This window comes from Chiloscyllium punctatum, chromosome 32, assembly GCF_047496795.1.
Source record: "Chiloscyllium punctatum isolate Juve2018m chromosome 32, sChiPun1.3, whole genome shotgun sequence".
NCBI lineage: Eukaryota > Metazoa > Chordata > Chondrichthyes > Orectolobiformes > Hemiscylliidae > Chiloscyllium > Chiloscyllium punctatum.
Window position 1 is genome coordinate 35,229,712 of NC_092770.1, and position 144,179 is coordinate 35,373,890.

Consider the following 144,179-nt stretch of genomic DNA (forward strand, 5'->3'; position numbering starts at 1 on the left):
CCTCTCCCTCCTGATACTGCCTGCCTTGCTGTGTTCCTCTCCCTCCTGATGCAGCCTGCCTTGCTGTGTTCCCCTCCCTCCTGATACTGCCTGCCTTGCTGTGTCCCTCTCCCTCCTGATACTGCCTGCCTTGCTGTGTTCCCTCTCCCTCCTGATACTGCCTGCCTTGTGTGTTCCCTCTCCCTCCTGATACTGCCTGCCTTGCTGTGTTCCTCCCCCTCCTGATGGTGCCTGCCTTGCTGTGTTCCCTCTCCCTCCTGATACTGCCTGCCTTGTGTGTTCCCTCTCCCTCCTGATACTGCCTGCCTTGCTGTGTTCCTCCCCCTCCTGATGGTGCCTGCCTTGCTGTGTTCCCCTCCCTCGTGATTCTGCCTGCCTTGCTGTGTTCCTCTCCCTCCTGATGCAGCCTGCCTTGCTGTGTTCCCCTCCCTCCTGATACTGCCTGCCTTGCTGTGTTCCTCCCCCTCCTGATGCTGCCTGCCTTGCTGTGTTCCTCCCCCTCCTGATGCTGCCTGCCTTGCTGTGTTCCCTCTCCCTCCTGATACTGCCTGCCTTGCTGTGTTCCTCTCCCTCCTGATGCTGCCTGCCTTGCGGTGTCCCTCTCCCTCCTGATTCTGCCTGCCTTGCTGTGTTCCCCTCCCTCCTGATACTGCCTGCCTTGCTGTGTTCCTCTCCCTCCTGATTCTGCCTGCCTTGCTGTGTTCCCCTCCCTCCTGATGCTGCCTGCCTTGCTGTGTCCCTCTCCCTCCTGATGCTGCCTGCCTTGCTGTGTTCCTCCCCCTCCTGATGCTGCCTGCCTTGGTGTCCCTCTCCCTCCTGATACTGCCTGCCTTGCTGTGTTCCCTCTCCCTCCTGATACTGCCTGCCTTGCTGTGTTCCTCCCCCTCCTGATGCTGCCTGCCTTGCTGTGTCCCTCTCCCTCCTGATACTGCCTGCCTTGCTGTGTTCCCCTCCCTCCTGATACTGCCTGCCTTGCTGTGTTCCCTCTCCCTCCTGATGCTGCCTGCTTGCTGTGTTCCCCTCCCTCCTGATGCTGCCTGCCTTGCTGTGTCCCTCTCCCTCCTGATGCTGCCTGCCTTGCTGTGTTCCTCTCCCTCCTGATACTGCCTGCCTTGCTGTGTTCCCCTCCCTCCTGATACTGCCTGCCTTGCTGTGTTCCCCTCCCTCCTGATACTGCCTGCCTTGCTGTGTTCCCCTCCCTCCTGATACTGCCTCCCTTGCTGTGTCCCTCTCCCTCCTGATGCTGCCTGCCTTGCTGTGTTCCTCTCCCTCCTGATACTGCCTGCCTTGTTGTGTTCCCCTCCCTCCTGATACTGCCTGCCTTGCTGTGTTCCCCTCCCTCCTGATGCTGCCTGCCTTGCTGTGTTCCTCTCCCTCCTGATGCTGCCTGCTTTGCTGTGTTCTCCCAGCCTCCTTCCTGATTAGTTTGGATTCCAGCATGTACAGGTTTAATTGTCTCTAACCAAATCAATTGAAGGATCGTAGTCCTGATGTGGAGGGGCCGGTGTGGGCTGGGTTTGCAAAGTTAAAATTCACACCACACCAACAGGTTGAATTGGATTCACTCGGTTCCGGAGCGCTGCTCCTTTGTCACGTGGTTGTGGGGGACACAGCTGTTCTCGACCGCGTCGGATGCGCGTACGCGACCACGCGCACGTAGAGGGCGGTCCTCAGTGCGCGCCCCCGCTGGGTATATCCAACCAATCGGCGGCCGCGCTCATCCTTTAGCGCCATCAGAGAGAGCGGCTCTGGAGTGAGAGGAGACACCGAGGGACACACACAGAGACAGGTCTGTGTCCCCTGGGGGTGCGGGCTTAATAAACAGCGGTGTGTACACCCGGGGGCGGCTGGGGCTGAACCCCCCCCCCCCCCGCTAACCCTCCCACAAGGGGCTCGGGGCTGGAGGAGCCTCCCTGTCCTCAGCCACGGTCCGGGCCCGGGGCCGGGGCCTCGATTTGCTGCTTGTGTCGCGATGTCCGCTCCCGGGCTCGGGCACTGTTGCGCTGCTCGGGCCTGTCCTGTCGCGGGATGCCCTGTCCTTCCCCCGAACAGGCTCGGCCTGTGGTCAGGGAGAGACCCTGGACCCGGGCTCGGCCCACCCCGGCAACACGTGGCGGCAGCTCGGAGCCGCCAAGAGGCTGGGCCCGGGGCTGAGGTCTGGTCTGTGGCGCAGATGCCGTTGGGTTGTCGCCTGGGCTTTCTTCCCCCCTCTCTGGGACCTGGGTGTGGGCGGCTTTGGGCCCGGGGGGATGGGAGAAGGTGGACCTTCCCTCCCCCCGGGGTTTGGGGAGAGATGGTGGACTCAGAATAAATCCTTCATTTATTCTCTGGGACAGCACGTTTCCTCAGCGTTAAACACCGTTATATCTCTATATTCCACACCCAGTTATAACCAGCTCTTAATGATTCTGATAATAAACGCTACCTGATTACAGCGTCTACAGATGCATCTTATCTAGTTGTGCAGAAGCATTGACTGCTAATAGGTCTGAAATTGTTTTTCATGAATGGGGTGAAAGGCTTTTTTTGCAAATTTAATTTTAAAAATAACGCAAGAAAGATTGGTTATTTATCAACCAGTAATTACTATCCAGCCTGCTTAAGACAGAAATGGTTTATCTAGCATTTCTAGTGCGTGGTAATTCTTCATCAACTCAGGATATTGCTGTGGAAATGAGTGCTTGTGAAATGGACAAGTCTTGCACCTTATATGTTTCAGTTATGATACAAGGATGATACTGCAGTACTCAATGTCTGACTGTCAGACTATTCTGATGTGGAGGTGCCAGAACAGACTATTCTGTATAGCCTTAATCAGTGGTATTGCTGTTTGTGTGGTAAAAGGTGAAAGTTTCTGTGATGTAGAATGGTGTTTTTGGCATCTTGGTTAACCTATTTTGCATGATGAACACTACCAAAAATGGGCTAAGCAGTGGTCCATTTTATTTATGGAATCTTGCTGTGTGTAAAATGGTGCATTAGTAGCAGAATGTAACTTATGTCACTTTTTTCACTTAAAGGCATGGGTCGGATATAAAAGTTGCCTTTTTGGGTTTGAAGGCTACAATCAGTCTTTAACAAAAAGCCCAGATAGCTGAACAGGGTGAGTAACTTAACTGTGGGACTTAAAATTGGCATGAATTGAAAGATCTTTGGAGTGAAGCTATCTTGCAATTTGCACAACTCTAGTTTGAGGCATTAGGAGCAATTCTTGTTTTGCAAGTTTTAATCCCTTTGCCTAAGTCATACTTTGAGATACTCCCCATCAGGTTCTTCAATATTTATGTTGTCTGAAATGCCCTCAAACAGTTGCCTGGGAAAATTAGCTTGAGTTAATAAACCAGAGCATAATGGTTCTTTTTTTCTTTCTTCACAAACACGGTAAGACCAGCATTTGATGCTCATTCCTAATTATCCCTTGAACTTAAATGAGAAGATAAGGGTCAACCACATTGCAGTGGTTATGGTTGTAGGCTAGACCATTGTAAGCAAGTGGATTTCCTCACTAATGCTCTTTAGCATTAGTGAACCAGATGGATTTTTAAATTCCAATTAATTGTATGTTAATGACACATGTACTGAGACTAGTATTGTTTTGTAGACCTGTTAATCAAACCAGCTGCCATAGTGGGATTCAAACCTGTCTTCACACTTGTTCCCTGCATTACTAGTTCAGTGATGCTGGTTTAATTGTTCGTCCTCTCGCTTGCTCTCTCTCCACTGCCCCCATCGATCACCATGCATTATTTAATACATGGCAAACTCTGTACAGTTTTTACTTTTTTAAAAAGTGAAATTCTGACTTTTTTAATATTTGGATTTTGCGAAGTGTTAATGATCCCTCAAACTTTTGCTCAGTAATTTGGAATTATAGGCAGATTAAATTTTTAAAACCTCATTTGGTGTCATCTGAAGTTTTCTTTGCATCTCTCGATTTTACTTTTCTTTTAAATTTCTTCCTTTAAGATGACAATATTTTCTTTCCCTTCCTGTGGCCTTTCAGAAAAAGCTAGATGCTTGTCATTGTTTTATGTTTTCTGATAGATATTTTCTGTAGACTAATTTATATATGGCTTCCTGTTGTATTGTTTGTTTCTTCCTTTTTTTTTGACTCCTTTATGTCTATTTCAAGATAAACTCTCTTCATGCATGTGAAGTTGAGTTTTTAAACATTTTTTGTGATCGTCCATTTACTGTTCTTAAAATCGCTTTCTTCAGGTATCACTTCTGCCTTATGAAATCCAGCAGGTTCCTTGGTGGTTTGTAAAATAATGGAGTAAGTAATGCAGAATAAGAATGCCTCTGCCTCTCCCAATTCCTTGTGAACCCACCACAGACTAGTCTCTGCCTATAATTGGTTTAGCCTTGCTACTGAAAATGTGCAGAGAAAAGTGATCTTCCTGGTCTTGTTTTCTTCTAACAATTGCTGTTGAACTGTTTTTGACAGCACCAACCATGTGTCCTCGTATTTGCTCTATGGAGACAAAAATGAGCTGACAGAGGATATGTGAAATTCTAGCACTGTAAATGTTAGCCCCAAGTGGCAGTTTCTCTCAAACTGGAGGTACACTGGATACTCAGTAAGATAATCACAATGAGGTGATGGCCAACTGGTGGTACAGTTTGGCTATTAATCCAGATGTCCAGTTAATGTCCTGGGGACCTGGGTTTGAATCGCACCATGATAGAATTGAAATTAATAAAATTCTGGACTTGAGTCAAATATTGACCATGACATTGTTGTTTGTGAGGCAAATCCCTTTGGTTCAGTAATGCCTATATGTGACTCCAGACACAGCAATGCCCACCTCAGAATAAATAAAACAAAAGGGTCAACCATTGGGGATTAGGATGAGTTGGGCTGAAGGGTCCATTTCTGTACTGTATGGTTTTTAAATATTTTAACCCCAGAGAGGTTTGGTTGCTGAGTTGAGGACTAGATTTGTATATATTTAAACTCTAAGGAAAATATGATATAGGAATTAGACAGCAGAGTTAATGCAGAACGTCAGATGATTTTGTTGCAATATAGAGCAGACTTGAAAGACTGAAAAGCCTATTCTTGCCCCTGATGTTAGTTTGGTCAAAAGCAAAATACTACAGTAACAGCAACTCTATATTGAAAGTAGTCTTCTCTGGATTAATATTTATGCAAGAAGAAAGGATGATCTTTGCGTTAAATGTTCTGTTCTGTACACAGATGATTCTAATTTAGTGTCTTATTCAGTGAAAGACTTCACCAGATTTCTGGCAGTGACTGAGATGAGGGTACAGAGATACTTATTTTTTCCCTCCTTGTCTGAATAGTGTTTGTGACTATTCTGATTTTTAAATGTGGAGGCTGGAACTGGTTTCTTTATCTTGCAAAGATTGGATAGTATTGTAACTTCCTAAACTCACCTAAAACGTCTACTTACAGTCGCTCATTTAGCATATCTACTCTGTTCCTGAAAAATTGCATGATAAAAATAGTTCCACTACGAATGCATTGCATGTTGATCTACATTTCTACCCTTGACAGTGCTGCCCATCCTCACTCTCTTAGTGCTTGCTGTGCTTGGCATTGTTGCAATGTGGAACCAACAGCATAGTTTCCAAAAGTTTTTTGTAAATCTAGGAATGGGATGGGTTCTGCTGGTAGTACCAAAGCTGGGAGCAGGGTTGGTCTGTTGCTGTAGGACTGCTAGGCCTATCTTGTTGATGACCTCTTTCCCAATTTAGCAGCCGATACCGGGTCCTCCTTGTCCCTCCACCAGCCGCCTCTTTGCTGTCAAGGTCCAGCTCCAGACTCACTAGCTATTACCATACTCCAGACCCTGGCATATCTGCCTTCCTCGTCCATGCTGCCATGACAGAGCTCTCCCCAGAAGGTAAATAGAACCAAAGACTAAAAAGAAAACAAATATTTTTAAAAAGCAGATGGAGTGGATGAGCCCTGAGTACAGGAGCCTGGACGCTGTCTAATCTAGCACAGCCATCTTGACTTAGGCCAAATAAATGTTGGTTTCCTGCTGTAGGAATATAGATGACTGTCATTCATATTTACAGTTTCAGTAAGGGCTGGTGAGTAGTGGTCTGTAATATGAAACCCAGCTGATCTTCAGTGAGTCATAGTGGTCTACGGCACAGAAAAAGGCCCTTTTGGCCCAGCATATAAACTCCAGGGGCTGAGAGATAAATATGGGACTGGGGGAAGGTAGTTTGGAAGGAGATAGGTAGACGCAGATGGGGTGATAGGTCAGAGTGGTGGGTGGAGCTGATAGGTGTGAGAGAAGATGGACAGTTCAAGAAGGCAGGGCCAAGTTGGAGGGTTGGATCTGGGATGGGGGGGGGGGGGAGGGGAGGAGGGGTGATGAGGAAACTGGTGAAATTAACATGATGCTGTGTGGTTGGAGGGTCTCAAGGCGGAATATGAAATGTTTTTCCTCCAGGCAGGGCTAGGATTTGGTAGTGGAGGAGGCCCAGGACTTGCATGCCCTTGGCACTTTGGGAGGGGGAGTTGAAGTGGTTGGTCACTGGGTGGTGGGGTTGTTTGGTGCTGAATAGACTGTAGTCTAATGGGTGTTTCCATAAATCCTTCAGCCTGGACCAATGCCCTAGTAAATGTTTTTTGCATCCTCTCCAGTATGATCATGTTCCTTTGAAATGTGGATTCCAAAACAGTCCACAAAGTAGCCGTCTATCCTATTGACGACACCTCCAACATGTGTCATCTGCAAATTTTACTAACTCACCGTTCAGCCCCCTCATCCAAGTCACTTATAAAAAGAGCAGAGGCCCAAGAACAGCCCTGCGGGACTCCACTCAATGCTGACCTCTAGGCAGAATACTTTCCATCTACACCCACTCTCTGCCTTCTGTCAGCCAACCAATTCTGAATCCAGATTGCCAAATCTCCCTGTATCCCATACTTCCTGACTTTATGAATGAGCCTATCGTGGGGAACCTTATCAAATATCTTGCTGAAATCCATATACACCACATCCACTGCTCTACCTTTGTCCGACCTGTTATCTCACCTCCTCAAAGAACCCAAGAAGATTTGTGAGGCATGACCTGCCCCTCACAAAGCTATGCCGACAGCATTTAATGACATTATGCTGTGCCAAATAGTCAGAAATCTTATCTTTCAGAATTCTTTCTAAAACATTGCTGACCACAGATGTAAGACTGACTGGTCTGTAATTTCCAGGGATTTCCCTATTACCCTTATTGAAAAGAGGAACAACATTCACCTCCATCCGATCCTCCGGTACGACTCCTGAGGAGGCAAATATCCTTGCCAGCTGCTTAGCAATCTCCTTTCTCGCTTCCTGGAGCAGCCTAGGATAAATCTGTCTGGCCCTGGAGACTTAACGATCTTAATGTTTTCCAAAATGTTCAGCACATCAACTTCATCAGTCTTGATCTGTTCAAACCTCTATCCCAGTTTCTCAAAGTTCTCATTCACAACAAGGTCCCTTTCCTTAGTGAAAACCAAGGCAAAAAACTCATTTAGGGCTTCCACAATCTGCTCTCACTCCATGCATGAGTTCCCTCTGCTATCCCTGATTGGCCCTCCCTTAGTTTAGATTAGATTACTTACAGTGTGGAAACAGGCCCTTCGGCCCAACAAGTCCACACCGCCCCGCCGAAGCGCAACCCACCCATACCCCTTACCTAACACTACGGGCAATTTAGAATGGCCAATTCACCTTACCTGCACATCTTTGGACTGTGGGAGGAAAACGGAGCACCCGGAGGAAACCCATGCAGACACGGGGAGAACGTGCAAACTCCACACAGACAGTCGCCTGAGGTGGGAATTGAACCCAGGTCTCTGGCGCTGTGAGGCAGCAGTGCTAACCACTGTGCCACCGTGCCACCCCTTCTCTCTGATCATTCTCTTATTCCTCACATATGAGTAAAATGCCTTTGGGTTCTCTTTAATCCTTCCTGCCAAGCCTTTTTTGTGCCCCCTCCTGGCTCTCCTCCGTCCATATGAGCTCCTTTCTAGTAAGCCTCTAATCCTCTAAAGCTGTGCTAAATCCTTGCTTCCTCCACCTTACGTAAGCTGCAGTCTTCCTTTTGACGAGAAGCTCCTCTGTCTCGTCATCAATGGTTTCTTAATCTTACCCCTTCTTACCTGTCTCAGAGGAAGAAATTCATGCATCACTTGCAACAACTGCTCCTTAAATAGGGCACAGCAGACATGCGGAGACTTTGTGGAACAATTGCTCCCAATCTGTACTTCCCAACTCTTGCCTGACAGTGTCATAATTTCCTCTTCCCGAATTAAATATCTTCCCTTGGTAACTGCTCCTTTCCCTCGGTAACTGCTCCTTTCCCTCTCCAAGGCTATGATATATGTGAGCCAGTTGTGATCACTGTCACCAAAGTGTTCTCCCACCACGAGATCTGACACCTGTCTTAGCCCATTGCCGCGCACCAAATCCAAAATGGTCTCTTCCCATAGCGGTCTGTCTACATACTGAGTATGGGAACCCTCTTGAGCACACCTGACCAAAACTGCTCCATCCAAACCAAGTGCACTTAGGAGGTTCCATCGATGTTGGGAAAGCTGAAATCACCCATAACAACAACCCTGCTACATCTGTATTTTTCCAGAATCTGCCCACCTATGAGTTCTTCAATCTCTACTGCTATTAGATGGTCTGTAGAAAACCCACAATGCGGTGGCTGTTCCACCCATTTTGACTCCGTAGATAAACCTTCCACAACAATCTTTGTTTCTGTAGCTGTGATGCTTTCTCTGATTAGCAATGCTACACCCCCTCCTCTTTTTTTTTTCCACCCTCCCTGTTCTGTTTGAACATTCTAATCAGTGGAACATCAAGCAACCATCCTTGCCCCTGTGAAACCCACGTCTCCTTTATGGTCACAATGTCATAGTCCCAAGTACTAATCCATACTCTAAGTTCGTCACTCTTATTTCTGTCACTCCTTGCATTAAAGCAGGCACACTTTAAACGATCCCTTTATTTCATCGCGTGAGAAGCCTTCCCAATAGATTCACTACATCCTGTCACTGCATCTGCAACTTTCCCCCTCTCAGAGATGTGGCTCTGATTTCCCCCCCACCCCCCGCCAAACTAATTTAAACCCTCCTGAATCACATGAGCAAATCTCCCACCCAGGACATTTGCGCCCCTCCAGTTCAGATGCAACCTGTCTTCTGCCTCGGACCAGCATCAATGTGGATTTCACCAGTTTCCACATTTCTTTCTCTCCTCTTCTTCTCTCCCCCCTCCCCCCATCCCAGATCCTACCTTCCAAATCAGCACTGCCCTCATAACCTGTCCTTCATGTCCATCTTCCTTCCCACTTACCTGCTTCACCTTCTGCTCTGACCTATCACTGTTACACCCCCTCCATCTACCTATTGTGCACTCAGATATCTGTTCTGCCCCCCCCCCCCCACGCACACACAAACCCCTCCTATTTATCTCACCACGCCCTTGGCTGTCAGCCTCATTCTTGAAGGGCTTTTACCCAAAATGTTGACTCTCCTGTTCTTGAATGCTGACTGACCTGATGTGCTTTTCCAGCACTACACACTCGACTTATGGTTCATGTCAGTCCAAGCTGAGAATGTATCTATCTCTACTCTAATTCTGCAGGAGAGGAGAGTCTGGGTAATCCAAGATGGAGGATGGGAAAATTTCTGGCTGTAACAGGCTTTTTTTTGAGGTGTTTTAGGTGTTGGAGGTGATTTCCTCAAATTCCAGGAGTAGTTTTCATATGCTGTTGCATTGTTTTGGAACTTTGGAGAAAAAAAGGTCAGAACAACAGCCCTCTTAAAAGGGGGAGGAGCAGATAAAGGCAGCACATGGTGAGGTCAGTGCAGGAGAGAGAAAAAGAAATCCGCAGTGCACCTGTGCAGTTACTCCCTTTGCTGTTTGAATTCAGTATCACTGGACATCTGAGTGCATCTGAGAAAATTAACAAACAGTGAAATTCACTAATCTTGGAGGAACCTGTTTGGGAGAGGTCACAGCACAGAAACATAAGTGAATATTATAAGTGTGGCCGACAGAAAGTAGGTACTTTGTTGATTATGTTTTGAGAAGTGTCTCTTGATAACACTTATGGCTTATATTTCAAGTTTAAAGTTAGCATGGAGCAGTGTTTTGCAGAGGAATAAGACAGTGCTATTTTCTGGGTCTGTAGATTGGAAGAAGCAAAAATGGCCTTTAGAGTGATATGCTCTTGTTGGATGTGGGAGTTGTGGATTCTATCTGCAATAAATGCCATTGGTTGTGAATCCAATTAGATCAAATGGATCAGTTGGAGAGACAGAAGCAATGAAGAATTTACAAGAGCAAGAGGATGTGATGGATGGCAGTTATAGGAAGGGAAAAAGTTGCACATGCAGTCACATGGGTTAACTCCAGGAAAGGTAAGAGGTAGGCAGGTAGCGCAGGAGTCTTCTGTGGCTATCCCCATTTCAGAAAAGTATGCTGTTTTGGAAAATGTAGTGTAGGGGGTGATGGATTCTCAGCAGAATGTAGCATGAACTGCCAGTTTCTGGTATCGAGACTGGCTGTAATGCAATGAGGGGTATGTTGAGTTCCAAGTGATCAACTGTGTTAGGGCACTCTCCAGACAGGCACAGATTGATTTTTCCCTGCTGGCCACAGAAACATCTGTTGTGATGCTTCCCTGGTACCAGGATAAAGGATGTCTCAAAGAGGGTGCAGAATGTTCTCAAGGGGAAAGAGGGACCAGTAGGATTTCATTATACACATTGGAACCAACGGTATAGGAAGGGAAAAGGATGAAATTCTGAAGGGAGAATATCATTATTTAAATTAAAATAATGAGGTCCTTGAGAGTAGTAATATCTGGATTACTCCCTGTGCTGCGAGCTAGTGAGGGCAGGAACAGGAGGATAGAGCAGATGAATGCATGGCTGAGGAGCTGGTGAACGGGAGAAGGATTCACATTTTTGGATCATTGGAATCTCTTCTGGGGTTGAAGTGACCTGTTTTCCCTGGAGCGTTGCAGGCTGAGGGGTGACTTTATAGAGGTTTACAAAATTGTGACTGGCATGGGTAGGCTAAATAGATTGTCTTTTCCTGGGCTGGGGAAGTCCAGAACTAGAGAGCATAGGTTTAGGGTGAGATGGAATAGATATGAGAGCTCGAAGGGGCAACTTTTTCACAGAGTGGTAAATGTTTAGAATGAGCTGCCAGAGGAAGTGGTGGAGCATTAAATTGCAACACTTAAAAGGCATTTGGATGGGTATATGAATAGGAAGGGTTTGGAGGGATGTGGGGTGGGATTAGGTTTTGTTGGGATATCAGGTTGGCATGGATGAGTTGGACCGAAGGGTCTGTTTCCGTGCTGTACATCCCTATGAAGAAAGGAACAGGCCCTTCGGCCCTCCAAGCCTGAGCCGATCCAAATGTACTGTCTAAGCCTGTCAGTCAATTCCTAAGCATCTGTATCCGTCTGCTCCCCACCTACTCATGCATTTATCCAGATGCATCTTAAATGAATTTACCGTGTCTGTCTCTACCACCTCTGCTGGCAATGCGTTCCAAACGCCCACCACCGTCTGTGCGCAGTACTTGCTGCGTGTATCCCACTTAAACTTTCCACCTCTCACCTTGAAAGAGTGACCTCTCGTTATGGAATCCTTCACCCTGGGAAAAAGCTTGTCTCTATCCCCCCTGTCTATACCCTTCATGATTTTGTAAACCTCAATCAGGTCCTCCCTCAATCCCTTTTTTTCTAATGAAAATAAACCTAACCTACTCAACCTCTCTTCATAGCTAGCACCTTCCATATCAAGTAACATCCTTATAAACCTTCTCTGCACCTTCTCCAAAGTGTCCACATCCTTTTGGTAATGTGGCAACCAGAACTGTACACCGTATTCTAAATGCGGCTGAACCAATGTCTTGTGCAATGTTAACGTGACTTGCCAGCTCTTCTGCTCGATACCCTGTCCGATGAAGATAAGCATACTGTATGCTGCCTTGACCACTCTTTCCACCTGTGCAGCAACCTTCAGGGTACAATGGATCTGCACTCCCAGATCTCTCTGCCTATCAACTTTTCCCAAGGCTGTTCCATTCATTGTATAATTCTCTTTAGAATTAGTCTTGCCTAAATGCATCACCTCACATTTGTCTGGATTGAACTCAGTCACTTTTCTGCCCAACTCTCCAGTCCATCTATACCCTCCTGTATTCTGACAGTCCCTTATGCTTTCTGCTATTTCACCAAACTTCGTGTCATCTTCAAACTTGCTGATCATACCAGCAGTGCCCTCTTCCAGATCATTTATGTATATCACAAGCAACAGTGGCCCCAACACTGACCCCTGTGGAACACCACTAGTCACCTTTCTCCAATTCAAGAAACTCCCTTCAACTACTACTGTCTCCTGTTGCTCAACCAGTTCTTTGTCCAGCTAGCTAGAACACCCTGCACACCATATGACTCCACTTTCTCCATTAGTCTACCATGGGGAACCTTATCAAACACCTTACTTAAAGTCAATGTGTCTGGCATCAACAGCCCTTCCATCATCTATCAACTTGGTCACTTCCTCAAAAAGCTCTGTTGGTGAGGCACAATCTCCCCTGCACAAAAGTGTTGCCTATCACTGATGAGCTCAGTACCTTCTCCAGCAATTTGCCCACCACTGACGTCAGGCTCACTGGCTTGTAGTTACCTGGAATATCCCTACTACCCTTGTACAAGGGGACAATGTGAGCAACCTTCCAGTCGTCCTCACCTGTATTTAAGGATGCCACAAAGATATGTCAGGGCCCCAGCTAGTTCCTCTCTTGCCCCTCTCAGCATCCTAGGATAGATCCCATCCGGTCCTGGGGATTTGTCCACCTAAACCTCGAGCCTACCCAACACATCTCTACATATGTCAATGTGATCCAGACTAATCGATCTTCTATCTCTAATCTCAACATTCATCATGTTCCTCTCAGTGAACACTGATGCAAAGTAATCATTCAGAATCTCACCCATTCTCTCTGGTTCAACACACAGCCTTCTTTCGTTATCCTTTAGTGGACCAATCCTTTCTCTAGTTACTCACTTGCTTCTTAATAAGAATAAAATGTTTTGGGATTCTCCTTAATTCTGCTTGATAAAGCTATTTCTGGACCCCTTTTTTAGCCAGCTTGATTCCTTGTTTAAGCGTTGTCCTACTCTTCTGATATTCTTCCACGGCCCGTTCTGTTCTTAGCTGCCTGAACTGCTATGCTCTTCCAACTCCACTAATCCAGAATCTCGTTTCCAGCATCTGTAGTCATTGTTTTTACCTAGTCCTTATGTATGCTTTCTTTTTCCTCTTGGCTAGTCGTACAATTTCTCCTGTTATCCACTCTTCACAAATCTTCAATGGGGCATGCCTATCCTGCACTGTCTTTAACCTATTTTTGAAAGCCTCCCACATCTCAAATGTGAACTTCCCTTCAAAATAGCTCTGACCTGTACAAGAAGGACAGATTGCACCTGAATTGGAAAGGGACTAATACTAGCAGGGTGATTTGCTAGTGTGCTCAGGAGGATTTAAACTAGTAAGGTGGTGGGGCGAGATGCAGGGAGGTGATGAGGAAAGAGATCAATCTGAGACTAGTACAGTTGAGGGGAAAAAAGCAAATCAAATAGTCAGAGCAGGCAGGTCAAAGCAGAGAACAAAGTAGGACTCATAAATTAAACTGCATTTACTTAAATGCAAGAGGCCTAACAGGGAAGGCAGATCATGGGACTGGGATATCATAGCAGTTACAGAAACATGGCTCAGGGATGGGCAGGACTGGCAGCTTAATGTTCCAGGATACAAATCCTACAGGAAGGACAGAAAGGGAGGCAAGAGAGGAGGAGGAGTGGTGTTTTTGATAAGGGATAACATTACAGCTGCACTGAGGATATTCCCGGAAATACATTGACAGAAATTATTTGGGTTTAACTGAGTAATATGAAAGGGATGATCACGTTATTGGGATTGTATTATAGAGCCCACCTCCATAGGGAAATTGAGAAACAAATTTGTAAGGAGGTCTGTGAGAATAATAGGGTGGTTATGGTAGGGGATTTTACCTTTCCAAACATAGACTGGGACTGCCATAGTGTTAAGGGTTTAGATGGAGAGGAACTTAAGTGTGTACAAGAAACTTTTCTGATTCAATATGTGTACATACCTACTAGACAAGGTGAAAAACTTGACTTACTCTTGGGAAATAGGCAGGGCAGTTGACTGAGGTGTCAGTGGGGGAGCACTATGGGCCCAGAGACCATAATTTGATTAGTTTTAAACAGTGATGGAAAAGGATAGACCAGATCTAAAAGTTGAAGTTCTAAGTTGGGGAAAAGGCTAATTTTGACGGTATTAGGTAAGAACTTTCAAAAGCTGATTGAGGGGCAGATGTTTGCAAGTAAAAGGATGGCTGGAAAATGGGAAGCCTTCAGAAGTCAGAGGGTTAGATAGGGTGGGCAGGGAGAGCCTTTTTCCAAATATGGTGATGGCACGCACAAGGGGGCATAGTTTTAAATTGAGGGATGATAGATATCGGATGGATGTCAGAAGTAGTTTCTTTACTCAGGGGGTAGTAAGGGTATGGAATGCTTTGCCTGCAACAGTAGTAGATTTGCCAACTTTAAGTGCATTTAAGTTGTCATTGGACAAACGTATGGACATAAATGGAATAGTGTAGGTTAGATGGGCTTCAGATTGGTACGACAGGTTGAAACAACATAGAGGGCCAAAGGGCCTGTACTGCTCTGTAATGTTCTATAAATGAGATAACGAGAGTCCAGCGACAGTTGGGGTGAGCAGAAAGGCTGATCAGTATAGGGAATGCTGGATGACTAGAGAAATTGAGGTTTTGGTAAAGAAAAAGAAGGAGGCATATGTCAGGTACAGACCAGATGCATCAAATGAATCCTTAGAGTACCAAGGTAGTAGGAGTATACTTAAGAGGGAAATCAGGAGAGCAAGAAGGGGACATGAGATAGCTTTGGCAAATAGTTAAGGAGACTACAAAGGTTTTTTTTACAATACATTAAGGACGAAAGGGTAACTAGGGAGAGAATAGGGCCCCTCAGATCAGCAAAGCGGCCTTTGGAACCGCAGAGATGGGGGAGATGCTAAACTAGTATTTTTACCGTGGAAAAGGACATAGAAGGGATAGAACGTAGGGAAATAGATAGTGATATCTTGAAAAATCTCTATATTAGAGAGGAAGTGCTGGATGTCTTGAAATGCATAAAAATAGTTAAATCCCCAGGATCTGATCAGGTTTATCTTAAAACTCTGGGAAGTTAGGGAAGTGATTGCTGGCCTCTTACTGAGATATTTGTAGCATCAAGAGTCACAGGTGAGGTGCCGGAAGACTGGAGGTTGGCTATGATGGTAAGGACAAGCCGGGGACTATTGACCAGTGAGCCTGATGTCGGTGGGCAGGTTGTTGGAGTGAATGCTGAGGGACAGGATGTACATGTATTTGGAAAGGCAAGGACTAATTAGGGATAGTCAGCATGGCTTTGTGTGGGAAATCATATCTCAAATTTGATTGAGTTTTTTTGAAGTAACAAAGAAGATTGAGGGCAGAGGGGTGGGATGTAATCTATATGGATTTCAGTAAGGTCTTTGACAAGGTTCGTCATGGGAGAGTGGTTAGTAAGGTTAGATCTCATGGCGTACAGGGTGAACTAGCCACTTGGATACAGAACTGGCTCAAAGCTAGAAGACAGGATGGTGGTGGAAGGTTGTTTTTCAGACTGGGGGCCTGCGACCAGTGGAGTGCCACAAGGATCAATGCTGGGTCCACTACTTTTCATTTATACAAATGATTTGGATGTGAGCATAAGAGGTATAGTTAGTAAGTTTGCAGATGACACCAAAATTGGAGTTGTGAACAGTGACGAAGGTTACCTCCGATTACGACAGGTTCTTGATCAGATGGGCCAATGGGCTGAGCTGGCAGGTGGAGTTTAACTTGGATAAATGTGAGGTGTTGCATTTTGGGAAAGCAAATCTTAGCAGGACTTGTACTTTAATGGTAAGATCTTGAAGTGTTGTTGAACAAAAAGACCTTAGAGTGCAGGTTTTTGAACGTGGAGTTGCAGATAGATAAGATAGTGAAGAAGGCGTTTAGTATCCTTTCCTGTATTGAGTACAGGAGTTGGGAGGCCATGTTGCAGCTGTACAGGACATTAGTTAAGCCACTTTTAGAATATTGCATGCATATCTGGTCTCCTTCTATCAGAAGGATGTTGTGAAACTTGAAAGGGTTCAGAAGATTTACCAGGATGTTGCCAGGATTGGAGGATTTGAGCTATAGGGAGAGGCTGAATAGGATGGGGCTGTTTTTCCTAGGGTGTCAGAGGCTGAGGGGTGACCTTATGTTTATAAAATCATGAGCAGCATGGCTAGGATAACTAGACAGTGTTTTCCCTGGGGTGGGGGAGTCCAGAACTAGAGGGCATTGGTTTAGGGAGAGAGGGAAAGCTATGAGACCTAAGGGGCAACTCTTTCACTCAGTGGGTGGTACATGTATGGAATGAGCTGCCAGAGGAAGTGGTGGAGGCGAGTATGATTGCAACATTTAAAAGGCATCTGGATGGGTATTTGATTAGGATATGGGCCAGATGTTGGTAGGTGGGACTAGATTGGGTTGGGATATCTGGTCAGCATGGACAAGTTGGATCGAAGGGTCTGTTTCCATGCTGTATATCTATGACTCCGACTCATCCCAGTCAAGAGGCTTTGTCATAAGTTTGCTTGCAGTAATGGATGGATGGACTGATTAGAGGTGAGGCTTGCATTGTAAATGGTGGGGAAGTTATGCAAAAGAGACATTATTGACCTGAATGAAACTGGGTTGTACTATTTTGTAAATCAGATTACCCTTTTTTAGTGCACCTTGCTCAGCTTTCTAGCATTATACATTTCATCTTTACATCTATTACTGCTCTGGTCATCTTCAACATGAATATTTGTGAAAAGCTGACATTCCTGTGATGGGCAAGACCAAGAAGCCATCCAAAGCTTGATTGCCTTGTGAATGTCAGGAGACTTCTCATGAGCTTTATGAACGTCTGGATGACACCTGTATTTTTGAGGTGTGGATTATGGAAGTGGACAGAACAGATCATTGGAAGATGAGGAAGACTATCATCATACCAATTAACTACCCCACCTACTCATGAATTGCTTTCTTCAAGCTATAAATTGTTCTTTCCTTCAATAGTGTGTAAGCTTCAGCCAATACATAAGTGGCTGGGGATCTGTGAACTTGTGAAAGTAGCTAATATCCTGTTATAGAGGCCATCAATAAGCAGGAGTTAACCCAGCTGTGAATAGGTAGCCATGTTCATGGTGTAGTTGTGGACAATGGTGACAAGTGCGACTGCACTATCTCAAGATGCAGTGTGAAGAGATTGGACGCTGATAGGAACCATCAGCTGAGCAGAGGGTCTTCACCCCTGCAGAAGATTAGCCTGAGAATTCCAGTAGAGGCAATCATGGAAACTTCCTTTGGGATGGATGACACTGTGTCTTGTCAGTTCAACTATACAGTATCTGATCATTGACACAATATTTCCTTCAACCAAGGAGGCCAATGAGTCTGAATGTCCACCTTCCCGAGCTGAAGCTGCAAAGACTGTGGAGATGCTGTAGGACTTTGTACTTTCCTATGAAAATATGGAGTACATAATTGCATTTATGACATGGTGGAATATCAGATTTTCCCAAGCATGCTAGGAAATAAAGATTAGTTTTCCTGACCTAATTCCCAACATTTTCAATGCTTTTTACTGTACATGATGTCATTTTATACTGTGAACAGATTTAAAATAGGCACTTTTCTCATTTACTATTCTAGATTTGGGGCTTCCTGCTGGTGTTTTTGTGCGCACATTAGTTTGCATAGCTACCTCCCTTGGTTAGCGTAAAGCTCTGGCTGCGTCATGCAAAGTTGTGAGTGGCTCTCTGATTTGCTTTGCTGCAGTTTGACTGATTTTTGTATTGTCACTTTTTAGTTCAGGAAATGCAGCAGCCACTGAGCAAGGTGATAATAATCAAATAATCTGTTCTGTGATGTTGATTGCGTGACAAATATTGGTCAAGATAATAAGGTTACATGCCATGCTCCCCTTTAAAGTAGTATCATCTTTGGGTCCAGCTGTCCAGGAAGTTTGCGTCTTGATTTAACATATCTCATCAGGCATGGCATCTCTGTCAGTACAGTGCATTGGAGTGTTGGCTTTGATATTTATGCTTGGCATGGGGTATGATTCAAAGGCAAGACTGCTACCAACTGAGCCATAGCTGATGCTGGAAAATGAGTAGACTGTGCCAAACAGTTGGTTACAATGTGAAATCACTTCCCTTTATTGAAAAACTTGAGTTTTTGTGGCCATAACTTCATTTTTTTTATCATTCTGCTCTGCATCCACTTTAAATCACTTCAGTTTTGTAATATCTGCTTGTGAAGAATGATTGTAGGCATGGCAAAGTGTTTAGTGGGTTGTACAGTCTGTTTATAGTCATGATTATTTTCAAACCATTTCAGTTTAGTCATCACGCTGGCATTTTCAAGCTTGACTTAACGGTTTGATTTTAGCAGTTTAAGTAGTTAAGGTGTTTCTGATTTTTGTGTACTGATTTTATGTTCTAAAGAATGTTAGTGCCCTCCAGTTGAGGGAAACGCTAATGCAATAGTTGAATCTAGCCTTCTTGAGAAATGCCTCCTTGCTTGCACAGGCATGCCAATTGTGTTCTGCTTACACTGGATTATTTATAGACTTTGTTTCATATAACAGTCTTTATTTGTAATCTATGTACAACTAGAATAACCACCTCATGCAGCACTAATGTCTCTTAAAGGCATTTCATGGTATTAAATGTTCTAGATTGTGATTCTGTATATGGCTGTTGCAGCTGCCCTGACTTGGTTGTAGTTAAATTTATGTTCAACAGAAGTTCTGAAAATCATGGAAGACTTTATAGAAAATGTACCTCTGACTTTGGGTTTTTTAAACTATAACTTTTTTCCCTTCAGGTATATCTTGTACTTAAGATGGCTGACATTAACAAGTAAGTACCTGACAACAATTACGCTTGATAATTAGTAATTTGTAGTTTTCAAGTGTTTTGTGGAAGTGATTATATATATTTTTATGCTTTAGTTCAAAGGTTCTGTGTAAATTGCTGCTCACTCCAACAGTGGAGAGGAAAAAGTCTGATATATACATGTATAGATTAAGACTTATACCATAAAATTTGAAACCTGTTTTGGGCAGAATAATGTGATTATTTGGTCATCTTGAGACATATGTGGTTCAGGATTTACAAATGAAAGCTTTCAACAATGTGATCAGTTTGGAAAAAAAGGCAAAAATTGTTTGTATTAGCTACTAATGCAACGTTTAAGACGTGGATGTTCTTATGTGCAGTAATGCACTGGAACTCCATTTATGAGGCTTTCGGAAGTAAAGAAAATCTATTTCAGCAGGACATCTGATAGGTGCTTGTGGGAAATAAACTGGTATACCCACAAAGACAGCAGGAAAATTGAGCAGACTGGATTGCTCTACATACTATTCAGGTGGATATTGAATGGTTTTCTATGTGACTCCCTGAATGGTTTTAAGAATTTGTTTATTAATATTGTACAAAGATTCCCTTCTACTGGACAATGTCACTTGAAATGCAAATGTTGTTGCATTAGAAATTGTATAATAGACATACTATTGTTTTTGAACTTCATGGAGTTTACCTCCTGAACTGTGAATAATTTGTTTTGCGGCTGAAACAAACACAAAACTGGAACAGTACTAATGAGAAATTAGGGATAATGTTAGATTCAAGGAAAGTGCATACAAATTGTCCAAAAAGAACAGCAGACCTGATTGGGAGCGGTTTAGATTTAAGTAATCACTAATTTTTAAGAATGGAAATAGTCTGCCAGAAAGCATGTAACAGACATGCCTTGGAAGTTTCTGCAATCAATTTGTACGTGAAAACAAAATGATTAGCGAAGAAATCTACCTTGAGTCTATCAGTCAGAACAGAAAAATTCACAATGGGGAACAAACAGGTGGCAGAGTATTTTGTTTTGTTTATGCTTTGCATTCACAAGGGAGAAAACTAAATGCCCCAAAAATGTTGGGGGGGGGGGGGGGGGGCACTAGGCCTCATAGAGGGGGAATTGCAGTCAGTATTTGTTGGGGAAATTGATGAATTAAAACCAGTCATCCATATCCCAGAATACTTAGAATTGCTTAGAAATAGGGGCTGCATTGGACATCAGCTTTCAGATTCTAGATTCTGGAACAGTTCTTGTAAATTGGAGGATTGTTAATGTAACTTTTTGTTTAAAAATGAGGATGAAAAACTGAATTGTAGATCAATTAGCCTGATATCTGTAGTGGAGACATATACCTAGTGTGCATTATAAAAGATTTAGCAGAGCACTATGAAAACAATGACAGGATTAGACTAACAACATAAATTTGAGGTAAATCATGCTGACCAGTCTACTTGGAATTTGAGCATGTAATTCAGGTTGGTTCAGGTGAGCTAGTGGATATGGTTTACTTAGATTTTTTTTGGAAAGCTTTTGATAAGATTCCCACAGATGAGATTAGAGTATGAAATTAGAGCATGTGGATCTATATTCCTTTATAGGCTCTTTATGTCCTTGTTACAGTTTGACAAAATTCTGTCAGAATAAATGTGGGCAACATCTTCCAGATGGAGTTGTCTAGAATCAGGAGTCACGGCTTAAGTATACAGGATAGGCCATTTAGGAATGAGCTGATGAGAAATACCTTCCACTAGACAATGGAGAACCTGTGGATTTTTGCCACAGGAAGCATTTCAGGCTAAGACAGTGTCAGAATCCTAGAGTTTTATAGTACAGAAGGAGGTTATTTGACCCATGTCCATACCAGTTCCCAAAAGAGCCAACTGGCTTGTCCCAGTCTCCATCCCTGATGAAGGGCTCCTGCCCAAAATGTCGATTCTTTTTCTTTTTTTCCCCTGCTCCTCGGATGCTGCCTGCTTTGCTGTACTTTTCCAGCATCACTCTAATCTTGACTCTAGTCTCCAGCATCTGCAGTCCTCACTTTCACCTACTTCCAGCCCTTGTCTCCGAAAACGTCTGAATTCATGACTTCCAAATGCACATCCAGCTCTGCTTTGAAGCCTTTTGTGAATCTTCCTCCACCATTATCCCAGGCAGTGCATTCCAAATTGTAACAATTGAGTAGAGCAGCTTTTCATTTCACTCCTAGCTTGCTCGCTAGCAGTCTTGGAATTGAGCCCTGGTTGGCTCTTTTCAAGAATGGTTTTGGATATTAGATTAGATTACTTAGTGTGGAAACAGGCCCTTCGGCCCAACAAGTCCACACCCACCCGCTGAAGCGCAACTCACCCATTCCCCTACATTTACCCCTTTACCTAACACTACGGGCAATTTAGCATGACCAATTCACCTAACCTGCACATCTTCAATTCCCGACTTAGGTGGCTGACTGTGTGGAGTTTGCACGTTCTCCCCGTGTCTGCGTGGGTTTCCTCCGGGTGCTCCGGTTTCCTTCCACAGTCCAAAGATGTGTAGGTTAGGTGAATTGGCCATGCTAAACTGCCCGCACTGTTAGGTAAGGGGTAAATGTAAGGGTCTGGGTGGGTTGCGCTTCGGTGGGTGGGTGTGGACTTGTTGGGCCGAAGGGCCTGTTTCCACACTACTGTTATGTTTAGTTAATCATGCAGTTCATGCTCTTGTCTGTCAAAATAATTTGCCATCGGAATCTTGAAGATTGCATAGAGGATTCGTCATCTGGTAGAAGGAAACAGACAAAAGTTGTATGGACCAGCCAATCTTTGCCTGTGTTTTGTTCTGCAAACTTGCCGCACAACCACTGAGTAAATTATTGGAAATAAGTTGACAAGTCCCTAGGTTCTGATGGATTTCACAGAGGAGTCTTAAAAAGAATTAGCCAGTGAGATTGTTGATGCATTAGTTTTAATTTTCCAAAACTCATTAGATTCTGGGAAGCTAAATGGCAGCCATTTGTGTGGTCCTGTTGCTCCTCATTATTGTATTGGGTAGGGGATATCAATTTTTACATGGCTTTGTGGCCAAGTCAGAATGAGGGATTTCGAATGTATTGCCGGTGCTACTGAATAAAGGCATTGGAGTCTAGTATTTAAAAAAAATTGTGAATTAACTGGAGAATTAGGCTGAAAGTCAGTGTTTGTTTCACCTGTGAATTATTGAAATTGGGACTGTTTCTGGAGGAGGTGGGACCTGTTTAAATTACAAATTGTACCTTAGGACTGGAACTGATCCTGACAAAGAGATTTGCGCATGCTGTTAAGGCTTAAGCTAGCTTGTGATGCAAATGGGAGGCTGCAAGAATATTCAGGTAGGAGAAAAAACAACGCTATTAATGGGAAGTACAAAAGTGAATGGCAGAATAAAATCGATTGAATGCAATTCAAAGCGTGCAGCATCTGCAACAAACTGGAGATGGCTGGGGTGGGGGGGCGGGGGCTTATTCCATAAATAGAAGCGAATAGATGTGTAATCTAGTTTAGAGCCAGGTTCCTCTTCAAGTAGTACCCATCCTGACTTAAGTTCTGTATTTTTTTTTCCTTTGTAGCTGAGTCAAGATTCCAGAACTTTCTTCTCAACTGCACTGCGGGTGTGGTTACATAGACTGCAGTGGTTGAAGAAGGCAATTTGCTACTTTGTCCCTGGGCATTTGTGGATACAGTGTTTGTTAGCCAACAATATTCATATTTTATTTTAAAAAGGCTGAAGTATGATCAAAGGTAGGACCTGAGTATTGAAGGATATTAAACCTCTAGGAAGCACAGGCAGAAAAGAAAAGGTGATAAAACTTTGTGGATAGAAATAAGGTGGGGGTGAAATCTTAGTTGTGAAGTTCTCTTCCCTGAACCTTAACTTCATTCAAGACAGCATTGGATAGATTTTTGGCAAAAGGGGGAGTCTGATTTATGGAGTACAGACAAAAGTAAAGTTGAAACTATAACCGAATCAGCCATGATCCCCTTGAATGGAGGAAGAAAAGCTAGAAGGGTTGAAAACTTACTCCTGCTAAGTCCTCTGTGGGAGTTTAGTAAACAAAATGAGACCACGTGAAAAGGGCTAGTATATTTGCATGGATTGAGGGTTAGCTGACAACAGTAGGAATAACTGGTAACTCTCTGCTTAATGATCTGACTTGCAACTGTCCACAGTCTATATCAATGATTTGGGACGTGTGACCAAATGTAATATTTCTAGCTATGTGACAAAACTAGAATAGGTTGAGAGAATGGTGCAGTGAACTTTTTTGATGTGTTTTGGACAGGCTGTGTGTTTCCCTTGCCAAGTTCTTGCTGAATCAATGTGGAGAAATGAGGATATCCACAAAAATAAAACAGAGCTGCTGAAGATTTGAAACAAAAAATAGAAATTGGTGAAACACTCAGGGTCTGAAGAGTCAATGGATTCAAACTTTAACTACTTTTTTCCCCCCGCAGAGGCTGCCAACCTGTTTTGTGTGCAATTTTTTTTTTGAGAGATTATCCACTTTAGGTAGAACAGAGTGTTGTGTATTGATGCCTTCAATGTGTGCAGTTTTGAGTCCCCTACCTAAGGTTGGGTATGTATTATTGAAGTACAGTGAAGGTTCTCCAGACTGAGTGTTGGGATGATGGGGTTGCTCTAAAGAGAGATGAAGGATTTTGGGCCTAAACTTTGGAGTCTAGGAAAAGTATCTGGTGAAACAAAAAAACTTTTATTTAAAAGGGCTAGAGTGTGTGGATTCAGAAAGGCTTTCTGATCATTGGAGATGTCTAGAATTGTGGGGTAAGTAATTTGGGATCAAGATGTGTAAGAATTTCTTCATTTGAAATGTTCTGATCTTGACCACTTCGAAGATCTGCATAAACTGATAGTGATTCCCTCTTTCCAAGGAATTGATTGAATTCTGGGCCTTTAGACTTCAACATTGTTACTCTTGCGGGTCCAGTGTTTGAGAGCTTATTATTTTGGAATATGTGCAGAGCCAGTTTAAGGTTGTCTTGAAGATAAAGCGGTTTTATAGGAAGATCAGCTGGGAAAAGGACCTTAGTTTGTTGCATACTTCTGGCTTGAAATCTAACACTCTCTTGCAAGGTTCAACTTTGTCTTGTTTTCAGAACTAGAGCGATACTCATGTTTTGATTGTTTAATTTAATGTGATGGGTAAAAATTCCTTAAGTCATCTGGTTCTTGAAAAATTGTTGTCTTTGATTTTCAACACTGGACGAATCATATGCAGGATATCAGCAAGTCACAGCTGGGATTTTTGCCTTGTATTGTAGATATTGTGTCACTGAACCACAGAGTCCAGGGCAGCATGTAGGAGTTGAGTATTTGTAAAGTGTATTGTAGATTTGTGTGTTTGGGCTCTGTAGTGAAAAAACCCTCAAGCAAACTATAAATGGGTATTTTGGTTATAGTTGGCAGAGAAAATCAGTACGCTGTCATAATCGTTTTACACAGAAATAGACCCTTTGGTTCAACTCGTCTTTGCTGATCAGACCTAGTCCCGTTTGCCTGCATTTGACCCATATCCTACTAAACTTTTTTCTATTTATCCTATCCATGCCCCTCATGATTTTATAAACCTCTATAATGTAACCCCTCCAGTTTTGCTACAAAGAAAATAGTCCCAGCCTAATCAGCCAGTCCATAGCGCTTAAACTCTTCAGTTCTGGCAATATCCTTTTAAATCTTTTCTGTGTCCTCCTGTTTTAACAACTTCCCAATAGAAGAGCAACCAGAATTGTACATAGTATTCTAAAAGTGGCCTAACCAATGTCCTGTACAGCTACAACGTGACATCCCAACTCCTTTTACTCTCTGTTCTATCCATTTTCAAGGAACAATGCACCAGCATCCCTAGATCTTTGTTTGGTAACACTATACATCGCCCTACTGTTAGGGCCCTATTTTTAAATCCTGCTCTGGATTTCCTGAGCAAAATCTAACCCATTACGTTCATCTAAATTAAATTCTATCCAGCACTCGGCTGATCTGTTCAGGGTCCTGTTGTACTCTTAGATAATCTTCACTGTCCAGTGCACCACCTATTATGGTGTCATGTGTAAACTAACTTACCATACCTCCTGTATTCACAACCAAATTGTTTATATAAAATGATGAAAAGCAGTGCACCCTACACCAATCCTTGTGGTACGCAGGCCCATTGGAAATGGCATTCCATACGATTAGATGTATCTTTAAATCAAAACCCAACTTTTTAAAAATCTGAAATGAATGAGGCAGCTTAAACAGAGGAAGCCCTAAGACTTAAGATGTACATGTGGAAGTAGGTTATTTGACCCATATACATCTAATTATCCTCCGTTCTTTTCCTGCCTTTTCTCTGTAACCCTTTTTTCTCCTTGCAGATTAAAAATCTATCCACCTTGATATACCTAAGGCCATGTCAACAGCAGTCTGTGTTAAAGAATTCCACAGATTTTATCTTCAAGAAATTCTCCCTCCTTTTAGATTCACCCTTTGTTTCTAGCCTGTCTAACAAGGAGAAGCAAATTCTCTGCATCTATCGTATCAAGCCCCCTAAAATTCTTGTTTCAGTGGGGTTGCCTCTCAATCTTTTAAACTGCGTATAGACCTGTGCTTATAAGAAAAATTCCTCCATAACCAGAATCAGCCTCGTGAACCTTCTCTGGATTGCCTGAAGGCTGTAAGGTACCTTGCTAGAAGATGGTGTTCCTCCAGCTTGCGTTGACCCTCACTGGAGGACTGCAGCATGCTCGAGACACATACTGGCATGGAAACTAGAAGCTCAGGGCCATTCTTATGGGCAGAAGGTAGTTGTTTGTTTGACAAAATGGTCAGTCAGTTTTAGTCTCCATGTTGTGCAGTTGACAACCTTTTGAGCAGCAAATACGATAGCCTAGATTCACTTGCATTCCTGAGAAAGAGCTTATGCTCGAAATGTAGACTCTCCTTCTAGGATGCTGCCTGACCTGTACTTTTCCAGCACCATGCTTTTTTAACTCTGATCTCCAGCAGCTGCAGTCCTCGCTTTTCTCTCCTAGATTAAAGTGCAAATAAATTGCTGTTTCACTTCAAAGATATTAGTGCCCTTGCACAGTGAGGAGATAAATGGGCAAACTTGCAAGCTTTGAAATTACATGGAATGTTTGGGAGTGGAGGAGGGAACCATCCCTGTGAAATGCTGACAAGGGAGGGGAAGCAAATGTTTCTGGTGGCAGAAATTATAGCTTATGAATCTTTGGGATATGGAGCTGGTGGGATTGGCATGTGCAGAACAGGCCCTTCGGCCCTCTGCGCCAACCTGTAAACTAATCTAAGCCCGTCCTCCAAACTATTCCATCATCCATGTCTTTATCTAAGGAGTGTTTTAATCTCCCTAATGTGGCTGAGTTAACTATCTTGGCAAGTAGGGCATTCCATGCCCATACCACAAAGGAAAGAACCTGCCTCTGACATCTGTCTTAAATCTTTTACCCCTCAATTTGTAACTATGCCTGTCTTGCAAGCTGATGTCATCATTCTAGGGTAGACAGTGACAGTCTTTCCCCTATCAAATCCTCTGATCATCTTGTATGTCTTGATCAAATCCCCTCTTAGCCGACTTCTCTCCAATGAGAACAGACCCAAATCTCTCAGCCTTTCCCCATAAGACCTTCCCTCCAGACCAGGCAACATCCTCATAAATCTCCTCTGCATATTTTCCAATGCTTCCACATCTTTCCTGTAATGGGGCAACCAGAACTGTACACAGTATTCCAAGCGCAGCAGCACTAGCGTTTTGTATTGTTGCAGCATGACATTACAGCTTTGAACTCCATCCCTTTACCAATAAAACCTAAGCTGCCATTTGCCTCCTTAACAGCACTACAACCTGGGTGGCAACTTTCAGGGGTCAATGTACATGGACTCCAAGATCCCTCTGCACATCCACACTACCAAGAATCTTTCCATTGACCCAGTATTCTGCCTTCTGTTGTTCTTCCCAAAGTAAATCACCTCCCATTTATCTGCATTGAACTCCATTAGCCACCCCTCAACCTAATTCTGCAGTTTATCCAAGTCCCCCTGCAACATTCTTCCACGCTGTCCACTATTCTACTGACTTCAGTGTCATCTGCTTTAGTGCATCTTCGTACCTTTACATTCCCATTACCGTTGAAGTAACGGTCAACATTCCAATCTGCCTTATTACCTCCTGTATATGTGCTAGTTTTTTTGTAATTTGTGTGAGGACCCTGAATGTTCTTTGCTAAACCTTTTTCTGTTTTTTTTTCCAAACTAAATCAGACTTAGCTCCTCTTCCTGTCAAAGTGCATAATCTCATTTTAACCACATGATCAGGGACAAAGGATGCATGGATTTAGAAGAATTGAGGGAGGTCCTTAATGCATACTTTGCATTTATAATTTGCAAAGGAGCAGGAACTAGTGGAGTCCACGGATGGGTATGTTGATATTCTAGGGCGTGACTGTTTTTGAAAACGAAGTCCCGAGGACTTGTCAGGGTCTATCACAGAATATTTAGCAAGGCAGGTGAGGAAACTGCTGGGATTTGCACAAAATCATTGTATCCTCTTTAGCCAGAGTGTCTCACACAGGACTGGAGAACAGCCAGTCTGTTCCTTTTAAGGGCAATAAGGATTATCTTGGAAATTACAAGCTGCTGAGCCTTTTGGTTATCGGGAAATTTACTGGAGAAGATTCTTAATGGTAAGGTATACTCAAATGTGGAAAAATATTGACTTAATGGCAGTAGACAGCGTGGCCTTTTGAAGGGAAGTTGTGTCACAAACTTGATTTTGAGTTTTTTGAGGAAGTGGGAAAGATAATTGAGAGCATGATGATGGATATTGACAAGGTACCTCATGGCAGGCTGGTACAGAAGGTGAAGTGGAATGGAATCCACAGTGAGCTGGTAAGATGGATTCAGAAGTCACTTGGTCATACATAGTACACATGCAAGGGTATTTTTCTGACCAGTGGTGTTTGGCAGGAATGTGTACTGGTACCCCTGTTTGCAATATATAAAGATTTTGAAAAGAATGTAGGTGATCTGATTAGTAATTTTGTGGACAACACATTGGAGAAACTGCAGGTAATGAGGATTTATCAGAGGATCCTCCAGGATAGACTGTAGGCTTGGGTGGAGAACTGGCAAGTGGAATTTAATCTGTATAAATGAGGTAATGTATGTTGAACGCCTAATGCAGAAGGAAAGTGTGCAATAAATGACAAAATCCTTTGAAGCACGAACATTGAGGGTTCTAGGCATGCAGGTCCACAGTTCCTGGAAAGTGCAAGAGAATAAGGTGGTCATGTTTTTGTTATGTCGTTGTATAGAACATATTTGGCCACACTAGAATTTTGTGTACAGCTCTCATCACTACAAGAAGGATTTGGAGAGGGTACAGAAACAGTTTAGCAACACATTCCACCCTGACCTTAAATTTACCTGGACCATCTCTGACACCTCCCTCCCCTTCCTGGACCCCTCTATCTCCATTAGTGACGACCGACTTGACACTGACATTTTTTTCAAACCCACCAACTCCCACAGCTACCTGGATTACACCTCTTCCCACCCTATCTCTTGCAAAAAATGCCATCCCGTATTCCCAATTTCTCCGCCTCTGCCGTATCTGCTCCCAGGAGGACCAGTTCCACCACAGAACACACCAGATGGCCTCCTTCTTTAGTGACTGCAATTTCCCTTCCCACATGGTTAAAGATGCCCTCCAACGCATCTCGTCTACATCCCGCACCTCTGCCCTCAGACCCCACCCCTCCAACCATAACAAGGACAGAACGCCCCTGGTGCTCACCTTCCACCCTACGAACCTTCGCATAAACCAAATCATCTGCCGACATTTCTGCCACCTCCAAAAAGACTCCGCCACCAGGGATATATTTCCCTCCTCACCCCTTTCCACCTTCCGCAAAGACCGTTCCCTCTGTGACTACCTGGTCAGGTTCACACCCCCCTACGACCCACCCTCCCAATCTGGCACTTTCCCCTGCCACCGCAGGAACTGTAAAACCTGTGCCCACACCACCTCCCTCGCCTCTATCCAAGGCCCTAAAGGAACCTTCCACATCCATCAAAGTTTTACTTGCACATTCACTAAATCATTTATTGTATCCGTTGCTCCCGATGCGGTCTCCTCTACATTGGAGCGACTGGGCGCCTCCTAGCAGAGCACTTTAGGGAACATCTCCGAGACACCCGCACCAATCAACCAAACTGTCCCGTGGCCCAACATTTCCACTCCCCCTCCCACTCTGCCGAGGACGTGGAGGTCCTGGGCCTCTTTCCTCACCACCAGACACCTGGAGGAAGAACGCCTCATCTTCCACCTCGGAACGCTTCAACAGCTTCCTCATTTCCCTTTCCCCCACCTCACCCTAGTTTCAAACTTCCAGCTCAGCCCTGTCCCTTTGACTTGTCCAACCTGCCTATCTCCTTTTCCACCTATCCACTCCACCCTCCCCTCCCTGACCTATCACCTTCATCTCCTCCCCCACTCAACCATTGTACTCTATCCTACTCTCTCCCCATCCCCACCCTCCTCTAGCTTATCTCTCCACGCTTCAGGCTCACTGCCTTTATTCCTGATGAAGGGCTCTTGCCCGAAATGTCGATTTCGCTGCTCATTGGATGCTGCCTGAACTGCTGTGCTCTTCCAGCACCACTAATCCAGAATAATCCTCTCTCCATACCAGTATACCACATCAAATACTATAGTTTCTTATTCATAGCCTTTTGCAAATTCAAGTATATCAGATCCATGACTTTTCACTTTTATCTGCCCTGCTTTCAAAGACTTGTAAATTTGTTAGGCATAATTTCTTTCGTGAAGTCTGTGTGTCTAAAATACTTTTTTAATGGATAAAAATTTCCTAATGACAGATGCAAGCTCTCTAAAAGCAAGATACTAATTTCAGAAATCTGAAATAAACAAAACCCTGGAAAAACTCCAATCTGGCAACTTTGTGAGGGGGAGATAGTCAGTCATATGGTGCAGAAACATACCCTTCAGTCCAACCAGTCAATGCCAAACATAATCTCAAATTAAACTAGTCCCACCTGCCTATTCCTGACCTGTATCATTTCAAACATTTTAAATGTTGTAATTGTGCCCATATCCACCGCTTCCTCAAAGTTCATTCCACGCTCAAAACTATATTTTTAAAAGTTGCCTTTTTTTTTTAAAATCACCTTCCCTTAAAAAAAAGTGCCCCTTGGTCTTGAAATGTCATTTTAGCAAAAAGACAACTACCATCAACTCCTATCTATACCTCTCATCAGGTCACCTCTTAACCTCCTATTCTCCATTGAAAGTGTCCCAGCCTGTTTATAACTTAAACTGTCCATATAGGGCAACAGCATGGTAAATCTCTTCAGATCCTTCTCCAGCTTGATGATCTTCCTATAACTGGGCGACCAGAACTGGACACAGTATTCCAGAAGAAGCCTCACCAATGTCCTGTACAACCTCAACAGTTAATCTCCGTCCATATTTTCATACCAGCGTCTAGATTAGAGTGGTGCTGGAAAGTACAGCTGGTCAGGCAGCATCCGAGGAGCAGGAAAATCAACGTTTTGGGCAAAAACCATTCAGGAATTCCAGGAATTGCCCGAAACGTCAATTTTCCTGCTCCTCTGATGCTGCCTGACCTGTGCTTTTCCAGCACCACTCTAATCTGGACTCTGATTTCCAGCATCTGCAGTACCCATTTCTGCTTATTTTCGTACCAGAGTCAACATTTCCTTTTCTGCAGATGGTGCCAAACCTGCTGAATTTCAGTTTTTGTGACGCATCTGATAGGAACCTATTTTATGCCACCTTCCCTTTTTTAAGAATGTGTTGGATTTGCAATTTTCCAATCCCCTGAGACTACTCCAGAATCTTAAGGATTCTTGGAGATTTGCGGCCGATGCATCCATTATTCCATTATCTCTGTAGCACTATTATTTAATATTCAAGGATGCAACCTAAAAATGAGCAGGCTGGATGAAATAGGGGCTATTTCTGCTTGTAAATGATACAAGGATAGGGCAACATTAGCTTTGAGGTGATGTGAAAATGAAGCAAGGGTGATGTGAGAATTTTCTTTTTCTTGCTGAGTAGTTAGGCTATGGAACGCACAGTCTGGAAATGTGGTGGAGGCAGCTTCAATTGAGTGAATGTGTAGTTATTTGGATAGAAATGGTGTACAAAGAAAAAAGCACGAGATTACCTAGTGCCAGTAGACTCTATGTAGGCATGATGGGCTAAAAGCTGCCCTCTACACTAATAATTCTGTAATTGGCGATGTTTAAAGATTGTCCCCTCTTGCCATTTTAAACCTGTTCGGGACTGCAGAACATGCATCTGCACTGTTGGTTGAGGAGGTTTTTCTATTCATTCATAGATTGTGGGTGGTGCTGGCTGGACCAGCTGATCCATTTGCCCTGGAACTGAGCATTATGGGCCAACTCTTGGGTCTGGAGTTGCATGTAGGCTAGGTGAGATAATGACACTTAGAAGCTAGTTAGTTGACATTAGACATCTAAAAATTCTGTTTTGTTGAATTCATATTCACAGTTAGAGGTTGCATGATTTCTTTTGAAGCATTAGTTCCCAACCTTAATCACATTGAAAACCAAGCTGTCATTCTGGCTATTATGTTAGATGCGCACTCACATCTATCAGAACATTAGCCTGAGGCTCTGGGTTACTAGTCCAGTGATACTATTGTTTCACCATGTCACCTGCAGTTGTCAGTCATGCACTGCAACCACTGTGGTGGTAGGTGGATTGGTTTAAGGTAGTGGATAGTCAGTCCAGCATCTTGTTTTCATCCTGGATGAAGTTGAAGGTATCCTGCGCTCATTCAGTCTAGAGGAGAACCATCCACCATACTGCCGTGTGCCTTGTGGATATGCTTTGAGTCAGGAGGACCTCTTAACCCTACCAGACTACCCAGCCTTTAAAAGTGGTTGGTGATAATTCGTGTACAAAGTTGCAATGGATTCTGTGTGAAATAAATGCACCTATTCTGAGTTCACTGTCTCAAGTTGTCTGTAGTCATTGTTTTTGGGATATCTTCTAACCATGAATGCTGTGTGAAGTTGTACTCTTTGCAGTTGTTGAGCATAAAGTTTTTTTAAGCCAAGATATTTTAACAAAATTAGTTTACTTTTTGCAGTGCTATTCTAATAGCAGAGGGCTTTTTCATTAAAAAACATTGTTGGTCTACTCGCATCAATAAAAATCGCAATAGCTTCCACAATGTTTTATTGGAGGGGGTCACACTTGTTTTACAATTTTGAGGTTAGAGTCACCATTTGTATGTTTATGTCATGAGGGCCACCTTTCCATATTGGAAGGCTGATGGTAGTTGGGAACAGTACTCTTCATTGCCTTGTTAAGTAAATCTTGTTGACAAGTGCTCATGTTGCCAGTTTGTGTAATCTTGTCTGAGTTTTATTCTACCTGGACAAGGAAACAGTTTTCCAATTGCACCTGATCAATTTTTTGATAAATCTGAAAACACCCTAAATGTATAAACGTGTGCCTTTGAGAACAACTTACTTGTATAGGCAAAATTACAAAAGTATGCTTTTCAATGTTGGACATTCTCTGTTATAGCAAAGAGCAGGTTGATTGTGATCAGAAAGAAGATATGGAAGACGTGGAGGATATAGAGGAAGATGAAGCTTCTGAAGATACAGATAACAAAGGTAAACATATAGCTTGAATTCACTAAAGCTGTGTCAGAAATTTAGATTTCTTCATATCTGAAGAGAAATGGCATGGAAAGACAACATTTGTCCCCCGGCTGACTTTGGAACAATCCACTACTTGATCCCTGCAACCATTTATTTTTATTTATTTCTATAAAGTACCCATCTGGTTTCTTTTCACTCATTCCTTCTGGTCATCTTGTACACTTCTATCAGGTATGCGTTTTTTTTTTCTAGGAAAGACCATACCAACTTCTCGAAACTTGTAACTAAGCTACTCCGCCCCTAGAATTAGTGCCATAGTTCTCCACCTCCTACTTGAATGCTATTCTAAAGAATAGTGTCCAGTACTGGGTTCTATACTCTGGTTGTGGTCTAACACAAGCTTTGTATTCAGCATACTTCATCTGTTTTTATTTATATTGGGCTTTAATTATAAGAACAAATATGCTATTTCATTGACACCCACAAAGATTGATGCACATGCATGACCCAGGACATTGTTCGTGTACATTGCACTTGTCTACCTATTTTGCAATCATGTCTGTTGCAAGAAATTTGTATCATCCTTGCCATCTGTGCCTCTAAGTTTGGAATCGTTGGCAAGTTAGACATTTCTAATGGTATTCTAAGTCATGAAGCAAAATGTGCAGTGCTCCAAGCACTGGTTCTTGGGTCTGATTGCTTCCTACCACCTATAGTCTGGAATATATCTAGCTACCAGAACTAACTTGTAGGAGCAGATGTAGGCCCTTTGGACTACTGAGTCAGCGCTCTCATTCAATGAGTCCAAGTCATCCATACCGACTGTTTCCCAAACTAATCTAGACCCATTAGCCTGTGTTTGGCCCGTATCCCTTTAAACTTGCCCTATCCGTATACCTATCCAAATGTCTTTTGAATGTTGTAACCATCTACCATTTCCTCTGGCTATTCATTCCCCACACAAACCAATTATCTGTGTGAAAAAACAAAAACAGATATTGCTGGAAAAGCTCAGCAGATTTGGCAGCATCTGGAAAGAAACCAGTTAACGTTTTGGATCTGGTGACCCTTCGTGACCATGATAATAAGACCTAAAATGTTAACTGATTTCTCTTTACACATGCTGTCAGACTTGCTGAGCTTTTCTAGCAATCTCTATTTTTGTTTCCAATTTACAGTATTTGCAGTTTTGGTTTTTGTGAAACATTTGTCCCTTGGGTGTCTCAAATCTTTCTCCTCTCATCTTTCCTGAGGAGAAATTCCACCTTGTCTGTCTCAACTGGCAGCTGCCTGACTGAGATTATACCCTATGGTTCCACAGTTTGGGTGTGTTGCTCTTTAAAATGCCGCAAACCAGTGCAGCAAGTAGTTAAGCAGACTAATGGATTCTGGCTCTTATATCTAGAGGAGTGAAGTACAGAATGCAGAAGTTATGTTGCAGTGATATAAAGTCCTAGTTACACCCTTCTTGGAGTACTAAGTGGATCTGGGCACCATTCCTCAGGAAGTATACATTGGCATTGGAGGTAGTAGGTATCAACATTTACAAGAATGATACCTTGAATTCAGGCATTCATTTAAGGAGAGATTATGCAAAGTTTTTTTATCCAGAAATGGGAAAGTTATAGGATGATCTGATATGGATAGGAAAGGTTTAGAAGGACATGGGCCAAGTCCATGGAAATGGGGTTAAAGTAAATAGACATTTTGGTCAGTTTGGGCCAAAGAGCCTGTCTCTCTATCTTTCAATTTTTAAGAAAGTCAAAATGTTAACAAGAAAAGACAGGATAGATAAAGGTAAGTTATTTCCACTGGGTGAAGATGCTAGGACTAAGGCATATAGTCTAAAACTTAGGACCAGACTGTTCAAAGGTGCGTTCAGAAATACTTCTACACCCAAAGGATGGTCAAGGTTTGGAATGCTCTTCCACAAACAGCAATTGATCCTAGGTCAGCTGTTAAGTCTTACATCTAATTTTTCTTTTGAGTTAAGGTATTAAGGGATATGGATCAAAAGTAGGTATGTGGAGTTTGGCCGCAGATCAGCCATGATCACATTGAATGGCAGAACCCTCTTGAGGGGCTGAAATAGTGGTCTACTGTTCCTATGAATCTGCAGCACTCTGCCAGTAAGGGTGGTAGAGGCAGAAACTGTCTTAATGTTTAAGACATATTAAATATGTATTTGTGATGTCAAGGCATAAAAGCCTTGGCATCACAAGAGCTTGAAAATGGGTTAGAATAGTTGGGTGGTTGTTTTTGCACAGTGTGGACTCAAATGGGCTGAAAGGCCTTTTTTCCATGCTGTGGAAGTCTGATCTAATGAGTGGAAGGAGGTTATCAGTAAGAAGATTGAACTGGAGAAATTAGAGGTTGGAAGATTTCTTTTGGAACATTAGTTCCCAACCTTGATCACATTGAAAACCAAACTGTCATTCTGGCTATTATGTCAAACTTGTCAGTTTTTGTTCTGCTATTTATTCATCCTGTTTAATGTGTTGTCACTGCTTCACACATTCAGACAGTGTTTGGATTTGATATTTCCCCCAATTTTCTTGATAGCACTTCGATAATACGGACCTAATAACTATCTTCCTTTCTTGCTCTCCCTTTTTGATCCATTCTGCTTGCTTTTGCACAAAGGCGATTGTTCCTGCCTACTTCCACAAGGTAGTGGAAGAAGTTTTTTGATAGGGAATTGTAAATTTTCTAAAATCTTTTTTGTTTGAAGTGACTTTTACCTGTTCTCTTCTCCATGTTTATCTTTGTTTCATTTAATTTCCTAATCATTTTTCTATTAAGTAGTGTGCAGATTACTTAATCCAGTCAGACTCTGTAATTGGTATGCTTTTATCGCTCATCCTAGATGAATTCAGAATCCTTACAGAAATTTTATTTCCATCGGGGGATTTCTTTTCTTTGAGTGGAGAAGCTTGCATGAGTTCTGAGGTACTCAATTGAATTTAGATACGTTCAATAGGAGAGGTTTGCAGGGTTGTAGAGAGAGACATTGCAATTAATTGGTCTTTTGAAGAGCCAGTGCATGCGCAAATGCTCTCTTTCCTGTGATCTATGATCAGATCTGCTTTGTTTTGAGAGATCTATGGGGTCGAGCATACAATCGCAACTTACCAATTCATCATACAAATGCTGGCAGATGTATTTCTCAATTTATATCAAACTTGTAGTTTTCATTAAATTTAACATTAATTTACAGGTAGATAGGATAGTGAAGGAGGAGTTTGGTATGTTTTCCTTTATTGGTCAGAGTATTGAGTACAGGAGTTGGGAGGTCATGTTGAGGCAGGACAGGACATTGGTTAGGCCACTGTTGGAATATTGCATGCAATTCTGGTCTCGTTCCTATCAGAAGGATGTTGTGAAACTTGAAAGGGTTCAGAGAAGATTTACAAGGATGTTGCCAGGGTTGGAAGATTTGAGCTATGGGAGGGAGAGGTTGAATAAGCAGGGTCTGTTTTCCCTGGAGCGTCAGAGGCTGAGGGGGTGATCTTTCATAGAGGTTTATAAACTCATGAGGGGCATAGGATAAATGGACAAAATCTCTTCCTTGGGTTGGGTGAGTCCAGAACTAGAGGGCATAGGTTTAGGGCGAGAGGGGAAAGATGTAAAAGAGTCCTAAGGGGCAACGGTTTCATGTAGAGGGTGGTATGTGTATGGAATGAGCTGCCAGAGGAAGTGGTGGAGGCTAGTACAATTGTAACATTTAAAAGGCATCTGGATGGGTTTATGAGGCATTTGGAGGGATATATGGGCTGGGTGCTAGCAGGTGGGACTAGATTGGGTTGGATATCTGGTCGGCATGGACGAGTTGGACCGGAAGAGTCCGTTTCCTTGTCCATCTGACACTGACTGTACTAGGATCTTGCCTAACATTTTTTTTAAATATTAAAAGATCCATCTGCCAACTGTTTGTGATAAATTGACTATTCATTTCTCTTCTCCTTCTGTCTCCCCTACTCCCAAAAAATGTGTACAGCTCGACAGCTCACCGTGCAAATGATGCAGAATCCACGGATTTTGGCAGCGTTACAAGAGCGACTTGATGGGCTTGTAGGCAACCCATCTGGTTATATAGAAAGGTAAGGAATATTAACAATGCATCTTATTGTCCTGGTTCTGTTCCTTCCAAATCCCCTCAATCTCCTCCTGCTTACCCTAAGGGTGTGGTTCCTCTTAATTAACTCCTCAACCAAGGGGCGCAGCTGTCCTCTGTTCACTCTGTCCATACCCCTCAATCTTGAATGTTCCCCCTGAGTCTTCTCTGCTCTAAAGAAAACAATCTAAGCCTCTCCAGTGTTACCTCATAGCTTAATTTGTCCACTCCAGGCAATATCCTCTGTAACCACTCTGGTGCTATCACATTCTGGTAGTGAGGTGACCAGAACTGTGCACACAATGGTCTGTGTAATTCCAACATTACCTCCTTGCTCTTATACTCTGTGCCGTAACTGAAAGTAAATGTTGCATATACCACTTTAACTAGCCTACTCACTTGCTCTGCTGACTTAATTACTCTGCAATTAAGGTTGTACCATTTCTTAAACATATAAAAATTGCCTTTGTTCCAAGTGAATTATGCAGTTTCTCCAAGGATCACGGAACGTTTATTTGACCGATCGTGGAACTGAGAGACTCCTCCCGGGAGGTGTGTATTGGTTCCGCGATCGGTCAAAGAAATGTTAGGAGTAAGGTCTACTTCAGCAAGATTTCAAGCTTGAATTAGTAATGGTTGGGTAGAGGTTAGTCCAGCAACATAGGTTAAAAGCTTCTGTGTTCCTTTGGAGAAACTGTGCAATTCACTTGGAACAAAGGCAGTTTTTATGCTTAAGAAATAGTCCAGCCTTGATTGCAGAGTAAATCCAATAAAGTGTAATAAAATGACACAATGGACAGCATGTTAACCCAATGATATTTCTTTGGAAGCAAAGTTGTTTTCCACACGTTATTTCTTTGCACCCGCATTTCAGGGTTAGGTAGGATGGTTAATGTGTCTTATCTAGCTTAGTTAATTCCATACTGTGAGGGGCCCATTGTCTTGCTTAATCTTTGATTAGCTCGGGAATGCAGCTTTTAGCAGGATGAGAAGCCATTTTGTTATGTTACTTGCATTGAGAAGCCATTTTGTAGTTAGTAAAAGCATACATAAAATGGTTGCTCCTGACAACTGTTGAAATCCAGATTTTAGATCCTCACTTGGATAAGACGAATACCCTAGGAAGGTGGCCTTGGCTAAGGGAGTCCAAAACTAGAGGACATAGATTTAAGGTGAGTGGGGAACGATTTCAAAGGGACCAACATTTTCGCACAATATGATGCATATGTGGAATGAACTGCCAGAGGAAGTGATAGAGGCAGGTATACTGAGAACATTTAAAAGACATTTGGATAGGCACATGGATAAGAAAGTTTTAGAGGGATATGAGCCAAATACAGTCAAACAGGGCTAGTTCAGTTTAGGAAACCTGGTCAGCATGGACCAATTGAGCTCTCTTTTTGTTGTGAGACTCTGATCCTTGTGATATACCACTGGACACTGGCCTCCAGTTATTCAAACAGCCTTCTATCTTTATTACTAAGCCAGTTTCTGATCCGTCTTGCCACAATTTCTTTGTTCCACGTGCTTTAACCTTATCAATTAGTCTACCATGTGGTACCTAGTCAAAGTCCATATAAACACAATCCATGCTTGATCACGTTTTCTCAAAAAGTGGCAAATTTGTACGACATGACCTCCCGCTAACAAAGTCAAGCTGACCATCCTAAATTAACTCATTCCTTTCTAAGCAGGTATTAATTCACTCCAGAATTTTCTCCAATAGTAAGACTCACCAGTCTGCAATTTCCTGGTTTGTCTCTATCACTTTTTAAAAAGTGCAACCACATTAGCTGTCCTCTGGCACTTCTCTGTGGCTTGAAAGGAATTAAAAATTTGTCAAGCCACTAATTTTGTGCTTTTGTTTCGCACAACAGTCTGAGATGTAATTATCCAGGCCACAACCTTTTTTTTTAGCTCAAGAGCTTCCATTACTGCTGCGCCCCCCCCCCCCCTCCCCATCCCCTTCTGTGTTGAACTGTGCAAGTTCCTCAATCCTTTTTTCTTGAATTATGTTACCCAGGTTTTTCTCTTCCAGAGTGAAGACTGAAGAGAAATATTCATTCAACACCTTTCCAATATCCTCCAGCTTCACACACAAGTTGGGCCCTATTCTTTCCTTTATGCATTAATAAAATATCTTTTGGATTCTCATTAATTCTGCTTGTAAGTTATTTGTCATGGCCCCTTTTTGCTCTTCTGATTGCTTTCCCAAGTTTTCATCTGCACTTCCTGCATTTTTCTAGGAATGTACCGGAATTGCTCTCTTTGGGTGACACTCTAGACATCCAGCGTTCTCCAAACTTTGACTCTTTAGAGGTAAATGTAGGGGCAATGTTGCCGTCTCAGTAAAGTAGGTGTCACCTTAACATTCCTAAGTTCTTCCCACAAAGCCTTATTTGAGCATCCTTCAAAGATATTCTCTCCTTATTGCAATAATTGACTCTTTAATTTTACATGCCTACACCACCACCTTTTTTACTCCCTTGCCAAAAGGTCCTATACCCTAGAATGAGTGGTCATTCTAGTCCTTCCCTCAACCATCTTTCTGTGATGGCAACAATATCATACTTCCATATGCCAATAATGCCATAAGACTGAGTTAATCTATTGCGCTCCTGGCATTAAAGACCATCCAAACCTTCCGTACTCTTTTGACACTCAACATAGCTAAAGTCACTTGCTTCCTTTGCTGTAGCATGTCTCAATAATATACTGTGTTCTTTCCCCTTGCCAGACGAGTTTAAACTCCTCAACAGCCTTGGCAAATCTACCTGCCAAGGTAGATTTAGTTCAAGAGCAAACCATCCCAGAATCTAAAACCCTGTCTGTCTCACGTACTTTTGAGCTGAGTATTCATCTATCCTAATCTCCAATTTCTAAACTCACTAGCACGGTGCCCTGGGAGTAATCCAAAAATGGCAAACATTGATGTCCTTTTTAATCTACTGCCTAACTCCCTGAATTCTTGATGTAAGATCTCATTCCTCACTTTGCCCATACCATTGGTACCATGACACGCAACTCGTTACACCCCTCTTTCAGGATGCCCTGCAGCTACTCATTGACATTACACTGAGGCAACACACCATCCTGGAGTTGGTCTTTGTCTGCAGAAATGCCTGTCTGTTCCTCTGACAGCAGAATTCCTTATCGTTGTTGCTCTTTTTCACCTCATCAGCTTCCAAAGTGGAATGCTGGTTAGTCGCTGGGACCAAATGGACTCCTGCATTACCTGCTTTTTTCTTTCTGAACTGTCTGGTGGACAGCCATTCCGTCCCCTCATACAACTGCCAAGTTCTGGTTTTAGTTACAAGGCTGTAGTAAAGAATGATTAACTTGGATTGTGGTGATTGGAAATGCAAGACTATTTCAGTTGAGCTATTGGCTTGTGTTTTTTTAAAAATCACTGTAGAGGTGAGGTAAATTGAAGTCCATCTTGGATGAATACTAGGAAGCAAGTTGACTTGTGAACTTTATTGGTTTTTCAGCTTGCCTAAAATTGTGAAGAAGCGTGTAAATGCTTTGAAGAACCTCCAGGTGAAATGTGCACATATAGAAGCTAAGTTCTATGCAGAAGTTCATGAATTGCAACGAAAGTATGCTGCTCTCTATCAACCCCATTTTGACAAGGTAAGGTATCATTTTGGTTTTCTTGAGGGAAGTTTTTGCACAGGTCAGTTAAAACTGGGAATTGGGGCACCAGTTATTCGTTATTTGCTGTAATAGCATCTGATATGGTCTTGAAAAACAAACTACTGAAAAACCTAAATAATTAGTTGAAGAATATAATTTGGGTATCATGCTGACCCCTTGAAAATTGTGTAAGCTACAAGTGAAATTTGATATCTACTGTTGCAGCAGTTTCAAAAAGTACAAGATTGTGTTTATCCTGTGGTACTGTTCACTGGGTCAGAGGATATTGGAAAGAACATGAAAATTTTCCTTTGCGTTATTAATTAACAGTAATCTTTTGTAGAAATGCTTCAATCTGTGGCTTTAAGGGGAAAAAATTAATCATAACAATAGAGGTTCTTTAGCCCAGAGTCCAAATTATCAAAGCTACACCACTTATACTTGTTCACATACTAGGTTTATAGCCTTGAATGTTATGGCACTTCAAATATCCATCTCATTATTTTTTAAGATTGAGTTTTCCTGCTTCAACCACCCTCCCAGCCAGTACATTTCCAACTCCAACCATCCTCTGCGTGAAAAGCTTTTCCTTAAGTCCCATTAAATCCTCCTGCCTTTCACTTTGACATTAGGCTCCATTGTTATTGAACCATCAGCTAAGGGGAACAACTGCTCTCTCTCCACCCTATCTGTGCGTCTCATAAACTTGTACGCCTCTATTAGGTCCCCCCTCAATTTGATGCTCCAAAGAAAACAGCTCAAACTTTATCCAGTCTCTCTTTGTAGCTGAAGTACTCACCCCAGGCAACATCCTGATGAATCATGTCTGCACTCACTCAAGTGCAGCTGTGGATAAACCTAACCAAAGTCCTACACAGCTCCGACATTCCCTCCCTACTCTTTTATTCTATTCTGATAAAGGCAAATGTCCCGTATGCTGCCTTAAGTATCCTATTACCCTGCCCTACCATTTTTAAGTATGTGGACACTCATCCCAAAATTCCTCAGTTCATCTGAGCTTCCTGATGACCTGCCATTTATTGTACACTCCCTTGTCTAGTTGCTTCCAAAATGCATTATCAGGGTTACATTTCATGTACCATTGATCTGCCTGTCTGACCAACCTATCAATATACTCTAACCTAAATACCTTCCTCCTCACTCTCGACAACCCGGCCAATATTATGCACCCATGAGTTTCGTTGTCTTACTCTGCATGCTCTCTCATCTTTACATAGTTTATGAATATATCAAACAATAAGGAAGAGGTTTTAGCAATTCTGGAAAGTGTGAAGATAAGTTGCCTGGGCCAAATGGGGTTTATTCTAGGATTCTCTGGGAAGCTAGGGAGGAGATTGTAGAGCTGTTGGCATTGATCCTTTTTATTGTTATTGCCTACAAGAATAATGTCCGAAGTCTGGAGGACACCAAATGTTCCCTTGTTCAAGAAGGGGAATAGAGACAACCCTGGAAATTTGTAGACCAATGAGCCTTCTGTTGTGGGTAAAGTGTTAGAAAAGGTTGAGAGAGGATTTATAATCTTAAAAGGAATAAGTTGATTAGGAATAGTTAAGTTTTGTGAAGGGTAGGTTGTGCCTCAGGTGGATGAGGGTAAAGCAGTTGGATGTGGTGTATGTGGATTTCAGTAAAGTGTTTGATAAGCTTCCTCGCACTATGCTATTGCACAAAATGCAGTGGCATGGGATTGAAGGAAATTTAGCAGTTTGGATCAAAATTGGCTAGCTGAAAGTGGACAGGGTGATGGTTGATGGGAAATGTTTATCCTGGAGTTCGGTTACTAGTGGTGTACCGCAAGGATCTGTTCTGGGACCACTGCTGTTGGTCACTTTTTCATAAATGACCTGGATGAGGGCATAGAAGTATAGGTTAGTAATTTGCAGATGACACTAAGGTCGGTGGAGTTGTGGACAGTGCCGAAGGATGTTGCAGGTTATAGAGGGACATAGATAAGCTGCAGAGCTGGGATGAGGGGTGGCAAATGGAATTTAATGCGGAAAGAGCGACAGGCATAATGGTAATATTCTTGGTAGTGTAGATGAGTAGAGGGATCTTTGTCCATGTAATAGACCCCTGAAAGTTGCCACCCTTGTTGATAGGGTTGTTAAGATGGCATACAGTGTGTGAGCTTTTATTGGTGGAGGGATTGAGTTTTGGAATCATGAGGTCATTTTGCTGTCTAAATCTGGTGCGGCCACATTTGGAGTATTGTATGGAGTTACAGGAAGGATGTGGAAGCGTTGGAAAGGGTAGAGAGGAGACTTACTAGGATGTTGTCTGGTATGGACGGACGGTTGACTGGTGACTTAATTGAGACATAAGAAAATCAGGATTAGATAGGGTGGACAATGAGCCTTTCACCTGGTGATGGTGAGCACAAAGGGGCATAACCTTGAATTGAGGGGTGGTAGATATAAGACAGATGTCAGAGGTAGTTTCTTTACTCCGTAGTAGACTTCCTAACTTTAAGGGCATTTAAATGGTCATTCCATTAACATATGGATGAAAATGGAATAGTGTAGGTTAGATGGGCTTCAGGTTGGTGCAACATCAAGGGCCGAAGGACATTACAGTGCAGTACAGGCCCTATGTTCAAAGGGACCCCTGTGGTGTGCCACCCCTTCAGAGGAAGGGTCACCAGACCTGAAACATTAACTCTGATTTCTCAGATGCTGCTAGACCTGCTGAGCTTTTCCAACAACTTGTGTTTTTGTCCCTTGTATTTTTAACTTGTATTAGTTTCCCACGTGACCTTGTCAAAGGCCCTTATGAAATCCATATAAACTGCGTCACTACCCTACCCTCCTCTCTCTACCTCAAAATACCACTGTTAGGCATGACCTCACTCTGACAAAGCCACCTAGCTATATCTGACCAAACCTTGTTCCTCTAAGTAGAGACTATTTTCTTCAAAGTCTACATTAGTGCTACATCTGAATCTCTGAATAGCTGCCATTTAACCAAATTCTCTTTTGTTACTTGATATGAAGAGGTGGCTTGGTTGTAAAATAGGCAACAGGAGATGGATCTCAATTAGAACTATTAGTTGTCCCTGGATTTAGTGGTTTACTCATTTCAGGGAGGCAACAATATCGTGGTATTATCCTGGGGATTCGATTTAAAATCCTGCCATGGCAAATGGTGGAATTTTTTAATGCAATATAATCTGGAATGAAGAATGTGATCATGATCATGAATTGACCCTTGTTAATTGTTGGAAAGCCCATCTGGTTCACGTAATCTTTTGGAAGGGAAACTGCTATCCTTACCTGGTGTGGCCTATATGTGACTCCAGACCCATAGCAATGTAGTTGCCTATTAACTGCCCTCTGGATAATTAGGGGTGGGCAATAAATATTGACTTAGCCGGTGATACTGTTATTCGATGAATTTTAGAAAGATAAAATAAAAATTTGCAGTTTAACTTCAATTTATCTATTTTATATGGGCAATTTTCAGAGGGACTGCCCACCCCAACATTGGTCTCTGTCAGTGCCTAAATTAATAACATGATCAAGTACAGTGAAATAAGTTCTTGGGGGTTTTCTAATCTAAATTGGATTTGTAATGAATCCATTATGACACTGGTATACAACTGATTTATGATGCAGAGTGAAATTAACAGCACAGATTAAATTCCTGTACTGGCTGAGGACACAATGAAGATCCTTCTCCACCTCCTTTCCTGGAATGTGGTGACCGTCAGGTTAAACCCATCACCAGTTGCATCTCTCTAATGAGAGACCAGCCCTATTGTCCTGTGATTGCGTGTGACTTTAGCTTTTTATCTTACAGCAAAATTCAACATATGTTTTGTTTTGCCTGTCATTGATATTGCATTATTGGCTTTGTTAATTTTAAAACTGGTGAGAAAGCTCAAACACACTTAGAGGTAGTAAGTTTAATTATTACTGCAACTCCCAAAATTCTTAAGTTTAGCTGAGTTGATTTTACAGCTTGACTTAGTTTATTTGAAATTCTGAAAATACCTTTTAAAATGCCACTTGGAAAGTAAAGCTGGTTGATTTCTTGTGAAAGAGAAGTTCGACAATATGCATCCAGTCGTTTTTGACAAACTACAAATATGGGTGAATGGAAGCGAATTCAAAGGTACTGTTTTATTGGACATTACTTAGCGCGACTCTGATCTTGATTGACAGTTGGCAAGGTAACTTGGAAATATAGTATAGAGTCATAAAGATGGTACAGCATGGTAACACTCCCTTTGGCCCAGCCTGTCCATGCTGACCAGATATCCTAAATTAATCTATTTGCCAGCACTTGGCCCATATCCCTCTTAACCCTTCCTATTCATACACCCTTCCAGATGCCTTTTAAATGTTGCAATTGTACCAGTTATCTCTACTTCCTCATTCACTATATGAACCACCCTCTGTGAAATAGTTGCCCCTTGGCTCCCTTTTAAAATTTGCCCCCTATTCCAAAACCTAGGCCCTCGAGTTCTGGCCTACTCCCCCTCTTTCCCCTCCCTTCACCCCAGGGAAAAGACCTTGTCTATTTATGCAGTCCGTGCCCCTCTTGATTTTTATGTGTCAAACAGTTTTCACTTGTCATAACTGAATCTGTCAAGCCTTTGTCACATTTTTTAAGGCTCCTGGAGAGTTTTCACGAGCTTTCACTTTGTTTCCTCTTCCTATGGGCTCATGTGTACGTAACCAAGAACTCGGCTGGTACACGAGTTAGGTATTTGCAACTGAAACATGAGTGGAGAAAGAAAGTAGCTTTGTTTTGTATCGCTTTGAATGGATAGGTTGCAAACAAGTAGTTGGATGATACCAACTGATAATTAGACTTAATAGAATTTCTATATGCACCAAAGCAAGAATTGTACCTTTTTTTAAATTCTGTGTTTTATCTAAAAAATGTTATTTGATCATTTTAAGACTTTTGAATTCTAGTTTGAGGAAACTCTTTGTTTCCACATCGGTATAGGGTTGAGCAATATCCTATAAGGAGCTCATGCACTCCTTGCAAACTGAAGAGCTGTGACCTTATTGGTTGGTAGGAAATCTGTCCAAGATTTGGAAAAAGACACTCTAAAATGAACTGATTAACTAATAAATTAAGTAGAGATGGCTGGGTAGGTGATGTGCTGTATGATGTAGGAGCTGGCTGATCCCATTGCGAACAGCAGTGACCACATCAGCATGTGTTGTTTATTGAAGGAACTTTGGCTCTGAATTGATGAGCTGGAATCTGAGGTTTAAAACATTGGCACATCTGTGAGGGGGAAGAAGTATCTGGATGCTTTGTTTCAGGAAGCAGTCACATAAATTCGTTTGGATAATCAATTATTTGGTTAATCAATTAAAATGCCTTTACTCTGGGGCTCTGAGATTTTAAAGTCTGCTCCAGAGACTTGTAGCAGCACGCAGCGTGTAAGACTCTGCCCCCAGCACTGCCGCCCGTCCGCCCCAGAAGCCTGTCCAACACTGCCCCTGCCCCCCACACCCACCTGTCATCACCCCATCCAAGTCCAGGTGATTGTGGAGTATAAGATCTAGCCAAAAGATTAGTGTGATGCAACTGAAATTTTCTATTGAAAAAGACCTGGATTATTGAAGTCTCTCATCTTTTAGAATGACTGTTTCAGTTCTTTCATAGGTAAATCCCAGAACTACTTTTAAAAAACTGTTCTGAGATTTACATGCTAATGAACCGAAACCTGCAATCCATTCTAAAAGAAGAAAGACTGAACAATCCAGGTTTATTTAAAAGATCACTTCAGTAGTATGACACTAATCTTTTGCTATGAATTGTCTTATGATCTTGTACTCCACAACCACCTGAAGGAGCAGCACTCCCAAAGCTAGTGCTTCCAAATAAACCTGCAGGACTAAACCTGATGATGTGATTTCACTTTGTACACCACAGTCCAACACTGACATTTTCAAATCATGAGATCCAGATTTGCTCTTGACCTTGTCCAGTAGGTATGGAGTACTTGTTCCCTGTATGGATGAGGAACAAAGCTGTAAGGAGGATGAGTCAGCTGACCATGGCACCTTGGTATTAGATTAGATTAGATTACTTACAGTGTGGAAACAGGCCCTTCGGCCCAACAAGTCCACACCGCCCCGCCAAAGCGCAACCCACCCATACCCCTACATCTACCCCTTACCTAACACTACGGGCAATTTAGCATGGTCAATTCACCTAACCTGCACATCTTTGGACTGTGGGAGGAAACCGGAGCACTCGGAGGAAACCCACACAGACACGGAGAGAACGTGCAAACTCCACACAGTCAGTCGCCTGAGGCGGGAATTGAACCCGGGTCTCTGGCGCTGTGAGGCAACAGTGCTAACCACTGTGCCACCTTGCCGCCCACTGGTATAGGAGACCAGTCAACAGTGGGAAGCAGAAAGCACAAGTAGTAGTTGTAGGGGGTTCTCTGATTAGGGACTAAATTTTGTAAGCATGAGTGAGAGTCCTACCTGGCAACTGAAACTTTCAGAAAACTGAATGGCCTGAACAGAGTAGATGTTGGGAAGATATTTCCATTGGTAGGAGTGACTAGGACCCGAGGGCACAGCCTTAGAGTAAAAGGAAGCTCTTTCATCTAAAGAGAAGTTTCTTTAGAGTTTGATTGTTAGGGGGGTAGTGGGGGAATGGGGTTGAGAGATTTATCAGCCATGATTGAATGGTGGAGCAGATTCGATGGGCTGAATGGCCTAATTTCTGCTCCTGTCTCTTATGATCTTATAGTTAAAGCATCTACAGAGGCATGATGGAGGGGCTGACTGGAATTGTGATTGGGAGAAGAGCCAAACAGGAAAGGCAGTGGAACAGCAATGGCAGGAGTTTCTGGGAGTAATTTGGGAGATACAGCAAAAGTTCAACCTGAGAAAAAAGCATGCTAAAGGGAATATGAGGCAACTAAAGAAGTCAGGGCTGGTGTTAAAGCAAATGAGATGGCATATAATGTGGTGAGGAGCAGTGGGAAGTCTCAAAGACTAACAGGATAATGAAGAAAGAAATAAGGATGGACAAGACGAGATATGAGGGTAGCTAATGAGATGTAATAAAAAGTTTACTAGAGTTTCTTCAGATATAAAGGGCAAAAGTGGGCATTGGTTTCCTAGAAAATGATGCTGGAGAAGCAGTAATGGGGGGAGTCCCCTGGCTGAGGAACTGAATAAGTACTTGGCATCAATCTTCATGGTGGAAGACATGAGTAATTACCAAGGAGAAGTTGCTAGAAAAATTGAATTTTGAAGGTGGATAAATCACCTGGGCCAGAGTTCTGAAGGAGATAGATGGAGATAACATGGAGGCTTCAGTAGTGATCCTTTAGGAATCACCTAGTCAGGGAGGGTCCCAGAGGACTAGAAAATCACTAATGTCATTCCCCTTTTTAAGAAGGGAGCAAGGCAAAAGACAGGAAATTATAGGCCATTTAGCCTGAACTCAGTCATATTGGTAAGATTTTGGAGTCCATTATGAAGGATAAGATTTCTGAATGCTTGAAAGTACATAGTAAAATAGAGCAAAGTCAGCATGGTTTCATCAAAGGGAGGTAATGTCTGACCCAGTTGTTAGAATTCTTTGAGGAGGTAAAGAGCACTTGGACAAAGGAGTGATAATGCATATTATCTATCTGGACTTCCAGAAGACCTTTGACAAAGTGCTGCACAGGATGCTACGGATGAGATCAGGGCCGCATGATGTCAGCAGCAAGGTACTAGCTTGGGTGGAAGCTTGGCTGTCTGGCAGAAAGTGGGGATAAAAGGCTCCTTCTCAGGATGGAAGCTAGTGAGAAGTGATGTGCCACAAGACTCTGTTTGGGGCCACAATGATTCACTTTATATGTTGATGATTTTGGTTGAAGGAACTGAAGGCACGCTGGCTAAGTTTGTAGGTGATACAAAGAGAGAAGGGCAAGTAATGTTGAAGATGTGGGCAGGCAGCAGAAAGACTTGGACAATTCAGGAAAGTAGGCATAGTGGCAGATAAAATACAATGTGGGAAAATGTGAGGTCATGCATTTTGGCAGGAAGAATAGAAACATGGACTGTTCTCTAAATGGGGAGAAAACTTGGAAGACTGAAGTGCAAAGTGACTTGGGAGTCCTAGTCCAAGTTTCTCGATGTAAACTTGCAGCTTGAGTTGGTGGTTAGGAAGGTGAATAAATGTTGTCATTCATCTTGAGAGGATTAGAATATGAAAGCAGGGATGTACTTCAGAGATTTTAGAAGGCTCTGGTCAGACCACATTTAGATTAGATTAGATTACTTAGTGTGGAAACAGGCCCTTCGGCCCAACAAGTCCACACCGCCCCGCCGAAGTGTAACCCACCCATACCCCTACATCTACATTTACCCCTTACCTAACATTATGGGCAATTTAGCATGGCCAATTCACCTGGCCTGCACATCTTTGGACTGTGGGAGGAAACCGGAGCACCCGGAGGAAACCCACGCAGACACGGGGAGAATGCGCAAACTCCACACAGTCAGTCGCCTGAGGCGGGAATTGAACCCGGATCCTTTTAGAATGGAGATAAGGCGCAACTACTTTCGCCAGAGTGGTGAATCTGTGGGATTCATTGCCACAGAAAGCTGTGGAGACTAGGTCATTGAGTGTATTTAAAATATGTTATTGATTGCCAAGAGATGAATGTTATGGGGAGAAAGCAGGGAAATGGTGCTAAAAACCTATCTGGCATAATTGAATGGTGGAGCAGACTTGATGGGACAAATGGCCCAATTTTTGCTATGTCTTATGGTCTGATTGGGAAATGTGTTGCTTTATCATAAGGAGTGTGGAGTGTTTTATTCTAGTGCTTAACTTGGAATAAGGAGCTCCAATAAGTAACCATGTCTTGTCTTTTCCTTAGCGGAGTGACATTATCAATGCTGTCTTTGAGCCCACAGAGGAAGAATGCAAGTGGCAAGGAGATGATGAGGAAGAGTTATCAGTAAGTATGCTAGCTTCTAGATGCTGAAAGCTTGCTGCTTTCACAAGATGGGATAATCAGTATTGGAATTGAACCTGGCTCTTCTATTTATTTCTATACTTCTAAAATAAAAGTGGATTATTGTATTGGGGGTTTCATTTGGGGCATATTTTAGGGACGCAGTCTCTTGATGTACATTGATTTTCTTTTTTCCATCTGTTTCGGATTTGCAGTATTGTACTTGTGACACTGTTCTCCCCAACTCTACTTCCACCTTACTATTTGCCTTGGATCAGGTACACTGTGTGGTGCCAAAAACGCATTTCACTATCAAGTTAACTATATCCTGATTATCAGCTGTTGGCACAGTCACTTATAAAGGGCAGTATGTTTTCACTTTTAGTCTTTGATTGTGGACCAAAATGCGAAGACAACTTTTTTTTGAAAAATGAATTGCCTGTCGCACATTGTAAGTGCAGTTTACACAGCTGCTTCCTCAACCTGAGGATAGGACTGCAGGTGGGCTGGAGACAGGGTGGGTATATAAAGGGAGATTTGACCAGTGGCAAGTAGCTGACTGGTCTGGAAAAGTAACCAGTTGTTAATGGTGAGGGTTTTGAGTCAGGCAGTAATTATGATAGGCTGCCACGTTGAACACTTTGGGTGTGCATGTTTGAGCATGCATCGGATCTCTGAAATGGAAGGTACATATTTTTAAAAAGAATCAAGATTAAAGAGAGCCATTTTGACTTCACATTAGTTGCTGTCAGCTGTAGTTTATAAGGGGAGTTAGAGTTTTAACTAGCTGTGTATGTTGACCTTTTATAATTAATCTATATATTTTTAATTAATGTAATTCTTGACAGGTAAAGAAACCTAGTCCTTGCTTTATCAAGCTGGGTCTCAAAAGGCAGTCAACTTGAGATGTTTTAACTTTAATATCTCTGGCAGTAACTGAGCTTGATCTCCAGCATGCCACTCGACTGAGTTGTCACATTGCTTTTGGATCTTTACTATCTTCTGTTGTTGAGTAACTTGGAAAAAAACAGAATAGGACAGGAACAACCCCTTCATCCTGCCATGTTTGTGTTGACCATGATGCTATTGTAAACTAATCCTATCTGCATGCACATGATCTATATCCTTCCATTCCCTTCCTGTTCGTGTCAAAGTACCTCTTAAACTTTGCTCATGTATCTGCTTCGACCACCTCTCCTGGCACCGTGATGTGGATGTCTACCACTTTATAAAATTCTTTGCCTTCATATTTCACTTAAAACCTTTCCATGCTCTCATTTAAATCTATGCCACCCCCCACCCTTGTTTTTGACATTCCCACCCTGTGAAAAAGATTCCAACTATCCACCTTATTCATGCCTCTCATTTTATATACTTGTATTAGGTCTCCGTCTCTGTTCCAACAAAAATAATCCATGTTTGTCCATTCTCTCCTAATAGCTAATGAGCTCCAATCCAGGCAACTACCTGGTAAGCCTCTTGCACCCTCTGCAAAGTCTCCACATCCTTCCTATATTGTCAAGAGCAGAACTGCGCACACAGCTCCCAATGTGGCTTAACTAAAGTTTTATACAGCTGCAGCATGACTTGCCAATGTTTATACTGTGTCTCAACCAATGAAGGCAAGTATGCTGTATGCTGCTTATTCCACTTTATTCACTTGTGTTGCCACTTTAAGGGAACCACGGGCTTTCATCCCAAGATCCCTCTGTACATCAATGCTCCTCGGTTCTGTCTTTTACTGCAAACTTTCCTCTTGCATTTGAAAAAAGAATTGATGAAACTTGTGTGTGGTTTGAATCCTGTGAGAATATGATGCAGAACAGTACTCCTTTTGAGGTCAGCAGCTACTTAGAAGAATTGAACCAGAGTAGTCTTCCATGTGCATTTGAAATACCCACTGTTGATGTTGGGCGCATTTTTTGTTTTGATAGGCCTCTGCTGTTTGGTTGATTTGGGTTTTTTCCTTCCAGGATGAAATGAAAGAAAAGGTTAAAGTGGAGGAAGAGAAAAAAGATGAAGAAAAAGAGGAGCCAAAGGGAATTCCAGAATTTTGGCTTACCGTCTTCAAGAATGTTGATTTGCTCAGTGACATGATACAGGTAGGTGTTTGTAAATCCAGACAAAATGAAATATCTATTTCATGTCTCTCTGCTGGTATTGGTTCAAAAGCAGTTTGTTCATGTTAATTAGCTGTTTTCTTGAGTACTGGAACTTGATTCATGTTTTCTTTTAACCTCCTGGGTTTGTCAGTCAGGTAAAATTAGAAACTTCAGTTTCATAAACTTTTTTCTCCACATTAGAAATGACTCCAGGAACTCTGTATTTAGATTTAAAAGGCAATCTATTGTTTAGATTTGCATATTTGTAATATATTTTTCCACCTGTTAAAGATTAATTGTAATAAATGGCTTTGTTTCCTTTTCTTGTTTTTCTTTTGCTCGTTGTCCCAGGCATGAACCACTGCCATAATTTGTCACAATATAAAAAGAGTTGTGCCCGATTTCCAATGCACTTCTCTTCGGGATCATTCTTTCAAACTTCAATCTGTGTAGTGTATAATGTTAACAAATACTGTTTTTTAAAAAAAAATAATTTTTGCTCTGGATATAACTTATACTCTGAAATATGGGTCACTGAAGCAGTAAAAAAAACTTATCATTAGAGTTGAGCCAAATAAAATGAGCGAAATCATTGAAAATGTTTTTCATTTTATTAACTTTGTGATTTGATATTTTTCATTTGAGATTACAATTAATTGAAGGTAAATAAATGAACTGCGGTCTCTTACAAGAACGGTCTCAATGTTTTTGTGATCCAATTTTGAGTCCTTTTAAAGCTATCCCAGACAGACTCAACCCTCAGCCCGTAAGGTTAACCTTTCAGCTTTATCCTTGGTTAATCTTGCCTTAAATCCAGAGTAAAAACGAAAGAACTGCGGATGCTGTAAATCAGAAACAAATTGCTGGAAAAGCTCAGGAGGTCTGGCAGAATCAGTGAAGAGAAATCAGTTAATATTTTTGGTCGTGGGTCACTGGACCCAATATGTTAACTCTGATTTTTTTTTCTCTCCAGATGCTGGCTGACCTGCTCAGCATTTCCAGCAATTTCTGTTTTTATTCTGAAATCTGAGTGACTCAGCCTGGGGTTAAAAAACACAAGTCTCAGAGCCAGATGGTGGTTTGTTTGTCTATATACATGCACCCTGTAACTCGTTCTAAAACATGAAAGACTTAACAGCAATCTAGGTTTGTTCAATATATCATATCAGTTGCATGCATGATACTGTGATCTTTTGCTTCACAGCTATTTGATGAAGGAGCAGTGCTCCAAAAGCTAGTACTTAAAAAGTAAACCTGATGGACCAGGTGTTGTGATTTTTAACTGTCTATGCTGTACCAGCAGAGGGCAGCAGATTATTGGGTTGCTGACCTCTGCTTTAAGCTACCTGCGCACTCCCCTTTTTTCATTCACTGCTCAAGATTTGTGACCATCAATATTTTATGGATCTTTTTCAGCAATATTTGAATTTTCTGTAATTGCTGTTATTGTTGGGATTGGGTGAAAACCTGTGGGCTGAAATAGTTAATTTAGTTTTTGAGGGCTGGCACTGCACAATCTGTCCAAGTTTATATGCACAATAAATCATGTTAAAAGCATTTTACTTACAGGAGCACGATGAACCTATCTTAAAGCATTTAAAAGACTTGAAGGTGAAGTTTTCAGATCCAGAGCAGCCAATGGTAAGAGTTACTTTTAAAATACATAATAGCATCTTCAATATTTTGTGCATGGATTTATGTTCCATTAGCAATAAAGGATTTTGGTTTGTTATAAGGTGTGTTCTTTTTGTTGGTATTTTGTATTCTATGATTAAAGAATGTTCAGTAAATAAATCTGTTGTCTCATCTGCTGAGTCATTTGCTCCTTGAAATGAGAAGTGTTAAATTTACTCACCTGAATGACTGAGCTGTGTGGAGCAAGAACCTTTTTACTTTAATATCCTGGTTGAAATTGTATATTGATAGTCAAAATCAGCCATAACTGGTGTCATAACAATCCTACACTGCTTGGTGTAGTATAAGTGGGCAGTCTAGGATTTGCCCTATTTGGAAGTTGGTTTTCACCTTTGTTTCAGTGGATTTGTGCATCTCTGCTCTAAAATTATTAGCCAATGGATGTTACATCTTGAGCTTAGTGAATTAATCTTTAACTGTGATGCTTGGAGCTGCTTTTAATTACTGTGCACTGAAAATGTGGATCAAAGTATTGGTCTGTTTTGGTATAGTCAGTAATCCTGGAGCCCGGGCTAATGCTATGGGGACACTGGTTTGAATCCAGCCATGGCAACCGGTGGAATTTAAATCCAGTTGAGTTTGGGGCTCCCTGTTTTTGTGGAGGAAATCTGGCTTGGGTCTTCATGCAACTCCAGCCCATAATCTGGATGACTCCAGAGTATCTTCTGAAATGGCCTAAAAACCATTCAAACTGATAGGTTTCACCTGAACTTAAGATGGGTTTCTTTTCAGACATGGGGGAGGTTGGCTGGGCAGCCCTTCCTGGTAGGCTGCTTTTCTTCAACTGAAGACCGTATACCAAAGCCTCAGCAAGGGTCAGCAGTAAAATAAGTTATCACCATGTCATTTCTTGAATTCTCTTCGGGAAAAAAAAGCCTCAAATGCCTGCAGTGACTTTTAGCAACCTGTTAATCAAACTACTCCACAAAACTTGAAATAAATCAATTTTTCCAGAGCCACCCTCGTGTCACAAAGCTGGTCCTTTTTTTTTCCCTAAAAAGGTGTTCCTTTTCTCAAGGATACTGTGTCCTTGGTATTTTTCAGAAGAGTTGTAAATCACTCCTGGCTCCGAGGTGGCTAGTTTGGTACATGTATTGAAAGGCCTTCTGTTTACATATAAACAGATGAGACTTCAGACCAAAGTGGTCATGTTTAGAACTGACCTATATAATGAAAGGGGAGTGGGCCAGTCCTAGAAACTGAAGTCAAGCTGAGCAGTTCAGCCCAGAACTAGTTAGGGAGTTCAGCAGTGAGCTGTGTGGAAATAAGCTGCTAGACACTCCCTCCTTCTGCCCTTCTAACTTCGACCTGTAAGTTATTGTTTCATTTTTTTGTGTTTAAGGGAGACTGTTATGTATGTTCAGAACTGGATGTCTTGAAATCCACAAAGGTGGATAAATCTCCAGGACCTGATCAGGCATACCTGAGAACTGTGGGAAGCTAGAGAAGTGATTGCTGGGTCTCTTGCTGAGATATTTGTATCATCAATAGTCACAGGTGAGGTGCTAGAAGACTGGAGGTTGGCTAATGTGGTGCCACTGTTTTGGGTAAGGACAAGCCAGGGAACTGTAGGTCAGTGAGCCTGATGTCGGTGGTGGGAAAGTTGTTGGAGGGAATCCTGAGGGGCAGGATGTGCATGTATTTGGAAAGGCAAAGACTGATTAGGGATAGTCAACATAGTTTTGTGCGTGGGAAATCATGTCTCACAAACTTGATTGAGTTTTTTGAGGAAGTAACAAAGAGGATTGATGAGGGCAGAGCTATGTGATCTATATGGACTTCAGTAAGGCGTTCGACAAGGTTCCCTATGGGAGACTGGTTAGATCTCATGGAATACAGGGAGAAGTAGCCATTAGGATACAGAACTGGCTCAAAGGTAGAAGACAGAGGGTGGTGGTGGTGGAGGGTGGTTTTTCAGACTGGAGGCCTGTGACCAGTGGAGTGCCACAAGGATCAGTGCTGGGACCTCTACGTTTTGTCATTTACATAAATGATTTGGATGCGAGTGTAAGAGGTACAGTTAGTAAGTTTGTAGTTGACACCAAAATTGGAGGTGTAGTGTACAGCGAAGAAGGTTACCTCCAGATTACAACAGGATCTTCACCACCAGATGGGCCAATGAGCTGAGAAGTGTCAGATGGAGTTTAATTCTGATAAATGCGAGGTGCTGCATTTTGTGAAAGCAAACCGTACCAAGACTTATACACTTAATGGTAAGGTCCTAGGGAGTGTTACTGATCAAAGACCTTGGAGTGCAGGTTCATAGCTCCTCAAGTGGACTCTCCGGTAGATAGGGTAGTGAAGAAGGCTCAAAGTTTGAGAGAAGATTTATAGTTCGGGTGCTCATTGTTGTAGCTCTGTTCGCCGAGCTGGGAATTTATGTTGCAGACGTTTCGTCCCCTATCTAGGTGGCATCCTCAGTGCTTGGGAGCCTCCTGTGAAGCGCTTCTGTGATGTTTCCTCTGGCGTTTATAGTGATTTGTACCTGCCGCTTCTGGTTGTCAGTTCCAGCTGTCCGCTGCAGTGGTCGGTATATTAGGTCCAGGTCGATGTGCTTATTGATTGAATCTGTGGATGAGTGCCATGCCTCTAGGAATTCCCTGCCTGTTCTCTGTTTGGCTTGTCCTATAATAGTAGTGTTGTCCCAGTCGAAATCATGTTGCTTGTCATCTGTGTGTGTGGCTATTAAGGATAGCTGGTTGTGGCTAGTTGGTGTTCATGGATGCGAATCATTAGCTGTCTTCCTGTTTGTCCTATGTAGTGTTTTGTGCAGTCCTTGCATGGGATTTTGTACACTACGTTGGTTTTGCTCATGCTGGATATCGGGTCCTTTGTCCTGGTGAGTTGTTGTCTGAGAGTGGCTGTTGGTTTGTGTGCTGTTATGAGTCCTCGTGGTCTCAGTAGTCTGGCTGTCAGTTCGGAAATGCTCTTGATGTATGGTAACGTGGCTAGTCCTTTGGGTTGCGGCATGTCCTCATTCCGTTGTCTTCCCCTTAGGCATCTGTTGATGAAATTGCGGGGGTATCCGTTTTTGGCGAATGCATTGTAGAGATGTTGTTTTTTTTTTGCAGTTCTGGTGTGCTGCAGTGTGTTGTAGCCCTTTTGAATAGTGTCTTGATGCAATTACTTTTGTGTGTTGGGGTGGTTGCTTTCGTAGTTCAGGACTTGGTCTGTGTGTGTGGCTTTCCTGTATACCTTTGTGGTGAATTCTCCGTTCGGTGTTCTCTGTACCATCACGTCTAGGAATGGGAGTTGGTTGTCCTTTTCTTCCCCTCGAGTGAATCGGATTCCTGAGAGTGTGGAGTTTGATCTGGTGTGTGTTCTCTATTTTTTTTGTGTTTTTAATGATTACAAAGGTGTCATCCACCTATCTGACCCAGAGTTTGTGTTGAATTTGCGGTAAGACTGTTTGTTCTAATCCTTGCATTACTGCTTCTGCTATGAGTCCAGAGATGGGTGAGCCCATGGGTGTGCTGTTGATTTGTTCATATATTTGGTTGTTGAATGTGAAGTGTGTTGTGAGGCACAGGTCCAGTAGTTTGAGTATGCTGTCTTTGTTGATAGGTTCCCCGTCCTGTTGTCTGTTATGTCTGTCCAGCAGGTTGGCTGTTGTTTCTCTGGCTAGGGTGTTGTCGATAGAGCTGAACAGTGCCGTTACATCGAATGAGACCATGATTTCTTCCTTGTCTGTATATTTCTGATGTCCAAGAATTCCTGTGTTGACTGTATAGTGTGTCTGGATCCGCTGATCAGGTGTTTCAGTTTCTGTTGTAGTTCTTGAGCCAGTTTGTGTGATGGTGTCCCTGGTAGTGATACTATGGGTCTGAGTGAAGAAGGCATTTGGTATGCTTTCCTTTATTGTTCAGAGTATGGAGTACAGGAGTTGGGAGGTCATGTTGCGGCTGTACAGGACATTGGTTAGTCAACTGTTGGAACATTGCGTGCAATTCTGGTCTCCTTCCTATCGGAAAGATGTTGTGAAACTTGAAAAAGTTCAGAAAAGACTTACAATGATGTTGCTAGGGTCGGAGGATTTGAGCTATAGGGAGAGGCTGAACAGGCTGGGGACTGTTTTCCCTGGAGCGTTGGAGGTTGATAGGTGACCTTTATAGGAGGTACAAAATTGAGGGGTGTGGGTAGGATAAATACAGTCTTTTCCCTGGGATCGGGGAATCCAGAACTAGAGGGCATATGTTTTTAGGGTGAGGGGCAGGATGTAAAAGAAACCTAAGGGGCAATGTTTTCAGAGGGTGGTAAATGTAGGGGGTGAGCTGCCAGAGGAAGTGGTGGAGGCTGGTCCAATTGCAACATTTCAGCAGCATTTGGGTGGGTATATGAAATGGAAGGGTTTGGAGGGATATGGGCCGGGTGCTGGCAGGTGGAACTAGATTGGGTTGGGATATCTGGTCGGCATGGACGAGTTGGGACTGAAGGGTCTGTTTCCGTGCTGTACATCTCTGACTCTATGACAGCGTACTTAAGTTTAGTTTGGATAGACTGAGTTCTGTAGGCGTTCTTCTGTTCTTTGTCTTTCATTCTGTAATTTTGTGAATAAATTTCTCTCAAAACCAGGTAATCAACCTTGCTAGCTTACTGTGCAATTTTCACTGTATACTTAAGCAAATTGCAAAGTTATAAGTTGCCTGCTTAAGAATGTTTTGAGTGGAGTGGCATAGTTCATAACCCAAGAAATATTAAACATAAGGCATCTTGTGGAGTTCACATCAATGCAAACATTGAGGCAGAAGTATTTTCAGTATCTTCCAGCCAGAAATGCTGAGTGGGTGATCCATCTTTGCCTCCTCCAGAGGTCCCCAGCATCACAAGGTTCAGTCAATTTGATTCACCCCACCTGGCAATCAAAACCTTTTCAACGCTCTGAATACTGCAAAAGCTGGGATCCTTGACAACTTTCCAGCAATTGTACTGAAGACTTATGCTCCAGAACTTGCCACACCCCTAGCCTAGCTCTTCCAGTCACAATGCTGGCATATAATCCAACTAATTACTGCCCCATCAGTCTGCTTGATCATGAATAAAATGCTGGAATGTATCATCAACAGTGCTATTAAACAGCATGTGCTCAACAATGACATGCTTACCACTGCTAGCTTTGGGTTCACTCAACTGTTGACCTCACTGCATCCTTGGTTCAAATGCAGATTTTTTTAAAAAAGCTGTATTTCAGAGGTAATGTGAAAGTGGTTGCCCTTGATGAGAAGGCTACATTTGACTGAATGCAGCATCAAGGAGCCCTAGCAAAACTGGAATCCGAAAACTCTGGTTTGAGTCATATTTGGTGCAAAGATTGTGTGGTGGTTGCATTTCAGCTCTAGGATATTTCTGTGAGAGTTGCTCTGGGGAGTGTCCTGGGTAGTGGCCCAGTTATCATCTTCAGCTGCTTCATCAGTGGCCTTACCTCCATTACAAGGTCAGAAGTGGGTTCAAGCTGGGCAAGAAATATTCAAACCACGCGTGCCTGGCAAAGACCATCTCCGGTAAAAGGCAATCTAATTGTATGTCTTCCCTTGACATCACTGAAACCTTTTACTATCAACATCCTGGGTGTTGCATTGACCAGAAACATAGAATGAGCTACCCCTATTATTTGTTCTTCAGGCCTGCTGTGCGATTTACGATGATCATGGCTAATCATTTTAACTCAGTGCCCTAATCCTGCTTTCTTCCCAAACCCTTTGATCCCTTTAACCTGAAGAACTGTATCTAAGACCTTAAAAACAATGTTTTAACATGGGCCATTTTCTGTAGCATAGAATTCCAAAGGTGTGCTCAAGTCTTGGTACAGAAATTTCATCTCCTCTCCACCCTAAATGGTCTATGCCATTTAGGTCCTTAAACTGTCATCCCTGGTTCTGGTCTCCCCAGGCATCAGGAACATCTTTCCTGTGTTTTACCTGTTAGAATTTTATAGGTTCTATGACCTCTCCCTTCATTTTTCTAAAGTCTATACTGTTGTAACTGATTCTTTCATGTCAGTCCTGCTATCTCAGGAACTAGTTATTTAATGTCATTTGGTTAGTGTGTTTTGAGAAGATTTGTAGCTCAAGTTGAAGTTCTGGATGTAGGTTTGCTCGCTGAGCTGGAATGAACCTTCCAGTTCAGGAGCAAACCTACATCCAGAATGTCATTTGGTGCCTGGATCTGTACTGTTACTTTGCCAGTTAATCTTGCTGATACTGCACATACCCTGCAATGGTTGGAAGTAGAATCTGCATCCACCTACATCTTCCCCCTGCTGAACACCAAAGATTTAGCATAAACAGCTGAATTAATGGCTGGTTTGCATTAATGCTTCAGTACTGGGAGTGGTTATGACTAAATGCTGTTTATTTCAAGGGATCAGCGTAGATAATTAGCAAATGTTGAGCTCCATCCGCTAAATTAATATTGCTGGTATTTATGCTAATTTGTCAGTTCATTCAATCATCAGTGCAAAGCAGTTAAAAGATCCCCGAGGTCTTTGTTTTTAGCACTGGATTGCTTAGTACTACCTTTTTTCATGAACTTTGAGTTCTAATGCCCTAAAGAGCTTTTTAAAAAAAAATTTATGCTCTCCAGTTTCAGGGGAGCAAAATTTTTTGCTGAAAAAATTCTTAACTTGCTCCACAAATTTATTTGTTAACATGTAACACTAAGCCATTTAATGAAATGTATCTTCTAAATACATCTGTCATTCCACATTGATGCTAAATGGAATGAGTATTTTTCCAAATTGATTTGTTGTGTGCATAAGAATTCTTGGCTTCATATTCATTGTAATGCTGATTTAAAATGGCCATCTCTGGTTAATTATTTAGTGATGCTCTTTGGCTTATTGCTTGTATATGGTTTTCTTTTAGAGTTTTACTCTGGAGTTTAAATTTGAGCCAAATGAATATTTCACAAATGAAATAGTCACAAAGACTTACAAGATGAGGTCACAGCCTGATGAGTCAGACCCTTTCTCATTTGATGGACCAGAAATTATGGGATGCACAGGGTAAGCAAGCTTTTTAACTAGTGTGAAATATGTTAAGTTTAACACATGTTGTGGCTGATAAATTCTTGCACTCTTGAATTCAAAAAGTGAAAGAATTGTTTCAGTGAAAGGGGTACTGAGCTATCAAACTTGTTTCCCTCAGCCTGATGTGAGGGTATGAATACAATAAGGAATTTATGAATTCAGGAAAAGATTGTGAAAATGCACTGTTTGACGTAGGAAATGGGGAGGTACTGAAGGCTCTGGCGAGCTTAAGCTGTCAAACTCCCTGCCTGGACGAATTGCATCCCATGCTGTTATGGGAGGTGATGTAGGAAATTGCAGGAGTTCTGACAAAGTTTTAATTCCTCTCAGGCCACGGGACATGCTGGAGGACAGCTAACAGGAGTTCACTGTTTAAGGGTGGTAGAGATGAACAGGAAATTACAGGCCAGTGAGTCTCCCATCAGTGGTAGGGAAACTGTCGGAGAAAATTCTGAAGGAGAGAATTAATATGTCAGTGGAAAAGCATGATTTAATTAAATAAAGTCAGCATGGGTTTGTTAGAGAGCTCATGCCTAGCAAAATTGTTAGAATTTTACAAAAATGTGATCAAGTGCATGGATGAGGTACTTTCAGTTGTAGTTTATATGGATTTTAACAAAGCTTTTGATAAGGTCCCATGTGGAAGACTGATGGAGAAGGTTAAAGCACATGGAATTGAGAGAAACTTGGTGAGGTGGATCAGCAACTGACTTTGTAATAGTTAAAAGGGTAGTGATAGCTGGCTGTTCAAATGATTGCAGGCCAATGTCCTGTGGTCTACCACAGCGATCGGTATTGGGACCCTTATTGTTTGTCGCTTCTATAATATAGATGAAAATGTTGGGGAATGCTCAGTAAACTTGAGGGCACCATGATTGGTAGAGTGGTTAATAGTTATAGGTTGCAGGAAGATGTGGATGGATTGGTCAATGGGCAGACCAGTGGCAGATGCTATGCACCCTTGATAAGTGCAAGTTGATGCACTTTGGGAGATGGAGTATTTATTGAAAGGCAGGACACTGGGTAGCTTGGGAACAGAGCGATCTTGGAGTAATTAGTCAGATTCCTGACTTTGGCAAAGCATGTGAAAGGATAATTAGAAGACACATGGGGCACTTGCTTTGTCTGTCCTGGCATAGAGTATAAAGTCAGACTATTTGGAGTATTGTGTGCAGTTTTGGGCCACATAGCTCAGGAAGGATATTCTGGCCTTGGAACGTGTTCATGAGAATGGTTCCAGGAATGAAAAACTTAACGTATGAGGAATGTTTGAGGACTCTGGGTCTATACTTGGAGTTTAGAAGGATGAGGGAGGAATCTACTTGAAACATACAGCATACTGAATGGCCTGGACAGAGTAGATGTTGGGAAGATGTTTCCATTGGTAGGAGAGACTAGGACCTGAGGGCATAGCCTTAAGAGTAAAGGGAGAATGTTTAATTTCGCAAGGGAACAGCTGTGGATGTTATCACTGTGTCCTGTTTGCACAGATTCATTGATGTTAAGGTGAATGTTCTTCGAGCATCCTGTTATCACTTAATGAGAACAAATGTTCTTATCTTCACATCCTGGGTTCCCCCTTTGTGGCCTGATACCTCCCTGCCTGTCCTGTTTATTTTCTAGTGTGCAGTAAATGTGTGTTACAGTAATTCAGTATTACATTAAGCCTAAATGTAAAAGGGCAAGTTTTAAGACTGTAGACTTTCTTAATTTGGCCCAACAACTCTAACCTTCTGAAGAGTAACCCATTCCCCTACCCGATATTTACTCCTGACTAATGTACCTAATGCTATTAGCAATTTAGCATGGCCAATTCACCTGATCTGCACATCTTTGGATTGTGGGAAGAAACTGCAGCACCCAGGGAAACCCGTGCAGACCCCACACAGTTACCAGTGGGTGGAATTGAACCTGGGTCCCTGGCGCTAAGGCAGCAATGCTAGTCACTTTGCCACCCATTTTTACTTCTATGTCTTATCGAAGAACAAGAAGGTAATGTTGGAACTAAAAGAGAAAATGCTGGAAAATCTCAGCTGGTCTGGCAGCATCTGTAAGGCGATCCTTACAGATGCTGCCAGACCTGAGATTTTCTAGCATTTTCTCTTTTGGTTTCAGATTCCAGCATCCGCAGTAATGTTGGAATCTATCTTGCCACAGCTTGGAGTAGTTTGTGTAGTTTTGGTCACCTCCCAATTAGGAGGATGTGAAAGCACTAGAAGGGCTATAGAGGAGGTTTGCCAAGATGTTGCCTGGGATTGGAGAAATTGAACTATAAGGATGCACTAGATAGAATTGGATTGTTTTCTTTTAAAGCAGAGAAGGCTGAGGGGAGACTGGAGTATTGAGAGCATGATTAGGGAGCAGCGGTTCCCCCTGGTTGAGGGATCAGTCGTAAGGGGGTGTAATTTTAGGATCCTGGAGTAATTAGTCAGATTCCTGACTTTGGCAAAGCATGTGAAAGGAGGTTTGGGGGAGAGAATCATTTTCACTCAGTGGTGGGAATCTGGAATGCACTGTCTGGGAAGGTAGTGGAGGTTGGAAACCTTACAAACTTTTAAAAGACTATTTGGGTGAGTATTTGAAAATCATAACATTCAAGGATGTGGGGCAAATGCAGGAAATTAAGCTTAGTTTGCCTTTAGTGGTTAGTTGTGTCAGTGCAGTCTTAATGGGCTAAATAAAGTGTATTTTCTGCACTATGAATATACAAATCTGTGAAAGGTAACAGAAAGGGCTCAATATTTTTTGGCACTTATTCCATCCATTTGCAGCTGTCCACTTGGATTGCAACTGCAGATAGTGCTGATTTTTTTTTAAGTGAGAACATCCTATAATTCCTATCAGCAAAGCACTTAATTTCCATAGGAATCTGTTAACTGGAGTAGGACCTTGCATACCAAATAAAATTAGTGTGGTCCTTACCCTCTGAATCAAAATATTGACAATTGCTTTATATATTGCTGAATTCCTGCATTTTTATTAAATAAAAACCAAAATATGGTTATGTTAAATTGACTATTTAATGGGAGATGTTGCTCTACTTGCACTAGCTGGCATTTACCACTAGATGGAGCCCAAGACCAAGTTTGAATTCAGCAAAAGGATGACCAAACTTAGAGTTAGGGTATGAGCATGATACTCTGAATTGCTGTAGAACCTCTAGTTCACTGTTGTTCATCTCCAGTGTAGACAGGAGATCTTGATTGCAATCTTGCTCTCCCTTTCTTCTATAATTCCTTTCATGTTCAATCATAAATTTTCCAAGTCAGTTTCTGCATGGACGAGTTGGACCAAAGGGTCTGTTTCTGTGCTTTACACCTGACTGTAATGCTGATAGTTATCTTCTCGACACACCGCTTGTACATTTGATCATCTATGCTTTTCATGGCCTTTTAAGCAAAAAGCTGCTCCTCTCTTCCTGCCTAACGTGAGGCTCAGTTTTTCAGATGTTTGTGAATATTTGTTTCCTAATAAATCTACTTTAACTCTTCATGGCTCAAATTTTCTGATATAGTGAAAGGCTTCTTACTTCAACTTGTATTGCTCTTGTGCATTGAGAACCTGAGGATGTCTCCATCTGCACATCCATGATACCTGGCTGCCTGTTTACACTGCTTAGATTCCTCTGAGATTGGCCAGAACTCTGATTTGTGACTTTTGCCTTTTACTTGCCCTGTTTGCTTTGGAACCTTTCCTAGAGAGTTTGAAGCCTGCTCTGCATGATAGCATGACCCACAATGGTTTTCATTAACTTGGTTTTTAAAAGTACAGCAATTTATTTCTCCGTCTTTTGTTATACAATCAAAATAAAGTAGAAAATAAGAGGTTCAGTCTTTACATGATTATAATGCAATTATAAATGATGTATTAGCATTAAAAAAAAATTCCTTTATTCAGAGGGAAGAAAGAAATGTAGCTTTATTATATCTCACAATTAACTGCAAGTTTGGTCCACGTCTAAAACAGTAAAATATCCCAAATTACTCTGTCCTCAGCAAGCCTCAAATGGTAAAACAGCTCTTAACACAGATTACTCAGTATCTGAATAGCTCCAGCAGAAAGTGAATCAATTAACAAAAACGGAAATTGCTGGGAAAACTCAGCAGGTCTCGGAAACGTAAATATGTGCAAAAGTAGGTCATTCAGCCTTTCGAGCCTGCACTGCCATTCAGTACAATCCTAGCTGATCATGCCATCTGCTTTGTTTTCCTCACTCCTTGATCTCTTTAGCGGCAAAGGTAATGTCCAGCTCCCTATGTATTTTAAGTGGTCGCAGCTGCTTCCTGTGGGAGAATATTCCACAGGTCCACAGCTCTGGGTGAAGAAATTTATCTCTCAGCTCAGTCCTGAATGGTTTACCCCTTAATCTTAGACTGTGACCCTAGTTCTGGATTTCCCCAACATGAAGAGCATTCTCCCCGCATCTAGTCTGTCCAGTTCCTTCAGGATTTTATTTCTAAGATCCACCCCCTCGCCTTTAGTTGTTTTTCCACTCCTTTGAAACCTTCAGTAACAGCTTGTAATAAATTCACCTCCAACCTGTTAAGAAGCTTAACTGCTAGTTCAGGTCAGTTCACTGACCATGTGGTCAAACTCCCTTGTAAGGTTGGGTTTTTCAAATTGTCTTGTTTTGGCATCACTTAAATTTGAATGGCACACTGGGACACTAAACTTGCCTTGGGGATGGCCCTTTGGGCCTTGGCAATGTCCTGAAGACTTGTGCTGCAGAACTAGTCATGCCTCTGTTCCAACACAACTGATCCTGATTTCCTGATGAGCTTTTGCCTGCAATGTTGATTTTCTTGCTCCTTGGATGCTGCATGACCTGCTGTGCTTTTCCAGCACCACACACTCTTGACTCTAATCTGCAGTCCGCCCTTTCACCTACAATATCTATCCAACAATGTAGAAACTTTTCCCATGTGTGCAAATTGAATTGGACTGCACTTAGCAAAGTGATGGAACGGGTCATCGACAGCGCAATTAATGACTCAGTAATTGCAAAGGAATTAAAAGGTACAATTGCGTAGTCCAGAGGACCATAGGGCTACTTTCTTGTGGGAGCGTGATGACTGGTTAATCTAAGGGTCACTGCCTCTGATGTGAGTTCGGTTGAGTAGGTAGGATTTTCATGGTGACATTGGTCCATTTGGGAATTGAACCCACACTGGCTTCCAGTTGAACTAACTGACCTCAGTTCATGAGCTATGACTGTTGTTGGCTGGGTATTCATTGGCCATCCTTAGTTGCCCTTGAGAAGGTGGTTATGAGCTACCTTATTCATTGTGCAGTCCATTTGATGTAGTTAAACCCACAACAGTTCAGGAGAGTATTTCAGGGTCTTTACCCAGTGACACTAAAAGAACAATGGTTCATTTCCAAGTCAGGACACTAAGTAGCTTGGAGGGGAATTTGCAGGTGATGGTATTCTCATTTATCTGCAGCCATTGTCCTTCTAGATGGTAGTGGTGGTAAGTTTTGAAGGTGCTGCCTAAGGATCTGTGAATTTCTGTCTGTTGATTGGCACCATATCCACCCCACTCTCAATTCACTCTGCCATCAATGGATGGCAAAAGGTACTGGTAGTACCATCTACAAGATCCACTGCAGTAACACCCCAAGCGTCTTTCAAGTCCATTCTCTGCCATGTCATAGGGCAAGGGGCTGCAGAAATGTGGAACACCATCACCTATGTTTTATCCTCCAAGCCAAGCACCTTCCCCTCTGTCACTGGGTCAAAGTAAGGATCTCCTTCCTTAACCTCCCTGCTCTTAAATTCTGTCTCAGCAGTGTTCTGTTGGAATTGTAAAACAAGTTAGACCGCAATTACAATATTATGAGCAGTTCTGAAGTATGCATTTTGGGAGGGATGTGGTTGCACTGGAGAAGGTGCGGAGGAGATTTACCAGAATGTTGCCTGGGCTGGAGAGTTTATGAAGCGAGATTGGACACAACCGGGTAGTTTTCCTTGGAGCAGAGGAGACTGAGGTGGGCATGATTGAGATGTATAAAATCGAGGGGTAAAAATGGGAAAGTTTAAATCCAATTTTTAAACTGGAAGTAAGATTCTAATGACCGTGAAAGAATTGTCAATTGTAGGGGAAAAAACCCATCCGGTTCAGTAACTTCCTTTAGGGAAGGAAACTTCCCTTCTTTCTTCGTCTGGCCTACATGTGACTCCAGACCCACAGCAGTGTGGTTGATGTTTACTTGCCCTTTGGGCAATTTTGGATGGACAATAAATACTGGCATAACCTTTGTCATGTCCACACTAGCATAGTATGTTACAGTGCAGTAAAGGCCCTTCAGCCCTCAATGTTGCGCCAACTCATGAAACCAATCTGAAGCCCATCTGTCCTACACTATTCTATTTTCATCCATATGTTTATCCAATGACCATTTAAATGCCCGTAAAGTTGGCGATTCCACTACTGTTGCAGGCAGGACATTGTTTCCCTACTAAGCAAAGAAACTACCTCTGATATCTGTCCTGCATGTATCACCCCTCAATTTAAAGCTATGTCCCCAAGTCCTTGCCACCATGATCTGAGGGAAAAATGCTCTCACTGTCCACCCGATCTAGCCCTCTGATCTTCTGTGTCTCAATTAAGTCACCCCTCAATCTTCTCCTCCTCATGACAACAGCCTCAAACACTCCACCTTTCCTCATAAGACCTTCTCTCCATACCAGGCAGCATCCTAGTGCATAACCTTTTTCCAACGCTTCCACGTTCTTCCTAGAAGGCGGTGACCAGAACTGTATGCAGTATTCCTAGTGCGGCTGTGCCAGAGTTTTGTATAGCTGCAGCATGACCTTGTGTCTCCGAAACTCAATCCCTCTACTAATAAAAGCTAACATACCATATGCCACCTTAACAACCCTATCAAACTGGGTGGCAGATCTCTATGTACATACCAATATCTCTCTGCTCATCTACACTACCAAGAATCTTAACATTAGCCCAGAACCCTTTATGGAGAAAGTGAGGACTGCAGATGCTGGAGATCAGAGCTTAAAAATGTGTTGCTGGAAAAGTGCAGCAGGTCAGGCAGCATCAAAGGAACAGGAGAATCGACGTTTCGGGCATAAGCCCATCAGGAAACTGAAGAAGGGCTTATGCCCGAAACGTCGATTCTCGTGTTCCTTTGCTGCCTGACCTGCGCTTTTCCAGCAACACATTTTTAAGCCCAGTACCCTTTATTCCTGTTACTCCTTCCAAAGTGAATCACCTGACTCTTTTCTGCATTGAACTCCATTTGCCACCTCTTAGCCAAATTCTGCAGTTTATCCAAGGCCCCCACAACACTTTCACATTATCCACCACTCCACCGACTTTAGTGTCACCTGCAAACGTACTAACCCATCCACCTGTGCCTATGTCCAGTCCGTTATAAAAATGGCAAACCGCAGTGGTCCCAAAACAGATCCTTGTGGCACACCACTAGTAACCGGACACCCAGGCTGAATATTTTCCATCAACCACCACTCGCTGTCTCCTTATAGAAAGCCAGTTTCTAATCCAAACTGTTAAATCACCTTCAATCCCATGCCTCTGCATTTTCTCCAACAGCCAACCACGTCTAAACTTATCAAAAGCTTTACTGAAGTCCATGTACACCACATCAACTGCCCTACCCTCATCCACATGCTTGGTCACCTTCTCAAAAAAACTGAGGTTTGTGAGACATGACCTGCCCTTGACAAAACTCTGTTGACCATCTGAAATCAAAGTCGATGCTTGCTAGATGATTATATAAATCCTATCTCTTATAATCCTTTCCAAAACTTTTTTCCTACAACAGACGTAAGGCTCACTATTGTATAATTACTTGGGTATCTCTACTGCCCTTCATGAACAAGGGCACAACATTTGTAATCCTCCAGTCCTCTAGTACTAAACCTGTACCTGTACTAAGCAATGACTACTCAAAGATCAAGGCCAAAGGCTCCACCATCTCCCTAGCTTCTCAGAGGATCCTCTGATAAATCCCATCTGGCCCAGGGGATTTATCTACTTTCACACCTTTCAGAATTGATAACACCTCCTCCTTACTCGCCTCAATCCTTTCAAGTCTAATAGCCCGCATCGCAATCTTCTCTACAATATTCTCCTTTGCATAAGTGAAAACATATGAGAAATATTGATTTGGCACTCCTCCAACCTCCAGAGTCCACAGACAACTTCCCACTTCTGTCTTTGGCCCTATTCCTATCCTACTCATCCTTTTATTCCTCGCATACCTATGGAAAAATTTCGGGTTCTTGTTATTCTCTAAAGACTGTTCATGTCCCTTCCTTACTCTTCTTGACTCTTTAAATCCTTCCTCGCTAATCTGTTAACTCTCCATTGCCTGTTCGGAACCATCTCCTCTCAACATCACGCAAGCCTCCCTCTTCCACTTAACAAGAGATGTAATTTCTTTAGTAAACCAGTTTCTTATCCCTTCCTCCCTGCCTAACAGGGACATACCCATCAAGGACATGGAATATCTCTTCCTTAAACTAGCTCCACGTTTCAATTGTCCCCATCCCCTGCATTTTGCTATCTCATTCTGTGCCTCCAAAGTCTTGCCTTATCGCATTATAATTGCTCTTGTCCTTTCCATTGCTAAACTAAATGTAGCCGATTTATGGTCACACTCTCAAGTGCTCACCTACCACTAAATCAAGCACCTGGCCTGGTTCATTACCAAATATCCGATCCAATGTGGCCTCTCCTCTTGTCGGCCCTTCGACATACTGTCAAGAAACACTCCACATATTGGACAAGAACTGATCCATCCGACATACTAGAATTATAGCATTTTCAGTCAGGTTGGGGAAGTTAGTCCCCCATATTGACTGCCCTGTTCCTTTCACTCCTACCCAGAATTGTTTTGCCAATCCTCTCCTCCACATCCCTGGAACTTTGTGGAGGTTTTTTTTGAAAAAACAACTCCCAGCAGTGTGACCTCTCCCCTCCTGTTTCTAACCTCCGCCCATGCCACCATAGTAGATGAGTCCTCATCAAAAGTTCTTTCAACCACAGTTTAGAAGTATTTGGGGCAGTCGGGAGAACCGGATTGAAACAATTCTAACAGGGCCCGACAGACTCTATGCAGGGAGGATGTTTTCTCCAGTTGAGTATTTCATTTAATTTAAATTTCACCACTGCTCAGTGGGATTTGAACCGGTAATTGACCAGTAGCCTGGCACTCTGTACACAGTTTGTTGATATCACCATTTTGTTGTTTTCCCCAAAGTTGAGGATGGTGTTCACTTTGTCCACTAGGTTTTGAGTCTCAACCCCGCACTGATTGAAAATTGTTTTGAATGAAGTGAATAAGTAGACAGTTTGACAGCAAGTAGTGTACAATATTTGTCAAGGAGCATGCGTAGTTAACGGAGCTACCTAATGTTGACAGCAATATTGAAGACTGTAAAAAGTCTGTTTCTTTCCTATTGCAGTGGATTAGTATTTCTCTAATGTTTAGCTTCAAAGCTTACCATAGAAAATGCTTTTTAATTTCTGCAACTTACAAATCAGATGCCAGATTGACTGGAAGAAGGGAAAGAACATCACGATGAAAACCATTAAGAAGAAACAGAAGCATAAGGGTCGTGGCACTGTTAGAACTGTAACAAAGACTGTCCCAAATGACTCTTTCTTCAATTTTTTTTCACCCCCTGAAGGTAAGTATGAACTGAGTTGAAATGATTTGAATATCTTTGAGTATTTTGTGAAGTTTCTAATTTATGTTGTTTTTTTGCAGTTCCCGAGAATGGAGAGCTGGTAAGTTGACTTGAAGGAGCATAGTTGCTGTTTTCATTTCTTCTATATATTGTAACTTCACATTGTTGCAATTGCTCACTGTGTAAAGAGGGGAATAAAGGTTAACATTTCCCAGTGACACAGATGGGTGGAAAAACAAGTGCTGAAGGGATCATAAAGAAGCTACAAAATGACGTGGGAAATTTGAATAGGTAAAAATGTGGAGTACAATGCAAGAAAATGTGAAATAGTCCAGTTTGATAGGCAGAATAAAAAGCATATCTAAATGGAGCGATTTGCAGAGTTCAGATGCAGAGAGATCTTGGTGCCATCTTACATGAATCAAAAAGAGTATACAAGTGCAGGAAATGAGAAAAGCATTTAAATTTGTCAAAGTTAAAAATCACAACACCAGGTTATAGTCCAACAGGTTTAATTGGAAGTGCTAAGTTTCGGAGCGCTGCTCCTTCAGGTGATTGTGGAGTAACATTGAGACACAGAATTTATAGCAAAAGTTTAGAGTGTGATTTAACTGAAATTATATATTGAAAAAGACCTGTTAAAGTCTCATCTGTTAGAATGACCATGTTGGTTTCAGTTCTTTCATATGTAAATTTATCACACATCACAAGGCGAATTGAGTACAAAACTAGAGGTTATGCTTGGGTTTTACAGGACACTGGAAAAATTACATTTGGAGTACACTATTGGCCACCCCATTTAAGGAAGGATTAAAATGCATTGGCAGTAGTTGAAGAGGCTTTGCTCGACTAATACCTGGTATGGGGGCATTGCCTTATTGAAAAGGCTAGGCTTGTATCTGCTGAAGAATGAGGTAACTTGATTGAAATACACAACCTGGTGACTTGACAGAGGATGATTCCTCTTGTGGGAGAATCCAAAACTAGGGATCACTAATTAAAAATCAGGCTTGGCCTATTTAAAGCCGGAGAGACGAGTTATTTCAGAGGGTATCAAGGTAGGTGGGAAGGTGTGAATTTGAGGTTAGTCATATCAACCATAATCATCATGAATGGCAAAACAGGCTAGAGGAGCTGAATGGGCTGCTGCTTGCTTGTATATCTGATTGTATTGCCATTGCCATTGCACTGTTGGAAATTGAGGTTTTAAATTTCATTGTAGGATGAAGATTCAGAGGCGATACTTGCTGCTGACTTTGAAATTGGTCATTTCTTGCATGAGCGCATCGTTCCACGGGCAGTGTTGTACTTCACAGGAGAAGCTATTGAAGATGATGACGATGATGTAAGCCCCTTTCTAAATGTCAGTAGAAACTGTTTCAGTGGTGCTATGCACAGCTATCTTGGTACATTCTAGCTATTAGTGCGTTGCCAAGAATGCATTCTTCAACTAACAGCATATGGATTTTAAAAAGAAGAGCCAGGACCATCTGTCATGTTTAGAAATGATTGAGTAATGCAGAAGAGCAGAGTCTGGGTTTTAAAAAACTGTTATCAAAAGGGAAATCAACTGTAATGATGAATAATTAAACTTGGTGACTATCCACAGATATGATTATAGTGAATGATCTTAAATAGATGTGCTAATTTTACTGCTATTCAACAAAAGTGGTAAATTCTCAAGGTGGGGAATCTCTCTCTTAATGTCAAGGCCCCTAAAGATTCAAGAATCCTTTTATATACATTAATTCATATTATTCACAGACCCAACAATGGGGCTGTTAGTGTTTTTAAAATTCATTAAGACATTTTGTATAATTAGCCATATGGCCAGTGCATAGCAATTTGAGGGTAAATAAACCAGCATGTTATCATTTGACATTGCATTGAAGTGAATATTGTACTATTCAATTTCATCATTCAAAAGCGCTGCTTCAGTTGAACGTTAGGATAGATGTAAAACAAGTGCATCACTGACTGTAGCCTTCTCTTCTCATAAAAACAACAAAAGCCCCTCTGTCCAATCAATACTGCAATGCAAACTCCTTATCTTGGCAACACCTTGTTCATATACTTAGCATATGGGGCAGCAGTTTAGTGTTCTGAGAAATCTGATTTTATCTTGCAGTCAAGGCACCTAAAGGTTCAAGAAACCTTTTACATCGTGTTAAATTAATTATTTACGGGCTCAACAGTTCTGGAGAACTGGGTTCAACTCCTACCATGGCACATTACAGATATTTGAATTCAGTAAAAACCTGGACTTGAGAAGTTAGGGAGGCAATAAGGGCCATGACACAGCATCAAGGAGAATCCCAAAGCTTTTTATGCATATTATTAGAAAGGGTAGGCTCACTCAATGACAAAGGAGGGAAGTTATGCATGGAGCCACAGGAGATCCTTAATGAGTGCTTTGTATTCACCAAGGAGAAGGACGTGATTGTTGTTGAGTCAGGGATGAGTGTGTCATCAGTCCAGAGAATGCCAATATATTGAAGTAATGATTTGGAGGTGCTAGTGTTAGACCGGGGTGTACAAAATTAAAAATCCTACAACATGAGGTTCTAGTTAAAAAGGTTTATTTGGAAGCACAAGCTTTTGGAACGCTGCTCCTTCGTCAGGTGGTTGTGGAGTTGGGGGGGTGGGGGGTCCAAAAATACAGGTTTAAGGTGAGAGGACAAATGTTTAATGGGGATCGAAGGGCCAACCTTTTCATGCAGAAGGTAGTGTGTGTATGGAATGAACTGCCAGAGGAAGTGGTGGAGACCTGTACAGTTACAACATTTAAAAGGCACCTGGATAGTTGAATGAATAGGATGGATTTAGAGGGATTTGGGCCAAATGCCAGCAAATGGAACTAGATTAATTTAGGATATCTGGTCAGAATGCAAGAGTTAGACCGAGGGGTCTGTTTCCATGCTGTACATCTGACTCTAACCTGAATTAATTTTGCTGTATTTCTCCTTAACAGTTTCTTCCTGCTCTCTGATTTTACTCTACCAATCCTTTATGCACCATTCTTCTCAAAAGAACTCTGCATAATCAGTGTATGGTCTTTCCTTCTCTACCATTTGATGTAACCATATTTTATTTGTCAGGCTTCAACTCCACTACCTTGATTGTCTCTTCTCTGATTCTCCTGAGAACAGAAGTCTGTCTGTCCTAGTAATAATTATAGCCAACAAAATCACGCCACTCAGTGCAAGCAAAACGCAATGTGCGGATGATGCTTGCATATGTGCAAGTTCAGGACAAACTCCCAGACTACCATGACCTTTTTAAGGAGGCATGAGAGAGCATGGGTCTCACCCTAAACATCTGCAAAGTGAAGGCCCTCCTCCAGCCTGGCCTGGCATTGCAAAGAACCACCACCCCACATCTTCAACATCTCTAGCATCTGGCCCCAGTATCCCTGCATGACTGATATAAGACTGTGCAAGCAGGCAGTATATTCCCAGCTCAGGAATGGCGTATGAGCCCCAGGTGGGCAGAGGAAGCCCTTCAGGGATATCATCTGGCCTCACTGGCCAAGTGCAGCATTCCCACTGACACCTAAGGAATTAGTGGCTCAAACCCTCCGAAATGGAGCAGGAGCAGCTGGGAAGGTGTCAAGCATCTTGAGACTTGCTGTTAGGAAAAAGCAAAAGCCAAGCGAAACCATTGTAAGAAGTGTGTTGTCATACCAATGCCCCACCTTCATGCGACCACCTTCTGCCCCAAGTGTAGCAGTATCTGCAGAGCCTGCATCAGTGTTCAGCCAGTTATGGACTCGCCCTAAGAATAGAAGAGAGTCACTCTCTTCTGTGAGGAACCGCTGATAGCCAACAAAGTGTCGGAAATGATGACTGCCAACTCTGTTCTGTCAACCCTACAAAGTCCTCTTTATTAACATCAGGGATTAGTGCAAGAATCAGGAGAACTGTCTCACTGACTAGTCAAGCAACAGCCTGGCGTAGTCTTCCTCATGGAATTATACCTTCTGCACATGACGCAGATAACAATATCTACAGATCTGGGTATGTTCTGTCCTTCTTACAGGGCAGGCCCAGTTTGTGCGCCATGGTGCCACCACATCATGAGTTGACAGGGGTGTCCTCCTGCCAAGAGCTCATGAAATTTTATGGTATCAGGTCAAACATGGACAAGACAGTCTCCTGTGAAGAACCATGTCCTGGTCTATTTCAAGCTGATTAATCAGTACTTCTCCATCTTGAACAACATTTGGTGGGAGCTCAAAGGGTGCAAAATGTATTGCACCTTTGTGGGAGACCTCAAAAGCTGGAATCAAACCCAGGGATGTGGCGCTAAAAGGCAGTAGTGCTAGCCACCTTACTGCCCTTCCACAAATCCTTAACATATACTCTGACACCACAAGATTTCATGAGGTTGAGTCTCAGGCTGTGGCATCTGAATCATTTAATCCAGTTCAACTGAAAGTGGAACTAAAAATGATACTTAAGCACCTAGTTATTGAAGACATAGTCATCTAACACAAACAGCCCTTCGTCATCTTGTCCAAGCCATCCAGATTTCCTAAATGGAACTAGTCCTGTTTGGTCTGTGGCCCTCTAAACCTTTCCGATCCGTGTCCAAATGTCTTTTGAAATGTTATAACTGTACTTGTATCTACCACTTTTATCTGGAAACTTATTCTATACTTAAAATCATAGAATCCCTATACTGTGGAAATAGGCCATTTGGCCCAAGAAATCCACACTGACACTCAGTAACCCATCCAGATCCATCCCCTACCCTATTGCTCTACATTTACCCCTGGCTAATACACTTAACCTATACATCCCTGAATACTGTGGGCAGTTTAGAATGGCCAATTCACCTAACCCCTCAACTTTTGGATTGTGGGAGGAAATCCACGCAGACAATGTGCACACTCCACACAGCCACCTACGGCCGGAATTGAACTCTTATCTCTGACGCTGTGAGGCAGCAGTGCTAACCAGAGTCACCATCTGCCCTGTATGCAACAGTGTGGAAAACATTGCCCCTTTGGTCCCTTTTTAAATCTTACCCCTCACACCTTAAATGTGTGCTCTTTAGTTTTGGACTCCCTTACCCTGGGGGAGAAGAACTTGGCTGTTCACCTTGTCTATGCCCCTCATGTTTATGAACCTCAAAGGTCACCCCTCAACCTCCTATCTTCCAGTGGAAAAAAGTCTCAGACAATCCAGCCTCCTTTTAACTCAAACCTTCCAGTCTTGGCGACCTCTTTGTAAATCTTTTTGCACCCTTTTTCAGATGAAGAATATCCTTCCCATAGAAGGGTGATCAGAATTGTACACTATTCCAAATGTGGCTTTATCAATGTCCTGTACACTCATAACATGACATCCCAACTCCTGTGCTCAATGCTCTGATCAAACCAAGCATGTTTAATACTACTGTCACTACACTATTATATGACCCCACTTTCAAGGTACTATATATTTGTACCCTGAGGGGTCTTATTTGACAGCATGCCCAAGGGCTATACCATTAACTTTTAAGTCCTGATTTGTCTTCCCAGAATGCAATACTTCATATTTATCTGAATTAAACTCCATCTGCCATTCCTCAGCCCACTGGCCCAGTTGATCAAGATCCCATTGTACTCTTAGTTAACCACCTTCACTGTCCTCAAACTAATTTTGGTGTCATCTGCAAACTTACTAACCGTGCCTCCTATATTCACATCCAAATCATTTCTATATATGATCAACCATGGACCCAGCATCAATCCTTATGGCGCACTTGTTCACAGGCATCCTGAACAAACAGCTTCTGCCACTGCCCCGACTTCTCCAGTGAAGTCAATTTTGCATCTGATTGGCTGGCTAGCTCTGTCAGGATCCCATGTAATCCTAGCCTTTGTAGCCAGTCTGCTGAGCAGAACCTGGTCAGAGGCCTTGCTGAAGTCCATACAGGCAATGTCTACTCCTCTGCCTTCATCTGTCGCCTTGGTGACCTCTTCAAAAAATTTTATCAAATTTAAGACATAATTCCCCATGCACAAAACCATGCTGACTATCCCTAATCAATCTTTGCCTTTTCAAATGCATTTAGATTTGGCGTTTCGGAATCCCCTCTAACAACTTACCCACCACTGATAGGCTCACTGGTGTGTTTCCTGCGTTTTCCTTGCAGCCTGCCTTTAAATGATGGCGCAATGTAAGCCATCCTCCAGTCTTCTGACACTTTACCTGTGTCTGTTCATGATACAAATATCTCTGCTCGGATCCCTACACTCTCCCCTAGCTTTCCACAATGTTAGTGAGTTTTGAGAAAATTTGTTGCTCAGATTGAGGTTCTGGATGTAGGTTTGCTCACTGAGCTGGAAGGTTTGTTTTCAGATGTTTTGTCACCATACTAGGTAACATCTTTAGTGAGCCTCTGGACAAAGCACTGGTAGTCTCGCCTGCTTTCTATTTGTTTTCCTAGAGCTGGTGATGTCATTTCCTGTTCTTTTTCTCAGGGGGTGGTAAATGGGATCCAAGTCAACGTCTTTGTTAGAGTTCCGGTTGGAGTGCCATACTTCTTTGAATTCTCGTGAGTGTCCCTAGGCTTGTCCTAGGGTGATGTGTTGTCCCAGTCGAAGTGGTGTCCTTCCTCATACGCACGTAAGGATACTAGTGAGAGTGGGTCATGTCATTTTGTGGCTATTTGACATTCATGTATCCTGGTGGCTAGTTTTCTGCCTGTTTGTCCAATTTAGTGTTTGTTACAGTTCTTGCAAGATATTTTGTAAATGACATTAGTTTTGTTTGTCTGTGTAGGGTCTTTCAAGTTCATTAGCTGCTGTTTTAGTGTGATGGTAGGTTTGTGTATCCTTGAACTCCCTGCCTGTTCAGATGTCTAAGTGCCCCTCGATGTTGCTAGCGTATCTGCTGCCAGCACCTTCCTGGCAGCGTGTTCCAGGCATGTACCATCCTCCACCTTTTTAAAAAATCTTGCAACACTTATTTCCTCTAAACTTTGCTCCCTCATGTTAAGCCAATGTTCCCTAGTATTTGCTGGGGGATGGGGAGAAAGAAAGACCCTAATTCTAATAATTGTATATACTTCTATCGGGTCATCCCGCAGCCTCTGATGTTCTAGTGAAAACGATCCAATTTTGTCGTGCCTCATCTTAGAGCTCATACACTAATCCACGTAACATCGTGATAAACCTCTTTTACATCCTCTCCAAAGCCTCCACATCCATCCTATATTGTGACAACCTGAACTGCATTCAGTACTACAAATGTGGCCTAAGCAAAGTTTTGCAGTTGCAACATGATTTATACAGTGCCCTGACTGATCAAGACAAGCATGCTGTATACTGCCTTTACCATCTTTATCCACCTGTGTTGCCAATTTCAGGGAGCTCTAGACTTGTACCCCAAAATCCCTTTGTATATCAGTGCTCCTAAAGGTCCAGCCATTACTGATACTTTTCTGTTGCGTTTATCCCCTCAAAATTCATCTCGTGCTTGTCCAAATTAAACTCCATCTATTTTTCCACCAACCTTTCAACTGTTTGGATCTAGCAGGACATAAAACATAACCTTTCTCACCATTCGCAACTCCATTTTGTTCTCTGCAAACTTGCTGATCTAGACTCTCTGGATATTTTCTCATCCAAATGATTTTACAAACAACTGAGATCCTAGCATTGATCCTTGTGGAACACTATTGATCACAGGCCTTCAGTCAGAATAACACAGGTCTACGTCTATCCCCTGTTTTCTATGATCAAGCCAATTTTGTATCCAACTTGCCAACTCGTCGTGGATTCCATGCAATTTAATCTGCTGGACCAGTCGACCATGAGAGAGGGACCTTGTCAAGTGCTTTAGTCAAGTCCAAGTAGGTAATATTCACTGCCCTGTCCTCATCCATCATCTTCGTCACTACCTCAAATTTGATTTAGACAAGACCTCTCTCACACAAAGCTGTGCTAACTATCTTTTTAAGTCCATACTTTTCAAAATGAGTAAATTATTTATCAACTAATCTCCACTATTTCCACTGTTGTACAAAAATATTTTCCTAACCAGTATCATTAGGAAAATGTATTGTCTGTGAGGCTGCTTCACTGAAGGAAGCCTTAAATCTTACTACGATATTGTTATTCACTTGCTTGACCAAAAGAAGAATTGATATGCAGTCACCTTAATATCCAAGTTCATGAGAACTTGTTTAAACATAAGATTTAAAGGGTTGTCAATTGGGTTCTTAAAGTTGCATAACTTGCTCAGTTAAGCATTTTGGAAATAATTCTGCGCTGAATATTGGAAGTTAGAATAAGGTTTTTGAAAACAACTCAACAGGTCTGGTAGTATCCATGGAGAGAGAATTAATGTATTTAACAAATGCTGTCAAACCTGTTGAGTTTCTCCAGCATTTTCCTTGACTCCAGTTTCCAGAATCTGCCTTATTTTGCTTTCATAGTGATGAAAGTGACTCACGTTATGTAAACTGACTTGATGAGAAGTCTGCACAGTTCCCATTGTGGCAATGATTCTAATTTGATATGGCATGGAAAAATCAGCTTGAGAATTTTCCTTTTCTTTCACTACAGTACGACGAGGAGGGTGAAGAGGCAGATGATGAGGTAATTTTTTTATTTTATCTTGCGACAGTTGCTTGGGAAAATATCTCTGACAGTAGTACAAATGAGCATGTCATGCTAATTTGGTTTGTTTGTCCTGCTGATTCTAGAAAATATTAGACCACTTTCATTGCCCTCTTATTTTAAACAGGAAGGAGAGGAAGAAGCAGATGAAGAAAATGACCCAGATTATGACCCTAAGGTGGGAATTTGAATTTACTTTCTAGAAAATAATTTTTTTCTTACAGGCAAAGTGCTTTTGCTATACAAAGACATTTTTCAATTATGATATGTACGTTATTTGTGATGGTCTCCATTTACAATGAACTATTTTATCCACTCATCCTCTTTTTGGAGGGGGAGGTTTTCGATTGCAAACAAGACAGAAAATGATTTTGAACCATTTTTCCCAAGTTTTCGTCCAGCTAAGTTGTGTACAGAGTGCTGTTTGCAGGTAAACCCATTTGTGAGCAGTACTAAATTTAGCAGAAATAAACCTGTCTGATACTATTTTTGAGTTGAATAAAGGTGAAAAATTGCTGAGACTTTCTCAATGGAGAGGCTAGATGTTGCAGTTGTTCTCCTTGAGCAGTGAAGCCTAATGAAGATGTCATGAAGGACTTTCTTTGAAATAAGAAATGGTAGTGACAGAGGCTTGATCGGCTACAGACAATAATTGACGATGTACCAGAAATGAGAATTATTTGTATTGCATTTTAATCTGTAATGTAGTGCCTGAAAGGTTGCTGGAAGCAGGATTAATTGAATTTCTGTTTAAAAATGTTGCAGGGCTATTGAATAAGGACGGGAAAGTGAGATTGAGGTTTTCCCAAGGTTCTGTATAGGCACAAATGCCTTTGTTCTGTGCTGTAGTTTTCTGGTTCCTAGAAAGATGAAAACCATGAGTCTTGAAGAGAAAGCAGATTTTGGCTACCCGTGGCCTGGATTGGTCTCCTGCCAGATATTTTCCTTCTATGCTTAAGAAATTTGAGAGACTAACGACAACACATTGGATTTAATGAAGGGAAGAAAATCTTCAATTCTCAGAATTAGGATTTGAAAAGAAAACATACTGGAGATGTGTGATCAGAAACATTAATACATGATCAGATTCTGAAAGGATATCAGCAAATGAAAAGCCACTTCAAACCAAAATGTTAACTCTATAATAAATGTTTAAAATTGAGGGGCATAGGTGGGCAGGAAGGAGATTTTCTCAGTTTTATTTTTTTTTGGAGGAAGCAGTGACTGGGGACATTGTAGACTAGGAAAGTGGTGAGGAAATGTTGTTGTTTTTACCAGAAAGTGGTGGGAATCTGGAGCTCACTGCCTCTGGATGTAAGTTTGCTCACTGAGTTGGAAGGTTTGTCTTCAGATATTTTGTTATCAAAATGGGTAACCTCCAGTGAGCCTGTGGTGAAACGTTGGTGGTATGTCCCGCACTTCCAGTTCTTTTTATCTGATTTGGAACCCCTTCTATCATCTATATATTGAGAACCCTGGTTGGAATGCCATCCTTCTAGGAATTCTCGTGCATGTTTCTGTTTGGCTTGTCTGAGGATGGATGTGTTGTCCCAAAATGGCGTCCTCCTCCGTCTGTATGTAAGGATACTCGTGATAGTGGGTCATGTCTTTTTGTGGCTAGTTGATGTTCATGTATCCTGGTGGCTAGTTTTCTGCCTGATTTTGTTAGGTTCTCTTCCTGAGGTTTCACATGAGATGCAATTCGCGCACACAGACTTCTGCAAATAGTTAAAGTTTATTCAAGCTTGTACAAGCTAGGTGACCCCCTTTGACCCTTTTCGGAGGTGTATGAAGTAGTCAAAATGAACAGAAGAAAAATCCCCTTTATACAGGTCAGATGGTCATGCTCATACTTTGGCCACTCCCCCACAGTCACATGCCACTCAAGACAACCCTCGGTTACTCCCTCATAGTCATGTGTTAGGCAGGTATAATTTGGTAGGATGAGATCATCCTCCTGAGATAATGCTAATGCCCTAATCCTGGGGAATTGTTATGCAGATGATTTCTTGACTCAATGATTCCCCAAGACAATGTAGGTGTGGTATACCTAGCTTTGGGATAGCTAGGAAGCATTTCTGAACGGAAGAGATTGAATGATAGCTTAAACTAATAATAGGGGGAGTAGTATCAAGTGGCTGTCTAATTGGAGTGGGGGTCATTCACATTCTTGCATGATTGTTGTCATCGCCCACTTCCAGAATGTTCAGTTAACGCAGTCTAACTCTTTAATATTACATTAATGTCCAGTGAGAGATTCCCATTAATCTTTTAACATTAGTTTGTCCAATGTACTGTTTGCTACAGTTCTTGCAAGGTATTTTGTAAATTGCACTCGTTTTGCTTGTTGTTTGTATGGAGTCTCAAGTTCATTTGCTACTGTTTTAGTGTGTTGAGTTTGTGGGCTACCATGATGCCAAGAGGTCTGAGTAGTCTGGAAGTCATTTCAGAGAAGCTCACTGCCTGTAAGGCAGATATGAGGGATTCTGCCTCTAACATTTAAGTAGTTAGATGTATACTTGATGCCAAGGCATATAAGGCCATGGGCCAAATGCTGGAAAATGATATTAAAGTAGTTGTTTTTGACCAGCATAGACTCTAGCTTCTTTCTGTGTTGTATGACATCTCTATGATATTTAATTCTGTCTCCAAAGTTGCCTGACCCATGAGTTCCTCTTACATTTTCTATCTGTAGCTGGTTTGTTGGATCCATAGTGTTTTGCTTCTATTTCAGAATTGATTAGGTTTTGGGTGTGAAATATTGGGAGGCAAAGAATGTTTAAGTCAAGCGCAATATGATTTAAAGTGAATGAAAGTCCTTGTAAGACGGTTAGACAGTGTAGAGACAGTGAAGGGGGTACTGTAACAAGTATTAAAAAGTGAATTTTTACCAACATTTGGTGGCCTACATATGCAAAAGACATTGCTAAGCTGTCAAAGGTGAAAGTATTCTCTCTACAAAATGTTCTGCGTTCCCTGTGAAAGTGAATTTCCCATGTCCTGTACGTACATAGCACCTACAAACACTCAACTCCCACAGTTACCAGGACTATACATCCTCACATCCTCCTTCCTGTAAGGATTCCATTCCATTCAATGTTTGTATAAAGGTTTGTAGCTTGGTTGCTAGTTGCAGTTCTGGGTATGTTCAGAGCTGGGAAATTAGTTTGCAACGAACAACTGGAACCAGCAGCGGGAACGATACTAAATAAATTCCAACTGACTCAGTACAGCAGTGCTTCACAGGAGGCTCCACAGCACTGAGGATGTCACCTGGATAGGGGATAAAGTCTGCAAACCAACTTCCCAGCTCGGCAGACATATCCACAACAACTGCGCTCCATTCCATTTTCCCAGTTTTTCTGTTTGTATCTGATCCGATAATAGCTTCTGCAAGGGGGCTGAAATGTCCATCATTGTCCACAACTGAGGATTCCCTGCCACCGTGGTTGACAGTGCCCTCTGCACTTCTGTTCCCCCCTCCAAAAAAAACCAATAGGGCCCTCCCATACCATCCCACACCCATGGGATTATTAGCCACTTTGCACAGGGATGCCACCATCAGACAGTCATCTCTTTCCTGCCTTTTCAGCATTTCACTCTTAAGGCACCTTGGTTCACTTGTCCTCTCCCAGCGCCTCCCCAAGACACCACTTCATGCAGTTGCAGAAAGTGTAACACCTGCCTGTTTCCCACCACCCTTTTCACTATCCAAGGCCCCAGATACACTTTCCAGATGAAGCTGTGATTTACCTGTACTTCACTCAAACTAGTCTACTGTATTTGCTGCTCACAATGTGGTCTCTTAGGGAGATGAAATGCAGACTGCATGACCACTTCGCAGAGTGCCATCTACTTTCTGTCCACATAAATAATCCTGAGCTTGCGATTGCCTGCACACACCACTATGAACTCTGACCAACATCTGTGTCAGACCTGCTGCGATGCTCCCGCAGGTGAAAGCATAAGCTGGAAGAACAGCAACTCACTTTGTTTGGGAGCTCTGCAGCCTTCAGGACTGAGTTCAATAATTTTAAGGCCTGAGTACCTTACTCCCCAACCTCCATTTACCAGGCCTTATCATTAGGTGTACTGCTACCACAAAAACCCATTGTCACCTACTAATGTCCCCATCAGCAGCTATGTGATTTTCCCAAGCTAAACCTCTCTTCACAGATGCTACCTCATTTCCAGCATTTCTTTGGGTTTTTTGTACATAACACCTCCCCAGTTTCTGCTTAGTATATATTTGATTTATATGAAGTAATTTCTACTCCATTCTTTCTGAACTGGAGATTTTTGGGCATTTAGCAACACATTGTTTAACATGCAGAACAGAGCTTAAAATATCAATAGCTTTTCACTTTTAAAACTGCATTAAATTCAGCAGTCTAACGTGAACATATTTCTTACCACTTCATTGAAATCAGCCACTAATATGGATCAGTGGAGAGGAATTAGTGTGATAGACGATACTGATGCTACAGAAGGGAGATTGAAGTTGTGAAGCAGTCTAGAGAATTGGATGAAAATATTTAAGATTTGGGAAAGTGGGTTCCAAAACATTGCTACATGTGGCTTCTTTTTGGGTGGGTGGATACACATTTGAGAGGCTGGATAAAATAGAAGGAGCAAACTGATTCCTGTTGCTTATTTGAAAATCAAGGCAACTTTCCAGGATTTCAGTAAGTGCTGAATGAATGGGAAAGGTTTTTTGATAGTGCCAGCTTTTGTTTAGGATTTTCTCAGTCGAATTGTATTCTGTTATTGACGGGCCATATCCTGTTTGGAAAGGGTTGAATTTGCACATTGGACCTGTTTTGAGGAGAAACTGGGGGAGCTCAATTGGATTGCAATAGTGGTGAGCTCAGTGTCTCAAAGGACTGGGAAATAGGAGAGTTTTTAATCCAGAAATTCTGTCCAGGTTTTTGAATATTTGAGCCTGGGTTTTGTGGTGTGCCAAAATAAATGACCAATACAGGTGCTGCAGAATGTTTCTAAATCTGATGTAGAATTTTTCACACCACAGATGGAAATTAAAACTCCAGTTGGGTTCTGATTCTCAGCAAAGAAAAATGACTGAGCCAGGAGAATATTTTGATTACCTTTTGGGTCACTGCACCCAGCTGTAATTGCAAGTTTTCCCCTCCCCACCACACACACTCATTTCCCAAATGATTTGGAGATGCCGGTGTTGGACTGGGGTGTACAAGTTTAAAAAATCACAACACCAGGTTATAGTCCAACAGGTTTAACTGGAAGCACACTAGCTTTTGGAGCGACGCTCCTTCATCAGGTGGTAGTCTGATGAAGGAGTGATGCTCCAAAAGTTAGTGTGCTTCCAATTAAACCTGTTGGACTATAACCCGGTGTTGTGATTTTTAACTAATTTCCTAAAGTTGCATTGTAATGTTCTGGATCAGCAGTATTTGGGCTCATGCTAGGTTTCTATATATAAAATTAAATGAATGTGCTTAATTGCTGTAATAATGGAGGGTATAATTTATTTTGAATAATTTGTAATGTTCCAAAGAACCCAAACTTAATCTTGCTTTTGAGATTTATTTGTACTAAGATGTAAATTTGAATAAATGTTTTTAACAGTATGAAATAGTATAATGAGATTAGCTCTAACAGCTGGGAAATTATATGTAGATTTAGCTATATATCTCTTGCTGAATTAGTTCCTGTTGGAGTTTCAAAATCTTTACTGGCTTCAAGTCTTGTACTTTCATGTCAGCTGCTCTCTGAATTTTTCCTTAATAGGTTTAAATGATGGCTAGAAATTACCCTACCCCTGGTAGGTAAGGCTTGCTGATCTTTACTATATAATACTTAACTAACTCATTCTACATGTTTTTTGCTTTTGTCAAATACTAATTAATGAGTGACACTTTTTAAATCTGACTCTTGTTTGCAGTAATGACCAGTTTTATCAATATCCTGTTTGAAAAACAGCTATACAGAAACATGTTACTACAGCAGAAAGACAGAATAACTTGGAAATAGTGTTTTAAATCAATTATTGCGTGTGCCGTGTTTAACTTGTGTATTTTAAATGTTAGTCTTGGAACTACTAAAACAGTTGTATTTGAACATTTAACAGTGAAACAGTCATGGGCTTGACATTTATGAGTAATGGCTATATTTAAGTACTGGCTCAATGGTCCATAATCAGTTGTGAATTCTCTAACTTGTGCTTGTTATATAGAAATATAGACGATAGTAGGTTTTTCAATTCCTTGAGCCTGCTCCACCATTCGGTGTGATCATCTAGCTCAATATCCTGATTTTCCCGTGGGCCCCCCCCCCCCCCCCCCACCCAAACCCTCCCTCTGTCTTCCCCCTACCTCATCCCTTGATCCCTTTAGCATGAGCTACATCTACCTTGAAAACAATGATTTGGTCTCAATCACTGATTATTGAATTTCACAGGCTCACCTCTCTCTGGGTGAAGAAATTTCTCCTCCCCTCAGTCCTAAAAGGTTACCTTTTCATTATTAAACTAAAAAAAATCCTTATTCTTGTATACAAAATTATTGAATCGATAATGCCAGCTTCTGCAACATGCACTAGCAGTTATGCCACTTACCACATTTATTGCTCCTGTGACACCTGATCGAATGCTTTTTTTTAGAAATCCAAGAATACTACATCTGGTGTCTCTCTTTATCTACATGACTAGTTCATCTTCAGACACTGACTCTTTTGTAAAACCATTTTACATTTAAAAGACATCTGGATGTGTATATGAATAAGAAGGGTTTAAAGGGATATGGGCCAAATGCTGGCAAATAGGATTAGATTTGTTGAGGATATCTGGTTGGTATGGATGAGTTGGACCGAAGGGTCTGTTCCCATGTTGTACATCTGACTCTGTGTTGCCTTTGTTTTTTTTTCCCTAAATACATGAAGACTTCCTAACAATTGTTGTCAAGACCTACCACTTGTTTTATTTCTCTTTTGCTAACTTAGTATCCATTGAGACAGTTCTAGAATCTTAGAACTGTAAGTTGTTGTGAGGGCATCATGTTCTTAGAATTTCTTAGCATTTCCTCAGTTTCTTCATACTGTTTTTTTTTTAATTTGATGAATTTCGATTCCTCATTTGTTAACCCCTTGGTAATCCTTTATTTCTGGTATATAATTTATCTTCTGTGAAGACAGACACCGAATATTTGTCCTATGTCTCTGCTGTTTCCTTGTTGCCCAATATACTGTCTTCTGTTTTCCCTCCAAAGGACTAGTGTTTACTGGTCAAATTTGGATGACAAATTTGAAAAGCCACTGGTATCTGATGCAGAGTGAGCAAATCTTAAATACTTGCAATTTGTCAATACTGACTGTGTTTTGCCTGCTGGACCCCTTGAGCATAGTTTTAAAGTATCGGTAAATAAAACCAGTAACTGTTGGGTTTAAAAAAAAAAGGCTGGCTACTAATGGGAATAAGCTGCCGTGAATAAGGGAGTGGACTTAGGGTCAGACTTACTCAAAGGTTATAAAAAAAATGTTTTGGAACTGGGATAATTGCTATGACTATGTCACAATTTGTCAATTTCAGACTTGATATAATTGTGTTGTATTATGGTTGCTTAATCCCCCAGTGGATCTTTTACTGCGAGATTCTCATTGTACCATATTAGATGTAAAATAATTTTATCCCTAGTTGGTTCCACAGTGCACTGACCCAGGAAACGATAACAAACATTCTCATTTACCAGACCATCTCTGCTGCTTAAATTAAGCTGCCACTATCTCTGATCAGATACTATCTTCAATTTCCCTTGCTAGCCGCATCTAGCTATTGTAACCTTCTAGGAATACATGTTTTTGAAAATAGGCTGTGGCTAGCATTTAAAGACTATATGCATCAAGCCATTTTAATGCACTTTTCCAATTCACTTGGAAAAGACACTGTTGTGTTGGGAGTAAAAGATGCAACTACTCCAGAACCACTTTGTTTTTGGTGGTGGCCGGAGTGTGGGCTGAGTACATGCAACAATCTAGGTATAGCAGCTGGTAGGCCTTGCGCTGGAATCCAGGCTCTGGGAGCAGTGGTCTGTCTCAATGAATGCTGTTAGTCAGAGGTTGGCTGTGCTAGGGTTCAACAATGCTAATGGGGAAGTTATAGCTGCTGCTGGGAAATGGCCTTAGTTCCCAGAATCACAGAGGACCATTAGCTGGGAATGTTTGTGGGGAAATGGTTGGGTCAGTGGCAAGAACAAAGGGTGACTATCTCACTCTGTCCCAATGCTGCTTCTAACCTGCAGCTGGGATAAATCCCATTTGGTGAGCTCATTTCCAACTGAGGGTATAAAGCCTCCTAAGTAAAAGCCTCATTTCATGCCTTTTTACCTTCTCGCTCGTAGCAAGCCTGTCTTCCAAACAGTAATGAATGGGGGTAGGAGGAAACATCACTTCCTTTTCACCTGTTGGCAGTGAAGAAAATGAGGGGTTTCCATTTAAGTCTTGATGTGTGACTTGGGGTCTGTTTTCTTTTTAATGTTTGATTTTAGACTAATGGCCACATCTTGAGTGAACATAAAACCTGTACCCAGTTTTCTAAATATAGAATCTTTTAATCCTAGGGGAACTACTTTAGTGGACTGTGATGGTATGTTAAAATAAATATACTATCAGAATTCCAAATCTTGACCTAATTCTAGTCCCAAATAGATTGATAGAATCTATTGTAGAAAGCAGTTTGCATGATGAATCTTCAGCTGTGCAGTGGAATGTGAGCACCTTTTCTTATTTCCTTTTTCTCTTCCTGGTCCCCGGCAGTGGTTAAACTTGAAACTCTTGATGTCTGTGACTAATTTAATTTTGGCTTTAGCAATGTGTAACAAGAGTGGGGAAGTACTTGAACCCAATTATTACAGTGGCTTCTTAATAGAAGTGGCACATCCTGATAAGAAGTCAAATTGTTCCCGTCATGTCACTAAAAGCCGTGAGAAATTCTGGATTAGGTGTAATTGTCAGCAATCCTGGTGGACAGGAAGCAGATTTTGAAAGCTCAACTTGTGTTATCTCTGACATAAAATACTGCAAAGCAGTTAACTGAAGTATTATCAAACAACTTGACACTAACAAAATTGTGATTACTGGTCCTTGTATCTCTCTCTTTTGCTGTAAAGAAATAGATTTTGAGTCCATTAAAGGTGGAGGGAGGCTGGAAAAAAATTGAGATGGAATTCCAGGTTAGGGCTGGGACAGCTGGTAATGTTGAAACGAAGAATAATCAAGAGACCAGAATTGGAAGAGCACAAAGATCTCCAGGTCAGAAAGCTGAGGCCATATAGGCTGGGTGACGCTATGGAGATGTTTTTGTCGGGGAGGGAAAATCTGAGCAGATTTCTTAAGGCAAAGGGATACTATGGGGGTTTAGATTTTACTACTGAGAGCTGACGTGTAGCACATTGAGGTTTTACTTTTTTCTGTTTACCCAAGCCGTCTCCTGTTTCACATCTTATACGTCGTGAAGATAATTACCAATGTTGCTGTATCGGAGATAATGAAATACCTGTAAAGACTATGGTGAAGGCCACGTATGCATTAGCATGAAAATCTCTAGCTTGCACATGTACAAGCTTCAAGGCATGCTACAGAATGTAGTCTGCTATGCTTGTTCTGTTATGTTTGATGTTGGTAACATCTGTCCTCTGGTAGTAGCATGAATGCAGATGTTTACCAAAGTTGAGTTGTAAACAAGACTTAGGTGCATGAGGCTTAAGGTTTAAAGGTGTGCTGTTCCATCCAAAATGTTTTCTGCTTTCTGTTGCATTCAGTAAGTATAATCAGTTATAGATTGGAAGCTGAGTCTGCTGTTAGTCTGTGTGTGGCTAGGGAATGTGACCTTCTGCCTGGAGCGCCTCTACATATGCACTGTGTCTTGGAATGATGCAAATATTTAGTTTTATGCTAACAGTTGTGACTAAAATGACATTCTCCTACATTGTGTGCTGAAAGTAGGCCTGCCTCCTAACTATTCATCTGGTGTTCTCCAAGCAAAATAACTGCAGATGATGGCAATTTGAATTTTAAAAAAAAACTGAATATACTGTAGCCAAGCAGCATCTCTGGAGGAAAATAAACTAGAGTTAATGATTTTCCAGACATGGGAATGATTTTGTTTCCAGCAACTGTGGATGTGGGAAGGGTGAAGTAGAAGGGGAAAGGCTGATTGGGTGAAACAGGAGAGATTATATGAAGAATAGTGGTGCATTGTGAAAAGAAACAAGAAATTGGTCTAGAAACGTTGTTCCCAAATGCAGCTCTTTAAGCCAGTCTTTTGGTAACTGGCCCTGTGGCTGTCTCCTTTTCCCTTTGCATCACTGTCTGATCAGTTTAATCTCTCTCCTTCCCTCTTGTTGTACCTTCCCACCTTTTCTGCCTTTTGTACTTAAAACATTCGAGACACAAGAATTATTTTCCTGTCCTGACAAAGTATCATCAACCTGAAATGTTGACTGTTTCTGTCCACATGAGCTGCTGACCTGTTCTCACTTCCAGCATTTTCTGCTTTTATTTTGGGGAGTATTATTTTTCTGTTTTGTGTGTAAATTGAAACAAATTTGTTGATTTCCTACCTAGTATGGGGTGGTGGTGACCTAATTGTAAAGTTGGTGACCTAGAAACCCAGGCTGCTGATCTGGTGACAATGGGTTTGGATCTAACCATTAGAATTAGAGTCCCTACAGTGTGGAAACAAACAGGACCTTCAGTCCAACAGGTCCAAACCGACCCTCTGAAGAATAGCCCACCTGGACCCATACCCCTATCCCATCACCAAATTTATCCCTAACTAGTTCATACTAGCCTACACATCCCTGAACACAATGGGCAATTTAGCATGGCTAATTCACCTAACCCACACATCTTTGGATTGTGGGAGGAAACTGGAGCACCTGGAGGAAACCAATGCAGACATGGGGACAATGTGCAAACTCCTCTCAAAGTCGCCCAAAGCTGGATTTGAATCCAGGTCCTTGGTGGTGTCAGATGTGTAATTTTGATTAAGTCTGGAATTTTACACTACAATGCTTGCCTTATGGCAATCATTTAACTTATTTATTGTAAAAACTTTTTCTGGTTCACTGTTGTCCCTCGAAGGAAATCTGTCATCCTTACCAGATCTGGCCTATGTGACTCCAGACCCACAGTCATGTGGTTGACTCCAAAATGTCTTCTGGGCAACTAGGGATGAGTAATAAATGTTGGCCAAGCTCTCAACAGTCCTGTCCCATGAATAAATAAAATAAAACTGAAGTTGTTTTGCATGTGTTGGTATCAGTGCACCAAGTGCTTTCCTCCCTTACCCCCTCCTTTCAGTATGTTCATCTATTTTGTTCCAAAAGAATGGTGAATTTCAGTGGCTTCTTAGGCCAGGATCCACTTGAAAAGCTGCTCTGGTGCGAAAATAGTTTTCTGAAGTATTCCTTTATTTTGAAAACTTACTCATATGGATCCAGGCAATAGAATTGTGATTCAAAATGTACCAAGGATACGTAATACTCTGCCTTCAAGAATTTTGTTTCCCTCTGTAATTAGTGCAATAGATTAGAATGTAGAACAAACGGTTTAGTGAAGGTATCTAAATTGCAATTCAACCTTAATTTAACCTTAATTCTTCTAAGGTCACCACAACAAATATTGTGGAAGTACTTGTAGCACTTCCTTTTTGGGCTGCTTGTTCTGCTTATAATAATTCTCGTGCTTTTTTTCTCTCCTCCTCCTCTTATTAACAGAAGGATCCGAACCCACCATCTGAGTGCAAGCAGCAGTGAAGCCTACTCTGTGGCCTTGAGGAACAACTGCACTGTACTGGCTTATTATAAACAACTAATAGTTACTTAAACAGCCTTATAATGTTTTGTATTTTCTTGGTAGGACAAATTTCAATTAACATTTTTTGGTTAATCATGAATCCTTGAATCAGCCAGTTCAGAACATGGTTACTACTCCTGCATTGTGTTTTTTTTTAGTTGGTTATTGATGGAATGGAGTTTTTAAAGTTGTGAATTTGTCATCCCACTGTTACAGAATTTGTGTTCTTCAGAATAAAATCTTGTGTTCGAGGCAGCACTGATGGAAGGCTTTTAGAGCAGCAAAATTCAGAGACCAATTTAGGTATATTCTGCTGGAGAACAATGAACCAAAGTAATTGTCCTTTTCTTCAGCCCCTGTTGTCTGAACATCTCAAACTGTGGAAAGACTTGTTTTGTAGTTTGGGTGTAACGTAGACTTTATACAAAATTATAGAAATAAAACTGTGTGAAATGTCTGTGCTTGCACTAGCTGTGCCTTCATTACTCATCTTCCTGTAAAGATGCAGTTCCAGAGTTACTTACCAGGAGACACTCATTGAAACTTTGTGGCTGGCTCCATGTACGGAGTTGCGGAATAGTTAATGGGAGATTTTTTGTCTCCAACCATGTACTGTTCATACATTGTTTGCTTAATTATGCTATAGTTTTTGTTCTTTTGTTTTAGTGAGATTGTGAACAACATGAAAGCATCACCACCGCCTGAAGGCCATACTGTACCACTTGGTGTGAATAAACTAGTATTTTCAGATTTTCTTATTGAGTTTTCTTCCAAATGATGTACATTGAACATAAAACATTACAGCACAGGCCCATCAGCCCACTACGTTGTGCCACCTGTACATTCTTGCCCATATGCTTATCCAATAACCATTTAAATGCCCTTAAAATTGAGTCTACTACTGTCGCAGGCACCACGTTCCATGCCCCTGCTACTGAGTAAAGCAATGTAATGTAGTTTGGTACTACAGAGGAACGTTCCTGCTGATTTGTCCAATGACGTTGGGACTGCGCTTGCATTTTTTTGATGGAAGACCCAAGTTCCAGTACTTTGTCAGCAGCTCAGTGATTTTCTTTTTTTTTTGTAGTGTCTATATGGACATGGCACAATATTAGTTAACTCCCTGTAGTGAAAATTCTTGCACTTTAGTTGAGTAGCAAATGCCATTGTTCTAGAATTACAGCACAGAAGAGGCCCATTGGCCTATCACTGTCTACTACAGTCCTACCTGCATTAGACTCATAGCTTTGAATGTTATGACTTTCTAAAGGTTGAGGTTTCTTCCCTCAACTGTCTTCCCAGGCAGTGCAGATTGACATTACCTCTGGGTGGAAAAAGCTTTTCCTTAATTCTTTAAATCTCCCATCTTTCATTTCAAAATTATGCCCCATTGTTGAATCTTCGACTAAGGAGAGCTGCTTTCTATCCACCTTATTCATGTCCCTGATGACCACTTACGATGGTCATACAGTATAGAAACACTCCCTTCAGCCCACAATGTCTATGCAGACCAACAAAAACCAAACTATACTAATCTCATTTGCCTGCACTTGGTCCATAGCCTGCTTCGCCCTGGCATTTTAAGTGCTTGTCTAGATGGTTTTTAAATGTTACCAGAGCATCTGCTTCCATCCCATCAGGCAACACAGTCCATATATCTACCACCCTCTGGGGTGAAAAATATTTTCCTTAGATTCCCTCTTAAACACTTGTTCTTCAGCACTCTAGTCTTGGACATCTGAGAGAATCTCTTCTCCATGGCAATCTACTGTATATGCCTCATAATTTGGTAAATGTCCATCAGATCTCTCCCTCTCCTCCTCCACCCGTCCACTCCCACCCCCACCCAAGACTCCTCTGCTCCAAGGAAAACAAACCCAAGTCTATCCAGTCTCTTAACTGACACTTTCCATCGCAGGCAGCATCCTGGTGGATCTCTTCTGCACCCTCTCTAGTGCAATCATGTCCTTCCGATTAGTGTAGTGACCAGAACTGCACACAGTATTCAATCTGTGAGCTAACCAATGTTTTTATAAAGTTGTAACTATACTGTTTTGCTCCTCTATCTAATTCCTGACTAATTAAGGCAAGTGGACTGTGTGCTGCCTTCACCACCCTGTCTACCAATGCTGATGCTTTTAGGAATCTATAGATTTGTAAACTAAGGTCCCTTTATTCCTCTACTCTGAGCAAGGGCTTGTTAGATCTTCCAAAATTCATCACCTTACGCTTATTAGGATTGAATTCCATCTGCCATTGCTCTGCCCAATTTACCAGCTGATCACTGTCAGACTGCAGCCTGAGACCATCATCTCAGTTTCATCAATACCCCTAAGCTCCATGTCTTCAGCAAACTTTCTATATTCACATCCATGTTAATGTAAGTAACTCAGCAAGGGTCTCAGCACTGATCTTTGGAACATCACTGGTCACAGGCTTCCAATTACAAAATCAATATCTGCCATTGTACTCTGCCTCTCACTTGTAAGCCAATTTTGAATCCAGTTTGCCACGGACTTTCAAACTGTGGGTTCTAAGATAATATTTTTCACTATCTAGACAAATCATGCTTTGCTTGCATCAAATCTTGCCTTTTGGACCAGCCTGGTACTATGGAACTTTATCAAAAGCCTTACCTGAAGTCTGTGTAAACCACATCAACTTTAGGCATATATGACACTTTACCACCTTGCTCATGCTTTCATCAGTTGTGGTAATGTTGAAGTTGTACAAGATTGGTCAGGCCACATGGAGTTACTGTGTGCAGTTCTGGTCACCTCACTGCAGGAGTGATGTGATCGCATTTGAGAGGATACAGAGGAGGTTAACTAGGATGTTACTTGGGTTGGAGAAATTAAACCATAAGAAGAGGCTAGATAGGCTTGGAATATTCTCTTTATAGCAGAGAAGACTGAAGAAGCCCATGATGTGTATTAGATTGAGGGTTATGGAGAAGGTGAATAGAGAGCAGCTGCTCCCCTTGATTGACTATTCAATCACAAGGGGGCATAATTTTATGATAATGGACAGGAGATTCAGAGGGGAGTTTTTATTTTTTTGGGGGGGGCGGCGGGGCTGGATGGGGGGAGAGCACTTAGGTGGTGGGAATCTGGAATGCACTACCTGGGAAGGTGGTGGAGGCTGGAAACTTTCCAATCTTTTTAAACAAAATACTTGGATGAGCACTTGAAGTATCATTAATATTCAAGGATATGCAATCATTGCAAGGAAATTGGGATTAGTGCACTTTTAATGTTGGTAATATTGGTGCAGACTCAATGGGCTGAAGAGCCTTTCCTGTGCTACATAAATCTGTAAACTGCACTTGTCAGATTCCCCTTCAATCTGATCCAAAGAAAACAACTAGAGCTTACCCAGTCTATCTTCGTAGCTGAAATGCTCCATCCCGGGCAACATTCTAATGAGTCTCTGTTGTTTCCCCCTCTGTTGTAATCACGTTCTTTCTAGATTTTTTTTATCAACACACCTCCAGAGAAGGTAGAACTTGAACCTGGATCTCCTAGATCACTGTGCCACCTCCATCTTCCTGAGTGTGGTGACCAGACTGCACACAGTACTCCAGTTGTGGCCTAACCAAAGGTCTGTGCAGCTCTAACATAACATACAATCTATGCTGTCGCTGATCCAGACAAGTATCCCATATGCTGCCTTAACGACTCGAATAACCTGCCCTACCATATTCAGGGATCCAGGCTCCCTCTGAGTTTCATAGTGTCTTGCCATTCTTTGAGTACGCCTTTGATTTGGGTTCTTTCTTCCAAAGTTCATTGCCTCACATTTATCTGACCAACCTGACAATCCTGTAACCTAACACCTCTCACTATCAACTACCTGGCTAATTTTGTCATTGCAAATTTACTTCTTATCCCCATGTTCTCACATATGGTTTTTATACAAACAATAAAAGATCTAGCACTGATCCCTATGCTACACTACTGCAGATGGAGCTCCAGACACAAACAACCTTCTACTACCAACTTTGGTCTCCTGTTATTAACTGAATTTGAACCTAACTTGTCAAGTTACCCTGGATCCCATAAGCTATTATCATCTTTGACAAGGTGCCATATGGGAAACTGAGAAAGGCCTTGCTGAAATCGATAAACTATATCAATTGCCCTACTCTTGTCCATTCACTTGGTCACCTCAACATTCTACCAAATTTGTTAGATGTGACCTCATTCTGACAAAGCAATGCTGACTATCCTGATCAAACCTTGCCTCTCTAAATAGATTTGGAGAGGGCGGTGTTGGACTGGGGTGTACAAAGTTAAAAATCTACTAGGTAAAAACAATGACTGCAGATGCTGGAAACCAGATTCTGGATTCGAGTGGTGCTGGAAGAGCACAACAGTTCAGGCAGCATCCGAGGAGCACGAAAATCGACGTTTCGGACAGAAAGCCTGAAGAGTGGAGAGATAAATGAGAGGAGGGTGGGGGTGGGGAGAAAGTAGCATAGAGTACAATAGATGAGTGGGGGAGGGGATGAAGGTGATAGGTCAGGGAGGAGGGTGTAGTGGATAGGTGGAAAAGAAGATAGGCAGGTAGGACAAGTCATGGGAACAGTGCTGAGCTGGAAGTTTGGAACTGGGGTGAGGTGGGTGAAGGGGAAATGAGGAAACTTGTAGTCCACATTGATGCCCTGGGGTTGAAGGGTTCCGAGGCGGAAGATGAGGCGTTCTTCCTCCAGGCGTCTGGTGGTGAGGGAGCGGCGGTGAAGGAGGCCCAGGACCTCCATGTCCTCGGCAGAATGGGAGGGGGAGTTGAAATGTTGGGCCACGGGGCGGTGTGGTTGATTGGTGCGGGTGTCCCGGAGATGTTCCCTAAAGCGCTGTGCTAGGAGGCATCCAGTCTCCCCAATGTAGAGGAGAACGCATCGGGAGCAACGGATACAATAAATGATATTGGTGGATGTGCAGGTAAAATCTCACAACACCAGGTTATAGTCCAACAGGTTTATTTAGAAGCACTGCTCCTTCAGGTGATTGTGGAGATTAAGATTGTCAGACACAGAATTTATAGCGAAAGTTTACAGTGTGATGTAACTGAAATTGTTTTAAGTGTCTTATCTTTTAGAATGACCATGTTGGTTTCAGTTCTTTCATATGTAAATCACAAAACCTTTTTTTAAAAGTTACATCCTCAAATACACTTTAATTGGTTACTGGATTAGTGGTGCTGGAAGAGCACAGCAGTTCAGGCAGCATCCAACGAGCAGCGAAATCAACGTTTCAGGCAAAAGCCCTTCATCAGGAATCAACTTTAATTGGTGTCATGTTGGCCCAGATAAGGTACTGTTCTACCTTAGATTTACCCTTAAATAGCTATTCCTACTCTAGGCAGGTTCTGCTTTATTTTGATTAAATCTGCCTTCCCCAAACCAAACCCCCACCTTTTTTTTTCTTTGCAGACCATCCTTCTCCTTTTCTATAACAAATAATTTGCCAGCAATTGATATATTGGCATCCACATATTTGTCAAGCCTTAATTCTTATGGTGTGGCTTCATGCCTTGAGTAGTGAGGTTTCCTGTCTTCCTCAACATATTAGAGACACTACCAACTCAAGAATTGTTTAACTAATAATTTGATACTTCTGTCCTACAATTTGAGGTGTTAAATTTAAGTTGTCTTGAGCTACTCATCTTAATTTCTTTGACTCAAATGTTTATGGGTTAAAATCTTGAAGTCAAAAGTTCTAACATTAATTTGAAGGTGTTGATACCCAATTCTATCTTCACCACATCTCAATCCCTTGTTTCTGACGCTGCTTGTCCAAAATCTAGATTTTAGATCAACATTTTCCTTCAATTTTTTATTCTTGTAGGCCACTGCTAGAAACTCTTTTCCTTAGCCATTATCTGCTTTGTTTCAAGGGGCCCAGCGCCAGTCTATCCAATCTTTCCTCAGTCATACTTTTTCAATCCTGGCAACATCCTTTTCACCATTTAGGCAAAAGCAGATCAGGGAGGTAAATGGTGTGCTTGAGGAGTGGTGTCGATGGGAGGAGTTTAGATTTATCAGACTTTTGGGGAAGGAGAAAACTGATCAGAGATGGGCTTCACCTGTGCAGACCAGAAACTAACCTCTTGGCTGAGAGAGTAAATAGAGTAGGCTAGATTGACTTAATGGGCTTAGTTTTGGAAGTACCACAGTGGGCAGACAAAAAAAGGTGTGGAAAGGGAATTGATGGAAGTTTGAGTGTTGACTGTGAACAAAACAATGGTGGCCTTCTAAGGAGCAAGACGGAAATAGAGCAGGGCTAAATTGAATGCAAATACTTGGAGTATCATGAACAAAGATTGATAGGGTTGTTAAGAAGGCATACAGTGTTTTGGCTTTTATTAACAGAGGGATTGAGTTCCAGCATCAGGAGGTTATGCTGCAGCTGTACAAAGCTCTGGTACGGCCACACTTGGAGTATTGTGTACAGTTCTGGTCACCGCATTATAAGAAGGATGTGGAAGCTTTGGAAAGGGTGCAGAGGACATTTACTAGGATGTTGCCTGGTATGGAAGGAATGTCTTACGAGGAAAGGCTGAGGGCCTTGAGGCTGTTCTCGTTAGAGCGAAGAGGGTTGAGAGGTAACATATAAGATAATCAGAGGGTTAGATAGGGTGGACAGGGAGAGCCTTTTTCCAAGTATGGTGACAGCAAACACGAGGGGACACAACTTTAGAGTGAGGGGAGATAGGTATAAGACAGATGTCAGAGGCAGTTTCTTTACTCAGAGAGTAGTAAGGGTACGGAATGCTTTGCCTGCAACGGTAGTACATTCGCCAAGTTTAAGTGCATGTAAGTTGTCATTGGACAGGCAAATGGATGTACATGGAATAGTGTAGGTGGGATGGGCTTCAGATTAGTATGACAGGGAGGCACAACATTGAGGGCCGAAGGGCCTGTACTGCGCTGTAATGCTCTATGTAAAATTGGGAAACTGGCAGCAGAAATTGCTTTGGAGAATGTGACATAGCATTGACAGAAACAAATTATAAATTACTGAAAAAATTCAGGTCAGGTAGCATCGGTGGAGAGAAAACAGAGTTTCTGCTTCAGTGACCCTTCAGAATATTTTGCTGAATACAAAACATTTAGCATCAGAGAGTGGAAGGTCAGAGGGGTTAGGAAAGATTTAGATTAGATTACTTACAGTGTGGAAACAGGCCCTTCTGCCCAACAAGTCCTCACCAACCCTCCGAATAGCAACCCACCCAGCCCCATTCCCCTACATTTACATCTTCACCTAACACTATGGGCAATTTAGCATGGCCAATTCACCTAACCTGCACATTTTTGGACTGTGGGAGGAAACCCACGCCAACACGGGGAGAATGTGCAAACTCAATACAGACAGTCTCCTGAGGCAGGAATTGAACCCAGGTCTCTAGCACTGTGAGGCAGCAGTGCTAACCACTGTGCCACCCATAATGATACTATGGGTTAAGGAGAGGGAATGGAGTCAAAGGGGAGGTGAGGAAGGTTCTGGAGAGGCATGGGTATCTGAGTTGTTCCCCTTGTTCCTTAATGCCTGAAAGGAAAAGGAACTGTTTCTCATTAGAATGTTGAATGAACCAGGGGATGAAGTGGAACTTGAGGGCAGGGCAACTCTGAGCCAAGGTGAGTTGCTAATGGAGAGAGAGGTTGAGAGTATGCATGTGGCATGGAGTGTGGATCTCAGGATGTGGCGAGAATAACTATCGCCATTGTACATCCTGGAGATATTTGTGCTACTGTATGGATTCAAGAAGGATGAAACTTGAGTTGGAATCCACAAAGAATCCCTACAGTGTGGAAGCAGGCAATTTGGCCCATTGAATCCATGCTGACTCTCCAAAGTGCATCTCACCCGGACCTGGACCCTCTCCCTACCCTAGCCCTGTAAGCCTGTATTTCCTACGGCTAATCCACCTAACCTATGGGCAATTTATCGTGGCCAATACACCTAACCTGCACATCTTTGGACTGTGGGATGAACCAGGAAGAAACCCATGCAGACGTCAGGCAGTCGCCCAAGAGTGGAATCTAACCACTGAGTTCAGCACTGACCCACTGTGCCACCCTCATGCAGGGCAAGTCTCAGCCAGAGGCAGTCACAGGAATGTGATGTGGCTGTGGAAGTGATTCTGAAGAAGGATCATTAGACCCAAAACTTTAACTCTGATTTCTCTTCACAGATGCTGCTAGGTTTTGAAGAAGATTTCAAAATACACTCAGGAACAAAATGAGAAAAACTATGCTCCCCAAGGATTGCTGGTTATGGACTTGATCGAGAGGGGGCTATGTGTTGTATCCTTTGACAGGTTTTGTTTTAGAGTTTGATGCCATTGAACTTTGGATCCAATGCTCAACACAAGCAGCCCTGATAACTTCAGAACCTTCCAGCTCTGAAACAGGCCATTTGGCTTCAACCAATGTGTTTACACTCAGTGTTATTTCATATAATCCAAACTGTTTTGTTGCGGTGACCCATGTGAATACTTTTTGTAAGAGTAACCCGGAGGGTTGAGGGAGAGGCAGTGGGGAGCAGGGAGAATGTTGTTGAGCAGAGTATTTTAAAACAGCTGAGAGCACAAAGGGGGAATCCGAAGCTGGAGGGCATAGGCTTAGGGTAAGAGGGGAAAGATTTAAAAGAGACCTATGGGGCAACTTTTTCACGCAAAGGGTAGTCCGTGTATGGAATGAACTGCCAGAGGAAGATGTGGAGGCTGGTACAATGACAACATTTTAAGCTCTGACTTTTCTCTCTGGAGAGAAGGAGGAAGAGAGGTGACTTGATCGAGGTATACAAGATAATGAGAGGCATGGATAGAGTCAATAGCCAGAGACTTTTCCCCAGGGCAGGACTGACTGGCACGAGGGGTTTTAAGATATTGGAGAAAGGTATAGAGGGGACGTCAGAGGAAGGTTCTTTACGCAGAGAATTTTGAATGCATTGTCAGCAGTGATGGTGGAAGCAGAGTCATTAGGGACATTTAAGCAACTGCTGGACATGCACATGGGTAGCAGTAAATTGTGGGGTGTATAGGTTAAGTTATTTTACATTAGTTTTAATCCTCGGCACACATCGTGGGCCAAAGGACCTGTTCTGTATTTTACTTTTCTATGTTCTATGTTCTAAGAGATATTTGGATAGGTGCATGGGTAGGAAGGGTTTAGAGGGATACGGGCCAAATGCTGGTGAATGGGACTAGTTCAGTTTAGAAAACCTGGATGAGTTGGACCAAAGGGTCTGTTTCCACGCTGTATGACTCTACTGATTGGTTTGATTAGTGATTGCCTTATGTTTATGGACCCATAAGTTGCAAGGGCAGAAGTACACCATTCGGCCCGTCAAGTGAGCTTCATCTTTCAATGGGATCATCACTGAGCCCTCAACTCTATCCCCACGGGTCTTGCTGATTAAAAATCTTTCTGCTTCGACCCTGTCAATTCCCCGAAGAATTTTTGTATGATTCAATAAGGTTTCTTCTCATTCTTCTAAACGCCAGTGAGACACAACCTTATGCACTTTTTCTCATGAGGTGGTCCCTCCATATTTGGGATCAACCTAATGAATGTTCTCTGGACTGCCCCCACTGCCAGTGTGTCTTTCCACAGATAAAGGGACTAAAACTGTTCACTGTGCTCCAGGTGTACCTTGTATAATTACTACTTTATATAATTTTAGTAAGACTTCTGTACTTTCAGGAATAAAGGCCAACATTCCACCTGCCTATGTGATTATCTGCTGGACTTGGATGCTGGTGTTTTGTGCAGACCCCCAAATCCCTCTATATTGCAGTCTTCTGCTTTCTTTCTCCATTAGATTAATATTCAGTTCCTCTATTCTTCCTGCCAAAGTGCGTAACCTCATATTTTCCCACATTATATTCCACCTGTCAAGATTTTACCTCTCACTTAACCTGTCTGTATCCCTCTGCAGTGTCTGTGTGTCATCCAAACCACTCCCTTACCTAGTGGCTAATCCGAGTCTTGGATCGCTCCACAAAGTTGGAAACACCTTTGCTACACCGACCTTATCAAATGCCTTCATTTCCTGAAAAGGAAATTGGCACTAATTGAGGTACAAATAAAGGTTTGCAAAGATTTACCAGATCTTGGAGGGTCTTTTCATTGAAAAGCCTGAACGTGTTGGAGCTCTTTACCTGGAGAGGAGCAGCCTGAGTGGTGACTTAAGATTTAAGAAGTTGAAGGGGTCCAAAGGGGTAGATATAGACAGGATATTTCCACTTGTCGGGGGTAAGAAACTGGAATTAGAGACTGTCAATATAAGACTGTCATGCATAAATGTGATCAGTGATTCAGGAGAAATGATTTTATCCAGAGACTAGCGAGAATATGGAACTTGCAAATCACAGTTTCGATGTATCGGAGGGGAAACTGGCCAAGTACATGAAGGAGAAACTAATTGAAACGTGCATTAAGGTAAGATGAGGAGGAGGTGGTGTAGGAGGAGATTTGTGTGGCCCGTAAACAACAGTGTAGATCCTTTGGGCGGAATGGCCTCCTCCTGTCCTGTACATTCTGAATATATGAAAGTAATATCCCCATTTCAGCAACACCTGAAGGTTTCCTTTGTATTTGTCATAGGACTGTGGCTTGTCCCTGAACTCTGAAGGCACCTATTCAGTTCTGTCAGTCCCATTAACAGTTTATAGAGCTAACCGGCCCACATCGTCCTGTCATTGGAGTGAAGAAGGATGAAGGTGGCTTGATAAAGGTTTACAAGATGATGAGAGGCATAGATAGAGTGGATAGCCAGAGACTTTGCCCCATTGCTGAAATGTCTATCACAAGGAGGCATAATTTTAAGGTAATTGGAGGAAGGTTGAGGAGAGATGTCAGAAGTAGGTTCTTTACACAGAGTGGTGGGTGTGTGGAATGCACTGTCGGCAGTGGTAGTAGAGTCAGATACATTAGGGACATTTCAGCGACTCTTGGATAGGCACATGGATGATAGTGCAATAAAGGGTATGTAGGTTAGTCTGATCTTAGAGTAGGATAAAAGGTTGACACAACATCGGAGGCTGAAGGACCTGCACTGTGCTGTACTGTTCTATATTCTATCCTGTGTTTGGTTCATTTTTTTTGTTTAGCATTGACAGAAATGTGGTTCAAGCTAAAATGGAACTGAATACTTAACATCCCATACGTAACAGTAATAGGACCTTTGGCCCATCATATCTGTGCTGACCCCATGATTCTATTCTAAACTAATCCTGCCCACAGTTGGTCCACATCATTTATTCTCCATTCATGTGTCAGTCTAAATGTCTCTTAAACATTGCTAACTTATCTGCTTCTACCACCTCCCCTAGCAGCGTGTTCCAGGTATTCACTACCTTTGTGTTAAAAAAAAGTTTGCTTGCACATCTTCTTTAAACTTATTCCCTCTCACCATATACCTATATGCCGAGTCTTTGATATTTCCGTTCTGAGATAGAGATTCTGACTATCCACCCATCAATACTTCTCATAATTTTATGTACTTCTCTCAGACCCCCCCTCTACCCCCACAGTCTTTTTCAAAAGCAATCAAAAGTTTGTTGAACTTCTTGTAGGCTAATATGCTGCAATCCAGACAACATCCTGGTCAACCACTTTTGCATTGTCTCCAAAGCCTCCACAAGCTTCCTGTAGCTTCCTATAACAAAACTACACACTCTACTCCAAGTGTGGCCTGACCAAAGGCTTACACAATTGCAACATTTGCCAACTTTTAAAAGTTGACAACTTTAATACTCAATGCCCAACTGATGAAAGGTTGTATGCCTTCTCTACCACCTTATCCACTTACGTTGTCAATTTCAGGAAGCTATGGACTTGGACCCCAAGATCCCTTTGTATATCAATGTTATATGGCTTTTGCAGAAACACGTTGAGTAAAAAAGGGAGGAAGTGTAGCAGTCTTGGATAAAAATAGTAGCATTGGCCCATGAGCAAGAAAAAGTTCCTGAGTTAGAATCTATATGGTTGAAAGTGAGAATCAGGAAGGGAGCGGTGCCCTTGTTAGGTATAAACTGAGGAGGAAGTAGAAGAGAGCATCTGTAGGCAGATCATGGAAATCTGCAGGACAGGGAGGGTTGTAATAGTTGGTGATTTCTATTATCCTCTGGTAGGTAGGTAAAAGTTAGTGTGGAGGGCATGGAATGAGAGAAATTCCTACAATGTATGCAACTTCTCAGGACAATATATTTCCAGTCCTACCAGGGCGGGAGTTGTTCTGGATTTGGACCTAGGGAATGAGGCAGGCCAAAGTGGAGACATCAGATTAGAGGAGTGTTTGCAAAATAGTGATCATAATAAGTTTCAATATTAAGATAGAAAAGGATAAAAATCAGTCAGTGATTAAGATTCCAAACTGGAAAAGGACAGATCTTAGAAGTCTAAAAAAATGAATTGGAGCAGGTTGATTGGAAATGCATCTTGGTGGATAAAACCAGAAGAAAAATGAGAGAATTTCAAAAGAGAGATGGAAAATATGCAAATTAGATACATTCCCATGAAAAATAAATAGGGGGAATCCAAAGCTAGAGTGCCCTGAATGTCTAAGGATATTGTTGGGAAGAAAGGAAGGTGTATGATGCATTCTGGAATAAAACTAGCAACAGAAATCAGGAACTGTATCTCAAATGCAGGAGACACACTATGGCTGGAATAAGAAAGGCTTAGATGAAGCATGAGGAAAGGATGGCAGGCTGTGCTAAAACAAGTAGTAAAGTGTTCTTCAAACATACTAATGGTAAAAGATTAGTGAAGGATAGAGTGGGGCCCATAAGGAATAAACAAGGTTTTATTGCTCGGAAATGAGTCAGAACAGGCGTTAGATCTTGCGGTGAGAGAACACTTTGGTGACAGTGATCACAGCTGCCTCACATTTATGTAGTCTTGGAGAGTGAAAGGTGCAGTTACCAAGGGAAGATAATTAATTGGGGAAAAGGAAATTGTGATGCTATCAATTTCACAGGCATTGGGAAGTACAGACTGGGAGCAATTGTTCCACAGAAAGGGCACAGCAGACATGTGGAGACTATTTAAGGAGCAGTTGTTGCGAGTGATGCACAAATTTGTTCCTCTGAGACAGGTAGGAAGGGGTAAGATTATGGAACCTTGGATGATGAAAACAGAGGAGCTTCTCGTCAAAAGGAAGAAGGCAGTTTACGTAAGGTGGAGGAAGCAAGGATCTAGCACAGCTTTAGAGGATTACAGGCTTACTGGAAAGGAGCTTGGAAATGGACTGAGGAGAGCCAGGAGGGGGCACGAAAAAGGCTTGGCAGGAAGGATTAGGGAGAATCCAAAGACATTTTACTCATACATGAGGAATAAGAGAATGATCAGGGAGAAGGTAGGGCCGGTCAGGGATAGTGGAAGGAACTTGTACATGGAGTCTGAGCAGATAGTGGAAACCCTTAATGAGTTTTTTTGCTTGGGTTTTCACTAAGGAAAGGGACCTTGTTGTGAATGAGAACTTTGAGATACTGGGATAGAGGTTTGAACAGGTCAAGACTGATGAAGTTGATGTGCTGGAAATTTTGGAAAACATGAAGATTGATAAGTCCCCAGGGCCAGACCAGATTTATCCTAGGCTGCTATGGGAAGCAAGAAAGGAGGATTGGAAGGAGGCAAATGTTGTTCCTCTTTTCAAGATGGGGAGTAGGGAAATCCCTAGTAATTATAGACCAGTCAGTTTTATGTCTGTTGTCAGCAACATTTTGGAAAGAATTCTGAGAGTTAGGATTTATGATTATTTGGCAAAGCATAGTGTGATTAAAGGCAGTCAGCATGGCTTTGTGAGGGGCAGGTCATGCCTCACAAATCATGTTGGGTTCTTTGAGGAGGTGACAAGACAGCTCGACAAAAGACGAGCAGCGGATGTAATGTATATGGACTTCAGCAAGGCATTTGATAGGGTTCCTCATGGTAGGCTCATTCATAAAGTCAGGAGGTATGGGATACAGGGAGATTTGGCTATCTGGATTCAGAATTGGATGGCTGACAGAAGGCAGAGAGTGGTTGTAGATGGAAAGTATTATGCCTGGAGGTCAGTGTTGAGTGGGATTCCTCATGGCTCTGTCCTTGGGCCTCTGCTCTTTGTAGTTTTTATAAATGACTTGGATGAGGAGGTAGAGGGGTGTGTTAGTAAATTTGCAGATGACACTAAGGTTCGAGGTGCCGTCGATAGTATAGAGGGCTACTGCAGGCTGCAGCGCGACATCGACAGGATGCAGAGCTGGGCTGAGAAATGGCAGATGGAGTTCAACCTGGATAAATGCAAAATGATGCATTTTGGAAGGTCGAACTCGAATGCTGAATATAGGATTAAAGACAGGATTCTTGGCAGTGTGGAGGAACAGAGGGATCTGGGTGTGCAAGTACATAGATCCCTCAAACTTGCCATCCAAGTGGATAGGGTTGTTAGGAAAGCATATGGTGTTTTGGCTTTCATTAATAGGGGGATCGGGTTTAAGAGCTGCGAGGTTATGCTACAGTTCTACAAGACCCTGGTGAGACCACACTTGGAATATTGTGTCCAGTTCTGGTCACCCTACTATAGGAAAGATACAGAGGCTTTGGAGAGGGTGCAAAGAAGGTTTACCAGGATGCTGCCTGGACTGGAGCGCTTGTCTTATGAAGAGACATTGAATAAGCTCGGACGTTTCTCTCTGGAGAGGAAGAAGAAAGTTGACCTGATCGAGGTATACAAGATAATGAGAGGAATGGATACAGTCAATAGCCAGAGGCATTTCCCCAGGACAGGATTGGTACGAGGGGTCATAGTTTAAGATATTAGGAGAAAGGTATAGAGGAGACGTCAGAGGTAGGTTGTTTTTGCAGAGAGTTGTGAATGCATGGAATGTGTTGCCAGCAGTGGTGGTGGAAGCAGAGTCATTAGGGACATTTAAGTGACTGCTGGACATGGACATTGATAGCAGTGAGTTGAAGGATATGTAGGTTAAGTTATTTTATTTACATTAGGATTAATCCTCGACACAACATTGTGGGCCAAAGGGCCTGTTCTGTGCTGTACTTTTCTATCTAAGGTAAGCTACTCACTGAAGTAAAGGACATGGGAGAGATACTAAACATGTACTTTGTTTCTGTCTTTTTCAAATTAAAAAATGGTAACAATGACACAGTTGAAAATGTGAGTATCAAGCAACTGAGCAGATAATGATAGATAAAGAAGAAATACTAAAAGGCTGGCAGCACTCGATGTAAAGAAAAGTCACCAAGCCTGGATGGAATGCACCCTAGATTGCTGACAGAGTTAAGGAAGAAAATTATGGAGCCACACATTTTCCAGGCCTCACTAAACATGACATTAGTCCTAAGGGACTGCAGGATTACAAATGTGCCACCATTGTTTAAGAAAGGGACAAAGGATAACCCAGGAAACTACAGACCTTGACATCATTGGCGGGAACACTGATGGAGGTCATCATATTGAATATGACAAATATTCACTTACAGAAAAGTAATTTAACAGCAGACAGTCAACATGGCTTTTTCAAGGGCAGGTCATGTATGACAAATTTGATGAAGCGTCATACACATAAGGGTTGAAGATAAGGGTCATGCTATGGATATTGCATATTTGGACTTCCAAAAAGCATTTGATGTGGTGCCATATGGTAGGTCAGTTACCAAATTAGAAATGTTTGGGATTGATCGGTCCTTGGCAGCATGGATTAGAAGTTGGCTAAAAGATAGGACACAGAGGGTAGGTATAGATAGACATTCCTCAGACTGGAGATGAGTTGAAAGTAGTGCTCCTTAGGGATCAGTGTTGGAACCCTTATTTATGTAATGATTTGGAGATGTGTATTGAGGGCAAAATCTATGAATTTGCAGATGAGACTAAGCTAGGGAGAATAGTGAATTGTGAGGATGATGCTGAGCCACTTCAGAGGGACATTGACAAGTTGGCCGAATGGACAGATACCTGGCAGATGAATTTCAATGCAGAGAAATGTGAGGTAATGCATTTTGGTAGAAGAAACATGGTGAGACAATACAGGCCTCAATGATACAACTTTGAGGACGGTAAATGAGCAGAGGGACCTCTGGGTTTATGAACATGATTCTCTGAACGTGGTGTTATGGACCAGGCCAGACCCCCTAAAATTATTTTTAAGAAGGTAGCCCAGACCCTAACTTTTCTAGTTGCTTCAGGCAGATGTAAGGTGGATTCCCAGGAGTGATGCAGCCGGTCAAACCACTTGGCTTCAAGTAAAACAGAATCTATTTACACACCACTGAAGGAAACACAAACAAAAACAGAATTTAGAATAACAACTATTTGAAAACATGACCTGATATCCCCCGCAACTTAACAAAAGGCTGTTCCAATTTCCTGCAACATTCCATAACACACCCCTTGGCAAAAAGGTAAATTCAAACACAGGTTCTTATAGGAGACAGAGATGGCAGAGAGAATGAGCCAGGGAGCATAGGCTGAAACATAGAACATTTTCTTTTCAGGGTCCCCAGCTAAAAACTAAACCAAACTGGAAAAATCCCAATGGGAGAACTGGCCACTCCTCTTTCATTGTACTACTGTTTAAAAACCTAAAAGCCTTTTCCCTAATTCCCTTAGGGATCTGTTAGCCATAATCAAAGGCGCCTAACCCAGACAAATCAGAACCTCTGCCTTTTACCACCTCTTTTTGAAAAAAGCCAAGAACAACATTACCTTGTTAAAGGAGCAGCATTGTCACAGTGGCCAAGCAAGTTGAAACAGTTGTTAAGAAGGCTTATAGGATCCTTGAGTTTGTAAATAGAGGCATAGAATATAAAACAAGGAACTAATGCTACACCTCTACAAATAATTGGTCAGGCCACATTTGGAGCATTGTGTTCAGTTCTGGGCACCTTATTTAAGGAAAGATGCTAAAGCCCTTGAGAGGGAGCAAAGGAGATTTACTAGAATGAATACCAGAAATGAGGGATTTTAGATACAAGGAAAGATTAGAGAGATTGGGCTTATTTTCCTTGGAGCAGAGAAGATTAAGAGGTGATCTCATTGAGATTATTATTGCCTTGGAGGACATGCTTTATTATTTTGTTCCTTACTATTCAAAGTCTATCAACAAAACCTCCTGTCTGGTCCTACCAATTTCATTCATATCAATGTGGACGATGACTACTGGATCTCTCCCCTCCCTCTCTAAGTTCTTCAGTCCTAAGGGGATGTCCTTAATGCTGTCTGGGCAGGCAACCTTTTGGATTCCCACTCATGGCTGCAGAGAAGACTATCTAACCCACCGCCCTATTATACTGTTCCCAACTGCAACCACATTCTTACTTCCTTCTCCCATTTGAATGCCTGTCTGTACTAGGGTACTGTGGTCAGTTTGCACATCCTCCTTGCAGTCCCTACTCGTCTGCACAATTTGTAGGACCTCATCACTGTTGGACAATTTCAGGGCTTGAGGTTCCTCACCTACAGTCTCACCCTCCTGTCCCTGGTCAGACTAATTTTGAATTAGCTAATCTGAAGGGTGCAATGCCCTCTGAAACAAAGTGTCCAGGTAACTTTCTTCTTCCCTGATGTGAGCCTATGCCTGCTACTCAGACTCTAGCTCCTCAATTTGGATCCAAAGTTCCTTGAGCTACAAACACTTACCGTAGATGTGTTCACTCTGGATCACAATGTGTCCAGGAGCTTCCACATGTTGCAGGAGCAACACATCACTCATAGGTGTTCAATGTTTGTGAGAAGATTTGTAGCTCGGGTGTTCGTTGTTGTGGTTCTGTTCGCCGAGATGGGAATTTGTGTTGCAGACGTTTCGTCCCCTGTCGAGGTGACATCCTCCGTGCCTAGGAGCCTCCTGTGAAACGTTCTGTGATCTTTCCTCCAGCATTTATAGTGGTTTGAATCTGCCGCTTCCGGTTGTCAGTTCCAGCTGTCCGTTGCAGTGGCCGGTATATTGGGTCCAGGTCGATGTGCTTATTGATTGAATCTGTGGATGAGTGCCATGCCTCTAGGAATTCCCTGGCTGTTCTCTGTTTGGCTTGTCCTATAAAAGTAGTGTTATCCCAGTCGAATTCATGTTGCTTGTCATCTGCGTGTGTGGCTACTAAGGATAGCTGGTCGTGTCGCTTCGTGGCTAGTTGGTGTTCATGGATGCGGATCGTTAGCTGTCTTCCTGTTTGTCCTATGTAGTGTTTTGTGCAGTCCTTGCATGGGATTTTGTACACTACATTGGTTTTGCTCATGCTGGGTATCGGGTCCTTCGTTCTGGTGAGTTGTTGTCTGAGAGTGGCTGTTGGTTTGTGTGCTGTTATGAGTCCTAGTGGTCGCAGTAGTCTGGCTGTCAGTTCGGAAATGCTCTTGATGTATAGTAACATGGCTAGTCCTTTACCGCAAATTCAACCCAAACTCTGGGTCAGATATGTGGATGACACCTTTGTAATCATTAAAAACACAGAAATAGAGAACACACACCGGATCATCAACACCACACTCACAGGAATCCGATTCACTAGAGAGGAAGAAAAGGACAACCAACTCCCATTCCTAGACGTGATGGTACAGAGAACACCGAACAGAGAATTCACCACAAAGGTATACAGGAAAGCCACACACACAGACCAAGTCCTGAACTCCAAAAGCAACCACCCCAACACACACAAAAGAAGTTGCATCAAGACACTATTCAAAAGGGCCACAACACACTGCAGCACACCAGAACTGCAAAAAGAGGAAGAAGAACACCTCTATAATGTATTCGCCAAAAACGGATACCCCCGCAATTTCATCAACAGATGCCTAAGGGGAAGACAATGGAATGAGGACATGCCACAACCCAAAGGACTAGCCACGTTACCATACATCAAGAGCATTTCTGAACTGACAGCCAGACTACTGCGACCAGTAGGACTCATAACAGCACACAAACCAACAGCCACTCTCAGACAACAACTCACCAGAACGAAGGACCCGATACCCAGCATGAGCAAAACCAACGCAGTGTACAAAATCCCATGCAAGGACTGCACAAAACACTACATAGGACAAACAGGAAGACAGCTAACGATTCGCATCCATGAACACCAACTAGCCACGAAACGACACAACCAGCTATCCTTAGTAGCCACACACGCAGATGACAAGCAACATGAATTCGACTGGGATAACACTACTATTATAGGACAAGCCAAACAGAGAACAGGCAGGGAATTCCTAGAGGCATGGCACTCATCCACAGATTCAATCAATAAGCACATTGACCTGGACCCACTATACCGGCCACAGCAACGGACAGCTGGAACTGACAACCGGAAGTGGCAGAGACAAACTGCTATAAATGCCGGAGGAAAAATCACAGAAGCGCTTCACAGGAGGCTCCCAAGCACTGAGGATGTCACTTAGACAGGGGACGAAACGTCTGCAACACAAATTCCCAGCTCGGTGAACAGAACCACAACAACACCACTCATTCTGCCAACACTATTGTACTATATTACAAATTTCTTGAATCCCTGCCCTTTATACTTTCACTGTCTTGAAATGTTATATTTATAAACTAAGAGAGGAAAGAAAACCACCTAAACTAATTGAATACTTTAATAATTACCTTTTAAGAAGAGTGAAGAAAATACTAGAGACTTAAACACAAACTGAGGACTTGACTTGTACTTTAACAACTGGAAATAATCACTAATCCTACTCACCAACTGGCTTCTTTTCCAGCATTTGTGTCATGCTGTGGCTTGTGATGTCTCTCTGCTGCTGGTCTCATTTTGGCTTAGCCACTCAATCAATATCTTTATCCTCATCCATGAGACCATGAGCCATGAGACATAGGAGTGGAAGTAATGCCATTCGGCCCATTGAGTCCACTCCGCCATTTAATCATGGCTGATGGGCATTTCAACGCCACTTACCCGTACTCTCCCCATATCCCTTAATTCCTTGCGAGATTAAGAATTTATCAGTCTCTGCCTTGAAGACATTTAACGTCCGGGCCTTCACTGCGCACTGTAGCAATGAATTCCACAGGCCCACCACTCTCTGGTTGAAGAAATGACTCTTCATTTCCATTCTAAATTGACACCCTCTAATTCTAAGGCTGTGCCCATGGGTCTAATGGACTCAACTTCCCAGCGTCCACCCTTTCTAAGCCATGCATTATTTTGTAAGTTTCTATTAGATCTCCCCTCAATCTTCTAAACTCTAATGAATATAATCCCAGGATCCTCAACCCTTCACCGTATGTTAGGCCTATCATTCCAAGGATATTCCGTGTGAATCTCCACTGGACACGCTCCAGTGGCAGTATGTCCTTCCTGAGGTGTGGGGCCCAAAATTGGACACAGTATTCTAAACAGGGCCTAACCAGAACTTTATATAGTCTCAGAAGCACATCGCTGCTTTTATATTCCAATCCTCTTGAGATAAATGATAACATTACATTCACTTTCTTAATCATGGACTCAACCTGCAAGTTAACCTTTAGAGAATCCTGGATTAGCACTCCCAGATCCCTTTGTACTTTGACTTTATGAATTTTCTCACCGTTTAGTCCATGCTTGTATTCTTTTTTTCAAAGTGCAAGAGCTCGCATTTTCTCACATTGAATTTCATCAGCCATTTCCTGGACCTGTCTAAATCTTTCTGTATTCTAGATTAGTGGTGCTGGATGAGCACAGCAGTTCAGGCAGCATCCGAGGAGCTGTTCACTTTATATATTAATAATCTGGATGAAGGGACTGGGGGCATTCTGGTGAAGTTTGCTGATGATACAAAGTTAGGGTGGACAGGAAAGTAGCACTAAGGAGGTGGGGAGGCTACAGAAAGATTTAGGTAAAAACGATGACTGCAGATGCAGGAAACCAGATTCTGGATTAGTGGGGCTGGAAGAGCACTGCAGTTCAGGCAGCATGCGAGGAGCTTCGAAATCGACGTTTCAGGCAAAATTCCTTCATCAGGAATAAAGGCAGAGAGCCTGAAGGGTGGAGGGATAAGCTAGAGGAGGGTGGGGGTGGGGAGAGAGTAGCATAGAGTACAATAGGTGAGTGGGGGAGGGGATGAAAGTGATAGGTCAATGAGGAGAGTGGAGTGGATAGGTGGAAAAGAAGAGAGGCAGGTAGGACAAGTCATGGGGACAGTGCTGAGCTGGAAGTTTGGAACTAGGGTGAGGTGGGGAAGGGGAAATGAGGAAACTGTTGAGGTGGAAGATGAGGCGTTCTTTTTCCAGGCATCTGGTGGTGAGGGTGCAGCGGTGAAGGAGGCCCAGGACCTCCATGTCCTCGGCAGAGTGGGAGGGGGAGTTGAAATGTTGGGCCACAGGGCGGTGTAGTTGATTGGTGTGGGTATCCCGGAGATGTTCCCTAAAGCGCTCTGCTCGGAGGCGTCCAGTCTCCCCAATGTAGAGGAGGACACATCGGGAGCAACGGATACAATAAATGATATTGGTGGATGTGCAGGTAAAACTTTGATGGATGTGGAAGGCTCCTTTAGGGCCTTGGATGGAGGTGAGGGAGGAGGTGTGGGCGCAGGTTTTGCAATTCCTGCGGTGGCAGGGGAAGGTGCCAGGATGGGAGGGTGGGTTGTTTGGGGGCGTGGACCTGACCAGGTAGTCACGGAGGAAACAGTCTTTGCGGAAGGCAGAAAGGGGTGGGGAGGGAAATATATCTCTGGTGGTGGGGTCTTTTTGGAGGTGGCGGAAATGTCGGCGGATGATTTGGTTTATGCGAATGTTGGAAGGTGAGCACCAGGGGCGTTCTGTCCTTGTTACAGTTGGGTGGGGTGGGGTCTGAGGGCAGAGGTGCGGGATGTGGACGAGATGCATTGGAGGGCATCTTTAACCACGTGGGAAGGGAAAGGACACCACACATGCCCTCCACCTCCTCCAAGACTTCTGTTTCCCTGGCCCCCAGACAGCCAATCCTCAATCCATGCCAGTAGCTCACCTTGAACACCATGGGCCCTCACCTTATCAAAGACCTTTTGGACGTCTAGGTAGATAACATCCACTGGGTTTCCCTGGTCTAACCTACTTGTTACCTCTTCAAAGAAATCTAACAGGTTTGTCAGGCATGACCTCCCCTTACTAATCCATGCTGACTTGTTCTAATCTGACCCTGCACTTTCAAGAATTTAGAAATCTCATCCTTAACGATGGATTCTAGTATTTTACCTACAACCATGGATAGGCTAATCGGCCTATAATTTTCCATCTTTTGTCTTGATCCTTTCTTGAACAAGGGGGTTACAACAACGATTTTCCAATCATCTGGGACTTTCCCTGACTCCAGTGAGCTTTGAAAGATCACAACCAATGCCTCCACTATTTCCTCAGTCACCTCCCTCAGAACTCTAGGATGTAGCCCATTGGGGCCAGGAGATATATCAATTCTTAGACCTTTTAGCTTTTCTAGCACTTTCTCTTTTGTAATGGCTACCATATTCAACTCTGCTCCCTGACTCTCCCTAATTGTTGGAATATTACTCATGTCTTCCACTGTGAAGACTGACACAAAGTACTTATTAAGTTCTTCAGCTATTTCCTTATCTCCCATCATGAGCCTTCCTGCATCAATTTGGAGCGGCCCAATTTCTACTTTTACATCTCATTTGTTACTTATGTTTTTCAAGAAACTTTTATAATTGTTTCTAATATTACTGTCTAGCTTACCTTCATATTTGATCCTCTCCTTTCTTATTTCTGTCTTTGTTATCCTCTGTTTGTGTTTGTAGTCTTCCCAATCTTCTGATTTCCCAGAGCTCTTGGCCACTTTATAGGCTCTCTCTTTTTCTTTGATACATTTCCTGACTTGTTTTGTCAGCCATGGCTGTCTACTCCCCACCCCCATTGATAATCTTTCCTTTGTTTGAGATGAACCTCTATACTGTGTCCTCAATTACACTGAGAAACTCCTGCCATTGTTGCTCTACCATCTTTCCCGCTAGGCTCTGTTTCCAGTCGATTTTCGTCAGTCCCCGTAATTAGCTTTATTTAACTGTAACACCATTACATCTGAATTTGCCTTCTCTCTTTGAAACTGCAGACTGAACTCTGCCATATTATGAATGCTACCTTCCCTTACTTTATGATCTTTTATACAGTCTGGCTCATTACATAGCACGAAGTCCAGAATAGCCTGCTCCCTTGTGGGCTCTGTCACAAGCTGTTCCAAAAAGCCATCCTGTAAGCATTCCATGAATTCCCTTCCTTTGGATCCACTGGCAACATTATTCACCCAGTCCACCTGCATATTGAAGTCCCCCACAAACACCGTGACCTTGCCTTTCTGACACACTCTGTCTATTTCCTGATACATCTTGCACCCCTGGTCCTGGCCCCTGTTAGGAGATCTCTACAGAACTCCCATTTTTTTTTTGCCTTTGTGGTTCCTCACCTCAACCCACACAGACTCCACATCATCTGACCCAATGTTAGTCAGTGCCATAGATTTAATTTCATTCTTAACTAACAAGGCAACCCCACCCCCCTCTGCCCACCTCCCTGTCTTTTCAATAAGTTGTAAGTCCTTGGATGTTTAACTGCCAATCCTGAACCCCCTGCAGCCATGTCTCTGTGATGCCTATCACATTATAATCATTCACAATGATTTGTGCTGTTAATTCATCTACTTTGTTACGAATACTACGAGCAATCAGGTAAAGTGCCTTAATGCTAATTTTCTTATCCTCATGATTTCCAACATCTGTAGTAATATGTCCTAAGTTATCCTTCCTTTTTGCTTCATTCCTAGTCTGCGTTGAACTTAAATCCTGCACACAAGTATCTGTTTCCATGCTGTACATCTCTATGACTCTATGACATGCTAACCTTCTTATCTTTCTATTTGACTCCATTCTCCCTGTTGTTTTCCCTTTCCCTTCCCCCTGACTCACAAGTTTAAAATCCTAGTGATCACCCTATTTATCCTTTTCGCCAGAACACTGGTTCCAGATCGGTTCAGGTGGAGACTGTCCCATCGGTCGAGATCCCCCCAGTTCCGAAACTGATGCCAATGTCCCATGAAATGGAATCCCTCTTTCCCACACCAATCTCTTAACCACGTGTTTACTTCCCTAATTTTCTTATCTCTATGCCAATTTTCACGTGGCTCGGGCAATAATCCGGAGCTTATGACCCTCGATGACGTGTTTTTCAATTTCCTTCCTAGAGCTTGATACTCCCCAAACAGGTCCTCCTTCCTCACCTTTCCTATGTTGTTTGTGCCAATGTGGACCACAACAACTAGATCCTCCCCCTCCTACTTCAATATCCTTTCAGGCCAGTTGGAGATGTCCTGCACCCTGGCACTGGGCAGGCAACACACCACGCGGGACTCCTGATCCGGCTCACAAAGGATACTATCTGACCCCCTAATTATAGAATTCCCTATAACAACTACTAGTCTTTTTGCTCCCCCTCTTGACTGGTCTTCTGCACCATGGTGCCGTGGTCAGCTGGCTCACCCTGCCCACAGCCCTTTTCCTCATCCATAGAAGGAGCAAAAATCTCATACCTGTTGGACAAGGTCAGGGGCTGAGGCTCCTCCACTCCTGAATTCAGAATCCCCCTACCTGCCTCACTTACAGTCGCACCCTGTTGTTCCTGATCACTCATTGAATTTGAATTACTTCATCTGCCAGATATGACTGCCTCGTGAAACAAAGCGTCCAGGCAACTCTCCCCCTCCCCGATGTGCCGCAGTGCGTGAAGCTCAGATTCCAGATCATCAATTCTGATCCAGAGTTCTTCCAGCAACAAACACTTGCTGCAGATGTGGTCACTGCCATTCACAATGGGATCAGCTAACTCCAACATCACCTGTCCAGCCATCTCTACTTATTTAATTAATTTATACAAACTTATGAGTTAAATAATTTCTAGTACTTCTCTATGGTCATATTCAACTAACAGTAAACTTTTAATTAATCACACGATACATAAGAAATATCAATTGAAACACCATACCTCAGCAACACAAGAGAGTCCTTTTTTGGTAGGAGGAGGAGGGCGGGTGGGAGACTCTACATGTGTAGTGTCTCGGGATTCAGCCGCTGCCCAGATATATACCCAGCTGTCCTCTGCTCCTTGTTGTGGCCTCTCCCTCTATTGCTCCTCTGGAGCATTTACTTCTTGCAGTAAACCCAATTAAAGCACCTCTACCCTATTTTGCATCAAATTCCAGTAGTAGTCAGACCTTAGACCTGCTAAGGTCCCACACTGACCATGATTCAGCAATACACATCTCACTATTTGTAGAAATTCAAGTGAGGTTGGATATAAGGTTTAGCTGTTAAAATTAACAGAATGCATTCTGCTTGTCAGACCTTGCAGATATTATCTGTGTTGATATCTGAAGGGTGATTTGGTATGCATGATCATTCTGAGGGCTGGTATAGTCCCTACTTCTGAACCAGGAGGCCTGTGTTCAAGTCCCATCTGCTTTAGAGATGTATCATAATATCTCAGAACAAATTAATTAAAAATATCTATTAAAAATTCTGAAGAGTAATCAAAAGTTTTGCCCCTGTCAATCCCCAATTCTTTTGACTTGTTACATAGCAACATAAAATTTAGGAGCAGGAGGAGGCAATTCAGCCCTTCAAGTCAGCTCCATCACTTAACATGGTCATGGCTGATCTTAGGAGAAAGTGAGGACTGCAGATGCTGAAGATCAGAGTCAAAGAGTGTGGGAAAAGCACAGCAGGTCAAGCAGCATCCGAGAACAGGAGAATCAATGTTTCAGACATAAGCCCTTCATTTTCCTGCTCCTTGGATGCAACCTGACCTGTTGTGCTTTTTCAGCACCACACTCATGGCTGATCTTATCCTGGACTCAGCTCCACTCTCCTGCCTGCTCCTCATATCCCTTTGTTCTGCTTTTCATCAAAAACGTATCTGTTTCTGTCTTGAATCTGTTGATCGATTCTGCCTCCACTGCAGTCTGGGCAGTGAGTAGCACAGATTCAGAATCCTCAGAGGGTAGTAGTTTCTCCTCATCTCAGTTTTGAACTTACCTCCTCTTGCTCTATATGTATACCTATTGTCTGAGACTGTCCTATAAGAGGAAACATCTGTTCCACATCACCTTATCAATCCCCTTTAGCATTTTATATTCTTCAATCAAATCCACCATCATTCTTCTGAACCAATTGATGCTAGACCCCAGCACCATCATGACACCACCAAATTTATCACTGGAGATGTTGGGCTTTATATCCAACATTGTAAAAATATTGACCTCTTGGGTATTGGATACAAGTGTACTTCAGACCTAGAATTTCTATTTATTTGGTTCTATTGAGAGTCATTCGGTCCAACTCATCCATGCCAACCGGATATCCCAACCCAATCTAGTCCCACTTGCCAGCGCCTGGCCCATATGCCTGCAAACCCTTCCTATTCATATATCCATCCAGATGCCTTTTAAACGTTGCAATTGTACCAGTCTCCTCCACTTCCTCTGGCAGCTCATTTCATACATGTATCACCCTCTGCGTGAAAAAGTTGCCTCTTAGGTATCTTCTATATCTTTCCCCTCTCACACTAAACCTAAGCCCTCTAGTTCTGGACTCCCCCACCTCAGGGAGAAGACCTTGAGTATTTACTCTATCCATGCCCCTCATGATTTTATAAACTTCTATATATACCTCAGCCTCCAACGCTCCAGGGAAAACAGCCCTAGCATATTCAACCTCTTCCGATAGCTTAAATCCTTCAAACCTGGCAACATCCTTGTAAATCTTTTCTGAACCCTTTCAAGTTTCACAACATCCTTCCGATTGGAAGGAGACCAGATTTGCACACAATATTCCAAAAGTGGCCTAACCAATGTCCACAACGTGACCTCCCAACTCCTGTACTCAATACTCTGACCAATAAAGGAAAGCATACCAAATGCCTTCTTCACTCTCCTATCTACCTGTGACTCTACTTTCAGGGAGTGATGAACCTGCACTCCAAGGCCTCTTTGTTCAGAATCACTCCCTAGGACTTTACCATTAAGTGTATAAGTCCTGCTAAGATTTGCTTTTTCAAAATGCAGAACCTCGCATTTATCTAAATTAAGCTCCATCTGCCACTCCTCACTTGTGAGGATTTAAAACCATACAACTTTCATATTATTGGAAATTAAATGGAAACTGTACATTAGCCTTTTCCATCTCTGACATTTATTGTGATGTGTTTTATATGACAGTTGTACACATTGCTGTTACAATCTCCTTTTCTCAATACCTGCTTAATTGATTGTACTCACTGAAAAGAATATTCCACTCAGTTGACTGGAAATCTGCAGCACTTTAGGTTCCTCTCCAAACTTCTTGAGTTTGCTATTTGTCATTTATCACCATCCTCAGCTTTGCATTGCCATGTAAGTTATTCTGGTTAACTAATTTAATAGTAATCTAAACTTTAAGCATCAATTGGTGCTTTCCAAGTTCAGAATTATGTTGCATGGTTAAGTAGGAGCAGGAGCAGCGGTGGAAGTGACGCGGACCAGAGGGGCTGCTGGGAAGGAAAGTAAGTGACCGTATATATTAGCAAGGTGGCTAAACCCGAGGCACTGCTATTGTAGTGTCTCCCACCCGCCCTCCTCCACTAACCAAGTTATAAGGTTCGGTTCATTTCTAAACTTCCTTTAATGAATATAAGTTTATTGCTTGATTTTATAGCAACTGAATTAAGCTTTTTTGTTTAGTATTGTGTGGGCGTTCAGATAAGTGGGGTATGGATGCTAGGGCAGTTGCATGCTCCTCCTGCAGAATGTGGCAGGTGAGAGACATGACACATGTCTCCGCTGGCTACATCTGCGGGAAGTGGACCCAACTCCAGCTCCTTGAAAACCGTGTTAGGGAATTGGAGCTGGAGCTGGATGAACTGCGGATCATTCGGGAGGCTCAGGGGGTAGTTGAGAGAAGTTACCGGCAGTTGGTCACTCCTGAGGCTCAGGATAAGATAGATGGGTCAGGGGGAGGAAAGGGGACAGACAGACAGTGCAGGGATCCCCTGTGGACATTCCCCTCAGCAATAAGTATATCGTTTTGGATACTGCTGTGGGGGGATGACCTACCAAAGGAAAGTCATAGTGGTCAGTTCTCTGGCACTGAGCCTGACACTGTGACCCAGAAGTGAAGGGGGCAGAATAGAAAAGCGCTAGTGGTAGGAGACTCAATTGTTAGGAGAATTGACAGGAGATTTTGTGGTTAGGGTCGGGATTCCCGGAAGGTATGTTGCCTCCCTGGTGCCAGGGTCCGGGACGTCTCCGATCGGGTGTATAAGGTTCTAAAAGGGGAGGGCGAACAGCCAGAAATCGTGTTACATATTGGCACTAATGATATAGCCAGGAAAAGGATTGAGGATATAAAAAGTGATTTCAGGGAGTTAGGATGGAAGCTGCAAAGCAGGACGAACAGAGTAGTGTTCTCTAGTTTACTACCGGTGCCACGAGATAGCGAGGCAAGGAACAGGGAGTGGGCACAGCTTAAGACGTGGCTGCGCAGCTGGTGTAGGAGGGAGGGCTTCAGATATGTAGATAATTGGGATGCCTTCTGGGGAAGGTGGGACCTGTACAAGAAGGACGGGTTGCATCTGAACTGGAAGAGAACCAATGTCCTACGTGGAAGTGTTGCACGAGTAGTTCGAGAGGGTTTAAACTAGTATGACAGGGGGGGTGGGAACCTGAGCTGTATACCGGTGGTGAGAGTTGATGAAGATGAGGCAATAGCAAGAGGTAGCGCAGTCAGTGGGAAGGAATTTCCTGGGAAAGAACCAAGGCATTGGTTAAAGTGTGTTTGCTTTAATGCAAGGGGTATCAGGAATAAAAGTGATGAGCTTAGAGCATGGATCAGTACCTGGTGTTATAATGTTGTGGCCGTAATAGAAATGTGGGTTTCTCAGGGGCAGGAATGGTTGCTGGATGTTCCAGGGTTTAGAACATTTAAAAAGAATAGGGAGGGGGGAAAAGAGGAGGGGATGTAGCTCTGCTAATCAGAGAGGGTACAGCTACAGAAGCTTCTATTGTCGAGGAGGGTCTGCCTACTGAGGCAGTATGGGTGGAAATTAGGAACAGTAAGGGAGCAGTCACCTCATTAGGGTTTACTATAGGTCCCCCAATAGCAACAGGGAGATTGAAGAAAGCATAGGTCGGCAGATTTTGGAAACGTGTGAATGTAGTAGGGTTGTTGTAATGGCTGACTTTAACTTTCCCAATATTGATTGGAACCTCCTTCGAGCAGATGGTTTGGAAGGAGCTGTTTTTGTAAGATGCGTTCAGGGGGTTTCCTAACTCAGTACGTTGACAGGCCGACGAGGAGAGAGGCCATTTTGGATTTGGTGCTCGGCAATGAGCCAGGGCAGGTGTCAGATCTTGCGGTGGGAGAGCATTTTGGTGATAATGACCACAACTGCCTCACATTCTACATAGCTATGGAGAAGGAGAGAAGCAGGCACAATAGGAGGATATTTAATTGGGGAAAAGGAAACTATGATGCTCTCAGACATGAGTTGAGAAGCATGGACTGGGAGCAATTGTTCCATGGTAAAGGCACTATAGACATGTGGAGACTGTTTAAGGAACAGTTGTTGTGGGTGATGCATAAATGTGTCCCTCTGAGACAGGCAAGGTGGGGTAAGATAAAGGAATCTTGGATGACGAGAGTGGAGGAGCTTCTCATCAAAAGAAAGAAGGCAGTTTACGTAAGGTGGAGGAAGCAAGGGTCTTGCTCAGCTCTAGAGGATTACAGGCAGGTGAGGAAGGAGCTCAAAAATGGTCTGAGGAGAGCCAGGAGGGGGCATGAAAAAGGCTTGGCAGGAAAGATTAGGGAGAATTCAAAGGCATTTTACACGTATGTGAGGAATAAGAGAACGATCAAAGAAAGAGTAGGGCCGATCAGGGATAGAGTCTGAGGAGTCTGCGTATAGAGTCTGAGGAGGTAGGGCAATCCCTAAATGAGTTTTTTGCTTCTGTCTTTACTAAAGAAAATGACCATGTAGTGAATGAAACCATTGAGGAGCAGGTAAGCATGCTGGAATGGATAGAGATTGAGGAAGCTGATGTGCTGAAAATTTTGACAAACATTAAGATTGACAATTCGCCAGGGCCAGACCAGATTTGTCCTTGACTGCTTTGGGAAACGAGAAATGTGATTGTTTTGCCACTTGCGAAGATCTTTGCATCCTCGCTCTCCATTGGAGTCGTACCTGAGGACTGGAGGGAGGCAAATGTAATTCCTCTCTTCAAGAAAGGAAGTAGGGAAATCCCCGGCAATTACAGACCAGTCACTCTCATGTCTGCCGTCTGCAAGGTGTTAGAAAGGATTCTGAGGGATAGGATTTATGATATTCTGGAAGACCATCATCTCCCAGACCATCCATAACCTCATCACCTCAGGGGATCTCCCATCCACCGCCTCCAACCTCATAGTCCCACAACCCCGCACCGCCCGTTTCTACCTCCTGCCCAAAATCCACAAACCTGACTGCCCCGGCCGACCCATTGTCTCAGCCTGCTCCTGCCCCACCGAACTTATCTCTGCCTATCTCGACCCAGTCCTGTCCCCCTTAGTCCAAGAACTCCCCACCTACGTTCGGGACACCACCCACGCCCTCCACCTCCTTCATGATTTTCGCTTCCCCGGTCCCCAACGCCTTATCTTCACCATCCCCCATCACGAAGGACTCAAAGCCCTCCACTTCTTCCTTTCCCGCCGAACCAACCAGTACCCTTCCACTGACACCCTCCTTCGACTGACTGAACTGGTCCTCACCCTGAACAACTTCTCTTTCCAATCCTCCCATTTCCTCCAAACCAAAGGAGTAGCCATGGGCACCCGCATGGGCCCCAGCTATGCCTGCCTCTTCGTAGGATATGTGGAACAGTCCACCTTCCACAGCTACACTGGCACCACCCCCCACCTTTTCCTCCGCTACATCGATGACTGTATCGGCGCTGCCTCGTGCTCCCACGAGGAGGTTGAACAGTTCATCCACTTTACCAACACCTTCCACCCCGACCTCAAATTCACCTGGACCGTCTCACACTCCTCCCTCCCCTTCCTAGACCTTTCCATTTCTATCTTGGGCGACCGAATCAACACGTACGTTTACTATAAACCGACCGACTCCCACAGCTACCTAGACTACACCTCCTCCCATCCTGCCCCCTGTAAAAACGCCATCCCATATTCCCAATTCCTTCGTCTCTGCCGCATCTGCTCCCAGGAGGACCAGTTCCAAAACCGTACAACCCAGATGGCCTCCTTCTTCAAAGACCGCAATTTCCCCCCAGACGTGGTCGATGATGCCCTCCACCGTATCTCCTCCACTTCACGCTCCTCCGCCTTTGAGTCCCGCCCCTCCAACCGCCACTAGGACAGAACCCCACTGGTCCTCACCTACCACCTCACCAACCTCCATATACAGCATATCATCCACCGTCATTTCCACCACCTCCAAACGGACCCCACCACCAGGGATATATTTTCCTTCCCTCCCCTATCAGCGTTCCGAAAAGACCACTCCCTCCGTGACTCCTTCGTCAGGTCCACACCCCCCACCAACCCAACCTCCACTCCCAGCACCTTCCCCTGCAACCGCAAGAAATGCAAAACTTGCGCCCACACCTCCCCGCTTACTTCCCTCCAAGGCCCCAAGGGATACTTCCATATCTGCCACAAATTCACCTGCACCTCCACACACATCATCTATTGCATCGGCTGCACCCGATGTGACCTCCTCTATATTGGGGAGACAGGCCGCCTACTTGCGGAACATTTCAGAGAACACCTCTGCGACACCCAGACCAACCAACCCAACCACCCCGTAGCTCAACACTTCAACTCCCCCTCCAACTCCACCAAGGACATGCAGGTCCTTGGACTCCTCCATCGCCAGACCATAGCAACATGATGGTTGGAGGAAGAGCACCTCATCTTCTGCCTAGGAACCCTCCAACCACAAGGGATGAACTCAGATTTCTCCAGTTTCCTCATTTCCCCTCCCCCCACCTTGTCTCAGTCAAATTCCTCGAACTCAGCACCGCCTTTCTAACCTGCAATCTTCTTCCTGACCACTCCGCCCCCACCCCACTCTGGCCTATCACCCTCACCTTGACCTCCTTCCACCTATCGCATTTCCAACGCCCCTCCCCCAAGTCCCTCCTCCCTACCTTTTATCTTAGCCTGCTGGACACACTTTCCTCATTCCTGAAGAAGGGCTTATGCCCGAAACGTCGATTCTCCTGTTCCTTGGATGCTGCCTGAACTGCGCTTTTCCAGCAACACATTTTCAGCTCTGATCTCCAGCATCTGCAGTCCTCACTTTCTCCTCGACCATCTGGAAGAGCATGGCTTGATTAAGTGTAGTCAGCACGGCTTTGAGTTCTTTGAGGATGTTACTAGACAAGTTCATGAGGGTCAAGCGGTGGATGTGGTGTATGTGGACTTCAGCAAGGCATTTGATAAGGTTCCCCATGGTAGGCTCGTTCAGAAGGTCAGGAGGAATGGGAAACAGGGAAATTTAGCTGTCTGGATACAGAATTGGCTGGTCGACAGAAGACAGTGAGTGGTAGTGGAAGGAAAGTATTCTGCCTGGAAGTCAGTGGTGAGTGGTGTTCCACAGGGCTCTGTTCTTGGGCCTCTACTCTTTGTAATTTTTATTAATGACTTGGATGAGGAGATTGAAGGATGGGTTAGCAAGTTTGCAGACGACACAAAAGTTTGAGGTATCATTGACAGTATCGAGGACTGTTGTAGGCTGCAGCGTGACATTGACAGGATGCAGAGAGGGGCTGAGAGGTGGCAGATGGAGTTCAACCTGGATAAATGTGATGTGATGCATTTTGGACGGTCGAACTTGAAAGTTAAATACAGGATTAAAGACAGGATTCTTGGCAGTGTGGAGGAACAGAGGGATCTTGGTGTGCAGGTACATAGATCCCTTAAAATTGCCACCCAAGTGGACAGGGTTGTTAAGAAAGCTTATGGTGTTTTGGCTTTCATTAACAAGGGGATTGAGTTTAAGAGCCGTGAGATCTTCTTGCAGCTCTATAAAACTTTGGTTAGACTGCACTTGGAATACTGTGTCCAGTTCTGGTCGCCCTATTATAGGAAAGATGTGGATGCTTTGGAGAGGGTTCAGAGGAAGTTTACCAGGATGCTGCCTGGAATGGAGGGCTTATCTTACGAAGAGAGGTTGACTGAGCTTGGACCTTTTTCATTGGAAAAAAGAAGGAAGAGAGGGGACCTAATTGAGGTGTAGAAGATAATGAGAGGCATAGATAGAGTTGATAGCCAGGGCAGAAATTGTTAACACAAGGGGTCATAGTTTTACGCTGTTTGGTGGAAAGTATAGAGGGGATGTCAGAGGCGGGTTCTTTACGCAGCGAGTTGTGGGAGCATGGAATGCGTTGCCAGCAGCAGTTGTGGAAGCAAGGTCATTGGGGATATTTAACAGACTGCTGGACATGCATATGATCACAGAAATTTGAGGGTTCGTACATTAGGTTTACCTTACATGAGGATCAATGGTTGGCACAACTTCGTGGGCTGAAGAGCCTGTTCTGTGCTGTACTGTTCTATGTTCTATGTTCTAAAATGATTTGCTGACTTGCAAGTTAGAATCTAGTAATTGATAGCAATGGCTTGTTGAGAATTAGATCCCAGATCAGATCATTAAATATATGTTGTAATCTGTCTGGAGACCTTTTTAAAACCTTAGCAAATTTTGAGAAGAGTTGTAGCTCAGGTTATGGTTTTGGGTGTAGGTTTGCTCGCTGATCTGCAAGGTTTATTTCCAGACATTTTGTTACCCTACTAGGTAACGTTTTCAGTGGGCCTCAGGCGAAGCAGTGCTGAAAATTCCTGCTTTGTATTTATATGTTTGGGTTTCTTTGGGTTGGTGATGTCAGTTTTCTGCCTGTTTGTCCAATTTTAAAACAGCAGCTAATCAACTTGAAACCCTATACAGACAACAAGCAAAACTAATGTCCTTTACAAAATACATTGTCTGTAACAAACAGGCACAAAAAGGCAAAAAACTAGCCACCAGGACACATGAACACCAACTAGCCACAAAAAGACATGACCCTCTCTCACTAGTATCCTCACATATATATGAGTAAGGACACCACTTCGACTGGGAGAACACATCCATCCTAGGACAAGCCAAACAAAGACAAACATGAGAATTCCTAGAAGCATGGCATTCCAACCAGAACTCTATTAACAAACACATCAAGTTAGACCCCATTTACCACCCCCTGAGAAAAGGAACAGGAAGTGACTTCACCACAGGCCCACTGAAGATGTTACCTAGTAGGGTAACAAAACGTCTGGAAATGAACCTTGCACCTCAGCAAGCAAACTTACATTTTAAAAAAAAAATGCAGTGTATGTGATAGACAATAAAATATGGAAGCAGAATTAGGCCATTTGGCCCATCAAGTCTGCTCTGCCATTCAATCATAGCTAATACATTTCTCAACCCCATTCTCCTGCCTTTTCCCCTTACTAATCAGTAACATATCTATTTTTTGTCTTAAACGCTGTCAATGACTTGGCCTCCACAGCCCTCTGTAACAATGATTCCACAGTTTAACCACCTTCTGACTGAAGAAATTCCTCCTCATGTCAGTTCTAAAGGGTTGTCCCTTCACTCTGAGGCTGTGCCCTTAGGTCCTAGTCTCTCCTTGTAGTGGAAGCGCCTTCTCCACATTCATTCTACCCAGGCCTCTCAGTATTTTCTAAGTTTCAGTGACATACTCCCTCATTGTTCTAAACTCCATTGAATACGAACCAATAGTCCTCAGCTGGTCCTCACATGACAAGCCCTTCATACCCAGAATCATTCTTCTGAACCTCCTCTGGATCCCCTCCAATGCCAACACATCATTTCTTTTGACATGGGGCCCAAAGCTGCTCACAATATATCCAAATGTGGTCTGACCAGAATCTTATACAGCCTTGCCTTCTAGCTCTCTTGAAATAATTGCTAACATTGCATTTGCCTTCCTGTTCACTTTAAGAAAATCTGGAGCTAGGACTCCTAAGTCCCTTTGTGCTTTAGATTTCTGAAAATAGTCTAACCCTCTATTCTGCACATAAAATTGCACAACCTCGTGCTTTCCCACATTGTATTCCATCTGCCACTTTGCTCATTCTCCAGCCTATCCAAATCATTTTGCAGCCTCCCCACTTCTTTAACACCACCTACCTCCATTAACTTTGTGTCAAATGTGAACTTAGCAACAATGCCTTAAGCTCAGTTCCTTAAGCTACTTAAGAACATAGAACATAGAAAAATACAGCGCAGTACAGGCTCTTTGGCCCTCGATGTTGCGCCGATCCAAGTCCACCTAACCTACACTAGCCCACTATCCTCCATATGCCTCCCAATGCCCGTTTAAATGCCCATAAAGACCATAAAGAGGAAGAGTCTACCACTGCTACTGGCAGGGCATTCCATGAACTCACGACTCGCTGAGTAAAGAATCTACCCCTAACATCTGTCCTATACCTACCACCCCTTAATTTAAAGCTATGCCCCCTCGTAATAGCTGACTCCATACGTGGAAAAAGGTTCTCATGGTCAACCCTATCTAAACCCCTAATCACCTTGTACACCTCTATCAAGTCACCCCTAAACCTTCTTTTCTCCAATGAAAACAGCCCCAAGTGCCTCAGCCTTTCCTCATACGATCTTCCTACCATACCAGGCAACATCCTAGTAAACCTCCTCTGTACCCGTTCCAGTGCCTCCACATCCTTCCTATAGTATGGTGACCAAAACTGCACACAATACTCCAGATGCAGCCACATCAGAGTCTTATACAACTGCAACATGACCTCAGGACTCCGGAACTCAATTCCTCTCCGAGTAAAAGCCAGTATGCCATATGCCTTCTTCACAGCACTATTTACCTGGGTGGCAACTTTCAGAGATCTGTGTACATGGGCACCAAGATCCCTCTGCTCATCCACACTACCAAGTATCCAACCATTAGCCCATTAAGAGAATAAAGCTGTGAGATAACAGAGTTTTGAACAAACAATAGAAGTGATAACAATAATATAATCTACAATATATGTACAATTTGTAATCTGACATTCAACTGGAATTAACCTGAGGTAATTTTGAGTATCAGATACACCATTGTCAAGCACCCTACCGAACTGATCAAACAGTCAATGCAGTTAAGACAGATCCCACAAATTTCTATTGTGGTGCAGAAGGAGACATTCAGCCCAATGTCCTGTACTAGCTCTTCAACTAACATCATTTCCCCTAATGCCAACTTCCTGCTTCCCCCAATAAACTTGTACACAATTTCTATATAAATAACCATTCAATTCCCCCTCTTAAAAACCTCAATTGAACCTGCCTCCACCAAGTTCCCAGGCGGTGACTTCCACACCCTCACAACTCTGGTACTTCATCATTGTTTCTTTTGCGCATCACTTTAAATCCAAATCCTCTCATTTTTGTTCCTTTTACAAGCAGAAACAATCTCTCCGTATACTCTATTCAGTGTGCTCATGATTTTGAAAACCTCTGTCAGATCTCCCTCACCTTCTCCACTGTAAGGAGAACAATCGCAACATTTTCAAACTATCCTGTACGAATCGTTTCTCATTCATGGAACTTGATCGGACTCCAGTTTGGTCCTTACTTTTGAACTTACAGCATTCATTTAGCCTTTGTATTCCAGCTGAATATATACAAAATGCCCGAAAAAGCAGACATCATCAAATCGATTCTTCTTTATTATATTATGCTTTCAGGATAATAAATCTTTGTACATGTAGAAACAAAGAAACGTAATTGGGACGAGGAATCTACTTCTGGAGTAGACCATTCGGCCCTTAGAGTCTGCTCTGCCACTCAGTGTGAACAGGGCTAATCATCCAACTCTCCTGCTGCTGTCTTCCTATACCAGCCTGGTAATTAAAGTGCTTCATTGTAACTACACTGTACTCGACAATGCTGTAAATTTTGTAATTTTCTCACACATTAGTTCCGATGGATTTTTCCCACTAGTTGGCCAAGGGGCTGTACTGAGCAATGTCTCCTTCCTGACAATGTGCTGGAGACCGTGTTCCCGGAGGCTCGCAGAAGGGAAGTAGAAGCCTGAAGTGGAGGCATTAATTAAAGGAGGAGGGAGGAGGGGCGGTATGGCACTGGTTACATTGCTGCGAGAGAGGGCTGTACCGACATGAAGGGCCGAATGACCCCTTCTGGTGCCGTGACCATTCGCTGCCTCGGTTTAAATTCGTGGCGATTCGGCAAAGCGGCTCGTTTCCGCAGGCCCAGGGTGGGGGCAGACTCTGCACCATCTCCCGGTGACTGAGAGAGAGGGAGAGAGGGAGGGTGTGAGAGAGAGAGAGAGAGGGAGAGAGGGAGGGAGAGGGAGAGAGGGAGAGAGAGGGAGAGAGGGAGGGAGGGAGAGAGGGAGGGAGAGAGAGAGGGAGGGAGGGAGAGGGAGGGAGGGAGGGAGAGGGAGGGTGAGTGAGAGAGGGTGAGAGAGAGGGAGAGGGTGAGAGAGGGAGGGAGAGGGAGGGAGGGTGAGTGAGAGAGGGTGAGAGAGAGGGAGAGGGTGAGAGAGGGAGGGAGGGAGGGAGAGGGTGAGAGAGGGAGGGGGAGAGGGTGAGAGAGGGAGGGAGGGAGGGAGAGGGTGAGAGAGGGAGGGAGGGAGGGAGAGGGTGAGAGAGGGAGGGAGGGAGGGAGAGGGGGAGGGAGGGAGGGAGAGGGGGAGGGAGGGAGGGAGAGGGTGAGAGAGGGAGGGAGGGAGAGAGAGAGGGAGGGAGGGAGAGGGAGAAGGAGGGAGAGGGAGAAGGAGGGAGAGAAAGGGGGGGTAGGGGTAGGGCAGGCGGGGAGAGGGGTACAATCTCCCGGTGGCCGGGAGCCAGAGAGCCCAGGGAGGGAGAGAGAGAGTGAGTGAGTGAGAGGGAGCGGCGGGGAGAGAGGGGTGAGGGGCAGGAGGGGAGACGGGGGTACAGGCGCCCGGGATGCTGCAGAGCCGGGGTCCACTGCTGAAGCAGGGGCTGCTGGAGAAGCGGAGTGATGGTCTGCTCCAGCTCTGGAAGAAGAAGCTGGGTGTCCTGACCGGGGACGGCCTCCTGCTGCTGCCCCCAAAACAGGTGATGGAGCAGCCGCTGGAGGAACACGGAGAGCCCGGGGCCAGCGGCGGATACAGCGGCGCCAAGGAGCTTCTGTTCGGGGACATGAAAACGGTGGACAGTGTGGAGAGAAAAGGCAAATACATTTACTTCACGGTGGTGATGGCGGACAAACGGGAACTGGACTTTCGGTGCTCGCGGGACACCGCCTGGAACGCTCTCATCACTTTGGGAATGGTCCAGTACCAGAACCGCCGGGCGATGGAGGCTGTACAATGCAGCCGCAAGAAACTCGCTCAAAGGGGCATCGGCCCCGGGATCGCGGACACAGCCTGACCACCCCCACCCCCCTCACCTCCTTCCCCCCCCAAACACACCACAGGCCAGAGCCCGGGATCCTGCACACAACAGGTCAGTACAACATTCTTCATTATCCCCCCCTCCCCCCCCTTCCTCCCTCCCCCCCCCTCCCCCCCCTCCCTCCCCCCCCCTCCCTCCCCTCCCTCCCCTCTCTCCCTTCCTCCCTTCCCTCTCTCCCCCCCTTCCTCCCTTCCCTCTCTCCCCCCCTTCCTCCCTTCCCTCTCTCCCCCCTTCCTCCCTTCCCTCTCCTGTCCCTTCCCCTCTCCTCTTTCCTCTCTCCCCCCTGTCCCCTCTCTCTCCCCCCCCTCCCCTCTCTCTCCCCCCCCCTCCCCCTCTCTCTCCCCCCCCCCTCCCCTCTCTCTCCCCCCCTCCCCTCTCTCTCTCTCCCCCTCTCCTCTCTCCCCCTTCTCCCTTCCCCCCTTCCCTTCTCTTACACTTTCCCTCTCCCCCTTTTCCCGAAGAAGAAATTTCTTCAGCCTGAAGGTAGCATGTCTGTGAAAGTCGTCATTGAGTGTATTTAAGACAATGGTAAATAGTTTCTTGATTGGTAAGGGGATCAAGAATTCTGGGGAGAAGGCAGGAGAATGAGGTTGAGAAATGTATCAGCCATGATTGGATGGTGAATCAGATTTGATGGGTTGAATAGCCTAACTCTGTTTCTATATTTTATAGTCTTAGATATATCTGGAATAAAAAACGTGTAATCACTGCTGATTGTCAAAAAACAACATATGGTTCACTCATGCCCATTAGGGAGGGAAATCTACTGTCACTGTCTTGTCTGGCCTAAATGTGACTCTCTGGAAAGCTAGGGACAGGCAATAGATGCTGGTTCACTCAGTGACACTCATATATCCCACAAATAAATACAAAATAAATGTTTTGAATGCCTTCCCTTTGGTGTTAATCTAATTGGTCTGTAGTTTTGTGCTTTCGACCTTTTTGAATAAAGGAGTTGCATTTAGTACTTTCCAATCTAATGGAACCTTTTGGAATCAATTTTTGGAAACTGAAAAATGCATTGACCATCTCACTAGCGACTTCTTTTCAGACCCTAGAAAGATGACCACCATGACCTAGGCAGCTCACAGCTCCAACAGTGCCTTTTTCCCTGATGAATGTAATTTTCTTGAATTTCTCCTTGCTTCCATTTTCTGATTTATTGCTGTATCTGGAATGTTATTTGTATCCTCTAGGAGTTGTTTCTCACATGATAGTATCTCGAAGTTTCTTGTTGTACTCATAAAATCCTATCTTAAATTGTGTTTGGAAAAATGTGCTGTGAATAACACGAGTTTTGTGTCAAATAATTTACTTTGAAATAATGCCTTTTTTTGTTGATTCTATTCAGGTTTGGAAAGGAGCGCACTTACACTGAGATCTTACATGCAGAAATGGAAAAGCAAATTAGACTCTATCCCATTTCAGTTATGAGATTTAAGCTGTAGACCCATCAGGCTGAATCCAAAGGAAAAGTCAATCAGTATTCTTCAGGAAGAAGCTTTATTGAACTTTATTACCAAACAAATGTGATGTGAATTAAAAAAATAGAATTGTTTGTTGCTTTTTTATGAGTGGTAATTACTATGAAATGTGTAATTGTAAATTATTAACATGTTTTTCCTGAATTAGTATGTTTTATTTTCATGTCTGATGTTTTTAAATGTGTGGATTTTAATATGATGAAAGACATTAGGAACTAGAGCATGAAAATGAAAACCACCTTTTATTTAGTGTATGTAGTAGAATCAATTTGTGAATTTGGGAAGAATGGGGCATGATCTTATTAAAATATATAGAATTCTGAGAAGGTTTCACAGGGTAGATCTCAGAGGCTGGTTCCATTAGGGAATCTCAAACCTGGGTGCATTGTCTCAGGATAAGATGTGGGGAAATGTTTTCACTCAGGGGCGTTCTGAATCTTTAAACTGTGGATGCTCATATTGAGTATATTCAAGGCTGAGGTTAATAGAATTGTGCATATGAAGGGAATAGGGCATATAGGGATAGTATGGGAAAGTGGAATTTTGTTCAAATTTCAGCCCTGATCTTATTAAATGGTGAAACAGAGTTGAAGGACTGAGTGGCCTAGTCTTATTCCAGCTCCTTAAGTAATCTACAAACTGGGTCAAGGAACCAGAAGGAAACTTGCTAGCATTAGCATTTAGCAATTGTCCTGTTATGGTGTCAGGATTGTTCAAATACAAATTATTGTGGAACAGCCAACAATATATAATTTATAATCTTTCACATTTAGTGATTCAATGCAGACAAGCTGTTTTCCAGTGCATCTTGCTACATTTCACAAATTATTGATCTGTAAGAAGAATTCACATTTTATGGAATGTCTGTATTTTGCACGTAGTAATCCTTTGGTTTTCTGAAATGGAATATTATCTCATTATGGAATATTCATCCATTCATCTATCTGTCAGTCATTTTAAATAATGGGTCTTCTGGTTCTTAAAGCACAATTAAATTATTCCTTATTGTAAAGAGACAGCCTAAGATGGTTATATAAACCACCAACATTGACTCTATACAATTACATAAATTTACACAGGATATCCAGTATGGAAACAGGTCCTCTGGATGTTATGCTTCACTTGAGCCTCCTCCTATCCTTCTTCATCTCAGGCCCACACTCTATTCCCTTCATCCTCTGCCCTTGCAGCTATTTGTATCTAACTTCCCCTGAAATGTGTCAATGTTATTCACCTCAAATACTCATGTGGTACTGAGACCCATATTGTCACTGCACTCAGGATTGTTCCCTATTAGATTTCTTGGTGACCGTTTTCTATTGATGGCTTTAAGTTTGTCCTTGTTCACACCTAGAAGCACTCTGTATCTACTCTATCAAACCTTTTTGTTCTTTTAAAATCTCCATCAGGTTACCCATCAAACTCCTCTTTTCAATGTATAGGAGGCTCAGCTGATTGCGTCTTTTTTGACAGGTATCATTTCATAGTTCAGTGTCATCATTGTAAATCTTCTTTGGACCCAGTCCCATGCCCCTATATCTCTTTGTAAGGTGGTGATAGAAATAGCACACTGTACTTTACGGGTGGTGTGATCAAGGTCTTAGATACTAATATTTTATTGACAATTATCTCATTTGGCACATCACACTTGCACAGAAGGGGGGTCCTACTGTTCTGAGTTGGAGGAAGTTAAATTTATTATTGCCCATTTATAATTTAGTAGAAGACTTAATAAGGCCATGATGACTGAGAGTTTTAAATTAGATTAGATTAGATTAGATTACTTACAGTGTGGAAACAGGCCCTTCGGCCCAACAAGTCCACACCGCCCCGCCGAAGCGTAACCCACCCATACCCCTACATCTACATTTACCCCTTACCTAACACTACGGGCAATTTAGCATGGCCAATTCACCTGGCCTGCACATCTTTGGACTGTGGGAGGAAACCGGAGCACCCGGAGGAAACCCACGCAGACACGGGGAGAACGTGCAAACTCCACACAGTCAGTCGCCTGAGGCGGGAATTGAACCCGGGTCTCAGGCGCTGTGAGGCAGCAGTGCTAACCACTGTGCCACCGTGCCGCCCACAATGTATTATTAAAATACATTGACAGCTGCATGTATCTCTTTTCCAAATATCTTATTATACATTATTGCATTAAACAAACACAGTAATCCTTAAAATCACAAAACCTTTCTCAGTATATTCCAAAAATGCATTATATAAAGTTCAATGTTTAAAATGCATTCTAAGGTGTTCAATTGTCAGAAACTTCCTACAACTTCATTCTTTATTCTGGAAATTGTTGAATGAGATGCAAGTTGTTTGTGTTTTATTCTGAAGCTATTTTTAATTGTGAAATAACCAACATAGTATTATGGCATGAAAAGAAGACATTACATTTCAAACAAAGTTAACTTTTATTCCTGATACGGGCTTTTCGGGCTTTTGCCCGAAACGTCGATTTTGCTGCTCCTCGGATGCTGTCTGAACTGCTGTGCTCTTCCAGCACCACTAATCCAAAATCTGGTTTCCAGCATCTGCAGTCATTGTTTTTACCTATTTGTTTTTATAAGATGAGTGAAAATAGAATTGTGTAGGATAGATGGGCTTCAGATTGGTTCCTCAGGTCGGCACAACATCGAGGGCCGAAGGGCCTGTACTGCACTATAATGTTCTATGTTCTATTTGCTGCCAATGTTTACTTGTTTGAATTAGCAATGAATGATGTTGGAGATTGAATATCACAACATAATGATCACATACAACGTGGAGATAACAGGTTCAGTGACGATTCATTTCAATCATGTGTGCAATCTAACTGCTGCCTTTTACTCATATTACAATCATCCACTCGGTGTAAAACTGCAACATTTGTGATGGATATGCTTTCACTTTTGTGCAAGTTCTCTCTTTCAAGCACATTTTTGGTGATGTAATTGCATTTCTTCATGTGACAGCAAAGATTTTAATAGTAGCTGGAAGGAAGTGAGGATTCAAACAATGAATGTTTTAAAGAAATGATAAGCCATCCACAGAAATGCACCAGTCCTTTCATTGAGAAGAACAATAGGTAGCATGGTAATGATGGGAGACTTACAACGATGTCTCCTAATTTGATTGTAGGACAAGGAGGATGGTCAGTCTCTGGTTAGTACTGAGCTAATTTACAAGATGAAAGAAAGACTCCCCCCCCCCCCCCCCCCACCCCTTGACACTGCATGCATTGCAAACTTACATTTTACACCCAAATCACTGGAGTGTGTTTTATTTTAATTCATGTAGGGGATGTGGGCATCACTGGCTGAGCCAGCAATTATTGCCAATCCCTAGATACCTGGACAAGTTGGTCATGCACTTCTTTTTTGAGTTGATGCAATCCATGGTGTGATTGAGCACCCAGAGTGCTGTTAAAGGGGGAATTTCAGGATTTTGACCCAGCTGACAGTGAAGGAACAGTGAAATATTTCCAAGTTGGGATGGTCAGTGACTTGGAGAGGATTTGCAAGTGGATCTTCTGTCCTTATCCTTCTTGATGGAAGTGGTCGTGGGTTTGGAAGGTGTTGTCTAAGGATCTTTGATGAATTTCTATCGTGCACCCTGTAGATAGAGTGCAGCTGCTGCTACTGAGTGTCAGTGGTGGAGGGAGTAGACATGGTTCCAGTCAAGTGGGCTGCTTTATCCTGGATAGTGTCAAACTTCTTGACTGTTGTTGGAGACACACCCATCCAGGCCAGTGGAGAGTATTCTATCACATTCCTGAGTTGTGACTGGTAAGATGGTGGACAGGCTTTGGGAGTCAGGAGGTGAGTTATGTACCACAGAATTCCTAACCTCTGACCTGCTATTGTAGCCACTGTTGATGTGGTGAGTTCAGTTGAGTTTGTGGTCAACGGTAACTCCCAAGATATTAGTAGAAGCTAACATATTATAAGCAACTACAAAGAAAAATCAAAATATGTGTAAATGTTTTATTTGGTAACAAAGTTTACATTCCATGATTTTCTAGGAAATTTTCTAGTATAGTTGGGATGTTCATCCATAAACATAAAGGCAATGCAGCCATTAAACCCAGTTACACCTCATTCAACAAAGTGTTATCTCTTTCTTGGCTTTTTAAAGCAGCACTGATAAAGTCCGAATGAAAATTTTTGTCAATCACTGATTGTCTTGGGATTGTCGTCTGGATAAAACGTATGGCTGCAGACGCTGGAAACCAGATTCTGGATTCGGGCATATTCCTGATGAAGAGCTTTTGCCCGAAACGGCGATTTTACTGCTCCTTGGATGCTGCCTGAACTGCTGTTCTTCTCCAGCACCACTAATCCAGAATTGTCATCTGGAAGCATCTCCTTTGGATGAAAATAGATTCATTGACATAACCTTCAGCACTTTTTGCATCATTTTGTATACTTCAAGCTGCCAGTTCCAGCGAGTAATGGTGTTTGAAGTGTTGATGACAAACATGGGCAGTTTCATGTCATAACCAGCCCAGGCCATTAATTTCCATAAGCCGTATCCTGCTGATAGTGAGAAATCTTGATAATCAGAGGAGTTGTTATTTATCAGTAAGGCATCAGGATTCTGTGCTCAAGTCTCTTTAAGCATTTTTGACCACTGGGGATTTTCTAAACTTTATATCTGGGTATACTGTAGACGAGGAGAAAGTGAGGACTGCAGATGCTGGAGATCAGAGTTGAAAATGTGTTGCTGGAAAAGCGCAGCAGGTCAGGCAGCATCCAAGGAGCAGGAGAATCGACGTTTCGGGCATGAGCCCTTCTTCAGGAAGGTTCCTGAAGAAGGGCTCATGCCCGAAACGTCGATTCTCCTGCTCCTTGGATGCTGCCTGACCTGCTGTGCTTTTCCAGCAACACATATATTGTAGACTAATTAACAAAGATCGATTACAGTGACCCTTTATCTGGTCTGATTCTGCAGTGGAGTAATGAGGCAGTGCTGCACTGTCAGAGGTGCTGTCTTTTGAATAAGAAATTAAACTGAGGTCCTGACTGCCTTTTCCAGTGGATGTAAATGATCCCATGGCACTATTTTAAAATAGACCTGGGAAATTATCCTTGGGCCTTCTGATCAATATTCGACCTTCAAAGAAAATGAAGAAAGCAGGTTATATGGTTATCACTCTGCTGTTTATGATGTGTAGATAGTGGCTGACATGTTTCCTACATTACAATAATAATTGCAATACAAAAGTGCATCGTTGTCCAGAAAGTAGTTTATGACATCTTGAGGCCGCGAAAGGTGATATATAAATGCAAGTCTTTCATTTTTTTCTGCTTTTGCATCAGACAAAAAAACATCCAGAAGTAAAAAGGACAATTTCATGTTGCAGACCTGAGAGCTCACATTACATTAGCATTTGCTTTCTATCAATGACTGGGAATAACTATGTATAGTGGAACTGAACTGCCTTTTAAGCTGCTAACTTCAGAAAGAAATGTCCATTTGGAGCATGGAGCAAAGAAAATATTTGTTGTATTTTAGAAAACTGACTTTGGAGCATGTGACATTTTTCTGAGGTCGCATAAGACGCAATTTTGAGAACAAAGCAATTCCAAGGCAACCAGGAATAAATCAGCATATTGAGATGTTTGGTTATGGTGGTTTGTTTGGTATTTTGCTGGATTTTGCATGGTGCTGTAATTTTCAGCTCATAGACTGAACACTGACGCACTGACTCTCCAAGCAGGTTGGGCCAGGTGCTGATTTGAGTGGGATTGGCTGTATCACAATGTAGTTTACGGTTTCCATAAATAACAGTCAGTGTGTGAATTCCAGGAGTATTTTTGTTCACTTAACAGAGTCAGAAAGGAAATTTATAATATCCCCTTCATCGCTTCCTAATTGATTTTGCTTTTTTGTGTTTTTCATAGAATCAAATGAAACAGCACGGGCAGAGGCTATTTGGTCCATTGTACAGCTCTTAATCCCACTTGCCTTTCCCTATAGCTCTGTACATTTTCCATTTTTTAAAATTCTTTTCCCAGTCCATGCTTATCTATTGAGGTGTAATTATTGCAGTGCCTTCACTTATTGCACTCATACCATTGACAGCAGTGCATCCCAACAATCTATCCTTGTTTTCTCCCATTTATCATCTACACGAGTCTCCTAGTTCACATCATCCAGAGGCACAGCAAACGTTTATGAAAGTACACTGACTGCCTCCAGCTCAACATCAGCAGCATCTCTCCCAGCTCTTCCACAACAATTAAAGTATTGGATTCCTTTTCCAAAATCCAGTACTAGATGAGCAGAAATTTCCTCCAGTGAAATACTGGAAAAACAGTAGATAGTATCAGTGTTTTTGATTCACACTGTCTCTCTGGGCCACTGTTTCTGAACTATGACTCCATCCCACTCAAACCTGAGATGTATTTCCGACTTCATTCCCAACAGCACTAAGATGGTCTTTTCTCCCCTCTGTAACATTGCCAGATTTTGTCCCGATCTTAGTTCAGCTGCTGTTGAAATTCTCCTTTATGTGTTATTACCTTGAGAGTCAAACAGTCTAACACATTCCTGGCTGCTCTCCAACATTCCTACCCCCTTACAAACTTGAGGCCATTCAAACCCCTACCCAGGTCTTGCAGCTAAAGCTTCCCCCTCTCACCACCCACATCCTTCAACTCTCAGCTGAAAGACCTCCACTGGCTCCCAGTCAAGACATGTCTGGATTTTTGAAATTCTCTTCCTTGTTTTGAAACCATTCTGTGGTCCAGGTCCCTTCCCATCTTTGGAATCTCCTCCAGCTCCAGGACCTTCTGTGAAATCTGTGCTCATTTAGACCATAGAACATAGAAAAGTACAGCACAGAACAGGCCCTTTGGCCCACGATGTTGTGCCAAGATTTAATCCTAATGTAAAATATAGTAAATTAACCTACACTCCCCTCGACTCACAACTATCCATGTGCATGTCCAGCAATCGCTTAAATGTCCCCAATGACTCTGCTTCCACCACCACCGCTGGCAACCCATTCCATGCATTCACAACTCTCTGCGTAAAGAACCTTCCACTGACGTCTCCTTTATACCTTCCTCCTAATATCTTCAAACTATGACTTCTTGTACCATCAATCCTGCCATGGGGAAAAGTCTCTGGCTATTGACTCTATCTATTCCTCTCATTGTTTTGTACACCTCGATTAGGTCTCCTCTCTTCCTCCTTCTCTCCAGAGAGAAAAGTCCAAGCTTATTCAACTTTTCTTCATAAGACAAGCCCTCCAGTCCAGGCAGCATCCTGGTAGACCTTCTTTGCACCCTTTCCAAAGCCTCTGTATCTTTCCTATCGTAGGGCGACCAGAACTGGACAAAATATGCCAGGGACTTGTAGAGCTGCAGCAAAACCTCGCTGCTCTTAAACTCAATCCCCCTGTTAATGAAAGCCAAAACACCATATGCTTTCTTAACAACCCTATCCACTTGGGTGGCAACTTTGAGGGATCTATACACACCCAGATCCCTCTGTTCCTCCACACTGCCAAGAATCCTACCTTTAAGCCTATATTCAGCATTCGAGTTCGACAATCCAAAATGCATCACTTCACATTTATCCAGGTTGAACTCCATCTGCCATTTCTCAGCCCAGCTCTGCATCCTGTCTATGTCGCGCTGCAGCCTGCAATAGCCCTCTATACTATCGATGACACCTCCAACTTTTGTGTCATCTGCAAATTTACTAACCCACTCCTCAACCCCCTCAATCAAGTCATTTATAAAAACTACAAAGAGCAGAGGCCCAAGAACAGAGCCCTATGGGACCCCACTCAACACTGACCACCCGGCAGAATACTTTCCATCTCTGCCTTCTGTCAGCCAACCAAACTGAATCCAGATAGCCAAATCTCCCTGTATCCCATACTTCCTGACTTTATGAATGAGCCTACCATGGGGAACCCTATCAAATGCCTTGCTGAAATCCATATACACCACATCCACTGCTTGACAGTCATCAACCTGTCTTGACACCTCCTCAAAGAACTCAATAAGATTTGTGAGGCATGACCTGCCCCTTACAAAGCCATGCTGACTGCATTTAATCACATTGTGCTTTGCCAAATAGTCATAAATCCTATCCTTCAGAATTCTTTCCAAAACTTTGCTGTCCACAGACGTAAGACTGACTGGTCTGTAATTGATAGGGATTTCCATATTACCCTTATTGAAAAGGGGAACAACATTCGCCGCCTTCCAATCCTCTGGTACGACTCCTGTGCAGAGTGAGGAGACAAATATCCTCGCCAGCGGCTTAGCAACCTCCTTTCTCGCTTCCCAGAGCAGCCCAGGATAAATCAGGTCTGCCCTGTTTTCCAAAATTTCTAGCACATCAACTTCATCAATCTTGATCTTGTCAAGACTGTATCCCAGCTCCTCTAAGTTTTCGTTTACAACAAGTTCCCTTTCCTTGGTGAAAACCAAAGCAAAAAACTAATTTAGGGCTTCCCCTATCTGCTCAGGCTCCACTCACAAGTTTCGTCCACTAGCCCTGATCAGCCCTACCTTCTCCCTGATCATTCTCTTATTCCTCATGTATTAATAAAATGCCTTTGGGTTCTCCCTAATCCTTCTTGCCAAGCATTGTTCATGCCCCCTCCTGGCTCTCCTCAGTCCATTTCTGAGCTCCTTTCTAGCAAGCCTGTAATCCTCTAAAGCTGTGATAGATCCTTGCTTCCACCATCTTACGTAATCTGCCTTCTTCCTTTTGACGAGACGTTCCACCGCATGTCTGCTGTGTCGTCTCTGTGGAACAATTGCTTCCAGTCTGTACTTCCCAACTCTTGCCTGATAGCGTCATAATTTCCTTTTCCCCAATTAAATATCTTCCCTCAGTAACTGCTACTTTCATTCTCCAAGACTATGCTAAATGTGAGGCAGTTGTGATCACTTTCACCAAAGTGCTCTCCCACCATGAGATCTGACTGTCCTGGCTTGTTGCTGAGCACCAAATCCAAAATGGCCTCTCCCCTCGTTGGTCTGTCTACATACTGAGTAAGGAAACCCTCCTGAGCACACCTGACAAAACGGCTCCATCCAAACCATCTGCACTTAGGAGGTTCCATCAATATTGGGAACGTTGAAATCACCCATAACAACAACCCTGCTACATCTGCATTTTCCAGAATCTGCCAGTCGATGAGTTCTTCAATCTCTCTACTGCTATTAGGGGGTCTGTAGAAAACCCCCAATGAGGTGGCTGTCCCCTTGCTGTTCCTAACTTCCACCCATACTGACTCTGTAGACAAACCTTCCTCAACAACCTTCGTTTCTGTAGCTGTGATGCACTCTCTGATTAGCAATGCTACACACCCTCCTCTTTTTCCACTCTCCCTGTTCTTCTTAAATGTTCTAAATCCCGGAACGTCAAGCAACTATTCCTGCCCCTGTGAAACCCACGTCTCCTTAATGGCCACAACATCATAGCCCTAAGTACTAATCCATGCTCTAAGTTCATCACTCTTATTTCGGACACTCCTTGCATTAAAGCAGACACACTTTAACCATTTAATTCTTTTTTTTATTCATTCACCCATTGGACATGGGCATTGCTGGCTAGGCAAGCATTTATTGCCTGTCCCTGGTTGCCCTTGAGAAGGTGATGATGAGCTGCATTCTCGAACTGTGCTGCGCCTACTACACACTGTGTTTTAACTCATATCTAGCAAATAAACTGCGAGTTGACTCTTATTAGTAATAAATTATAGCATTTATTTATTTAACAATTAATATTATAACAACAAAGTACACTACAAACGAACAATTTAAACTATAAATCTAATCAACTATCTTGTGCTTGAAGTCTGGATGATTATCAGCCACCACACCAGATCTTGGCCTGGATCTCTGTGGTGATGATCATTTGTTCTTCAGCAGGTAGTCCTGGGGTGTCTTCTCTTTATGGTGGTTGGTTTCAAGTTGCTGCTCCTGAGGGTAGTATTGCAGGGATTCTTATACTTAGAAGTCTTCAGTGTCCACCAATAGATTGATCAGAACTCAATCTGATCAATTGGACCCAACCAGGTATTGACATGTCGATGGCAGGGTGGTTCTTGAGCATCCATTCCTGGAGGTGTTGGGAGCACATAGGTAAGGTAGCCTTTCCAATTAAGGGTGTAAGGCATCCCTTTGTCTGGTAAACAATTCAATGCTTTTGATTATCCTGGGGATAGCATTCCATTCAATTCAAATTCAAGTGCATATTGTTTTGTCTGCATCTGCTGAGTCATACGGTCCTATAGCACAGAGACAGGCCGTTTGGCCCAAATTTGTCCATGTCGACCAAAATGTCCATCCATGGTAACCAATTTCCCTGCACCTGACCCACATCCTTCCAGAACATAGAACATAGAACATAGAACAATACAGCACAGAACAGGCCCTTCGGCCCTTGATGTTGCGCCGACCTGTGAACTATTCTCAGCTCGTCCCCCACACTATCCCAAAATCATCCATGTGCTAATCTAAGGATTGTTTAAATCTCCCTAATGTGGCTGAGTTGACTACATTAGCAGGTAGGGCATTCCACGCCCTTACCACTCTCTGCGTAAAGAACCTGCCTCTAGCATCTATCTTAAATCTATTACCCTCAATTTGTAATAACGCCCCCTCGTACAAGCTGACATCATCATCGTAGGAAAAAGACTTTCACTGTCTACCCTATCTAATCCTCTGATCATCAAATCGTCTCTTAGCCTTCTTTTTCCCAATGAGAACAGATCCAAGTCCCTCAGCCTTTCCTCATAAGACCTTCCCTCCAGACCAGGCAACATCCTGGTAAATCTCCTCTGCACCTTTTCCAATGCTTCCACATCCTTCCTGTAATGGGGCGACCAGAACTGTACACAGTATTCCACGTGTAGCCGAACCAGCATTTTGTATAGTTGCAGCATAATATTGCGGTTACGGAACTCAATCCCTCTACTAATGAAACCTAACACACTGTATGCCTTCTTAACAGCACTATCCACCTGCGTGGCAACTTTCAGGAATCTATGCACATGGACTCCAAGATCCCTCTGCACATCCATGCTACCAAGAATCTTTCCATTGACCCAATACTCTGCCTTCCTGTTATTCTTCCCAAAGTGCATCACCTCACATTTAGCTGCATTGAACTCCATTTTCCACCTCTCAGCCCAATTCTGCAGTTTATCCATGTCCCCCTGCAACCTGTAACATTCTTTCACACTGTCCACCACTCTACCGACTTTCGTGTTGTCTGCAAATTTACTAATCCATCCACCTATGCCTGCGTCTAAGTCATTTATAAAAATGACAAACAACAGTGGTCCCAAAACAGATCTTTGTGGCACACAGTTAGTAACTGGACTCCAGACTAAATATTTTCCATTAACCACCACTCACTGCAGTTTCTAATCCAAACTGCTAAATCACTCTCAATCCCATGCGTCTGTGTTTTCTCCAGTAGCCTACCACGTGGAACCTTATCAAAGGCTTTGCTGAAGTCCATGTATGCCATGTCAACTGCCCTACCCTCATCTACATGCTTGGTCACCTTCTCAAAAAACTCAATGAGGTTTGTGAGACACGACCTGCCCTTGACGAAACCATGTTGACTATCTGAAATCAAATTGTTGCTTGCTAGATGATTATAAATCTTATCTCTTATAATCCTTTCCAAAACCTTTCATACAACAGAAGTAAGGCTCACTGGTCTATAATTACCTGGGTCATCTCTGCTGCCCTTCTTGAACAATGGCACAATATTTGCAATCCTCCAGTCCTCAGTTACTAAACCTGTAGACAATAACGACTCAAATATCAAAGCCAACAGCTCTGCTATCTCCTCCCTAGGTTCCCAGGGAATCCTCAGATACATCCCATCTGGCCCAGGGGACTTGTCTACTTTCACTTCTAGAATTGATGACACCTGTGCATAACTAACCTCAATCCTTTCTAGTCTAATATCTCGGACCTCATTCTTCTCCTCTACAATATTCTCCTTTTCCTGAGTGAACACCGATTAGAAATGTTCATTTAGCACCTTTCTGATCTCTACAGGGTCCACACTCAACTTCCCACTTCTGTCTTTGACTGGCCCGATTCCTACCCTAATCATCCTTTTATTCCTCACATACCTATAGGAAGCTTTAGGGTTCTCCTTTATTCTATTTGCTAAAGACTGCTCCTGTCCTCTCTTTGCTCTTCTAATCCTTTCCCATTCATGTTATTCAAAAGCTTTTTAAATGTTGTTTATGTACCCACCTCAATCACTTCTGATGGCAGCTCATCCCATTTGCATACCACCCTCTGTGTAAAAAAAAGTTGCCCCCCAGGTTCCCTTTTATTGTTTTCCCTCTAACCTTAATCTGATGCCCTCTAGTCCTCAATTCCCCAATCCTGGAAAAAACACTGAGTGCATTCACCCTAACCTTGCCTCTCATGATCTTATACACCCCTATAAGATCAACCCCCAATCTTCTACCCTCTAAAGAAAAAAGTCCCAGCTTGTCCAACCTCTCCCTATAACTCAGACCGTTGAGTCCTGACAACATCTTTGTAAATGTCTTCTGCACTCTTTCCAATTTAATAACATCCTTCCTATAGCAAGGTGAACAAAACTGAACACAATACTGCAAATGTGGCCTCACTAATGTCCTGTACATGTGCAACATAACTTCTCAACTTCTATACTCAATGCCCTGACTGGTAAAGGCCAGTGTGCCAAAAGCCTTCTATACTGCCCAGTCAACCCGTGATTCGACTTTCAGGGAACCATGCACCTGAACTCCAAGGTCCCTTTGCTCCACTACACTGCTTAAGGCCCCACCATGAAACTCCTACTTTGATTTGACTTTCCATAATGCAAGACCTCACACATATCTATACTAAATTCAATTTGCCATTTCTCAGCCTACTTCTCCAGCTGATCAAAGTCCTGCTGCAATTTCTGATAACCTTCCTCACTCTCTTCAATACCACCTAGTTTAGTGTCATCAGCAAACTTTACTAATCATTCCTTGTACATTTCATTCATGTGGATAACAAACAGCCAAGGGCCCAGTACCAACTCCTGAGGTACTCCACTAGTCACAGGCTTCCAGTATGACAAGCATTCTTCCACTATTACCCTCTGCTTCCTACCATCAAGCCAACTTCGTATCTAATTTGTCAGCTCCCCCTGGATTCCATGCAATCTAACCTTCTAGCCTTACATGTCGAACTTTATCAAAATCAATTGTAAATAGTCTGTCTGTAGCTGCAGTCTGTCTGGGTTCTTCAGCTTGTTTATTTCAAAGTCTTCAAGCACAGTCACTTTGTCCAAGGTTTACCTCACTTTCTCAGCATGCCTCATTTATTGTCCCTTTCTTCATAAGTCTATCATTTTGAGTGACCTGTCCAGCCACAACTGCCACAGTCCATGTGCTGTACATTAATCTACAATGGCCTTAGGAAGGGAATTCCAAGACTTTTACCCAGCAACAGTTAAGAAAAAGCAATATATTTCTTGATGAAAGGCTTTGGCCCAAAACATTGATTTTCCTGCTCCTTGGACGCTGCCTGACCTGCTGTGCTTTTCCAGCACTACTCTAATCTTGACTCTAATCTCCAGCATCTACAGTACCCACTTTCACCTAATATATTTCCAAGTCAATTGAAATAGTGACCATAATGTGATAGAGTTCACCCTGCAGTTTGAGAGAGAGAAGCTGGAATCAGATGTAATGGTATTACAATTATATTTGGTTCTGCTATAAACATGATGATTCCATTCTCATGCAATCCTGTATTATAAGAAAGTTGTGTAATAGCAGCACCATTTAAACAAATGGGGCCAG

At 42.8% G+C, this 144,179-nt stretch overlaps 2 protein-coding genes across 6 annotated transcripts; both read left to right on the forward strand.

Moving 5' to 3' along the window:
• Positions 1–1,650: 1,650 nt before the first annotated feature.
• On the forward strand, positions 1,651–91,168 carry nap1l1 (nucleosome assembly protein 1-like 1). Of its 5 annotated transcripts, XM_072552076.1 has the most exons (16): positions 1,700–1,789; positions 3,021–3,103; positions 19,041–19,075; positions 32,698–32,789; positions 36,775–36,877; positions 40,383–40,524; positions 49,406–49,486; positions 51,457–51,585; positions 53,155–53,226; positions 60,141–60,280; positions 69,832–69,977; positions 70,058–70,077; positions 71,200–71,322; positions 78,535–78,567; positions 78,716–78,766; positions 90,336–91,168. In XM_072552076.1, exons 3-16 carry the CDS (start codon positions 19,059–19,061, stop codon positions 90,372–90,374), a joined length of 1,188 nt encoding a protein of 395 aa, XP_072408177.1. In that variant the 5' UTR covers positions 1,700–1,789; positions 3,021–3,103; positions 19,041–19,058; the 3' UTR covers positions 90,375–91,168. The 5 variants fall into 5 exon arrangements, with proteins under 5 accessions (XP_072408176.1, XP_072408177.1, XP_072408178.1 ...); XM_072552075.1 differs by lacking the exon at positions 3,021–3,103 and having other exon boundaries at positions 1,651–1,789; XM_072552077.1 differs by lacking the exons at positions 1,700–1,789; positions 3,021–3,103; positions 19,041–19,075 and adding an exon at positions 84,355–84,392 and having other exon boundaries at positions 32,675–32,789.
• A 37,223-nt stretch (positions 91,169–128,391) lies between these two features.
• On the forward strand, positions 128,392–130,314 carry LOC140458051 (pleckstrin homology-like domain family A member 1). The gene is made up of 2 exons (XM_072552079.1): positions 128,392–128,927; positions 130,228–130,314. The coding sequence occupies exon 1, from the start codon at positions 128,406–128,408 to the stop codon at positions 128,850–128,852; it is 447 nt and encodes a 148-aa protein (XP_072408180.1). The 5' UTR covers positions 128,392–128,405; the 3' UTR covers positions 128,853–128,927; positions 130,228–130,314.
• The last annotated feature ends 13,865 nt before the right edge of the window (positions 130,315–144,179 follow it).

Bases quoted from the DNA above. Each gene is read 5' to 3' on its own strand.
- LOC140458051 (XM_072552079.1), top strand. From the start codon at position 128,406: ATGCTGCAGAGCCGGGGTCCACTGCTGAAGCAGGGGCTGCTGGAGAAG.
- nap1l1 (XM_072552074.1), top strand. From the start codon at position 32,675: ATGTTGGACATTCTCTGTTATAGCAAAGAGCAGGTTGATTGTGATCAG. The intron at 49,487-51,456 runs GTAAGTATGCTA...TTTTCCTTCCAG, and splicing joins ATGATGAGGAAGAGTTATCA to GATGAAATGAAAGAAAAGGT. The intron at 78,568-78,715 runs GTAATTTTTTTA...TATTTTAAACAG, and splicing joins GTGAAGAGGCAGATGATGAG to GAAGGAGAGGAAGAAGCAGA.